The following is a 144,179-nucleotide window of genomic DNA, read 5'->3' on the forward strand; positions in this document are numbered from 1 at the left end:
ATCAAAGATGTGTTGAATGTGCTTTTAATGTTTGACATCCTGGCTTTTGGTGCTCTTAAATAAATGAAAAGATGTTTTCTCACAGTCTGGGTGAAGGACTGTTTGTGACCACTTGTTTTTCTCCAGTACAGTTCTCCAGAGCTGTGTGTTCCCCATGCAAACTCCAGAAAATTACATAATTTTCCAGTTGTTCGGAACTGATGCATGAGTGATTCAAGCAGTGCCTGTCTGACATCTTTGTTCATCTGTAAGTGGCATTTGTGTGCTGAGTTTAAAGCTGCACTCTCACAGTGGCATATTATCTCCTCATAAAGCTTTTATGGCTCATGTCCATCTGTGAGTCCAACATTCGTTCTCCTTTTAGCTCCAGTTGGATCTCCACCGATTTGCGAGGGAACTGTCTGGCTCTTTAGCTGCCAGATTTTCCACTTTCTTCACTTTTTGTCTGCCATCTGGTGCTGGGCAGGTAGTGTACAGTCAGCTTGTCAGTTCTGGAACACCAAAAAATGAGATAAAAGAGGCCAAAAACCTCTGCAGCACCGGAGAGTCAGTAGATTTATCACTCTGAGTGACCCCTTTTACATTATACACACTCATTTAAATCATTGTAGATTTAAAAAAATGTTCTTAGTGGAGCTCTAAACATTACTTTTTGATTATGCAAGGTTGGAAATGAATTTCCATGTGTTGCCTTATGATGGAAGGAAACTACTGCGGCGTTGTTAGCATGCAGCTCATGAAGTCCCACTATGACCACCTTTGTGATGTACAGGATGTGGACAAAATAAAAAAAATGTGACATTATGAAAAGGTGATTAACTATGAATAAATTAAATCACTGCTCTAATAGAGGCTACGGACTGCAACCTCAAACAAAAGGGTGTAAGATTATCATGACATATGCCAACACAGGAGTAGACCCTCATTAACTCGGAGACTCTCGATGAATTAAAATCTCGCCGACCTGTCACAACAAAAGCTGAAAGCTTTACAAAGGGTAGTTTTTATTGCAGGGTGGTTGCAATGGATTGCATTATGCTCTATGAAAGGATGTGCCAGCCTACTCTGTCTTTATTGAAATTAAGTTATTTCATTAATTAGCAAAAACAAAGGCCAGCATATCACTCAAATTAATAAACAACATGATGTGGTCCAGTGTCAAGATAAGGATGGATGTTTTCATTAGAAAACATGCCATGAACATTGACTAATAGCTTCAACAAACATGTTTCGGCGGTCTTATCTTTTTTAAGCAGTTTTTCTTCTCGGCTATTAATCCTTTGCATCCTGCTGTTATAAACAGGGTTGTTTTTCTTTGCTGTGCTTGGATTAAAGGCATTTTTCTACCCTACAGCCATCATAACAGTGACGAATACCTGACAATGCTTATCTGAGAGACGCAGGATGTCGACAGAGTTCCTGGAAGACAAATGATTTGTCATTTTACAATCACCTGAGGTTAGGCAATAAGGAGAGTTTCCTGCATTCTGCATTGCTGTACGGGACTAGTATTTAACAGCAGCATTATGTGGCCGTTCAGGAGGATAATGTCTGTGTTTAAACTCTTTAAGCTTCCACACTTTACATTACTGCGGCCGCTAAACTGTCTCGGATAACTAATAAACATGCAGCTCTCGTTTTCTCAGATTATGCAGCCAAGGGCCCCGGTGTTACACTGCATTAGGCAACAAGGTGCAGAAGGAGATGTGTTGACTTTTCATTCGAGAGGCATGACTGAAGGTGGAAAAATATATACATATCAGTATATACAATGACATTTCACGCTCGGGCTTGTATGACATTTTCATACACTCCTTTAAATCTTCATAATGACATTTTTTTTACGCCGACTGTATAAACAGAGAAAATTGCTACTACTACCAACATACACAGTCCATCCTTGCAGTTCCCCGTTTTGCTGCTTTACGCAACAGATGCTGCCTTATTTTGGCTTCCAAGAAGAAAAGAAAAACAGAAATCCTTGAAAACTAATGATTCATAACGCCGCAGCAGTGCTAGAGGGACACTTGCAGAGGGATAATCATCAAACCACTGCTTGCTCTCGGTGTGTGTGCACGTCCATGCCCTGGTGAATTCAGCTGTGTGTGTACACCTGCATTTGTTTATTTGTCTGAGTGCAGCTTGGGTTGTTTTATAGTCTGTGTGTGTGTGTGTGTGTGTGTGTGTGTGTGTGTGTGTGTGTGTGTGTGTTCTTATTATTATTTATGGAAATAAATGCATCAGATTCTTATTAAACATGCAGCTCTCGTTTTCGAAAAGCAGCACAGGATTAGAGCGGCTGTCATACGAAAGCAAACGCTGTTGTGATAAATGAATCTGGAAAGACAAATGTGTGCTGTTTAACCTAATCAGCTGACTTAGCAAAGTGATGTTTCCGTACAGTAATGGCCATCATGATTAATAACAATGTTGAGCAGCAAGCAAACAATTGCAACTGCATCAGTGCGTCAAAGAGGCCTCATTATTTGCGATTGGGGACATATGGTTTTTATTATGTGTCAAGACCTTTAATTTCTTCTGAGAGTCGTCTCCTCTTGAGCCGGGCTTCTTCCAGGTGACTGAGCATCAATTTGAAATTATATGGACTCTCTCAGAAGCAGCCCCACTGTATGGATAGTTTGTACAAGTATGTGGGAAAGCTATACAGAAAGGTTTTGTTAACCACACCGTATCTACCCTCTGCACTTAATGAAATGTGCAACATGCTTTCAGGTGAAACGCTGCGATGCGGGTGCCTGCGCTAGCTCATGTTAGTGCAAATGTGCCAAATGGAGCAGCCTACTTCCAGATGCAACTCCTGGCATTTCTGTAGCTGTTAATTTGCAAGAATTCCCCACCGTGTTGTAATAATAATCAAATTATTTTCCGTCCCATTGAACATTAAGATGATGCGTTGTAACACAAGAGGTGACAAATTCTTGCCTGCCAGCGGAAATTTAATTGGACGAGGAAGTTTTATTTTATCCTGAATTATCCATTACAAGTGCTTATAAAGTTCTGGACAAAGGCCAATTGGTTTTTCATTTTTTCACTTAGTATGCAGCAGATTTAAATGTTTACTCAGTTTGACTGGACATCAGCTGCATACAAAATTGTTAAATGATGAAAATTAATGAGAAAATTAAATCGAGAATATATACTAAGGACTAATGTCCCTCTATCTTAGGCAACTGCAGGGATTTTATTTAGGCATTTTCAGCCATGGGTACTAAAATGTATATTTATCAGTATTATTTATGACTCAAACAACTGGATGTAATGCCAAAGAGACACTCAGTGATGGACCCACAGATAATTATCACCAACTGCAGCTTTTAGTTAATTGTTTTAGTTTTACACAAGCGGCAACCTCTGGGGCTGAAAAATAAAGCCAACATTGAAGTGCCAGTTCCTGGAATGGCCACTTGAGGCTGGCTCCACAAGCCAGTCAATCCACATAGAGCCCCATATTAAAAATGTCCAGCTTTACAGCAGGGATAAACAACTGCACTGGGGATGATTTTTTATATAACTCAATTGTTTAAATTATAGTAAGGCTTAAAGTTATGCATGATTATGGGCATGGTCACTTTGAGTGACAGCTAGCCGCTAGGTTTCTGTAACCTCGGCTGCACCCACGTCCACCTGTCCGCCAGTTTTGAAATAGTCGGGAGTTTGCCACTGGGGCCGCTGTCACTGAGCTTCACAATGGCTCTTCAGAAACCCATGGGTGACATCACAGGGACTGCATCCATGTTTTATGCAGTCTGTGGTTTTACAGCAGATTTGCTTCATGGCTCCGTGCTCTCATGAATCATGTTTTCCAGATAAACCCACTGTGCACTACCTGCCCAGCACCAAGCAGGCACACAAAACCAGCAACTAGCTGGTGGAGAAAGCGAAACCTTTAGCAGCCAAAGAGCTAAATATTTTCCTCAGGAGTTGGTGAAGACAAAAACAGCTAGAAGAAGAGGGAATTTGGACTTACGTTCATCAGGTGGACAGAAAAACGACTCCAAACAAACGTCCATGTGAATTTGTTAGCTATGTGTTAGCTTGTTCTGGACTTCTGCAAGAACTGTTAGCTTCATGTTAGCTAAAATAATACAGAGATGTGGGGCAAGTTCATCTCTTCATGACTGCACCAACCAAGCTAAAATGCAAATGTTGCTCTGTGTTGATAGATAAAGTTGTGTCCCGATTCCTTTGTATTTTGTTGAAGGAGATACATGCACTTTAGCGTATGCATAATAATAGCAACCTTAGCTACTAAATCTAAATATGAAAGCAGAGGTGTGATCACATGAGTTGTCACAGCTTTGTTTCCAGCGTCATTTAAATCCCAAAGGAGAGACACCTGTAGCGTAACACTAATAGAAACCAGTTCTTGCTCCCATAATTCTTGCAAAGGTATCATGGGGATAAGAATAACATGGATTGGCTGATTTGTGAACATACAGTACACTGACATCAGACTCAAAGTACAGACATTTTCTCTTATTTTCCCTGATAAGACCTCTTCTCTGGACTGTGTGTACAGACTCAGGCCTGAACACACATATATGGATGTTTTGCTAAACGAACACTTTCCTTTGCTTTTGGGCCTCTTGTTCACATGCAAAACTGTGGTTTCTGTGTATCCATGTCCGCGGCATGTAAAACAGAGCCTCTGGCAAACAATGATGACATCAACTTAATTCATGCATGCTTATTTCTTTGTGTAATGAGCGTGAGCCTGAAACAACATCTGCAAAACAATGGCGGGCTCCTTTTTAGCTTATGTGTGGTTAGCACTGCTAGCCGTGTGCCAGAAAGGTGCAAAATAACTACAAATAAATTCAGAATTGGCTGTTATTGTTTGTGTTTTTAAGTTGCTGCTGCCAAAGGAAGATAAGCCCACCACGCATACTCAGAGTGTTCTTGTCTGCTGTTTGATGTGTCATTGAAGCAGACTTTACTGGCACCTTTGCTTTTGTGTTGTGTGTGTTTGTGCTCCCATGTGTACAGAGACAATATGTAAATTGGAGGTCCTGTGGACAGATTATTTTTAGGCAGAATTAAGCAGAATTAATATCTGTTTTAAAAAATATATATATATCTGTTTTCCTGTGGTCAAGGTCTTCATGCATCTTTATCACTATATTAAAGTATGTTGCGATTGTTGACCTCACGTTATCCCTTGCAGAGCTCCTCCAGACTTCGACCTAAGCAGAGGTCTAATCAGCCAGACTAACAGAAACACCTGTGTGGGTGTGCAGGCCCTTGGGGAGAACAAATCCTGCAGCTGTTCCATTGATAGTGAAGCAGACACTGGATCCGGAGGCTCAGGAATACAAAGAAGTTTTCTGATCAATACGTGTGGCATGGTGTTATTGCAGAGGCTCAAGAAAATTAAGCTTTCTTAAGCTTTCTACCATTTCTGTATTATTTCTGAGCAAATTAAAGTGCCCAATAAAAGTTCTATAAAAAACAACAAAAAAGAAGCATTTGAATGACTCCACGCATTGAATCAATATATGATTAGAATAATTAACCTCTTGCCAACACTGTTTCAGAACTGGCATTTCGGGTAATTAAAGCGCTTTTTGTGTGTGCATGGACTCGAAACAAGTGATTTGCATGTTGACAGCCGTGAATGTAAATTAATTAGAAAAGACTGAAAGCCCCTGCATGTAGGAAAGAGGTAATACCATGTGAGATGCATTTGATACTCTTGCCACTGAACATTTGTTTTAAAAGCAGTCGGCTGCCATCTGGCACACTGAGTTCTTTTTCCTGGTTCATTCAAGTTGCCCTCGACTTCATTAGAATAGCTTTTATGTTTCAGATATTCATGTAGTCCTTATTTTGCCACAAATTCTGCGGCTGTCAAATTTCAAATAACACTTCACAGTGACTGAGCTGAGAGATGGACTCGTGGGTTTGAAGTTTTTTTCAGCAGCAAAGTGATGGTCCTCACATAAAAGCTTGTGGAGGTAAAAAAAAAAAATGATGCTGTGGTCGCCACTATTGACTTCAGGCACGAAATAAAGCAAAAGCCAGTTTGGTGCTCGTCTCTAAAAGCCAGACTGAGCTTGAAAAGGTCGGCGCACTTGTCTGGTGTGTTGTCCTACTTCATTTTATTGTGTGCATAGAATCGGGACAGCTTAAGCATTCCACTTAAGTAAATACTGAGCTAACATAACGGTAGCAGGTTTGTGTCTAAAGCTCACGTCAACCTTGACATTGTGTGAAAAAGGTAGCACTTCATGCAGACCTTTAAATTTCTCGGAAAATTGGAAGAAAAAGAAGAAAAACGTTGCTAAACTGGCAAACATTTGACCAAAGTGGGATGCTTTCTGTTAACAAAACAATGCTGAGGGCCTACAAAATCTTAAAACAATGTGAGAGGCTGGGATTAAGTAGTATAAACTTTCTCAAGTACACCAGTTATCAGGCCGGTAGGTATTTAAAGGCTTATCCTTGATTTTAATGTATTAATGTATTTAAAATCAGAAAATCTCATTAATTTAGTGAACACTATAAAGCAGCTTCGTTTGCTCCACGGTGGCCGACAAAGTCAAAGACCAGTAATTGTCTTGTATTTATTTATCGCCCTGACAAAAGTAGTTTTTGTGCAGCAGAAGAGGCCATTTAATTTAGGCAAAAATCAATACAGCCCTTACCGTCATGCCATCATGGCAGTGGAAACAAAGCAGTGTGTTCAGACACATTTTGTTTTGCTGAACAGATGAAGATGATTACGCTGCTTGAGTGGTTTAAGAAGTTTCTTTTATTCTTTTCTACACTGAAAAGCATTACTTGAATCTATTGTAACAATCACAAATATGATCTAATTCTGATCATTTTCCCAAATGATCAAAATACAGATTTTTTGCACCTACTTTTCATACTCAAACCGTAGAGTTTAGGAGAGCACAATAACCGCAGTCCCTCCATAACCCAGAGAACTAAGTAGCTGAACTTAACCATGCCTTAGTTTCCACATCCATTATAGGGTTACATTTCCTCATAAATGCCTTCAGTTGCATTTGAATGTAATTCAAAGGAGGTACGGTCAGTGGCAGGGGTCTTTCTGTGTGGAGGCTTCAGCCCTTCATGTCCAGGATAAGTGTGTATAGAAAATGGGAAGATGGATGGAAGCCATTGAGATGATAGCCAGATGATAGAAATAGTGTGTGTGGAAAAATGCTTTGGCTTGCAGATTGTGCACCCTGCTGTGTCACACAGATCTCTGACTAGACATGAAGCAGCCACTAGAGGGCTCTGCACGGCATTACAGTGAAAAAGAGAGAAAGAAAAACTGTGATATGCTATGGCTGTGTTACACAACCACAGGATCCTCTTTTTGCTTGTGGGCAGAGAGCACACCTGATTAATGTCATAATGTACATCACATTTAATCATTTCATGGATGACAAATAAGACTGATCTGAGCGGAGTTTGGCTTTTAACCACTTTCCTTTCAAAATGCAAGCCAGGATTGAACCCAAAGAGAAAATCCTCGCCAAATGAGAAAAAAACAAATGACGCATTTCATTTAAATCTCAAACAGCTCATTCATTCAGTCTACACTTTATCATCTTTTCTCACAATTTTCCGTGTGCCTCTGAGGAAGCGACATGAAAGTGCCTGTGAAGTCAGAGAACGCTTTTATGTTGGAAATAGTTTTGATTCATTACAGTGCAGGAAATTGTGGATTTTCACTTAATGCTCTTGGGAACAGGCCTGGCAGGTAGATAGCTGATTACCACTCACTATTCAGCATTTTAATCCTGGCCAATTTCAGTGTCAGTCTAAAATGAATATTACTGTAAGTGATTGTGTACTTATTTAGTCAATTAATGCACTAACACGAGTAAGTTATGATAAAAGCAGCAGAATTTGAGCCACAGACCATGTAACTAGTGAAATAATAAGGAAATCCCTCAAGACAGTGGCAGAGGAAGTGGTGAGTGAACCACATGACAGCACTGCCACCTAGTGTAGAAACATTTAATGCATCTTCTTAGGAGTGATTAACAGCATGCAGTATGCAGCAACAAAGAAGTTCATGATGTCTGATGTAACCACCCTGTTAAAGTGTGTTGTTTGAGCTGGCCATTTTTTTGTGTGACCTGGTTGTCCTGTCAAGCTGGAGACTACCCCAGCATGCATAAGGAGGGGTCTATCCCGCAAAGGCAAACACATTCACACCGACATGCAATTCAGCCTTTCCAGGTCACCTAACCTTAATGTCTCAGACTGTCAAAGGAAACACATCAGTCGGCCTCGTCGGGTTCAAGACAGAACGTTCTGACGGTGAGATGACAGTGTAGCCACTCGGCTACCACGCTGCCAGCTGCATTAGAGGTGGAACTTACCAATCGCAGCGTTCAAAGGTTCGTAGTTACTGAACTCTGTAGTTATTTTTTTCTAATCTTAGCGATCGCATTACCTTTCACACTCATCAGTTCTTTAGTAAGTTGTCTGTTGCAGCTTTTCATTCAGTTCAGAGCAAAAATAAAGGCTTTAGATTTAGTGTCCTCTCTGGATGCTTCACACGGCAAGAGATGCTTTCTGAAAGTGAGCACAATTATTGTCATGTCTACAATTCACTGTGTAATGGCTACTAGAGTTTCTACTAGTTTCTACTCATTCTAGAGTTTGCCTTTACATGCAGTCGGACAACACATCAACCTGTTTGTTTGAAGCATACTAAGGCCCTAAAATTATAAGCACTGTTTTTAAGGTTAGTTTTGCGACCACCTATCTGCTACAGAGGTATCCTATGATGATTATTTCTTCGCTCTCGTGATCTTTCAGTAGGCGTTCAGCCATGAAGAACAATACTTAATCAAAGCTGAGCTGACATCTGTGTTTTCAGTCATCAGAAAGTGGAGATCCATCGCAAACACCTACTGATTCAGTCAGTGAGAATAATGACGATTCAGTTGAGTCAGATTGAGGACTTGGTGTTAAAACATTCCTTTGTACATGTGCCTAACAGCCTAAACCAGGCATGTCAAACTGATTCCATAAAGGGCTGCAGGTTTTCGTTCCAACCAAGGAGGAGCACACCTGGCTGGAATTAATTAATCAGCTGATCTCAGTCTTCAGCTGATAACTAAGTGATCCCTTGATGTTGATTGGTTGGCCTGGTGTGCTCCTCCTTGGTTGGAACAAAAACCTGCAGCCACAAGGCCCTTTATGGAATCAGTTTGACATGCCTGATCTACAGCAAAACCAAGCAAGACGTCAGTCTAAAAAAAGTGTTTAAGGTAGTTCACTACAAATCTCCTCCAAGAGTTTGTCTGTCTCGTCTGTGTGCTTGTTTCATTTTGAGTCTATATTTAATGACTTACAGACAGCTTCTAACATAAAACATGAAAGCCGGCAAACAAAAGAAACAGAGATTTCATTCCTTTTTTCCCTCATTTTTTAATTCTTTGAAGTCCTTGGTTTTTTCTTTTTTTTTTTTTTACATCACCATCCATGGGATTTGACACTTTTTCCATATTGAGTAAGCATCCCAGAAACCCCACAGCCACCAAGACAAATACCATCACACAGTTTCACTTTCACAAAGGGGAAAGGCTTACAGAGGGGGACGGAGGGGTGCAGGGGCAATAAGGTGTTCAACAGCATCAACAACCTCAGAACGGAAGGAAGCTCCTCTCAGTCTGCAGCACGTTGCGTACATACATATCACTCATATATCATTAGCATAATATGGCATAGAAAAGCATCCAAGCTGACAGAGCATTGAAGGAGTATACGTGTGTGTTTTAGTGTGTGTAAATCGAGGAGGCATGGGACACGGCGAGGACGCCAGCGCTGACAGCTGGCATTTAATATCCAAGTCGATTCTTCAGGCATGGGTGTTGCATCACGGCAACGGTTGTTTGATGTGTGCGTTTCTGGCATAGGCTACTTTAGGGGACATATTTCAGACTAAAGACCAGCTAATTGGGGACGGCTTGTCCAACTGGGGACAAAAGCCATGTCCCCAAGTGGGAAAAAGCAGAATTTTGGGTCAGCGCTTAACGTTAGGGTTAGGGTAAGTCTGCAGGACATGAATGTAAGTCCCCGTAATGTCCCCCAAAGGGCTCTAAGTGACAGTGTGTGTGTGTGTGTGTGTGTGTGTGTGTGTGTGTGTGTGTGTGTGTGTGTGTGTGTGTGTGTGTTTCTACAGTATTCTGTGGTGCGCTTTCAACTCTAATAGATTCTTTTCAGCAGCAAAGGATTCTGGATTCCACACAACTCAGTGCAGGATTATGTAGAAATGGTGCAGCACAGTCACAGAGTAATTATAAAAACGTGTGTGTGTGTGTGTGTGTGTGTGTTTGTGTGTGTGCGTGTGCATGTGTGCAGGCGCAAAGCTGTACTAAATAGCACCAGGTCAGGACAGGTTGCCAATGGCAACCTCCAATCTGACAAGCGTTGCCATGACAAACAAAAAGCAGAACCCTGTGAGAGTGGAGGGGTCTGTCTCCGCGGCAACAGCCAGAAACAACAAATGAGCCAGGGAGGGAGGGAGGAGAAGAATGAAAGACAGATAGAGACAAACGGAGAGGAAGGAGTGACACAGAAAACAAGAAAATACAAGAAGCGCACTATTCCTCTCACGAGAGCCAGATTGTATGTGAGGACTTCACCTCCGATCGCTTCACCCACACACCCTTGAGTGTGGCAGTAGTGAGAATGAGTGTAGACTGTGTCTATAAGAAGAGAGGGAAGCTCAAATAAGAGTCAATACAATGCTGATGTCTCATCTTTGAATTCTTCAGAGACATGCTTTGGATTCTTTAAACATATATATACCATGGATAATGCTGACAGCCTGTGCCTTCTATAGGCCTGCAGTTAGATCAGAGGGGAGGACGCCTGAAAAACTGGGGTTGAAAGCACAAACACAGAGGTGGTGTAAGTTTGAATACCTACATTGTGTGTCTGTGTCTGCGTACGTGTGAGTGAGTCAGGGGCCATTTCTATAAAGACTGGCTTAAACTTTAAGATAGACTTCAAATGACAAACCAAAGAGTGACTGATGTGTCCAAGTATTAACTAAAGCTAAAGCTATCTCTCAAGTGTTGCAACACATGGGTCTATGCAGGAGAAGGTCTTCATCAGACCAGAATTCGAAAACCAGTCTAAAGCACAGATTAGTCTTAATCTACATGTATGTAACTGGACCCCGGTTACGTCCATGTCAGCGTGAGCGTTGAGTCACGGGGAAGAAAAAGGCTGCAGAAAGACGGCGACTGGTTGCCAAGACCTCGTTGACATAAGAACTAACACAGGAAATCAGTTTCTTGGCTTAATGAAAGCCAGAACATGCAAAAAAAACAAAAAAACAACAAGAACATATGAGCACTCAGCACGGCCCGGAGCGGCGTCACGTCCACAACAGTAAGGTGTGCTGTACAGGAGCCTGCTGTGCGTGTCCCATCCCTCACACATCAACACTGCACACTAGTCAGAAGTACATTAGCTCATGTCTACTTTCAAGCGTAAATCAATAGTGCTCAGCCCTTAGGCACCTAGTTACAGAATGACACTAAAAAGCAGTTTGACAACAAGTTAAAAACTCTAAAACATTAGAACATTTCAAGATATCGAGCATTTTTCGTCTTTACAGGGGCTCTACCGACAGAATAGGCCCCGCGAAAGCGCAAAATCTGGCACCTTTGAATCGGTTAATCCTGGCTATTTTACATCTTTTTATCTTACATCCTTCACTTACCTCAATAAGAATAACAAAACAAGAAAAATCAAACTATCAGTACAACTTCTGTGGGTTCAGGCACATAAAGAGTAGAACGGAAAGAGGGATTCTGATGAGTATAAAACAGTCACATTTGGAGGAGGAGGAGAAACATTCTGTATATAAATGCACTGGTTGGTGATGGACGGTTATCAGGTGCTTCGACAGCTGTCAATCAAAAATTTGGACCTCTACGATTCACTGGAATGCAAACAAGCTGGAAAATATGTAGCTGCGTAGTGAATGGCACCTTCCGTGCACTACTTGAAGTTCTCTAAAAGGACGGCATTGAGAAACAGTAAGGCAAGGACAGGTTGAGGTTGAAGCGACAGCGAATACAACTTTCTCTTTCCTCTCTAAATCTTTCCTTCAATTCTCACGCTTCACGATGCCCTAGTGCTCCGAGATGAGGCATAAAGCTCCATTTACTACCTGCCAAGGTTCCTTCTGCTGCACAAGAATCACAAGCTGTAAGGCAGCTGCCAAGTATGGAATACGCTTTCTTACTTATGTACCTTAGCAAAACCACAGGTGGGAAAAAATGAGACGAGAGCCAGTGCAGCAAGACTTTATAATCCTAATAAAAGATTGAGCTGTTTCATAGTTCAAATTTTAAGGCCGTCCTAATGGCGAATAATCAGTTGGATATTGATAGTAGCACAGTTTGACAGATGGCGATGCACTGGAAAGTGAAGCAACCGAAATGCAACAGATACTCAACAGCTCGAAGGACGCATTAGCTTCTTGTCTGCTAAATAAACTGTAAGACTGTTCAATTTCACGCAACCTACTATTTGGCCTATCTAAGACAAGGAAGAAAAACAATACCGGCTTTGTACCAATGGTCTGTTTAAACTACCCCCAAAAATGAACAAAAATGATGAGAAAGAATGAAAATACAACGGTCATCCTGCATGAAAACTATCCTCTTTTCTTAACTGCATCAATTCAGTTTAGCCTCACTTGACCCCCCTATTAAAACAATAGTAAAACAAACATCAGAAGGATACATGGCAGGGAGAAAGTACGGTATAAAAAAACGAAATAATGTCGTCGAAAGTGCTCAAATAAGGAGTGTTTTCATTTTTTTTTCTCTTTTTTTTCGTCATATGAGGCAGACTTTTTTATGTTTTTGTTTCTGACTGTGTCCTCTGGGATCAGGGCGTGGGGAGGAGGAGAGTGGGTACGTGAAGCGCAGCGCAGGAGGAGGCGAAAGATCGAGGCTGACGGACGGCCCGCTCAGGTGCGGCGAAGGGTTCTGCTCCCGATGTCATGACGTGGTTTCTTGACCCCTCAGCTCCTGTTGGCCGTCCTCCCTCGGATCTCCTTTTCCTCCTCAGCGGCCACGGCCGGAGCTCTAACCCAGGCTGGTGATATTGGCCCTGCCGCCCGGCGGCGCCACGATGCGCTGGGTGTTCCGGCGAGGAACGTTGTCGTCAATCTGAGCGCCTGTGAGATGAAGAGGAAAGTTGCCTATTTAAAGTGTTTATTTTCTGCAAAAACACAAAGTTAACAACTTAATGGGGGTCTTTTTATTATTTTTCCATTTTGGAATTTTCCAGTTGGGCCTTGTCATACAGTACCAGAGTAGAAAACACAGGCAGGACCAGAAGCTAGTTAGCTTGCTTGTGATGCAATTTAGCTAGCTTGCTAACTGAAAACAGAACACATTTCAGAGCGCACGGTTGTACAACATAACATGACCTTACCACAGAACTACAATTAACTGAAAGGTAGTTTATGCAACAGCATTAGCTAAAACAATAGTTTCTGTTGTGGAACACAGCGACCTGAAAAGCAACGGCTGCGTGAAAGACGAAGGCTAATTTTCAAAATCCCTGCTAGCTTATTTACTCTACTGTAGGAAAATACTCTAATCTATTTCTATAGTCTATTTTCTATTCTACCTCTTTTGTCAAAACAATATCTTATCATTGAGGTCTGAAAATAATAAACTCAAAAAAATTCAATTGTAATGACTATAAGAAAGGCGAGCTAATTTCCTTCCAAAATGTGACATAATGTACTTATGAACTAATGGCAATAAAATCATCCGTTGTGCCCCCAAAAAACAAATTCTCCTGTTTCCCAAGACTTTGAAAAGCAATGACAAGCACCAAACACAATACAGGAGTGGACCAAAGTAAATGAGAAAACGAGTGAAAGCTTTGTTGGAGTATGCGCTGTGTGAGCTGCTGTCATTATAATGTGTGGGTGCCATCTTGGAGTCCAGCGTACAGGTCCTCGCGGCGTATGCAAGCGGCGTTGGCAAGCGGTCAACAGTGTGAATTGGGATTGTTGGATGGATTTTACGTTACTACGCCATGAGATGGTTTGCTTGCACTGACTCTGTTCAAATGGACTGAATTTGGTCGACACTTTCACGAACAAATGCTGCCGTGACCAGGCCCTTTGACCAGTTTGATGAGTGCTGCTCTTTATGGTGACCTTAGCAGAACAAAGAAACAATGATTGTGGACAACCGTCTGCACTGACCCGATAGGCTGAATCCAGACTGATGCAGGTTACGGACGGGCTGGTTGGGCTGCTTGGCCGGTGAGGTCTTGGCAGAGGAGGCAGGAGTCATGGCTTTAGGTGTGACCGACACCTCGCAGACCGGGCCGTCATACAGTCCTCTGGGCACACCCCTCAGCTCAGCCAGCTGCAATTAAAGGAAACAGACTGAACAGTCACTGCAGTGAAAATGAATGAGGAAATATTCCATCCTCTGAGAGGGACGTCCAGGGTCAATCTGTAACAAGCTGCGTCTCCCCTCCAGTTTTCCACAAAACAATCATCAGTCATTATAAAAATTGCCCAAATTTCTGTCTTTCTGACTCCGTGCCTGCCCCGCCCTCCAACAACAACCACAGCCTGCAGAGACAAGGTTTGAAAAGCAGTATTGTACCCTGCTGCGCGCTTTTATCCTCTTGTAGACGTAGTCAGGGAAAGGTTTTCGGGCAACATAGCGTCCCGAGCCCTCAGTGGTGTGGAGGGTCCCTTCCTCCAGGACGATCTTGCCCTGGCTGATCACCACCAGAGGCCCGCCACGCACCTCTGTGCCTTCAAAGATGTTGTACTCCACAGCCTGTAGAGGAGAGCAAAACATTTAAAAATAAATGAAAGAAAGTATGAACATCTGCAAATAATCTTTCAAGCCAAACTTCCAAAAAAATATATAAAGACAAATGCACAAAACTAACTATGTAGATCTATAGATCTATAGTCACCATGGGTGGCGGCGCTGCTGGATAACAGCACTGAGCTGGTAAAGGAGGGCACAGTACAGGAGTTGTTCTCAATTCTCTGCCTAAATTATGGATTTTATACAGGCAGTAACGTTCTCATTCCGCCTTTTCAGTCCCAACGGGGTACTGCTTAAGTGAGGCTTACTCCTGAACTCACTGGTGTGTCAGAACATGTGAAAACTCTGGGTCTTACAAGCAAAACGAGCTGTCATATTTGGTTGTAACCCCACCGTGTGTGTTGTTACCGAGGTCAAAATCGGCGTGTATGCATCAGAGTTCGGTCGTGTCCCATTCTACTGTACCGAATGCCAGTATTCGAGGCTCTAAAGACTTGATGGAGAGCAGCAGATTTTTTCAGGTGAAGCTAAAGTCTACATTTATTGATCATAAATCTTTCTCTGAACGATTCACCTCAATTGTGTGTTTCAAATGTTTCAAATGACCTGAGGAAGGTAGTGTGGAACGCGTCCACACAAGCTTATAAGAGACTTTAAGAGTCAGATAAATGCAAGCAGCACCGACACCAGCACTTCTTGGCTTCTTCGCCGCTGCGGATGTGGCGCGTGTTAAAGAGAGAAGCGCCTGGTGATTTACAGGTTCTGACAGCCGACAGCTGAGCTGCTATAATGGTTTATTACAGCTGCTTGTTTCTCATCACAATAATACCTTCAAAGCAGAGATGCAGTGATTCACCTTCTCCAGCTGATTTTCCTCTGGAAAATTATGTAACCTCCTTGCAGCGCATGCTGTATCTGAGAATGTTGATGCTTAAGTTCACAGATTTAGTGAAATCCCACTCAGGCTTTATCTGAAAAATTCCCAGAGTGATGTTGATGGACTTCCAGTTTGTGTTCACACACGATGCCACCATGTGAAATTGCCATAGTGTTTACGGATTAAAGGGCACTTGCGAAAGGAGCTTAACTGATTTAACTCGGACAGAGTTGAAAGCGTTCCCTTTGGCTTCTAACGCTAATAAAGAAAGCAAAGCTAATCGTTGAGGAAAACCAGCTGATGTGGCACAGAGGCCTCAGTTCTCAGGCCAGGGGAGGAAGCGGGGGTCGTGAGGGTGGTGCGGGTGTTTGGGTGTGTGTGTGTGTGAGTGTGTGGACAGGGAGGGCGATGAGGTTGCCGTGTGACGAATTTGGAAGCTGGATGACTGCTCTCTCCTAAAAGCTACCGGAGCTAAGTCTGAGGTCATGGCAATCTGGTGGACTCTGAGAGCTTGAAATGAGATCACTGTTAGGCCGGGCTATACTGTGACACACACGCACACACACACACACACACCCACACACACTCCAAATGAGCAGTTTCTGCCATGAGCACGAGTCCGTCATTTTCTGACTAAGCGGAATAAAAAGAAACCAAAGAACATGACGAGCTTAAGCAAACAGAGTCCAAGAACATATATGGCAATAGTCTGTATTTCTTTCACACACACACGCACACAGAGCGATCTGCCTGCTAACAATCAGAAACGATGGGTTCCAGTTCTCTGGCAGATTTGAAGGATGACATCACTCCCTTGACGCTGTGTGAGGCCCACACCCTGTTCGACAGTCAGAGTCATACAGCAGAAAGTGGACTAATAAACTAGTTGCTTTGCTGCTATCAATTACAGTAACTGCAATCTTATTGTGAATCATTACCACACAATAGATGTGTTTTTCTATGAATCCAAGATGTACTCAATTCTGAATAATGTTGCCTTTGTGGCTTCCATGTTTACATTATATGGCAGAGGAATGTGGACTCCCCTGTTCATGGTCTGGGGCTCTTATTCATCTGGGTCTCTTCGATGGAGGGAAATCTTGATGGAACACACACGACGTCTGTGTGTCAGTTCTTAAGATTTTGCTTCCTTGACTACTCCGCTTAGAATCTGAAAACGTCTGAGTTTGCGATCACATAGACGGGATACAAACAGTAGCTTTAACATTCGACACCGAGAGGCCTCACTCTCACAGCGTGAAGTTCATACCGAGTTGTGGCTCTTGGCGGAGATAATTTTTGTGAAGTCTGGGTCCCACAGCACCAGGTCAGCGTCCGAGCCCACGGCGATGCGGCCCTTGCGGGGGTACAGGTTGAAGATCTTGGCAGCGTTGGTGCTGGTCACTGCCACAAACTGGTTCTCGTCCATCTTACCCGTCACCTGAAGTTAAACAGAGCTGAGAGTGAGACCAGGACAGGAGGAACCGTCCCGCTCTCATTTGGTCTTGCTTGTCTAAACATGTTAACATGTGCCAGTTAGCATGACCAGTCCTAGGGTTATCCTGCTAGCGTGACTGAAACAGACACGTCTGGTTATTTTATGTCTATAAATTGTTTTTACAGGAAAAAGACACATATAGATATCATGACTGAAAGTTGCATATACTGTGATGCGATATAATATATTTTACGTACCACACACTTATCCCAGATGATAGACATCCTCTCCTCAGTGCCGTTGACGCCTTCAGGAATCAAACTGAAGTCATCTTTGCCCACAGCGCGCTGGGCAGTGTTGAAGGGACAGTGCGCACTTCCTGTCACCTGCAGGTCTCCACTATACAGGTGTAGAAAGAGGAAGGAAGCGACGATGTGTTCATCATACAGAAAGTGGATGAGGTTTTTTTTTTTATTTCCACTGTATGTCCAGTTTGAAGGGTTGGCTCATCCTCTTACCAGGACAGCAGGGAGGTGAGATAGTCTGGTGTGGTTGGGTCGGGGCTCAGGGGAGGGGAGGTGACGTAGGCAGCCGCTTTGGCCCAGTTCTTGCTCCAATAGTGAGAGCCGTCTGTTCCCAGGCTCGCAGTGATTGGCTCTCCGTAGACCACAGTGCCTGAAAGTCCAGTCCCATTATAACACCACATACTACGCTCATGGAGTTTGTTTCATGTGTGTCATGTGGACTGTTGGAATGTTTGGAACTGGGCACTGAAAGTAATCTAGTAATCAAGTAAGTAATGGAGAAGACTGAGGCTCTAAGACATTAAATTGGTGACACACTCTGCAGGAAACAGCTGTTAATTAGTACAAGCTCTGATGATTATTCTGTTTTCGCGTCTCACCCTTCTTCCTGGCCTGAGCGATGACATCAGCGGCGCTCTTGCTCATCACCTTGGTGACATAGAGGGGGCAGTTGGTCTGATTGGCCACAGTCACAGAGCGGTTTACAGCTTCTGCCTCCACCTGGAGAAGGGAGAGGTTTTCATGTGAGTGACCAGGCTCTGACAGCAGAACGTGGAGGGATGACATTAGTTTGATGCTCTTTCTTCCTTCACAGTCACTGAGAATCAGGACTTCACGCTTTTCTTACGCAGTTTCCATGTTCTTCCACCAGTAGATTACAGAGTAGGTTTATACTGATTACTGCTCATTTTGGGCAGCACATGTGCTTATTTACTCTCATCTGTACAGTTAGCCTAGCTTAGCATTGACACAGGAAACAGTGGGAAACACTCTGGTTTTTGTAGTAAAAATTAAAAAACAAGCTATAACGTGTCATCTGTTGAGCCTCAGAAGTGCCGGCAGGTGGATATTTGTTTACTTTATACAGAATAATCTTTGCTATTTCCCCATGATTTCAGTCTTTGTGCTAAGCTAAGCTGCTGACTGCAGCTTCATGTTTACTGTGCAGACATGTGAGGGTCAAGCTTCTCATCTAACTCTCGGCAAGAAAGGTTCAAGAAGGATGTTTCCCAAAATGCCAAATTGATGCATTGTTTTCCTTAAAATCTGTTTTCTAACCATGGCAACAAAAAATAAGGTAAAACACTTAGAAGAACCTTGGCAACTTGTTTTGAAAAACGAGATGGCAGGATTGTTATTTTTCGGTGACAAACACTGACAAAATGTTCCAAGAAGAAAGAGCAGAGCGGATTCTTTATCTTGTCTGTTATTCCTTTTGGTTTAATACTTCCTTTTTTTCCTAATAACCATTCCATAAATCACAAAAACTAAGAGTTACAATTACATTCACGATTTGATTACCTGTGCAGGAACCTCATTGCTATGGCAATTTCCTGCAGGGCAGTGAGAACTCATAATCATCATTATGATAAGCCTGCTGCGTGGGATGGGGGATCATGCCCCCCAATATATGGAAAAATTAGCTAATTTTCTCTGCTCAATATTCAGTGTTGCCACATCTGGATGTTCATGAGTAACAACAGTGATTCATGTAAAGTGAAATGTGCTCTTATCTGTAATGACTCTGGTATCCCCACCAGGAAAATTCCCATTAAACACGTTAAAATGAGTTTGAAAAGGATGTTAAAGTATTTGCCAAGGCAGTGAGACACCCACAGCTTCACTGTAAAACCGTCAAACAACATCGCGCAAACAGCTGCGCAGGCTGGAAAAGGTGAAATGCTCTTCGCAGGAAAAGGGCTTCGGCAAATACAACGCTTAGCGGACGTGATTCCTCACTTCCCAAAGTCGAAGCAGCTTTTCACCGCGGTGCTGAAAGTGTGTCCTACTTTACCTCCTCAGGACGGCTCAACACGTGTCCCTCAGGTCCGGTGATGCCCTGCTCCAGGATCCTGCGCTGCTCCTAAAAACACACATTCAAGCGCAAACACACACACACATACAAACAAACCGCAGCGGAGATGTGAGACGTGGAGTCCTGTGCACATGCATGCATATTTGCCTTGAAATGCTCAAAGCTTAGAGCTTCATTTTCCCTTTGATGGCGCTTTTAAAGGCCAACATCCATCAGAAAATCACGTGTCTATTTATGTCCGGCTCTTGTGGAGTAAAGTGTCGTACCTCAGCTACAATGTCTCCATTCTCGGCGTGCACCTGGGCGATGGCTCCCAGATCGCGGATCACACTGAACACCTCGTACACCTGCGGCGAAGAGGAAGACACAGTGATGGTCTCTGATGCACAAACGCAGCTTTTTTTCCCCTCAGCACAAATTGTGAATCTTGCTCTTTACTGCATGTCAATGACACAGTTTTCCCTTCATTTCTGTCATGCTTGGTATCAGTGATGCACAAAAAGTTTTTTAGCGCAAATTAACAAACGTTAGCATGCTAACAGATAAAACTAAGACTGTAAACAAGGTGAGAATCAGCAGGTTAGCATTTAGCCTCAGTGAGGCACAAGCACGGCTGTGAACCCTTCGTCTTGGTTATATTAAACGTTTTTGCAACACTCTCCTGGAGGAAATCATTTCATAATTTCCATTAATAATCATTTTTAAAATGTCATTACTTTTTAATATTGTTATCAACTGCAATTAACAGTTTCTTTCAAATGTGAGAGGCTGGAGTCAGGGAAGGTTTGGCACAAATGACTCCAAAGATGATCACTAGAGATTAAAAATATGTTCTTTTTCCACTATCAGTATATAATAATGGACACTACAGTCACATTCAGACCTTCTGTGTATAAGCTAATTCTTTAATTACACTGCTATGTTAATGTATTTCACCCAGACAATAATCATAACCTCAGCAGCTAGATATTTTTGTGCAATGACACACGCAGCCTGATTTTCACACAGTATGGGAGTGTCCCATACTCCGACTGTTTCACGGACTGATGGAGAACCAACGCGTCGGATGAGTCATCACCGCCCGGCTGCGAAACATGCAACAATAAAGAGCCATCAAAGTCTGACACGGGAGAGAAAATGATAAACTCTGGCTGCACCGGGGCTGCGAGCATTCCTCACACAGGTGCAAAAGGCCAGCAAAGCGCTGTTTGAAAACAGCTTTCGAGCAGGATTAATTCTTCTAACCATGAGTCAGACAGAGACTTGTGGCCTTCATTATCCGCTCGCTCTCCCTAGAGAAACACACGGATAATCGGCGCGAAGCGACACGTCGCCAAGACAAACAGACTCTCTGTGCAGGATGAGAAAGTCAAGGCTGTGATATAGCATGACTGCTAGGATAACATAACGGAAGACTTATTGTAGGCTACCAATCTCTAGTTGTTACTTAATGCCACTGAAGAGAGTGTTGCCAGAAATAACAGATTCAAGCATTCACATCTTGGCGGACTGGAATGTACAAACTATATTTTTTTTTTTGCTACTCTGGCCGAGCTTCTCAGTGTGGATGAAGCCACCAGTCAACAAGTTGTGATTCAGTTGTTATTCTGGCTAATTCACCTATTTCCTCTGCAGCAAACAGCATCGTCTTTGCCCGCGAGCGCTGTCACGTCTCATATCTGCCGTAACACTGACGACCATTAGGCTGCAATTTGTGTGCATTCCATTTGGATTGACGTGCGGCGGCGAGATTCGTGTCAAAAGATAATTCCGGTTAAATTAGATTTGGTGTAGGAGAAGCTGCATCTGGCCGATCAGTCATTGTGACAGCAGAATGCAGTGCCGCAGTCTGCCTAAATCCAGCCTGGATGCAGCCAAATTGAATGAGGAGAATGTGAGTTGTTATATTTCTTTTGTCACTTGATTTGATTTTGGCCAAACAAAATTCCCTAACAACGCTGTCTTCTGTTAGTCGGCAAGCATGGCTTGACGGAGAATGGAGTGAGAAGAAGAAGAAGAAGAAGAAGAAGAGAAGAAGGCCCACCTGAGCGTCAGTAAGCTGGAAAATATCCTTATAGGCCAGGTAGACGAGGAAGGAGTTGACACCTGGAAATACAAGACGTCCAGAAACACACAAAAGCATATCAAAATAGGACAGACCGCTCTGACCGTCAGTACGCTAACAAAGTCACTTTAACTAACTACGAGAGTCAAACAAAGACCTGAATACAGTTCGAAAGCTGCACAGAGACAAAGTTAGGCTGTGAAGCATTCAGCCCCCAATAACTAAGATTTCTAAAGTGTTATTGTAGGGTGCAGTAAAGACTGCAGCCTCTAGTGTTTTTAACGCCGTAGTGCAGTTTACCGTCATCAGGTTACGCTCGCAGGACAGTTGGAAGAATTAGTGCAATTGGACTTGGCTGACGTGGTCGTACCGTGATCCTTCACGAGCGTCTCCATCTCCTCCTGGATGCCCTTGTGCCACTCGGTGATGTCGACGTGCAGCGAGTAGTCGCAGCAGGACTTGCTGTCGGCCCACTCGCGCCACTGCTCGAAGGACGAGATGAGGCTGAGGCCAGGCTCGGGGACCACGTGGTCAACTGGACACACACACACACAGGCAGCGTCAAACACATACACACTGACCGAGAACGACTGGAGCTCACATGTGGCAGCAAAATATGTTCCAGGTTTGTCTGATTCGACCGCTTCTGGAGCGTGTTGATGTCTGAAGGTTACCAGATGCATGGATCATCTGCTCGTGGTCTCCACCACACTGAGGCAAACTGAACAGTACACGCTGTCAAGACCTTATTCAAACAAGATGTTTTCAGACAAGTATGGGTGAATACAATGGCCCACATACACTGATGTGGAGGACGCGGCAGATCCAGGGGGTCAGGAGACAATGTGCATCACATCAGGGCTGAATACCATTTTTCATTCAGTTCATCTGTCAGCAACTCTTTCAAATGAATTATTTATTATTATTATTCTGTAAAACATTAGAAAATAGTTAAAAATGACCACTAGAGCCCAACATGATGTTAGGGTTAGACAAAGAAACATATCAACAAATAAGCACATTTGAGAAGCTGAAAGCAGGAAATTTTCGATTTAATTTTAATGATCAGTTGATCATTTCACAACATTTATATTGCTTCTAAATGCCTCAGTGTGAAACTTTCATGTTCAGAAACCAGTCTGTGTTCAGACTGGCAGCCCACGTCTGATTTCTGCCATGCCTCGACTGGATCCAGATCCATTTCTGACCACACGGAACAAGCAGTTTAATCTAAAGCAGATTTTAAACGCATTCATCTCCAGTTGGAAATCTGTTTCAAATACAAATTCTGTTGGTTTATGTCTCTGTCTGGCCTCTCAAATTGCATTTCAAACTGTCTCTTTGTCACTTTCCATGTTTGCTGTGATCACATCTGCGCACATCTGCACACGTGACATTCCAGTCACCGGTCTACCACACATTACCGCCCAGCTGAGGACCTGTGTGCCCCTGCAGCAGTCAGCGTTTAGCCCGGGGTGACAGCGACCCACGAGTCTCCTGGGAGTGTTTGCTCCGCTGTGAGGGGGAGGAGAGTTCAGCTGCTGAGGGCCAGTGTGAGCTCTGTTTTCTTTTTACATCACATTACCTCATTTTTATATTTACAGCCTTGAATCTCTTTTGAATAACATAAAAATGAAATAAAGCCAGCGTTAGGCCTGAGGACTGATGGTAGACATATAAAATGTAGAAACAAATCTGCTTATCGAATCAAAATCCCTTTCAGTTTTAGCAAATCTATTTAAATTTAGCCCTTAACTCAAAATAACTGAATTATTTAGCAAAAAAAAAAACAAACTGAAAGATTGATATCCAAGCAGAGAGAGAAAACTCAAGAATCTGAGTGTTTGATTAACATGAAACTGGATCCAAAACAGATCTGACGATTAAAACCCACCCTCACAACTGTGGCATGAAACAGCACCACAGCGGGACGGATCAATCAACAGTAGAAGAAGAGAGAAAAACACCACGAAAAGGCCATCAGTCAATACGTTAAGATGATAAGTTGGACACTGACGCTGATACTCCTGCATTTGGGAAATGATCCAAGGTTTCCTGTGGACCTGACCAGCATGTCTTTGGACTGTAAAAAGAAAGCTAAACAAACTCAGGGAGAATAAGTTGCCTGCACAAAGCAAAAAAAACGGCCTGAGAATGACCTGAAACATGAAACTGATGTAAACTAACAACAGCAAATCTGCAGTATCTGTGTGTCCAGAGGGAAAGTGAAGTGACTCCTGGCTCCGAGTCCTCAGCAGATGGACGGATTTATATTTTGGCCCGGTCACGAACGGGCCTGGCACCCTCGCTGTCCTCATCAAGACATTTTCAATTAAAGCCAATCAGTGAATGAAGAGTCACCGCGGGGAAAAGACGCACTGCAGCGCCAGCTTTGATTCGCTCACAAAGGACGCCTCTTTCTGCTAAACAACTTACTGATCATGGTGGTGCCTCCGGCCAGCGCCGCCTTGGTGCCCTGGTAGAAGTCATCGGCGGACGTCATACCTCGATCGGGCATCTGGAAACGCGTGTGCACGTCGATGCCGCCCGGCATCAGCATGCGACCGTGGGCGTCAATGGTTTTTACCCCGCCGGGCACGATGAGGTTTTCCCCAATTTGTCTGAGGAGAAGAATGTGATAATTACTGAACAGAGAACAAAGAATCTTTTAGAAAATGAACAGAGGTTACATGAAATTACAGCTTCATATCCATTCGAAATACTACATTATAGCAATAATAACAGTAACAATACATAGATTGTGAACTATGTGACGGGTAGCCAGCAGCCTTCAGTCTACACCTTTTCAGCCTGCAGACAGGCCTCTCTTGTGTCATTGGTTGGTTTGTTTGTGGTGTTTTGTTTGATATAATTACGTTCAGTGGTGAGAGGTTTATTCTTTACTTTGGAAACAGCAGGTGACCAAACAAGCTCACCTCAAGGTCTATCTATTAAACCACTGTGCACGAGACGCCCACAGAGTGCTCCGAAAAATGGAAAGTTAAACATCTGTTTCCATGCCAACTGGGCAAACTCCGTCAGCTGTGGAAGAGCATGTGACACGATCAAAAGCTCCTGAACAGCTGCTAAATTGACTTTGATGTGAGATTGTCCAATCAACATTTTTGTCTTTTTTGCCCAATTCTTTGTCTACAGGCTGCAAATAAATCCCAGTTTCAATGTTGTGTCTATTAGAAGGCAGAATGGCAGTATGTTAAAGGTGCACACTGATGCAAGTGAAGACAGACTATTGCAGTTTCACTATTTCACTACTATTTTTTTAGTACTTTTTAACTTTTCTAATTATGCTGTAATGAAAAAGAGAGAAAGGTCAGACACATGGATGGACTGTGGTTTGACTCAACCTATCAGTGAGCAGCTTGAAGAAAAACCAGCACTCACTTGATGACTCCATCCTCCATGTAGATGTCAGCACAGAAGGACTGGTCATCGTTCACGATCTTCCCTCCTTTGATCAGGAGACGGTCACTCTGGAAAACAATAAAGATGATGAGTCGCTGCACATTTAACTCCATTTAAACAGACATGAAATATGAGGGGACGATCTAGTTAAACCAGCCAGACGCTGCAGATCCGAACTCGTGAAGACCGCTCCTGGGTTTTATGGACGCCTATAAAAAATGCGCTCATGAGGGCGAGTATCCGCTTTGGCTCGACTGGATGCAGGATTAAGTGTATTTGATGAAAGACATTTCGGGAAATGTCACATAAAAGCAACAAAAAATAAATACTCCGAAGCTGCCGAATGTACACAGCAGGCTCCGCTTGGCCTTTTTAGGATGCATTCTGATAAGGAACACATGGCTGTGCAACGTCTTTCAGCTGATCCACACACACACGCACACACAGATATGTGTAAACGCATGCACACAGAACAGGACCGGGTTTCCATGTGGATGTTTTAACAACGACACGGTTCAGAACGTAAGGCAGGGACAAGAGAAACAGATTGATAAAGAGAAAGATGCAGACAGGATGGAGGAGAGAGGAAGGGGAGGACAGGAGCTGAATAAAGCCTGGGGTTGGACGTGAGGAGAGTACATCATCTTGATCACACACAGAGCCTGAACTTTCTTTCAACCTCTGCTTTTCTTTGAAACCACCATGTTCCACTGAATATTCACTCCCTTTGTGGTTTGTATCTCTCTGGCTGTTGCCGCGGATTTGGAAAGCGGCCTTTAAGCGGCATCTCTGATTGGTTTGTTGAGTACATGTGACTAAGATTCTTTTCATTTTTAACCTTGTGTTCATGCAGCCTGGATGACCTTCTGAAATAAAGTAATTATTGGTGGTGGAGAGTCTCACACAAACGTTTGTTATATAAGCCTTTAGCAGTTAATAACAGCTCTTCAGTAAATAGAAAAATGTAAATTAGCATTGTGGCTTGGACTATTATATGGAACTAATTAATGTATAGATGCAAACCAGTCTCAGACAGTCTAATTGAATCTCAGAAAGAAGAACTTGAGCAGGTTCAGCAGGTTTCGCAGCAGCAGCAGAGACAGTAAATGTTTGTCGCTGCTTCTCTTTCTGCTGCTTAATTTCAGTGCTGGAGCAACAAAATGAGGGAAGTATTCACTGCAGCAACAATGAGGACAGGAGCCCGCCTCCAGACACACCCCTCTGTCCTCCTCGTGTGGCCGAGCTGTCACAGTAGCGACATGAGAGAGGGCCAATCAGAGCGCAGACTGCGTGATCAATCATCCATGCCTGCTGTGCCACTTGTTTGTGCGCAGGGTGGAAGGGGGGGGGCGGGAGGTGCTCCGCCACCTCCACATCCTCCCACCCAGAGCCCCTCGCATCCCCCCGTCCCTCCCCTCGAGTCACCCTGGGTCGTCTGTCCAAAAAGGGAGTGGCAGCTCTGGTCACAAGGACTCCGGCGTCCCCGGCTAACAAAGGCCGCTCTGTTCGAGCCGCTGCCCGGCCAGCAGCTCTGGCCCCAACAACTGCTGCTCCGCACAGGCTCCCAGTCGGAGCCCCGCCCTGCATACATGCACAGCTCAGCTTTTTGAAATATTACTTAATGCTTTTGAAATGCTCTTAATCTTTCAGGACCCCTCCCAATCAGCTGAGTGGCCACAGATGTAGAATGAAATCAATCTTTGCGTGCACAACCAGGAGCAGGTGGAATTTCTTTCTTTGGTACATGATGCAAACTCTGCTCCGTACATATAGAGTAAATACTGTCCAGCAACCAGGCCAGCATACAACATGCCATGTGTTTGTTACCGTTTGGTCTCCGCAATTTACATAATCAATTGATTAGCATTTCTCAAGCAAATATTCTCTGGTTCCAGCTTCTCTAATGTGATGGTTTGCTGCTTTTTCCTGTTTCATAACACTGAAAATATTTGAGTTTTCCACTAAAGAAGCAACGTGAACACATCAGCTCAGGCTCAGGGGAATCGTTGTGTCCATTTTTCATTATTTTCTGACATTTCATAGACTAAACGATTAGTAAGAAATATAATCAACAGATTCGTCAATAACGGAAATAATTTGGAGTTGCAAAAGTAATCTTAAAGGAGCATTTGACGAATTAAACATTGCGCACCTATAACAGTGTCAGACTTGTGACGGATGCAGCAGAAGCACAGATAATGTCTTTTCTATTGTCTAGTGTCCACACCTGGTGCCTACGTTACCCATAATGCAACGTGACCACGAACAGTTCAGTCAGAGATTTTGGTGTTTCAGTAATGTGTTGAGTACGGTAATTTTGCTTTACTCCTCTTCTGACACTTATTTTAAAGGCGTATAAGGTTGAGCCCTATCCGAGTATAAAGCTGCAATAAAGTGTATCTGATCTGATCATTTTTGTTCTCACTACAGCTGCACAGTCACCTGATAAACACATGGAGGACATACATGTGTCATGAGCTCATATCCTGTAACTACTCCTAAACGTCTTATGTTGGCAGCCACACTCATGGCTCTTCAGTGAAGGGAGGAGGACACACACAAACGCACGCATACACACACTTGAGGACTTCAGCTGACTGCTTCAGGTCTGGAAAATGCTTCGCAGTTGTCATGTGAAAGGCGTGGCGACGCTCTGACAGCGCTGATGAAACCAATGCAAATAGATTATGCGGCAGTGTTCGATCTATGTGCGGCAGACTGCTCCGGTGGAGCGGCTGGCCTCGGTCCAGCCCAACGCTGGCCCGGTCTCATCCCAACAACTGCTTTGAAATACGCCGTTACATCATGTGCCTCATCACGACTGTCATTACCACATTACATCCTGGAGTTCGCCAACCAGACTTTGGTTCTCGACAACAACTCGACTACTCTGTGTGGATCCATAAAGAAGGGCTTGTTTTGGAAAAAATCCCACTGAAAAGGTGGCTTTTGTCTCGAGGCGGTTCAGTTTCTTCAGCTGCAGAACACTGAAAAGATGCTAAATTAGCGGAACAATTACTTTCCCTGAATCCAGACTGTATAATTCCCTAATTGTTTTGGAGCTCACAGGGGTTGGAGAGAGCGTCTGGTTGTACTGGATCAGAGCCAAACATGACAGTGACCTCCCCTTCATGGGAACCTCTTAGGGCTACACAAACAGGATGTGGAGCGCTCACAGTGGGTTCACTGTTCCTAAACTGCTGTGTTTTCATTCCACACTACAACACTTAACCCCACTTATGTAAATATCATACCAGCACAACATACCGTCACGTCTCGCAAGAATGCAGGAACTTCTGAAGCTACTCGAATGTTTACTCATTCATTGATTATTTCGTTGAAGGCGCCATGGGCGTCCTCAGAGAACACGTCCTGGTTCTCCTGACGCTGGGGGAAGCACTGCGAGGGGCGTCCTGCGTGACCACGAGGCAGGATGCAGAGAGGGAATAAAGCTGAATTAATTTTTGGGGGAACAATAAAAAAAACAGGCGAGAAACAGATGGATCACTGAACAAAATCAAATCCTCTCCTCTGTTTCACCATGAAAAAAACCAAAACAATGACCTCAAAGATGCTAAAACGCCACATAGACCTGAGAACTGCATATCCAGGTGATACACATGACCTCTTTTACATACATGTCGTCATGTGACTCATTTTTAATTTAAAAGTGATAATAGCAGCTTTAAACAAACATGGACTCTAATGCTAAAGGCTTCTGAGTATGAAACAAACTACTACTGATGTCTGAGAATTATTCCTCCATTCCAGCCAGTCGGATCAATCCGTCGGATCACATGACTCCTGCAGTTTATTATACATAACTGGAACAGGATGCGTATAAAACAGAGCTGCAGCAGCACACAGGTGAAAGCCGAGAGGCTCGACGGAGGAAAAGAGGTTTCACGAAATCAGGACAAGATCCGCTCTGGCGCAATGAAAACCTCTGCCAGTGTTCGATGTAACCCGGCAACGCCATGTGTTGTTGTCCAAATGGAAAAGATCCTGGGAACATTTGTGAAGTCAGGTGCAGAACGCTGCCAGGTCAGACATTCAGCGCTATGATTTATGTGCGTTCTGGATTATTCAAAAACCAGCTTGTCTACCAAAACCGTCCCCATACATGTTGAGACAACCGCTGTGAAAACACGTGCCCACTATTTCCTTTGCTGTTTAAAACAGAGCGCTTGCTGTCAGAGTGGCAAAACAGGAATGTAACTAATTCCCAGTGGGATAAAGTTGTATTTAACTAACTGGATGCAAAAATAGATCAGAGTGGCTCTGAATATGAACATTTCTCGTGAACTCGCATGACCTTAAAATCTCTCTCTGACAATGTCAAATTCACACAAATTGTCTCTTCATCTGAACAGAATTACTTCAGTTCACTCGTTGACCTCTTTATGCTGCCTGTTACAGATTTTACTCAACACTTTTCTCCTTTGTCCAGGGGCTGATTAATGAAGGTTCACCTTCGGGACACACACACACACACACACGGACAAACGCACACACTGCGCATTTTCTCTGACTTCTGGCTTTATGAATGGGGGAATTCGAGGAGATACTGAGCCGGTGGGCGGGCAAACTGGATAGCAGCGCGCCGTGAGCGCCGTATGAGCAGACAGAGCCCCGGGCTGCCGTGCACGGTGAGATAACAGCATGGAGGGGCCGACTCGACCTTTGCAGGAACAGCACACACACTGAGCTGCCGCCGGGGACGACTGCTGTACTACAGGTACACCAGCTCATCCGCTGGGGATTGAAGTCACAGAGACTTTAATCCAGGACAGTCTTATTATAGCCTCGCTCTATTTTTACCTTCCCTTAACGTGGACATCAGAGGTGCGTTTACTTTACTAAAACATCACCTTTGTTTGTCTTTTTTACTTTGATTTCATCTGTATTTATATCCTTCGCAAGTCATGGCGGTCTGCTCTTGTTTGGGGCGAAAATAACTTGAGTCTAGGGCTGAGAGGATCAGCCAAAGAATCGATTAGTTGATCAAAGGACAAGTATTTGATGATTCTGATAATCTGTTGATGGTTTGAGTTACTTATGGAGCCAAAGAGCCAAACACTCTCTGGCTCCAGCTTCAAAAACATGAAGTTTTGCTGGCTAATGTCATCTAGGTTGCAACTACCGATTTATTCATTTTTTAATCTGTTGATTGTTTAACCGATTTATTCTCTAGTTGTTTAGTCTTTGAACATTCAACGCCGTTTTTCACCTTTACATTTCAAACACCGGGCGATGAGTCATTCAATCAAAATAATCCACTAGCTGCAGCCCCACTTGACTGGATGTTCACTGCTATCACACACCTTTTAACTCTGCTTTGGTTTAACCATATCTACCAGAAATATGAGTCACAGACACTCCAAACCCAGGTGGTGAACTTGTGGAGATTCATTCATATTTGATGAGATCTGCCTTAAGTACGTCCCTGCCTGTGCAGCTGACCTGACTCCATCTGGCCCGAACCAGTCAGCTCTACGAGCACTCCACCCATAATAACTGGAGATGGATGGACGGGTTATTCCAATTCAGCCTTATGCAACATCTAAACTTGAAATTTGATTAGCTTGCGCAGAAAGGCACGCAACACACAGAGTTCCTTTGTCGCTGCCGCAGCCTTTCCTGTTTAGTTTTTATTCAATTTAACCTCGTTCACTTCCTCTGCAGCCTCTGTTTGGTTTAATAAACTCGTCCACTCTTCACACTGACGCCTGGTCAGCGCTTACAGGCGCAGGTTTGTTACCTGGAGCTCACTAGGTTGAGACCAGCTGGGAAAAAAGACATCCATGAGGTAACTGAGACGGTCTCATGCAACACATTTATCACGCCCAATTCTTCATACAAAACCACATTTTAAAAAAAATCCATTCTGTCTCTGACGATCTTTTTCTTTCATGCACTGTTCAAGAATAGGAGGTCTATCCATTTTGGTCTGGCTTAATCACTGTTGGGAAGACAACCCCTGCTAATCCTCTGATCTCTCCACCAACCGGCTGCTGCGTCTCAAACACTCTCCAGAGAGTCGACCAGAGAGATAGCGTAATAGAGAAAAATGCTCCCAGAACTCATCTTCAAATTCAAATCTGCAATTCACAGTGACACAAACCTGTGCAAATTCTCACATTTGAAAGGCAGAAAACAAAATGTTTGCTTGACTACACAATTAACCAATAATCCAAACTGTTGCCAATTGATTTGCAATCGACTAACCCTCTCAGTACAAATGCACGGTGAGGGCTGGAACATGCATCTGCAGGATCCACACACAAGCACACGGGCACAGGTGTTGTTCGGAAGTGTGCACATCATCTCCCGTGTGAGTGTCTTCGACCTACAGCTACCCAGGACACCCCTCAGTGTGGACGTTCACATTAACCTCTGCAGAACTATAAGCCCAGTGTAAGAAGTCTGCATGAACATGAACACACGCGGTGCCAAAATGTGTCCTGTTTGCTGGTGAGTTCGGTCATGGTTTGCTCTGGTAAGTGCAGGATGGCTGGAGGTGTAGGCCTCTTCTAATGGAGTATGAATAAGAATGAAAGGGGATTAAAACAATGGGGTGCTGGGTACCGATGCCTAAGAGGCCCCCAAAAGCTGCCAGCCCCTCTACATCATGCATTTGTCCAAAGTAGACTTTCTTTGTTATGAATTCGGAAAGAGAATGACTAAAATGTTAACATCAGTCACTTAATTCAGAGGCTATACTGTGGGTTTGGGGCCGCCTTACCACTTGGAACCCTACTGCCCATGGAGGTTCATTAGATAATAAGTATCAGCCAGGTGTTTTATTCACAAATACATCTTTCTATGTGTTCAAAGCATTCACTCGAATTTGAAGTGAAAGCCCAAAATAAGACACACCACTCCCTTCATGACGCTTTTGTTCTGAGCCATTTTTGACATTTCAACCCAATTATTTCACTCCAGTAAGACAGTGACCTCCTTCCTGATCAGCCCTGCCTGCATGCATCCTCCCTTCATTACACAGCTGAGAGAGAAACATGGGAGGAAATAGGACCCACTGTCCCCTCCCTTTCCCTGGCTCCCCTCCCTTCCCCTCCCTATTCTCTACTTTCCATTCAACCACCACCACCACCACCATATCTGCAGCTCCGCTATGAATTCAGGGAAATAATCTGCCCCGCAGTGACACCAGCATTGTGCCCTTAAATGCGCCTCAATACAATTTAAAATCGAAGCCGGTTTTCCAGCGTGAAAGCGGGGCTGGGGGGGTCCAGCCGGGTGCTGAGCGTTACAGCGGATGCAGGGAAGCATTTGCCCCACCAGTTGGTGTGCAGTGATACCCGGCCACCAGACACACCGCCTAACAAAGACCCCCGGCGTGAAATCTCAACAGCCATGCACACCGTGACAAAGAGCGGCAGACCCACAGGGACCCTGCAGCAGGATTGGGTGTCTGAGGTTCAGCGGAGGCTCGGTTCGATCCGGAGACGAGCACTTGTCGCAAAGATGCTGCATAAAAAAAGCACATTTTCAGCCTCACCACACTGCCTTCGGCCCGGCTCTATATCGACCCTGGCGTGCGTTTTGTCTCCGCGGAGCAGATTTCGCAATAAAACCGCGGATGCGTCTGCGAAATGCATTAAAGAAAGCAGCTCGTATCCTTCAGCTCCCTGCTCTGATCTGTGGAGGAGCGCGGCGGCGGCGGCGCAGGGACCACGCCGCCCCGGTGACATCCCGCACCCACACCCGCAGGCCCAGACACCGGGCACCGGGCCGGAGATAAACTCAGCCACTGCAACGCTGAAAACGCCCCAACACTCACTGTGATGCGGGGGATGTTCTTCTTGCCCTGATAGCCAGACATCTTCGCCGGGGGTTCGTCTTGCGCTGCGCCGTGGACCGCAATCAATGCAACGGGACGTAAGGATTACCGCCGTTCGCCGGTCTGAAACGAGGATGATAGTGACGAGGGTGATGAAGAAGAGGGCGGGATGGTCGCAGCCGATCCTTGGGAGGCCACAAAGCGTAAAGAACCAAACTATATTTCAACTCCGGATCGCGTCCTGGCAGCCTCCCGGTCTCCGCCGATGCACCAAACCTTTCCTTCCCAGACGGAGTCAGACAAGAGGGGAGGGAGGGACCACTCGCGAGCCTCTTCCCCATAAAAGAACCGCACGGAGCATGCGCAGAGCCTCGCCCTGCTCCATTGACAGGAGAGAGCCACTAATGCCATCAATTGCTTTCCTTGGATTAGTGGAGGCAGAGAGAGGGCACCAAGTGAACAAATGAAGAAACACCCAGCAGCCATCTTAACTCCAGCTACTTCATCTGTTGTGGCCCAGAAAGGGAGTTTCCCAGCTTTCAACAACTTATTCAAATCACTAAATCAGACAGCAGTGACACTTGTTAGGATCAGGGAGGACAGTGGAGATTGATCTGTTCCACTGTTTGAAGACGACTAACATGTGTGCATGAGAATGATTTTCCACACGCTGCACAATCTGAGTGGATCATTTGGTTTGTGTTGATAGAATTAAATCAGACTAAGAAGACTTAATGAGATGCAATATCTAATGCTTAATGGCCGATCTCTGCTCCAGTCATAAATAATGGACAACCAATTACTTCTTCATTTAAAGGGAGAGTATGTGCTTAGACCTGCTTCAGTAAGGCCACTTTGCTAATATTAGCTAACCACCAGTCCTCATTGGTCACACCAGACCAGGTGAGGCTGTCACTGCAAAAGCCTCTGGTGTTCTGAACTGAGAAAAGGTGCATTTTATTTCTTGTGCAATCAACTTTTCATGCGTAAGAGGACAAATGGGCTGTTTAAGTTATAGTGTGTCGCTTTGATGGCCTAACTTTACAAATGCTGTGCAGGTGTGTGTGTGGCAGGAGGCTGCTATTCAAAGTCCGACCTTTATCTGGCATATAAACAGCCTGCCAGTGATGGAAGATTTTTTTACTTGGGAAAAAGGAGCAAGTTTGTTCCAAGTAAAATTCATGCATTCAGTATTTTACTTAAGTAACAATTACATTAAGTACTCATTATGCTGATTTGTCCATTTCAGAATGAAATTGAATGAAAGAATGTGTTCATCGCTTTGCAGATGGCAAAGGTTGGGTTCATTCTAATGTATTTATACACTGCTGGGTAGCTTGTGAATTTCCTCCCTGGGATCAATAAAGTTTTCGTTTCATCTACAATCTTACATCCTAATTTATTTGTTGATCGTATTTTGTATCATTAATCTGGAGCTGCAAAGTAAAATGTGTAATATTTGCCTCTGAAACGCAGTGCAGTGAAAGTGTGAAGCAGCAGAAAATGGAAATACTCCAGTATATTACAATTGAACTTAAATTCAGTACTGGAATAAATGTACTCAGTTACTTTCCACCACTGCAGTCTGGTTATGTCACTTTTTGACAAGCATAGTCCTAAAATTTAGGCTAGCTTTAACACATCCCTTCACTATATTTGACCTATTTTGTTATTTACACGCAGGAGCAAATTAAACCATCACATGTGTATTCTGTTAGGAAAGAAGAGGAGGACAAACTACTATACATGTAGGACGTTAGTAGATAGAGGAGAGAGTGGGGAAGGAGCAGATTGTGTGGCTAATGCTTCCAATCAATATGCAACACGATACCATGATACTCCATACCACTACCCAAAGCTTTTAACAGCATCCTGAGTGCTTAGAAATTAAGTAAAGGAAGTGCCACGGTGGACCATAAAATAGTAAACCCTGGACAGTGAGTTTGATCCAGCAGCAGAAAAGTTGACAGATTTTCCTGCAAGTCACGCCGGTCGGAGCAGCTCCACACCCTGACTTCTGCTGTTAGAGAACCACGAACAACGTAATGCTGCAGCCATGCATCACACCACGAAAGCACCCAGAGCTCCATGTTCACATGCGTGTCCCACCTATAACCAGGCTACACTATTGCCCTCATTCAGATGTTAGTGTTTACAGCTAGAGTGCAGTTTGTGAGCAGAGGCTCCACGGGGCTGCATCATCATCGGGCCGGCTGCACGGTGCAGCAGAGGGGATCAAATCAGCACCAATGTAAGCTGGAACCAAGCAGGGGCCACTCCCTCTGGCAGCAGTTCTGCATGGTGGGCCCTCCATCCACTCTGTTACATCACAGTGCTTTCTGGGAAATGTAGTCAGGGCAAGTTGTACATCGGCTACAGGCTTAAATGAAGTGTCAGTGTGCATTTGGAACACTTTTAGATGAAAAATGGCGCAGGTTTGTGCAAAGCTCTGAACGCTGGATGACAGAAATTAGACAGAGAGAGGAAGATATAAGACAGGGATACAGGTTGAGAAAGAGAGGCGCGGAAACATACATAACTGGCATGCAGAAGAGCAGAGAATTACCCTTTTATCGTCCAGATTCTGTAGCGCCTCCTTCCCCGTGCTCTCCCGTATCTCCACCTTCCTCGGCTGGGAGATGTCGGTCTGCCGGTCAATGACTCGCCCGTCACTCCTGCCCCTGCACGCCGAGAGCGCATCAAAGTCGAGCGTCTTGCTGTCCGAGGAGCCCTCCACCGGGCAGAACATGCCACAGAATTTCTGCCTCGGCCTGGCGGGGCTGTCAGAGCCCATGCTCTTGAAGAAGGCTGGCACTTCCCCGGCGGTCGACATGCCTTGCAGGCGAAGGGGGGGCTGTGAGGTTTCTGGGGGGGAGTAGCTGCACAGATGCTCGGTGTCTCAGCTCCGTGTGTGTGTGTGTATGTGTGTGTCTTTTTTTCAGCTCCGCACGCCTGGACAGCCACCGCCTTTGCCGGTTTCCAAGCGCAGGTGGTCGCACTGTGACAAAAGCGCAAAGGGAAAAAAAAAATCTGTAAGGCTAATGCTGCATGAAAACACTCCCACGGCGGAGAGAGGACCGCGCCGTGAATCCCCCTAATATCATCTGGTATTAGAGTAAGATATGAGAGGACCTTGCGCTGGCTCTCCCAGTATATGATCCTCCTACAGATCAGCAAACACTTTTGAATTGCTTACTCATGAGTCTAAATTAGCTCCTAGCCTGCAGTCGGTTTCGCGAGTTAGAAATCAGCATATGAGGGGAAAGAGCTATGATCTGGCTTTGTCAAATAAAGATCCAATAGGCTACAGGAGGAGGAGGAGGAGGATGAGCCCCGATGAGGGATTACCTGTAGCCTGCGTGAGCCCGTCCACAGACTGGCGCTGGCAGGAGCGCATCAAGATGTTGCTCCGGAAATGATCCGTGCTCTCTCATCCAAAATAAAGACTCGCTCGTGCACAGCTCTAATCCATCGGTGACCTGGCCGCCCGCGAGTCGAAAAGCTGCGGGATGGAACGTGCGGTGCGCTCGCGTCTGCAGCCCGTGCGTCTCCGAGGGGCGTCACCGGCACAAAGTTCGAGGTGAAGGAGCCGATCAGCACCACGGAGAGTTCCTCAAAGTCACACCCAGTCCAACAATGAAGGGCGCTGTCCCTTCAGCACCACACCCTGCGCGCGCGCACACACCTCAACATCACCTCAACGTTTAGTTTTACTTTCGTACACTGTCATGGCTCACAGCTTGGACACCAACGCGGACTAGGAGTTTAAATCACGACATTCAGTGTGTTACACTGCAGGAAAGACCAGCGATGTTTCTCTTGTGTTATTTGTATGACTCATTCGTTATACATGGTAAAATCACCATATATAGTTTATTTCTGCCACTTCTAAAAGGCTAAGCCATTAAATCTGCACTTACAAACGTCAGTCAATAATATGGCATAAGGAGTAATTATGGAACGATCAAAGTTTAAAAAAAGACATATTTGGTTATTTTCTGTTTAAACACTCAGCTAAACTGCTGTGTCAGAACTGTGTGGGTGTGGTTCGATCAGTTGTGACTGATGGTGAGCAAAACCACCAGTTCTGCTGTTGTAAATGTGACTAAGCGGCTGATAAAGGGATTTGGATGCAGAGGCTCTGCAGCCAGAGAGATTTTTCACCATCAGACAGACTTAATGTCTTATAGCTGATCCAGTAAATAACTCAGAACTGGAAATGATTTATCAAACATTCATAGAGTCACTCGGTGCAACTTTATAAAGGATACCTTGTTGGACAGTGGTACTTATTTCACCTTGAGACACAGCTGATGCTCACAGTCGCAGGAAGTTCATATGGGCGCCATCAGACCAGTTTACTGATGGACATGAGGATGTTACACTGACCCCCGCTGGGAAGCTCAGAGGTCTCTGCAGCCACCTGAGCAGAATGGACAGGAAGCAGAGTGATAGTCACCAGATGTGGTTTTCAAATAAAGTTGATTCTATCATCAGGGTCACATGTGTGCGGTCCTGGAGATTAAAAACCTGAAAGTCTGGGTTAAACACTGGTGACCTGCAGGTTGACAGACAAACACCAGGTAGGGACAGTCAGATTAAATGCTACAGGTGGCATCATGGGAAATGTAGTGTTCCTGAAGTTTTGGCCCATACTAGTGAATAAAAAGCATGACATCTTCATTTTGACCACTCCTTTTTAAAAATATGTCTCTCGTCAGTCTCCAAAGTTTCTGGCTGGGGCCATGAATGCAACAGTATTATCTTTTCTTTCTTAGTTTAACGATCATCCTGCCTGCAGAGTTTTACCACTGAAAGCAACTAGAATCTCTTACTCTCCAGTAAAACTGTGAACCTCACTGCTAACCTGCAAAATCCTGCAAACCTCTGCTTAGACCGATATTTTCAGACTTTGCAAACATGACACTTTAGCATCAGATTGTTTTGTCTCACAAAGATCTAATTCATTTGATGCATTTCACTCTCTGCTGTCTTGTAGCAGAGCAATGCACCGTCTGTACATACATCTGCAACCACACAGTATTCCACACTGCAGCTACAGTACAGTAAACGCTGAACGCTCAGTGTGTTGAGCGAGATGCGCATTTCTTGTACTCCTTGTTTCCATAATGTGGGTTCCACTGACCTTCTCTACTGTAAAAACACACTCAACCCCAATCAGCATGTCAGCAGCAAGAGCTACTCAACCTACCCAACACTTCTTGTGCCTTGAGTTAGTGAGACTCACTTTTCAGTTCTTGCTCTGCATCCAAGAAGGTAAAAGACAAGATTACTGCTAATGTGGTTTGATGGAGAGACAAAAGCTCACTGCAAATCAGTATTGTTACAAATAATGACATGCTTCACGTTGGAGTGGGTGTGGCGTGCCTCCTGTTTTAGTCCTCAGTGTATTATGTACATACAGTAACCACATTTTTTTTTTCAAGGCTTCAAGTTTGTGCACACAATTCTGTGTTTTCAACTATAATTCAATCCCTAGAGCATTCTTAGGGCTTATAACTCTTACTGGACTCTTTCAAATATCCTCAACATGCTAGAATAACGTGACAGGGACACCAGAAAATGTTTAGATATAAGTTATTTAATAAAGATAAGCAACTTATCTGGGTGGGTATAATTAATATCATTATAAACAGCACACAAGCACATGAATCAGTTGTGATGACGTTATCGGGTCTTGTATCAACCTCTAAGAACTGGACATAACATCATCAATTTATCTATTAGAAGTCATGGATTAAGTTATTGAAGCTTCACAAGTGAAGTAGTGAATGAACTGAAAAGAGTCATCACACGACATATGTAGATTTACCTGCTTGGATTTATCATCTGGCTCCAAGTAAAGTTAGTTGTACATTAATTACGGTTTGTAACGGACATTTTCCGCTCGAGCCACACAGAGAATCGATGGCTGTGAGGTATAAATAAATCAGTGCTGCATGGTGATCAATAACACACATTGTTAATTCTTGGCTCACACTGCAACAGACAAAACCTCTCTGCACAAGTGGCCATGGAAAACATTCATCCAGTTTCCATAACAACGTGGTGGGCAGCAAATGGCTTTGCTGCTACTATTTCCTCTCCCAGAGGGCTGCCGGAGCCGCTCTGTGTGTGGGTGGGTTGTTGGGTGGTCATCTCTGCGGGGGAGGATGACAAAGTCTGATGTCTGAATGTCAGAGGTGGATTCTGAAAAGTGTAAAATGTCAAAGGTGCAGCCACGCCCAAAGACTGAGACAGCACAGCGACACCCCCCTTCCCTCCTTGCTGAGCTGTCGTTCCACGAAACAAAACAAGTGTCCCCCGCTGAGAGCAGAGACTGGGGGGGGAGTGTTAGATAATTAGAGGGGAAAGTTGGCAGCATGCCCGATAAACAGTTGGCGGAGGCGGAGGGAGAGTCTGGTCTCTGGACAGGAAGGGCACGGTCCTGGCATCCAGGAACAGATGTAGGACAAGTAGTGAGATCAGCAGTATGAGTGGACTCTAATCTGCGGCTGCTCATAACGTTAGACGTTGTTCAGTTTACACTGCAGTTCGTCAGGCTGAATGGAGTCAGTCTCTGTCGCATTTTTGCAAGAAAACTGATCTAAACATAAAAGAAACTGAAATTAAGCAGAATGCATCACAAAGCTGGAGCCAATGTGCTGAAAGGGACCAAAACAAAGAAAACCCCAAGAAAAAAAAAAAGATTAACCCCTCGTTTGTGTGTGGGCCTCCACTGAAATGTCTGCAACTTTTAATGCTTAAATGCTGAACCCCAGTGGAACTATTTACTTGTTAAAAGTTCAATTAAAAAGAAAATGACCACAAAAAGCCATGACACACAGATAAGCTGGGACCGTAGGGGCCCCTGGTTGTCTGAGGGGCAGGGGCAGCTGCTCACTTTGCATGCTGGATAATCCAGATTTATCAATAAAACCACTTGGGAGATATTTCAACGACCATGTCATGGATTGCCATTACACTCGGTACAGACATTCATTGTCCCCAGAGGACGAATCCTACTCATTTTGGAGATCCTGCATCTTTTTCCCCTGCGCCATCATCAGGTTAAAGTTTTAATTTGTCCACTACTACTTTCATTCATGACCAAATACCTTCCAAACGAATGGTATTCCAGTTCGCCTCAGCTCTACTTTGTGTTAAGTACTAATTTTCAAACAATGGCATGCTAACATGCTAAACTAAGCTGGTGAATGTGGTTGCCGTTACTAGCTAAACTTCTAAATATCACCCTGGTAGCATTGACATTGTAGCTGATGTTAGCGTTAAGCTAAAAGCGCAGCTGCCTAAGAGGCTAACTGACAGAGCTGCTAGCACGGCTGTAGACTTTCAGTCTTGGTTTAATGGCGACACCTGTCTATCACCTGGTCTGAACGTCACTGTTTCTCCGTGTAGACAAAGAACATCTTTAGCTAGACGCAACGCGAAAGGCCTCAGATTTTAAAAGGCACTTTCAAAGGTAATGTCTCGCACGTGTGTTGTACCTGGGCTCGCCAAACTGACCAGCAGCCACCAGAGGAAAAGTCCACTGCTAGTTAGCCAATAAGCTGGTGAGCTGTAGCACATTAACCAGCTTAAAGAGTTAGCAAACATCAACAGTGGTCGCGTTAGATGCTACATGCTGTTGTTCTTACATTCAGTGCCAACATGCTAAGACAGACAGAGCAAACAGAAACAGACATTAATATGTCTCTGGCCTTGTTTCATAAATCAAAATGAGTTAGGAGACATTGACTCTGCTGTGTTTTATGGCGTCATGTGCTTGCAGACTGTGTTAGCTGTTTGTACTTTAGAAGTAAAGCATGAACACAGCTGATGTTTCACACTGACAACACTCAACAGCTGCCTTGATATGCAGACACAGCATCTGAAGGAGGAAGTCTGGCACCACGGCCGCTCTGTCTGCACTGAATTATTACTGACTATTGACGGACTGTCAGGACTCTGATTTCCTCGCCACACAGTGTGTCTTTATCTGGCAGCGAAAGCTGCCGCAGCGTAGTGCTGCTGGATCCGGGGGAGACGAGGAGAAGAGTCTCCTAGTCAGAGGGATGGAGACGGAGCTGGCCACCACCCTGTAACCCATGGTAACACCATCAGCTGCAGTGGGAGGAGCTGCGTGTCTCGCTGCGTCTGGATTGGCTGGGAACAGGTGTTCTGAGGCTCCATATAGGGAAGGTGGAGGAGGACTGGAGGAGGCATTGTTGAGGAGGAAGCAGGGCTCAGGAGGGGTTACTTTCAGATGAGTTGTTGTTTCTTCAAAAACTGCCAACATATCTGACATCACATACTGGCTGGAGAGCTGGAACACATGACGGCCGCTTGCAGGTTCAGAGGGTTCACACAAATTTGGGAAAGACTGCTTTTAAATTCTTTGCACCGCATGTTGAAACTTGATGGTTTTGTTCCAATGGGTCAATTCAGAAATTTAGCAAAAGCACTGACTGATTTTAGTTGTGACTGTTTTTAACTTACTGTTGGTTTTGACTTTTTACACTTCATTTTTTTTTTGTTCAAATTAAACAAGTAAGATCATGTTAATCATTGAGCTCCTGTCTACAGGAGACGGTCGTGGCCCCCGCTTCATATTTACTTCTCTCCTAATTCTCATTATTCTATAGACCAAACGGTGAATTAAAAAAATATGAATGAGGAATGCTGCGTTCACATACTCCTCGGATGGTCACGTTTCCTGAGTTAGAAAGTCCTTTACAAATTCAATGCGTTCATGCACATTCAAAGCAAAGTGTTTAAATAATATGAACACTGCAAAGAAGTAGAGTAAATAACTTTTCTAACTGCTCTAGGTCAGTCTCAGTGGACAGCAACTCATGCTTACAACCTACTATATATATATATATATGTATGTATGTATGTATGTACACATATATACATATATATATATAAATTGCTTAAACAATTAATTAATTAAAAATTTCTGACAATTAACCAAAACAATTGATTTAATCCACCATGTCATTTTTTCTGATTATTCCAACATCACATGAATGCAGCGTCAGTAGGTCACTGTATGTTTTGCTATAGGTTTAATTATTTTCATTATTTTCATTTTCATTACTAATCAGGGTAGTTTAATAAGAAATCTGTGAGCTAATTTTATGTTTTCTATGCATGTTTTTTTTTTATCCTGTGAAGGAACTACAGTCATAAACATGAAAATAATTTCTCTATGAAATGTAGAAGACCAGCAGTGTAGTTCATCTAGGACCGACATCACAAGTGAACACAATGCAGACGCTTAATTTCAGTAAATCTACTTTGAACTCTGGTGAGCAAATTCCAATTAATATCGTTCATTCAGAGAGGGAGAGTTATAGATGGGGTCTTTCCTATGCTCAGAGTAGGATGATGGAGGGTCAGCAGAGCGATGTTGGATGTCGAGTAGCTTGAAGGGTGTGAAAAAGTGTCCTTCATGGCTTCATGTTTGATGCTAAGGTAAAATGCTGACACTCTGGCAACATCGAGAGGAGACTTCATTGAAAAACTGTGAAGTGTACTGAAGGAAATATGGCTCAGTTATAAATGAGGGTTCATGGTAATTTTGAGGGAGCATTTCTAAGACAACAACAGAGGCTCCAGTGACCATCAGCACTGCAGTGTGTCTGCCACTGGAGTGCAGTGCCTCCTCAGTCAGCTCTGCACAGCAGGTTTGCTGTTGTGAGAGGAACATGTATGCTGTGTTCTTCAGGCGCCTCACTGAGCCGCTTCAAATAGTTCAAATCGGTGCTGACGTGGTGACCTCACGATGGTCCCCTGCTCTGGTTTCAAGCAGCTAAAACATCCAGGTCACACGGGGCCAAAGGTTTGATGGCTGAGGGTTCTGCGACGAACAACTAGATACTGCAAGGTATGACAGGAAGGTCTTTAAAAAACAAACAGGCTTGTTACAGTGGCTGAGGACACTAACAGACAGAAAGAAATCTCAAACCCAGTGCTGTGGAAAAACTGAAAAACTTCCAAGCTAAATGCAGCTGTTTTAGCTGTCTATAATAAATACATTTCATAAAAGACAAGCCCGGCGTCCTCTCGCCTCAGCTGCTTTCTTTTCCTAACCATACTGTAACTGTCAGCTCACAGGAAGTTCCAGCGCTTCAGGTAAACTCTTGTGATTTCCTGAGATTTGTGGCAGCTCACCAGACATGCACAAAGCTTCTGCTGCTACGGGTTTAAATCAGGTCCAAAACAACGGTGGTGACCTGTGGCAGCTGCTGAGAGCGACATGTTTTTACCAGTCACAGTGAAATGATGACGGCACGGGGGATAAAACAAATTTAAGCCATGTTTTTATTGTTACCTCTTTACTTTTTTCCTAAACAGATGGACGTTGCCTGTTGTTTTCCATTTTTCTCTCCATTTTCAAGACCTCTGTTGCAATATTGACATTGTCCCTATCAATTTCAAATCATTTTAAATTGTAATTTTCAGGCCTGCTGGTTAAACACAATACTTTTGGTTTTGATAACTTGCATCATTTGTAACTTTACCATTATTTACTGACTAAACAGGTAATGAAACTTAAATTATGAAAATAATTAGTGTAAGCGATAGCGAAACGGGGGAGTGTTAGGATTACATATTTAAGCATAAACAAAAAGGGAAATTAATTTCAGTTAAAAAGGTCATTAAATGTAGGAATTTCGAGCAGCATGTAGACTTAGATCTGTTATTTTCCTGACACATTTTACTACCCAATGATTTGGCAGCATGGTTAAATTCCTCCATTTGTTGCTAATCATATTTAAATATTTAGTAACAGCAATTAAATATCCTGTGGGATACAAGCGTCAAAACAGTCATTTACTCAGAACTGTCTAGATTTAAAAAAGCACACTCAGTGAATAGCTTCATTCAGGTAATCTTTAATGACAAAATGTTTACCATTTTTTCCAATGTAGTGGGGAAAAGAAAATCAAAGCAAATGCATCATTACAACAACTACTGTTAGACCATTGCAGTCTGAGGGAAATCTCTTTCCACACCTTCCATTTCCTTTTCACATTAGGCCCTGCCATCAACAACAGGCGTTTTTATGTCCGCACTTTTAAACCCGATCTGTGTCAGACTCGACTCCGGCTCTGTGCGTTCACAATCTTTCTGCAACATCAGGGGGAAAAAACAAAAAAACTGACAACTCAAAACAAAGCAAACAGGAAAGAACAATGCAAAATGTGAGTGGAACGCTGCACGTACAAACACAGGCAGACACGTGTATGTCGCACTACACAACGTCGCAGTGAGATGGACACATCACCACAGTCACTGTTGGTAGCTCATGAGCCTGTCGTAAGAGGTGAAACAAAAAGACGACACGTCCTGAGTCGACCTGCTGGGTCAAACAGGTTTTGGAGCTAAATTAATTGATGGAGAGGCTTTCTGAAAAAGTCAACAAAGAATTCCTGCTGTCGCCTAGCAACAGTTTTACTCTCTTCCTTTTTCTATCAAAATGTCACCCTGCAAGCTCCATGTAAAAGTAGTTTAATGTTCACCTTCAAAACTGAAGCTCATCCTGTCATCCTACATGTCAAACCGGTACGTCTGTCAACAAAGTATTCAGCAACACAACAGTTAGTGGAGGAAAAACTGCAAACGTCAACATTGTGTTAACGCATGAAGTGGAGTCCTGTTCGGTAAACACAAACCTCCCTTCAGGTGATCAGAAGTTACTGCATGTTTAGGCGAGGATCACCTGGTGTCTTCTGTCTGTCCACTCTCGACTGACCCTGGAATCAGGTCCCTTCATCTGCAGCTTGAATAAGTATTTCTGCTCGTTTTGAGGACGTTTTGGCAAGTGTGTGAGGATGTAGGGCGGATTAACACTGGACATTTTCTCTCAACCAACACAAGTCAATTATTTCAAGTTTAATATTGAAGTTAAAGCTTAATTGAAATCCTTTACTTTTGTAAATAAAATGACTCAAACAACCTTAAAACAAATGTCAATACAGCAAGTTCTCTTTATATCAAATCTCATGTTGATTAAGCTTTTTGTTACGAATCCGTTTGGATGACTAAGAATCTACAAAATTTGAAACAATCAGTAATATCCAGCCCAATCTGGAGTAAAGGTAAGTGGGAAGTGACCGGTCAGGACCGAAGCAGCTCTAGCATATGTTGCAGACAAACATGGACTGTTTGGACAGAGGGCAGCGCTGTCAACCAAGACCCAACCACAAAATACTGTTAGTGGACACACTGAGGAACACACTGCCTCGCTGCACAACACACATCTACACCCTGGTTTCCAGTTATTGTCACTTTGCAAAAATATCCATTCAGATGCAGAATTGATTAAAATTCCTAGTTTCCATCGCAGAAAATGTCACATAAATCTCTCTCGCGAGACTCCCCCCAGTGCAATTCATGAGCGCCTCTGGTTCTGGTTGGCCACTATGGCAACTCCTTTCCTCATTATAACTTCTTAATAAACCAACACTGTTGTAAAATAAATAAAAAAAATGTTATTATCTCAAGAAAATGAAAAAATTGGCTACTTTCAAAAAGGCATGATCACTTTTTCAGTTTTGGTAGCCGACTCTGAATTTGGTCGAACCCTTTCGAGATCAGGTGCTGGGCTACTCATGTAGGTGGCACAATCTGTGGTCAGTACTAAAACTGGGTCATTCTCCCTTCTTGTCAGATTATCAAAGGGCGAGAGTTTGGTTTGATGCTGTGACCCGCCCTGACAACCCACCCATTATTAACACTGAAACCCAAATGCTGAGGAAAGGGAAACATGACCTTATTCATTCTTTGAAAAGCTTATACAAATGAGTGGAGGATATTAGGGGGGAATGGAGAGGGGGTATCTACAGACAATTGGAGAACAGCGATAAAAAGGGGGGGGGGGGGGGGGGGGGGGGGGGGGGGGGGGAAGGCAGATGCATTTCTCCTGAGAACATGTCATATCTCAGGAATGGGGAGGTGGGGTCGCAGGCGGGACAGGGGAAGGAGAGACGGGCGTTCTTCTCACGACAGCAAAACTTTCTCCAACAACTCATGGCCACTTCTCAGGCACTTTTCTTCAGTTTCAGGTTCAGAAAGAGCTGGCGGGTGGCGTGGTCAACCTCTTTCCGATGTAGACTCTGTTGACGAAAAGGTGCACAGAGTTACATATCACCATCCGGCAAATCATCCTCACTGCAGCCTGTGAATGTGACTGGTACAACCCTTCCATCTTTGGGAAAAACATGGTGTAGTGGATAGAAATGCAAGGTATTTCCTTCAGGTCAGGAGTCACTTTTCAGCTGACCACATGACATCTGCTCTTGGTTGCTATATACATTAACTTATCATTATTAGTTTCACCCGTACTTTAAAGTTTCCATCCAATTTTTGTGCATATTTTGTGCCAACTCTCCGGTCGGGTGCCTTTAAACCAATGCAGAAGAAGAGGGCATCTTTAAAAAGCACCATTCAATACTCAAATGAACGAAAAAGATCATGCATTAATGTTTGTTTCATGTATTTATTTGAGGATCCACACAGACCTGTTGTTTTTGTCTGATGCTATTTTTCATCTGTCTAGTAAAGCAGAAGCTCCGGTGGACGGTTAAGTCACATGATCCATGCACATCATGATTCATTCACTGTTGCCATAACACTGGACCTGGTTCACCTGAGTGAAATACAGCCGTCATAAATATTACTCGTTACACCTGTGCTTTTTCTGCTAGGAGACTGTCAAAATGTCTGCCATGAAAGGGTCTATAAAGGTCTTTGAATCTGATTCATTTGGAAACAATCAAGAGGAAGAACACGGGTGCTCTGATGTTAAGATTTATCCAGAAAGCAAAAAAACATGTAAAACACAAGATGGACAGACTTTATTCGACCTGCAGTTTGTTACTCTGCTACTATTTTCCACTGAACTGTTGCTGAACACGCCACCAATTTATGTGGTTATGTTCATAGCGGTGCAAGGGCAATGACCTGAAGCTCAGTATCAGCAGAATCAATGAGCTTGTGGTGACTACAATGCTTTAAATATGGATGCTGCAGCAAAGAATCTACAAACTCGAATACGTGGATGATTCACACACGTGTTCAACCCGACAGCGCAGTTTGAAGGTGGACGCCCAGCAACTCAGTGTCTGACCAAATGTGAAATATGGATCACAGTCTGCCTTCTGTTCCTGAGTTATGCAGTTGAATAACAGCAAGAAAACCGTTTTTGCATATTATGATGGCACAGTGAGGCTGACCTTTGACCTTTTGGATATAAAATATCATCAATTTATCCTGTGAGACATTTGTGTTAAATGCCGTCATAACTAGTTAATAAATTCTTGAGTTATGGTCAGAAATGTGTTTTGTGTGGTCACAGTGACCTTTGATCACCAAAATCGAATCAGTTCATCCTCGAGTCCAAGTGGACGTTTGTGTCAAATTTGAAGAAATTCCCTCAAGCTGTTCCCGTAATAAGTGTACACGATAATGGGACGGATGGGCAGGTGTATATACAGATGGACACCCTGAAAACATAATGCCTCTGGCCGCGGCTGTCGCTGGTGCAGAGGCATAAAAAAGACAATAATAAAACTATCAGCCCTTTTTCTCATAGTTCAGTGAGAACAGCACAGTGACTTATTATGTAACTGTATAAACTGCAGAATGGCCAGCAGGGATGCTGTGATTATGACAGGTTTGTTAATGACACTCATTGAATACCACATCACGCTGGAGAGGAGAATGCTGTCTCAGGTATCACTGCTGAAGCACAAACAGAAAAAGCTCCTGGGAATGTCGGCGCTCTCTACGAATCGGCAGGTGTGCAGCCTTTCAGGCAGCAGCTGCTCTGCCAGCTTGTCAGACAGACAGGACGGAGTGACACAGCTGACTTGTGTCTGTGGCTGTACAGCTCCCCCTACTGGGCATTATGTGCAAGTGGGAAATTATCATTAAAAGTAAAATTATGTTGAAAACTAGAATTACCGCCTGCTGGTTGGATGCCTCCACCAACCAGTCAAGTTGCATTTACATCCATGTCGTGAAGACTTTGAAGGGATTTAATAAAAGGGATTAAGTTATTACTATACTGACATATGTGATTCCAGTGAATAATCTCCAATGAGAAACCTGCTGCCTCCACTTAGAGACTATTTTTACAGAGGAGTACAGAGGAGTGATAAAGAGCTTCGTCACATGGTGCAACAATAATTACCTGAAGCTCAACATCAGCAGAACCGATGAGCTTGTGGTGGACAACAATGATTCAGATATGGATGTTGATGCAAAGAAGCTACAATAATCTTAAAATAATGTTGATATAAAATTGTGATTGTTCATTGATGAAACAAAATAGATTAGTTCTATCCATTTCATTCGAACACTGTCAGGCCTGATGTACATTCAGGGCCACTGTGACTGATTTGTGGTGTTTTTTTCTTACCCCAGGCCCAGAGCCAGGATGTGTGATAGTAGCAGCGAGGGGATGAAGACTTTGAGGAACTCAGCGGAGAAGATGCCTCCTTTCTTCATGGCCCCAGTCTTCCTCATGCTGAGTGTTACTGAGCGTCGAGGGTGACGGAAATGAAACTCCCTGCACAAATCACAGTTGCATGATTGACAACATTACACCTGCCAAATATGGTAACTATTCCCCCAAACATCTCCTGTTAAAATCATTCATAAAGCAAACATTCTTTGGTAAGAGCTTCTCAAATGATACAGTTTGTTTCTTTTCTCCATTTCAATCATTGTTCATTAATATCTTCATGTTTCAGGCAATAGTTTGTCTGACAAAACAGGCAATTTGAAGCCATCACCTTCAAAGCTGCCACTGCTGAAATGATATCTTAAGTCTCACCTTCAATGGGATGGGGAAAAAAATAATCGAGAGATTCACTTCTCACTTTCTTCACGTCAGTCTTCAATTTGAGATTGTAACTTAATAACCATCGAGCTACATCTTTACATACTTCAGCAGTCAGATATAGAGGCGACTGCTTGAGATGATGTAAGAGGAGGAACCTGTTCTTATTCCAGGCCTCATCCCATATCTGTCTGAAGCTTTGGCAGCACAGAGGGCTGCTGATTATGTTGGTATTGTAGTATTTGTAATAGTTGTAGTTGTAAGTTGACACACACATCGACACACAGCTGGCCCATGTTATTGCCACTAGCCCTTGGCAGACTGGCTTTGATTTGAGGAAAAAAAAAAGGCTTAACTTTGTAAATCAATTAATCTTCAACTCAACTCAGGTCAGCATCAGAGTATCATACACTATTTCTGGCAGCTGGCTATAGACAAACTTTATTGACATAATGACTAACCGTTTTCTCAGGACAAACAAGCAGCTGTCTGTGTTTGGTTGCCGTGGAAACATTGCATTGATGTTTGCTGAGTTGAGACTTACTTGGGGGGAATGTTTTCCGGTCGACTGGACCAGTCAGCAACCCAATCTGCGTCCTTCATCAGGATGTCCATGTCCCTCTCCTTGTCCAAAACATCCTCTTCTGACTAAAGACACAACCGTGTAATTTAGCAACCTCAACCTTCAGACTTTACGTCCATGAAGGCCATTCTTTCAAGACAAACAAGATATGTATCACATCCATTAGACAGAAAAATACACCAACGATTGTGAAAGTAATGCTGTGCAAATCACACAGAAATCCACGTTGGGTGTGGCAGCCATATCCATTGTAACTAAAGGCAGGCAGCAGTTGTCATTCTCATGTACACACACACACACACACACACACACCACTTCAGGGCCAGTGGTTGAGGTTGCCATGGCAACAGACTGATGGAGAACCTGAGAGGCACAGAAGCTCTTACTTGGCTGTCTCTTCTGCTGGTCACATCCACGTCAAATATGATCTGTCCATCGTCCTGGGGAGTGTGGGGCCGCGGGGGGCTGCGGGCACAGACAAAAACGACAAATCAGAGGCCTCGTTATCAGCAAAGTCAAGAACTTGCGACTGCATATGAACTTCACATCATGCTGCCAAATTCTCAAGTGTGACTTAACCAGCTTTATGACACGGGAATGGAAAATATTTCTTTCTGATTGGCTGACAGGTGTTTGGTACAATCTTGTGACAGAACACCACAAACACAGTTCAGATCAAATATTGAACAACCTTTAAAAATCAATGTTAAGGACATTAACAAGTAACCATAGCAACAGTGCTTACGATTGCTGTAGGTTTTGTACAAGGTGTATGTATATGACACCTTCAACACTGCTTCTCTTTTTGCCGTAGGTACATGGCCATGATATTAGTGCTAGTCAGTCATAGTCAAGTTATTTGGCTGGATTTTTTCATTCATTATTTGGCTGGATTTTTCAAGATGACATTTTTGGGTTAGGGTTTGTAAATAGACTAAACAATTACGCACTTAATCATAGAAATAGTAGCACTCCTTGTCATGTATTAATGCTTACACATCTCATCTCAAGCTGAACGTATTCTGCTCTCAAAGTGTATGTCTGCTGTGTAGACAAGATTTGGTGCCCCCTGCTGCACTCTGCTTTCATGCATTGAAATATTATTATTGTGTAGGAAGTAGATGTTTTATGGATATTCTTTAATGCAGTTTATTTATTCGCTCTGTGATTGCAGTAATTTAATGAGTCAACTTTAATTCTTGCATGATAACTTTGATTTCATTAGTGTTGTGACATTCATCTGTAAATTGGAAAATAATTGTAAAATCCATACAAATAAAATGTAGCAAGTCATGGGCAGTAGACCTGTTATACCTTCGTTATACATTTACTTGTATGCAGAAGACATAACAGTGATATTGTATATTTATTTTTTTTATTTTTTTAAGTTTCACTCCTGTTTTATTACTTTCTGCATATTTAGTCTTCATTGAAGACAGCAAGACAGCTACAGTTTGGCTTACTGTTTACGTGATGTTACAACACCACGACTAGGAGAGTATAGATTGTTTACCAGTCCTCCCCTGAGCAGTAAAGTCATCCTCAGGTGACTCACTGACAGCTGACTCTGGCTCTCTGATAAGCTCGGCTTTATCGCAGCCTCGAGGAGAACACACACAAGCACATGATGTGGCTGGGAGTTGAAGGGTCAGGATCTCTCTAACATGCTCAATAAGACAAAAACACGTCATTTTATTTTCAGAAGCTAAGTCAGCTCCTGAGCAGCTGTCAAGTCAGAGTCAAAGCTGACTCAACATGTTAAGACTGGAATTATGAAGGAGAGGCCACCCCTGGTTTATGGGCTCATTTTAGCTTTCCACTGGGATATTAATAAATTTTACTTATTTATAAAGCACCTTTCAAAACACAGTTTCAAAGTGCTTTACAATAAAAACAAAGCACATTGAAAGCACAATGAGAATAAAAGAAACAAAAAGCATTAAAAACTAAGCACATTTGAAAAACAGAGAGGAAACAAAGGCTCTATCACTGTTGTGTATTAATCTGGACCTTGGAATAACCAGGAAAGACACATCTGATCTCATGGAGTGACAAGGATCATAGGGTGATAAAAGATCTGCTAAATTACTCTCAAGGTTCTAACAGCAACAGGTAGCCAGTGTAAGGAAGCCAGGGTCACTGTAATGTGATCCTCACCTGAATCAAATCCTGGCAGCAGAGTTTTAGAGAGCTGGAGGTGGGAGATGGATTTTTTACTGATGCTAGAGAGCAAGAATTACAGTAGTTCAATCGACTGGTTATGAAGGCATGAATAACAGTTTCCAGATTTTTGGTGGAAAAAATGGTCTAATCCTTGAAATGTTTCTGAGATGATGAAAGCAGTATTGAACCATTGATTTCACATGAGTTATTGACTGAGACAGAGAACTAAAGGTGTTTGATATTTGAGTATTTGTACTACAGGACTACTACAGGATGTCAGAAAGGCAGTTTAGCAGTCTGGCAGTGTTCTGATAGTCGTTTGCAGGGTCACAGCGAAGACAGACCTGAGTGTCGTCTGATCATATGTCTACAAATAAAAAAGGTTTTATGTTTCACTTTTCACAGTGAGCTTTTATTGGGTGATTAGCAGATGAACAGCCATCAAAACATCCAGGCTGAAAGTTAGATTTCAGCTACTCTGACTGCTGTTTTCAAAACATCTGAACTACCCAACGATTGTTTTTTTTTTGTTTTAAATGAGGAAGGGGGGATTGAGATGGTTTTCCGCTTAATGTGATTCCTGCAGCAAAAGAGACAGAAAGGTGAAGAAGGTAAGTGGAAGGCAATGCTAATGAGCTGCTGATTGCACACCAGGTTAATACAAAAAAAACCCAGCAACAACCTCAAAACAAATGAAGATTCTGAACAATTTTACCAGCATACGGCATGGAAGTGATTTTCTTTTGGCTTTAAAAACCAAAAATAATTTCTGAAGCAGTCTGCTCTAAACTGAGTCAAAGTCAAGAGAAGCATTGGACGGAAACCAACATCACCACGTGGCTTCCACAACTATAAACACAGGCTTGCAGGACCCCAAGAACTCATGACTTTCTTTGAACTTTTCAATAAATTCCTGTGCCCTCATCTGTATTTAATGTTAAGAAGATTAACAGCCTTTTGACTTAAACCTGCTTTATTTTGTGAGTTTCAGAGTTAAAGGGCATTTAATTTTCTATCATGTTAATCATGCAGTCTAATTATGTGTTGCATTTATTTCTTTTCCAATAACTGGTACAACCACAAGGAGGTCTGGTTGAGATACAGAGCAGCACCTCTGGAGCTAGTGGGGAGTCGCTTCAGAAAACCCTTCAGCAGAGCAGCTCATCGAATATCTGAATAACTGCATCAAAATACCTTTAGAGGATTCCTAAAGGAGTACTCCACCAACTTAGCATTGCACTCCTGCAACACTGCCCGATTCATGATGCACTGTTAAAAAACATGGATCAAAACTGATCAAGCAGTATCAGAGAAACTGTCTGCTTTTATTCCTCGCATTCTTCTTCTTTAAGAAAACATGGCACTACATTACCCACCACTGAAAGCCTGGTTGGAGATTTAGGTTTGTTGTACGAGAAGTGGTTGATGTAGTCTTGAGCAGCTAACCTCAAGCAGAGGCGAGGAGTGGGCTACAGAGGTCTGCTGGGTCTCAACTCTATCAAATTTCACACCTGCCGATTTTTTTCATTTTCACACTTGTAGCCTTCGGTCACAACTGAGGTTGGGCACAATTTATCAGATTTACACAGCTCCCTGTGGAGCCGCAAAATGACTGATGCAACTTTTTTCACATATGCAGTAGCACCAACCAACACCTGAAAACAGATTTTTTAATGTGTGTAGTTCCCAGTTATCACTACCTGTCGCAGGAGGAGTTGCTGCGGCTCGACTCGTGCTGGGCATCCAGCAGGATCTTCTCCATGTCTCCGTTGTGGATCGAGGATGAGGATGGGACATGCTCCAGCCCCCCGACCATGGCCTCCTCTTCCTCCACCTGAGGGAGGGGAAGCAGACCGGGAGCTGGGCCGTCTGTGGAGGATGATGGGGCAGATCCCGCTGTACCTCTGTTCATCTCCAACTCCACCCAAGACCCTGTGGGAAGGAACAGACCAACATACAACTTTATTCACTCAACTCAGTCGGTGCTGTGAATGTTTCATGTTTTACATCAAAACAAAAAAAACATGGATTCTTTTAAAAAGGTTGGTTTAAACCATTTTCACCCGGATTACATGTCCCTGCCCACACATGTATGTATTAGATATGGTCCCTTTGCAACAAGTGGAAAAAAATAGTTTTCATTCCGAGTGATATCATTTAAACAATTAAATAAAAATGCTGCCCAAGTATGTCTCACAAAAGTAAAGAAACATTGTTACATAGTGTTCACGTTAAACTTGACACAAATCTTAAACATTTGGCATGCCAGCCAACTATTCTACAAAGTAGGGCTTCAACTGAATTTAGGGCTTTAGGGCTGGACTGAAAATTTTGTCACATAGATATAGCATATTATCATAACATTTTGTATTGCTTTTCAAAGAGTTTCTCTGTTCAAACATGCCCAGACACAAATGTCACAATCGCCGATAAGATGGAGCCAAAGTCATTTTAATAAACTAATAAGCCAATACCCCGCTCAGTGCAAGATCTGATGCACCCCAGACTTTTTGCTCACACTGGCCACTTAAGTCACTAGTGGGCACCACTTTGGTAACATTTACCAGAATTACAACCTGTCTGTTCCTCTACAGCAGGTGACAACGTACTGCCTACCTATTCTTATGTTTTGGTACAGCAACAGATGTTCATATGTCTGTTTTTGATTATATTTTCATCAGGAGTTTTTACAAAAGATTTCACTAAGAGAAGCAAGAAGCTTCCAATAAGCATTTTGTCAGACATTTTAACCTGTCATGGCAGGAAAAGCGCAGGTGAAAGTTACACCATTATAATGGCTCTGCTACATTTAAGTGTCCCGGTAAGTCTGGCATGTGAGCAAACATGCACAATAACTGGACCTTGAAATTGACACAAATTGAATGTAACATCATAATGTTATCAACTACACCAATAATTTTCCTGCTATAACATATTTAGATGTCTGTGAAAAAGGCTATCTTCTTGCTGGTGAATCAGAATAAACTTGATCAGTGACAGCGTTAGTCTTCTTTATTTCCACAGACTGACAGATTTCCGGAACGCTGTCTGAACTATCAGTGAGGGGACAGAAAGTTGGCCTTGAAAGACCTTTTGCACAGAAGGTATTAAACTTGTCATAACAGAGCTCCTTTGAATTTTTACTGTCCTGGTGGTCCTTTTTTAATAGTACGGGAGGTTCAATAAGTAACAGCATTCCCACAAAACGCAGCAAAAAGGTACTCAAACAGCAAAGAAAAATCGGGGGATGAGAAAGAATAGGAAAGACGTCAAAATGATTTCTTGATCCGAAGATGGGATGGGACAACAAGACGGACAGCTTGAGCCTATCAGTCAAACAAGTTCAAGAGTAAAACTCTCTTTACTGCTGTGTGATGAAAGGGCAGTAAATGCCTGCCTGTGTATGTGCTGTGGTTTCTTGTAGACCTTGACTGTGATATATGACGCTCTGCCTGTCTGTACGTGAGCTCTGGCACGGACTGGCAGCTGTGGATGTACAGCATGTCAGAGCTGAGTTACAAATATAGAGGGGGGGCAGGTCAGTCAGGGCTTAAACTGGGAAAATGGGGGGAAAAAAGTTACCCAATATCCCTTGTTGTGCAGCTTTAAAAACACTTTCTCCTTCTTTGCTCACCAGAATAAAAAAAGAGGAAGGCACTCCGAGCAGGCTACATGACCCCACAACAGTAAGTAAACACCATGTTCACATGAGCTTTCAGAGGACTGATTTTCAAAGTTCAGGCATCAGGCCAGTTATACCCCCAACCCAAACGATGTACCCCTCCCCCACTAAACAGGCCTGGACTCAGCACTTGCACTCATCCTGCAGATTACGCACCGGACCACGAGCCAAGCTGCTGTCGACAGCCCATTGTCTCCGCTCTGTGGACTAAAACCACATTGCCATGGCACTGACACTCCCGAACATTCTAGCTACAGAGTGGTTATCAGCTGTTTGTGGGTTTAGAGGAAGCAGACATGATGAGACCTCTTTGATCTACTGATGCTAATATTCAGACAGAAGGGAGGAAGGCTGAGGCCGCCTCTTGCCTGAAGATCCCAGGCATTAGATAAAAATGTTTATGACACTGGTGAGAGCTCCGGGAAAGGCCAAAAATAACATAGTCTCAGATCACAGAGCACACTGCTGGCCTCTCCATCTGATGCAAGTGCAAGGTCTCATTGTCCCTAAAGCTAAGTCTCAGAATTGACTGTTGCAGTCCAACATGTCCTGGTACACCAGTGCCACCAATAAAATCTGCTGTGAATTTTATATTTCATAACTTAGGTTGGCTCTATCACATGGAATTATGACCCCTAAGTGTATCAGCCAAATGCAAAAGTACATGCTGGGTTATTATTGTGGCAGCAAGGGATTATGGTGCCCCAAACAAAACATAATGTCTGATCCCTCTGAGATGTTTGCAGCCCTTCTCCAAGTCTTTTCCTATTCTTGGCACATAACAGGCCATTTTTTCCAAGATATGGTATTCATACAAAAAGCAGCATACAGACTTAAGCATAATGGCAAAACTTTCTCTAACAAAAGCAACACTTGTTGTTTTCATCTCCTATAACTGGAGGAAGCAATAGCCTTACATGCTGTTGAATGCAGAAATAATGTATGTAAATCAGAGTAGAACATTTTTACCATCCAGCAGCATAATGCAGGCACAAGCCTTATTTAAAGGTAACTATCCATAGCTGGCTATCAAATCTTGTCAAAAGAAATCATGTCCCTCTTAAAATTAGAAAAGTGGCTGGAAAGTTTGATTCCTGGCCAGATTGTGGCTTTGAATCAACTGGCCATCATGTCCCTAGACTGCTGTGTGCTGTAACACTTTCTCCACCTTCTGCATGTCCAAAACGTCTGTCCCCCAGTCACTGTGGCCATAAATAGCTTGCCAAGTCATGGCCCCCCATAGTGTGATCAAACTTAAACCACAGCAGCTCTCAGAACAGTCCACTGAGTCAGTGTAGCAGTGCAATAAACAAGTCTTTGTTTACACATTTTATGGCCTATAGGTCTTCTATGAAGCCTGTCCAATTTCAGCAAATAACTTGATGTTGAGGTGATAAATTTCCCCTCATTTGAAATTATGCTGTGAACATACATATATATATATATATATATATATATATATATATATATATATATATATATAAATTAAAGCCAGTATATTTAAATAGACTGAAATCTGAAAATATACTCCATAAAATGATGTTGGAAGATATAAAGTATATACGCTGACTGTATGGTGAGTTACAGTAACTACTTCTCTGGCCCCATTTTTGCCTGTTCTGACTTCTTCCATCTCGCCTTGTTGACAAAGCATACACCCACCTCCGTCTGAATAGCTGATTGGCTTACTTGTCTGTAAGTCAAGCGTGTTGAAACGCCATTGGTGCGACCACTGTCAATAAACACACGGAACATAGCGTTCTTACCTCTCCCCTTCAATGTAGCTTCTCTGCGAAAAAACACCCAAACGGTCCCAATAAACTACATTCAATGATTTAAAACCTTCAGTAAACGTATTCTAAACATACGACCGCATACCCCGACACGTTCCTCACATGTAAAACACACTGGCAGGCTGTTCCAGTCCAGCACTTTGCATTTAGCTTACCGTTTAGCCCGGGGTCTCCGTTGTTGTCTGTAGAAGTAGTGCTAGCAGCGTCGGACATCGTTGTACCTGGTGAGCAGGGCGGGTTGCATAAAAGGCTCGAGTCAGTGCAAAAGGCGCACTACCTTATCTGCAAACATTCAGACTTGCGATAGTATAACTGACCAGAGTCGCTTCCTGTCCTGTTTCTCAGACAGCGGCGAGCTAACGTTTAGCTTCAGCTCCGCTGCGGTTTGTTTTTCGTCCGCTAGCTAGTCTGGAAGCAGCAGCCGCGAGCTGCTCAGACCCCCCCGGAGCTGGGTGATGACGTCAGACGGTTCAGTTGATAAACAAAAGAGGGAGAGGAAGTCCAATTACATAACGGAAACAAAACAACCTTAGACGCGACAACATGCGTCAACTATTAGTATCGATTGCGGCTCGAAAGTAGAAATTAAAACAACGTGGCGTCTAGATTCATGCTAGCTCTGTTTGCTCACGTATGAGGAGGCGTGCGTGCACACACGTACACAGCACACGTCCGTCAAGACACGAGGCAGATGTGTGTCCTAGTCTTGCTTTCAGGAAAACACATCAGCTGACTTCAATAAGCCCTCAGAGAGCGACTGTTTTTCATTGTGTCCATCGATCAGATGAGGGACAGATGCACAGCCATATTTACACCTTGAATATCAGGTGCACGCAATGGAGAATCACCGCACTACAGGCTTAAAACAGACGCCTCTTCTCCAGCTGGAGGTGTTTTTATCAGTGAAATCAGCGGGTCTCGAGTGTGTTTGTGGTGTAAATATGGATCTAGGATATGTTATGATTGATTTAGCTGCAGATGTACAACTTCGAGGATCACAGGTTTTCACTGTTACCTAAGAGGCATCAACACAGATAACACGTTAAAACAGGAGCACAGTACTGATGAGATCCCATTAACAATGAGGCAATCACAAGGAAGCAAAAAGTAGTTCATTTATTATCTTCACTGTCATAGATTAAAATTGTAGGTACACATTACTGGAGGCATCAATATAGTCTAAACTGACCACATTTTAAATATGGTGTGGAAACATCAACTGCTGCAAATTCTTGTGCAGCTTATTGTACCATCACATACAGTAGCAGTAATAACGTCTGCAGTAGTTTAAACACTTAATTGACTTAATGCCTCAAATAATGTTTTCTGTTAAACTGCAGTCTTACACATCCAAGTACTTTAAGTGGTGCAGTAAGAGGGTCCAGTGTCAAATCAAAGGTTTTCCCTGTTGTGAAGTACAGCTTCAGTGCTGTGGTACACTGTGGGAAGACAACACTTAAGATCACTCAAAGATATGTGTAAGGTCCAGCGTCTCTTCACAAAATAGGACGGAACAAATCTGGTGACATTTTAACTTTTTTTTAATATAAATATGACAATCATAATTATCTTTGAATAGGCTATCTCTTATACCTGACTATTGTTGAACACAAACAAAGGAAGGAAGAGGAACCAAACGGTGTCAAGACACAGAGCCCATAAAAAGAAAAAAATCACCATCATCATCATCATCACAATCTCCTCTGGAGTCTGGACTTATTTGGCCTTTGGCCGCCCAGAGCCTGAGGCACAATGAAAGTGAGCAGGATAGCTCCTCATTGGGTGGTCTGGGCTTTCAATCTGAAAACACACTGCGCTTCTCAAACTCCTGGCAGCAACCGCGAGGTGTTGCTTTCCAGTATGAGCAGTAAGTGTGTAAAGAAAACTGTGAGCATTAATTTGTGACTGATGAGTATGCACGGTTTAATGAAAGCAGGGAGACATGTGAAGAGACTCAAACAATATGATGAGAATATAACAGATGAATTTAAGGTGTATATACACACAAAAAATGTTTTTTATTAGAAAAATAAACACTACAATGGCACAGGACAACAAGGACAAGGGGACATACTAAATAAGTGTTTTTCATTTTTTACCACGGAGCCATTGGGGAGAAGTTATAAAAATAATTGTGTTTGTATTCAGAATTTTAAGGAAAGTAATAAACTGGTTTACCCATGATAAGACAGGGAAGAAAAGGGCAGGTGGGCTGAGGGGAAAAAAAAAAAAAAAATTGGCACAACATCACTTAAACAACAAGGCGGGTGTTACTCTGCCGCAGACAGACAGGCTGATGATGGGCAAGAGTGAGGCTTCCTCTGTCCACATCTAGAACAAAGTGGCAAAGACTGGTCACTCAGTAGCGACGGACAGGGATGCTGGTTGTCGGCGTTTCCACAGATCACCCTGGATGAGGCTGCAGGTGGGACACATGAAGTCACCCACACCAGATCTCACATAAGCTCACCCCAGTTAGTTCACTTTGTCCTGGAATATGTAGAGGTTGTTGGTAGTCGCCACTGCGATGATGTTGTCCTGGGGATGCCACGCAGTGTGAAGGATCTTCTTGTTGAAGTCCAAACTGTCCACGCTGATTTCATCCTTCTTACGTTTGCCACCAGCGCACACTTTGCGGGGCTTTAGGACCTGCATGGGCTTGCTGTTTTCTCTGGACGCCTCCAAAGTTACATCCCTCCTGTGGCCACGGTCGAACATCCGGAAGAAGTTGTTGTATGAGCCAGTCATCACCACACTGTTGGGGGTGAGAAAGGTGTGTGAGCCTTTAACACAGGTCTTCTTGAATAATGTTCATAATTAAAAGTGTGTTTTTACATGATCAGAGTAGTAGGTTTTAAGTAAATGCACCATTGGTATGCAGGTGATGTTAAATTAATCTAAAGTGCAATTTCAAAATAACAAACACTTCTAAAGTGGTACTTTTAATCAGAAAGTATAATAAGCAGAACAAAAAATAGTCTAGGACAGAAAGTTTAATTCTTCTTTAAGAGGTGTATTTTGTGTGCCCCCTGTAGGTCCTCACCTGTCATTGCCATTCCAGCAGCATTCAAACTTATCAAAGATGCAGTCATTCTCGTAGAGCGAGCACAGCTTGCTCCTCAGGTACTCATGAACCTGTGATAATCAGAGGCAGGTGTGAAGGGGCTACCTAAAGACTCACATTAACTGAACAATCCTTATTACCATTGCAGATATGGCTTTACTTATGCAATAAGGCCAAACATACTCATAAACCATCTGCGTGCTTAACATTATTATCCAGGAGCCTGTAACAATAGAACAAGCTTTGTGCACAAAAAGCCAATGCAGAGCAAAATCACATATTTATGGCACCTCCTAGTGGTCATCATCTAAAATGACAAGAAATTAATCAAAAAAGGTGTGGTCATTGTTAAAAAAGTCTATGCATTATTACCTTTCATTAGTGTTGTTTGTATGAAAATGAAACTACACCAGAAAATCACTACTAAGAATAATGGCACATTATCCGTTAAATTAAATATGAAATGAGAATAAAATGAAATTCAGAGCTACATTTACAGGGTGTAGACACATTATTACATGGACAATAACAACAGGCCTGAAATAATTACTATTTAAATGTCATTTTTGTGACTAAGAAAAAAAATCATTTTACTTCTGAAAAAAGTTCACTATATGTAGACAATGGGTTAAACATAATGAAAATGTTTAGCCTGGAAGGTTGATTTAGAGACAAAGAAAACTTATCTCTATTAGTATGGTAAAAACATTTGCTGTGCAGCACTAAAAATAATAATGTTGTTGATATTAAAATATCATTAACACAAGACTCTTGCAGCACAGACAAACTTGGAGAATAAACAGGGACCGCCACTCAAAGTGTTGAACTATGCCTGCTGCTCTACACTTTGTGGGGTCTGTAGCAACTTGCCCTTTGTTAATCCAGTGCTGATCACTCATAACCCGTTTACACTTGTGTAACAAACCAGACACCACACATTGTTGCTGTGCCATCTGTTTGCCAGTCTCACCTGATAGGTCTCCACTGGCCTGTTCTCCATGTTCAAATCCCAAATCTTCACAGACAAGTAGTCTCTGGTCATCATGTAGCGTCCATTGTGGCTAAACTTAACATCTGAGATTGAGGATATGATCTCAGAGAAGAAGGAGCGATTACTGGGGTCTTCTGGCTCCTCAAACACTGGAAAAGAGAAAAGAAGATGACACACATCAGTAAAATAAACAGGTTTCTGAGCAACATTAGACAGTTACAGAAAATGAACAAAAAAAGCTGTGCAGAATTTAATTTCATGATCTTCTGTCAATAATACTTAAATCTTACATTTATAGTGTGTTGAGTGAAGCTCTGCCTGTTTACACTGCAGTCATTCAATGGAGGTTTTGCAGTAAAATATCAGACACATATGTTTGATGTGTTTTGAGCAAGCTGCAGGATTTTCATGCATGCTCACCATACAAATATAATATCCAGAATGAAGGAAGTTCTGTGCTCTTATGCAGCGGTATTCTCTGATGCAGAGCGAGCACAGCCTGCTCTTGTCTTGTTTTCATGTATACAGGGGATCACACATACAGTGAGAGCCAGATCACATATACAGTGCATCTGGAAAGTAATCACAGCACTTCACACTTTTGTTGTTGACAACATGAAAAGTGTTTTTGAAATATTCGCAATTTTCTTAAAAATAAAAAACTAAGAAATCACATGTACATAAGTATTCACAGCCTTTGCCTAATACTTAGTTGAGGCACCTTTGGCAGCATTTACAGCCTCAAGTCTTTTTGAATATGATGCCACGAGCTTAGCACACCTATCTTTGGGCCGTTTCACCCATCCCTCTTTGCAGCACCTGTCAAGCTCCATCAGGTTGGATGGGAAGCGTCGGTGCACAGCCATTTTCAGATCTCTTCAGAGATGTTCAATCAAATTCAAGTCTGGGCTCTGGCTGGGCCACTCAAAGACATTCAAAGAGTTGTCCTGAAGCCACTCCTTTGATATCTTGGCTGTGTGCTGAGGGTCGTTGTCCTGCTGAAAGATAAACTGTCGCCCCAGTCTGAGGTCAAGAGCGCTCTGGAGCAGGTTTTCATCCAGGATGTCTCTGTACATTGCTGCATTCATCTTCCCCTCTATCCTGACTAGTCTCCTAGTTCCTGCCGCTGAAGAACATCTCCACATCATCACTATCACTGGTTTGGTTAAAATAAACAATTGCATATTCATTTTGACCATCAAATGTCTGGATTTTTTCACCATTCGATTATATAAATTAGAATTTAGAATATTCATTGACTGGCCTGGAATGGGCTATCGAAGAATGATGGATATCAGTCTTCCACAAGCAGCCAAAACCTGTCCGTTAAGCTGTCAGCTCATAGTGGAGTCTCAGAGAGTGTCAGACTGTGCTGGGGGCTGACACGTATCAGCATTTCTTTGAGCTGTTTACCATGTCAAATCTTTCCATCACTGCTCAGTCGCTATTATTCTGACTGCCACGCTCCTGAAAAACTCCAGAGACAGAAAGCGTGTTGTATTTGTGACCAAAGCAGGTACTCACATTTGGAGTGCTTGTCACACAGCGCTGAAATCCTCATGTCGCACAGACGGATGGTTCCTTTGCTGCTGCTGTAGACGAAGGTGTTACACTGATGAGGGTGGAACTCTGCTGCTGTGATCACCTCTGTTAGCTCCTCCATGTTGGCCGGTTTAATGTCAACAATATCTGAAGAATACAGGGTTAAGAGGAAGAAACCTTTCGAGTGATTAGGACGACAAATTGCCTGGTTTAAGTACATGTGACAATGTAGGACAAAAACATTTCCAAATCATGCTCTGCAAATCAGGGCAATATCCTGTCAACGGTTAAATTGGGTCATAATGTGCCCTGAATAGATCATTTGCCCAGAGGAAAAAAAGAAAACAAAAACATCATCAGACTGATAATGGATCAGCGTCTGGAGACAAAATAAACATCAAGGATGACAGTTAGTCTTTTCAGCCTATTTATTAGTTACACAACCTTGAACGACAACCAATGGGTTTGTCCTGACACAGACTAGCCATTCAGAATTGTTTCCCCAATAAATTCTGCCTCTTGTCCCTTTCCCGTCACCCTATCAAAGGTTTTCAGTGTCAAACCAGCAGTTTTCATGTCAGATGACGAAAACACATCAGTATTGCTTATCCTGGAGTTAACAAACGTTTTGTACACACCTGCAAACCTGACACTGATGTTGATCTGTCTGGCATTACATAATAGCATATTCAGGAGAGAGTTTCATGGATTAGGCAGGGGTACGACACAAACGCCCACATGTATTTGAGGATACTGAAGCTGCGGTCCGTGATCTCGAGGTGCCACAGGTTGATGCGGAGGTCGTCTGCAGACAGATAGGTCTCATTGTCACTGTTGACTGAGATAGAGTTGATATGGTAGGTGTGAGCATTGGCGAACACCCTGCGTGGACTGGCTTCCACCATGAGATCCATGGGTATTAAAACTGGTACCTGAGATAAGAACAAACAGGACATCATTTGGAACTCATTGACAGGAATACATTTTGAAGCTCTGAAAGCTAGTCGTGGCTCATTTCTTGTCTGTCACACAGCTCATTGAATTTCATTTCCAGAGCATCCAGACAGTGTATCACACAGTAGTCTATGTGCCGAATTAGCTCGATGAAACAGGAAGCAGTAACAATATTCTCTATACAGGATGAATTTCAGTCATTAGTCATTCATCTTATGCAAGTCTGACAAAGATATTTGCTTCTTTTTAAGCAATACAGCAGTCTACACAGGCCATAAAATAATAAGAGGTGTGAACCAGTCTGTGTTGCACTTGTTGGGCGCAGAGTGAATGTGAAGGGCTGCTGAATGCATTTCAAAGAAGACCCAGGGGGAGAAATCTTTCAAAAATTAAATTGGCTTCATTAAAAGGCGAATAACCTCTCTTTAAAATTTGTGCCAACATGCTAGTATAACGTAAGTATGTAAAACAGGAGCCTTTTGGATCAATGCCTCGACAACTATACACCCGAAAGGTGTATGATTCCGACAGGAGTCCAGACATTAGCTCAAATATTTGTAGACGTACAAATTGCAAGCTGCAGTTATCTTTGCTGTTAGCAACAGAAAAGGAAGCCAAACCGGTAGCCCTTAATGACTAAAAACATGTGTCATACATTTTGTATACAAGTGTGTCAGATTTGGTATTTAGATCTAAGATAACAGATATCAGTTTCTCTTCCAAGTTAGAGGCACAACCATTTGTACACCACATAAAGCCCTCACACCCACCAAAGGTGTTTTCAGTTATTTTGGCCGATTAGACATCTCAGGACGGTGTTAGCATGTAAAGACAGTGCTGAACTAACATTTAGCTAGGCCTGCTAGATGATGGTTAGTTTTGTCACACCTGTTAGGGCAGGAAAACTTACACCTACGCATATGATTCTTTTAAATATATAATTTGGTGATCTCAGCAAACTGCCAGCATAGTTTCACCGAAGTTCAACCTAAAAAAAAAGTACAATCAGCCAGAATAACTGTGGGTATTCAGGGCAATATACATATACTTACATTCATTTTATCAAACATAAGTACAGCCACTAGGCAGGTAATCTGAGCTGTCTGCATTACCAAAGGAAGCAAACCTACAAAACTGGGCAGAACTGCTCTCTTACTATATCCAGTATCAAATAAATGCAAATAGAGCTACAGATTATATTCAGTTCTGTGTAGAAACCCTGGTCCGGCTAAATAATCCCACCCCTTGAAATACCCCTCAGGTTGTGTTTGGTTAAAGGACTGACCCGCAGTGACGTGATGGTGTTGGGGTCTTTGTAGCGTCCATCCTCCTCTTTGAGATTGTAGCCCTCTGGTCTCTTGTCTCTTTCACTGATTTTCCACAACTTGATTGTTTTATCTGTCAAAAATAAAAGAAATTATGTAAATAACAGCACCAACTCTTTTCAAAGGACATATGTACACTATTAGCATACAGTGAAGGGATCAAACAACCTGGCTATGTTGCTCAGAGTCTGGCTACATTTCAGAGGTATCAAATAGATACAGATGACAGTACAAAAGGGAAATGGTTACAAGGAATTCTAACTCAACACCTCAGAAAATTAATATTTTTTAAGGGAGTCTGGGGTTGATTTGATCCGTTCTCAATGAGGATAGACTAACACATTAAAATAACAGGTATAAATTCCAAGGAAAGATCGGATCATTTATTTTCTAGAGAATGGAAAATAGGGTGTTTGACTCTGCTGCTGCCTAAGGTTAAATGTCAGGTTGCAGATTTTATAATAACTTAAATCACCAGTGATACACAATAGTTTTTAGAGCATGCATTACTGCAGGATTATGAAGGTGAGGGCAGCCTGGATAGTGTGTTTGAGGTAGACAACGCAAAATATTACTTATCACTATTTGAATTAACAGGAAGATTCCCAGGAATTTTGAGAGGAAAAAGCTACATTATGTTTTCTGAACTACTGACTGGCGTTCTTATTAACATTTGACTGTGAAGTGTGAAAAGGGTTGTAAGTTTTAAAACAAAAAGACACCACAGACTGCCAGCAAATATCCGGATATGCGCTAAATTAAAATCAAACTTACCATTAGTTGACAAAAGGAACTGGGCAGCATTCTTCTGAGGAAGCCAGCGAATCTTGTTGATCTTTTCTTCTATTTCCAAACTCTTCAAGTAGTCAAACTCGGGCTCGTGGCTCTGGAAAGTGCTGTAAACATTGTATTCACTGCGGAACTGAGGCTGATTCTTATTCTGCCGGGAGCCGGTTGAGATATGAAACAAAGATGAAAAGAGCAGATGTCAGAAGAACAAGCCAAGGATGATCATTTTTGTTCTATATTTGATGTTTCATTCCAAAAACACGTCCATCCCACAATTTAAAATAAATAAATAAAATGACTTCTTTCTTTTACTAAAAAATAAAACTGGCATGTGTGTAAAGCGTTAAGCGTGTGTGGGAATAAAAACAAAACTGAAAACAAACTTGTAGGTGTACCTCTATTTCTTGCTGGAAAATGACTACGCGCCCACCCTTGTCTCCTGTGGCGAGCAGCTCCCCTGTGTGGTTAAACTCAACTGTGGATATGATGTCCGCTGCAAACAAACACAAACATGACATTTAAACTTGCATTTGCAATAATGTTGTTTTTAAATTGGTGTACAGAGATAAAACCATGTCTCTTCAACACTGAAGACAATGAGAAACCACTCAGTTCATCCCAAGTAACCCTGGATTTCTCTCTCCAGGAATCAAGAGTGCTAGAGGGACAAGTGTGCAGGCCAGAGATGCAGAACCATTTCAGAGCATGTAGAGCAGATGAAAAATGATCAGTAACCTATTTCCCCCCACCCCACAGACAACATTACGTTTCGCCCAGCAGCAGTATGCTGCTTTATTAACAGAAACTCTCTGTCACACACATACATGCTTACTTAACCCTTTGTTGCACACTGGAGCAGAAAGACAATGCTGCAAAAGGTTGTAATGGGAGGTCTTTGTGTGCTTCGTACTCCCTGAGGCCCAAAGTAGGGGGTAATACATTTGAACTAAAGGCAAGGCTGTATGAGAAGACATACTTAAAACTGCTCATCTATTAGAGCAGCACCATCTATTTTTCATTATCCATCAGCTGAGTATTAGTCTATAAAATGTATTAAATAATCAATTCCAGACCTGCCAAATAAAATTTGCATGCTTTCGGATCAGTCATTTCCCTACTCTGCGCCATCATCATCAAGTATAACTCCTTAAAACCTTTTTTTTCATTAATATTTCATTGTATGAACTGTGTGCTTTGACAAACTGATAACCATTAGTGAATTGTATTAATTTAATTAATAAAAAATCATTTAAAAAATGATTTATTTTGCATATTGCAAAGTTTGTTTTCATTTTCAATAATTTACAGAAAGTTATGCTCTTATCAAGGAATGTAGGCCTTTGTAGAGGTTTAGCTACATTATTAACTGAAGCTCCTTGGTGGCTAATGTCTAAATCATAATTGCAATGTGAAAACTGCATGGAGCAGCAGCTTTATAGGGGCAGATGCATGGCCATTGCTCCTGACATTTTGTGAGGAACTTTTGGGGGGCATAGGCTCGCTTCTTTGACGTTAACTCAATTCACAATTACAACTTTCCACATCCAGCTCAGTCCGTTTGGCTTTGCAAAGGAGTTAAAAGAAGCATTCTCTTGAAATGACCTTACAGATTCATCAACCATGATCATGACCGATATTTGGGTGAAGACCGGGTAATGAATCCAGCGCTATGATTGGTCAAACTTCTTCTTTAACATTTGGCAGGCTAGACAATGCAGCCCCCTGCTGTTAGACTTGAGTACTGCACATGCACCGCTTTTCACATAGTTAAACATGACAAATCATACCAGTGTACTTTTTATGCAAAATATGTACTTCCTAGGCAAAATGTGTACAGACAAATATGGCCACTGCAAAACAACTACCCACATTAGTTAAATGCTCTAGTAATGAGTTGACTGTTATGGGACAGCTGGGGTACCACCATAAAGCGTTGCAGTAAAAATGCAGAGTTGCCCACTTAAGAAAAAAAAATCCTGAATCCTGTTCTAGTGTTAATATACACTCAGTTGGCAGTTTACTAGGTACACCTAGCTAAAACAAAGGCAGTCTAATACAACAGTCTCACAATAAATTCTACCTCCATGAGGTTATAATGTCCAGTTTTGTTGAAAGTATTTCTAAAGGTGTTGATTCAACAGTATTATATTGTAGGTCGTAGTATGTGGTGCACCTCTCTAAAACAGTTTCGAGAAAACCATTATAACCCTTCATGATAGTTATGACTGATTGCAGGACTGCATTAGTTTAAGCTTGGTGTACCTAATAAACTGGCAACTGAGTGTAATGCAATGCAACATTATCCATCAATATAATGCACTGGCCAGTCAAAAACATATGTAAGTATGCATTCGAGATAAAATACCTTATACCAGGAACGGTGTGATATTGTGCCATTGTTAACCTTGCATTGAGACGGGGGAAAATTACTGTTGCTGTGATAACTCTCTAGAAATCCTGTCTAATGGGAGTACAAACTACTGTTTTACAATCCTTCATCCTCAGGAATATATTATTTAGTTTCTTTGAACTTATGTCCATTGCCAGACGTCTGGCCTGCTGAAGGCCCTGTCCCTGAATTTCCCTGTAGTTGGGACACCTGCCCTGCACCAAGAGAAACCAAGATCAGTGTCCATAATACAGCCACGGCAAAAGTGGCACCTGTCTGCAGCTCTCTGCAGGACTCTGGTCAGTCACCAACCTCAGTGACATATAAGGTTACACTTACTGTAACAGTGAAAGCCCTTCAATGGCACGCCAGGGGAAAGCTTATAATGTGAAGCAGCAACAGCAGGAAGTATTCGGTTTGCATTAGCACTACCTTAACACACAGCTCCAATATAGCCAAGGATTCAGAAAACAGACTGCTGTATGATGAAGCAGAAATACAAGGTAGGAGTGGAACCACTTAAATGGGAGCTGTGACAGTCACAGTTCAGATTCATATATATATATATATATATATATATATATATATATATATATATATATATATATATATATATATTATTGACCTGCTGCATGAAGTTGAAATGCATAGCATCACAACTCACCACACAACGGCACGGCTAAATTGTGTGACACCTAGTCAGTGGAAATGGAACAAATGAGGAAGACACTGAGCTGCTACCTGATACCTATGAAATTTTCTCAATCTTTCCAATTTGTGCTTTATGCTTAGAAATGCTCCGTTTTAAGCAGAGCTCATACCTTCAGCTACGTCGTCATCGATGGCTCCTTTCACCTGAGAGAAGCACCACTGCATGTCACCTCCAGGTCCTGCAGAGATTAAAAAAACAAACAATTAAGTAAAATTCTGGCAGGTTCCAAGCATACAACAATGAATTTAATGTCAAGCTTCACAGTGTTCCCTAAATTTGAACTGTATTGTGGTAGGCATGATGCACAGGCTGTTGAGATAAACTAAGAATGGATTTGATGGAAATGATGTTGAAACTACAGACAGATGGCAGTCCTGCAGCAAAAATGTGTGTGGCATACATGTGCACATATCCTCTTCTTTCATAAAGTATAGCCTCAAAAGAAAAATAAAATCGCAATGCCACAAGACCTTTCAATCTCTCCTAAAAATAAAATCAGGATATAGATATCCATGAACTGTTCCACATATAATGCATGCAAGGCCAGTTACATTATGTTATGTTTTGTTATGTTATGTTCTGTTACGAGAACATTCAGAAGCAAAAGCAACTTGGACGAAGATCTTTAAAAATTTCAATGAATGTATAAATGCATCCACCAAATCAAAAATCAGATTTAAGCCTTAACTGTGGTCTTCACACTCAATGAAAGTCAATGAGTAAATTGCATGATGAGAAATGTTCTTTATAGAGGTTCTTCTACCTGGAATATGCTCCCAGCCAACATCAGACAGATTAAAAACAGATCCTTGTTCAAAACATCACAGAAGCAGGAACTGATGAGTTCACATAGATGTTATTTTACTGTTGCTGTTTTGGGGACTTTTTTTTGTTTTTGTTTATTTTTTGGTGCCATGGGTGTACGACAATTTTGTTTTTGTTTCCACTGTAGATTGCTACTGTCTGCAGTTTCACGTATAAAGTCAGTTCATGTATTTTCTATTTTTGGCTTGAGTGTGCTTTATTTTGCTGACACTATTTGACTTTTTTTTTTGTTCTTTATGTGTGCAGGTAAACTAGCAACCACTTTGCAGAAGCTAATGGGGAGCCAAATAAAGAATAAAGAAAGAATGAAGAACAGACTCTTGAAACATCTTTTAGACTAGGCCTTGGTGACAGTTATACCAGCAAGAGATGCTACCATGTCAGGTTCATATGTTAAAAATACATCCACAAGAAATAACATGCTGCTCTGTTTGATGATGATCAACATTTGCCTCAACAGGTTCCTCCATCACCATAGCTCATTGCACAATTCATGTCGTTGATTTCTGCATATTTTTTTTAAATGTGATGATTGCTGTTATTACACAATGAAAACTGGTTGGATTTGTGGATAACAATGTCCAAGATGTAGTCGAACAGCTCTGCAGAATAATCAAGGACATTTATGAGTCACTGTAGCTTCTCATCATACACCCGTATTCTGAAATGAATCATGATTTAAAACAAAAAGCCAGGACAGGGTTGGTCCTGGCCAGGATAAAATGCAACTCTCAGAGATTGTCTGCATTTAATGCAGAGACAAAAACACAAAGCAAACAGGTGTTTAATGTTAAAATCGTCTCATCAGTTTAACAAGAGGATGATGTGCAATACCTCTGGTTTAAGACCAGTGCCATTTCCCCGCCCAAATGGACCAATATAGGCACTAAATATGTTAATAGTGACCTATTTTTTTTGCACAATGAATAAAAAGGATACCAATTAATCCCTATCGACCATAAGGAACCAAAATCGCAAACAATTTTTAACGACTAACATTCGCTGGTCAAGTATCAGCTAATGAATGAAATGTGAAATGCTACGTAAGGCTAAACAAATCTTTGACTATCTGGGTCTTTTGGGGGAGGGCGGGGGGTCCACTTTAGTATATTTATGATCCCACCACTTGCTCTATTGACATTTCGGTCCTTTTTGTCAAAAATTGCAAAGAATATTTGACAGCTTCTTCAGTCTGCAGCAGGCCTGAAGTACTAGCCTGCATGTGGGCAATGTCAAAGTTTGAGCTAACCTTAGCTAGCCTGGCTTGTCAAGCCAGTCATGGCATGTTTGAGAAATTTGTGCACTGGAGTGAAAACCGCCAGCTTTGCTCTCTAGCCATTTGCGTTCAGTTTCGACATTAACCGCAGGCCAGATAACTTAACTGAGTGGATTTAGCGTTAAGTCCTGTGCACAAGTCTAGAGAGCAACCGTTACAGCCAGTTAACACTGGGTTACTGTCGCGGATAGCTATGTTTGGCTAACACGATATGCAGCGTTAGCTTGCAAGACAGGTCCCGGGCCGGTGATAATGGTAAACAGCTATCGTTTGCTAGCAGCTGTTGGCTAGCTAGCTTTAGCCGGCAAAAGCAGGCCAGACTTGCGATGACACTCGAATATGCTGGCTAGCTAGCGTTAGCACTAGCTAGCTAAGTTGTGTTAGCCAGCTGATGTTAGCTAAACTACACTCGCCTGGGTTAGCGTAATCTTGCAAACATCGGAAAGAGAGTTTGTTGGAACATAGTAGCGTTCAAAAAGCGCCGACCTGTTCGTTGTGTTTATATGTATATTGGTTAAACGGAATTACCTGCCATGTCGAGACAGACAGTGGAGCTTGCCTCAGTCAGTCACGATCCTGCTTCCCACTCCCACGCGCGAGTTCGTGGGATCTGAACTTTTCTTCCGCTGAATCTCTGCTGTCTGTCTGCGCAAACCTGCACGTCGGGCGCGAAATTAAACGCTGGTTACTTTATTCCTCTCCCCTTCTCTTTCCCGCTCCCCTCGCTGTTGTTTCACTCCGTGTGACAGTCACTCTCCCCCTCTGTCTCTCTTGCCGCATCCCACAAGTCACTTCTTCCCCACCCCTCTAGAGTCTCTTTCCGCACGTGAACTAAAGGGTTTTTATAATGCGCGCTCACACAGCATGGCAGACACACCGGCACGCGCGTGCACATAGATAAAGAGCCATCTTGCCAGTAGACATAGAGTGTCAGTTTCCTCGTCAAACAGTAATACAGTTACTACATACAAACTTTACTGAAGTACTTATATTTCTTATGTAGAAAAGCACTCAAGAAAAAGTACAAGCCATGTTATTATTTAGTAACATTTGGTCACAGTGAGCCTACTGTTTTGGGGATACTATCCAAAGTTGTGGCTGTATTATTTTCATATGAAAGCTCTCAAATTGTATGAGTATGTAATGCACTCTTGCACAACCCTAATGTCAGCAACAATCTGATTTGTATATAGTTTGTTCATCTCTTGCCTCTTGCTTGAAAATTAGTTGTTTGCACTGAGTAAAAAGAGGTCAAGAGCTACTGAAATCAGAGACAAATTCTTTGTATGTGTCAACACACTTGACCAGTAAAATGTATTCCAATTTAAAATTGTTTCCTTAGTTGGGAAAAGAGCAAAATTGGCATAGTCATTGCTGACTAATTGAAGAACAGTGTGGTAATTCTTGACTTTCCAGAAATAGTTGAAACGTGCAGTATGCTTACTGATTTCAGAGTGAAGCACAAAAACCAAAACCAGGTTATAAAAATACTCAGCAAAATTAATGATTGCAGTCAGTTACCTTCCACTCTTGATTAACAAACAGGATCCCGATCAGAATCACCATCTTCTTCTTCCACACCTACAAAAATGAAACACAAAACACCCATCACTGCTCAGCTATATGATATCTGTACAATAAAGCAATAAAGGAATGCACCCTTTCAAGCTTCTTGGGAAAGTCTCAGCAAAACTATCTCAAGTGTTACTGACACAGAGCAGTAAGAGATTTACTTCAGTGAAACGGAATATCTCTGTCTGCTACGTGGTTTTGCAATGATCAGCTGTTTCTATTTGCATTTACTTCATGCTTGTCTCCAAAAGTGAGACCCAGCATCAACTTTTGCAACTTGGGGCTGTTGCATCATAATCTTCAGGGCAATCATAGCCATTACAGGCATTTTTGATTCTCTGGGTCTGAGTAGGTGAGCTGACAGAGGAAGCTAGAAACTGCATATTGCAAGAAGAGGCACAGATAGACAGCAGCAAGTCATGTATAATGTAAAGGAACTACAGTCTGTTGGTGGATTGAAGGGCTTGTCAGATGTGTCAGCACCACGAACACAGAGGTCTTCAGATGTCTAGTGATAGTTTCACCGCCCTCACGGACATTTGAGATCCTTTATCTCTCTCTGAAGAAAAGAGAAGAAATGCCAAAACGTGAGGAATATCACCAAATCAAATGGTAAACCCACGAGGCAAGAAACTAAGATAAATATCTTCACTGGAAGCTTATTCAGCTGGAGTGGAGCTATCAAAACTGCCAGCTGCAATATCTTATTAGACTCAATGAAGCTGTCAGCTCGCTCCCAGGCGCTGCTTTCTGACCCACATCACCTGTCACTGATTTCAAGCCCTTTAATTGACGTTTCCAAGGAGAAGATCCCCCTCAATGTTCCTCAAACAACCAGCAGCAGGGCACCCCTCTGCTCCGCTCCCCAGCACCTGCCTCTCAGCACAGAGACAGACAGCACAAACAACCTTCAGCAAAGAAACAAAAGGAAAGCGGAGCAGGATGCCGGGCGCCCCCGTTGAAAAGCCTCCGATCTTGCAGTGACCAGCTGGCAGCCTCAGTTTCATGTATCCATTCTTCAGGATGAGCCACAAACCTCAGTATCAGCTGTTTTCACTGCACTCCAATGTATTTCCAATGCCAGCTGTTCACAGAGAGGACTGTGGACTGTCCAGAGTGACCAGGACGGTGCCTCCAGGTAGAGACGATAAATGCTCACAATGACAATGCTAACATGATCTTTAGCTGGTCTAATGTTTACGCTGATTACATCTTAGATTAGTGTGTCATCATGCTAACATTTTATGGTTTTGCAGGTGTCTTCCATGGCAGACTGAAAACTCACATGACTACACCAGACTGCACCTTGGCCCATGAATAAAAATTAAAAAACAATTTAAAAACTCTTTCACTAAACATCATCTATGGAGTATTCTGCTGGGGCAGCTGCATCCCGACGGCTGACAGGAGGAGACTTTGTCCTGGGATGCCCCCTTCGACCCAGTGGAGGTGGTGAGAGAGAGGAGGATGACGGCTAAACTATCATCTCTGATGGAGAACATGTCCCACCCCACTCTGACAGCAGCTCCGTCAGTGACAGGCTGCTCACATAGACCACACACACCAGAACTGACAAGCTCACTCATGTGCAATATCAATATTTCCTTTGTTCAAAAATGAGAACTCAACTATTGTCTGCTTCACTTATTATATTGTTTACTTAAGTATCATATCTTGCATTTTTTACTGATGCCTCTTACTATTACAATACAACTGTAACACTGCAAATTTCCCTGCTGTGGCATTAAAAAAGAATGATATTATCTTATTTTATCTCTCATTGTTTGCACTTGAAACAGTTTATTGTACTTGATAAAGCTGATGTGCTTGCGTGTTTCTTACAACTCTTGGTTTGTAACCACATGGTCGAATGCGAGCATCACAACTTGGACAAATTAAAACGTTGCTCTAGTTTGACCACAAATTTCGACCATGGTGATGCTAGAGGAAAAGTCAAGCGATCACCAGATTCAGTACCATGAATGTCTGTTCATCGTAATCCATCTTGTTGTTGAGATGTTGTCCCCTGGAAAGTCTTTGCATGCCTAAAAACAGATAAGAAAGCATCACTTATTAGAAAAAAGAGATTGTTGTAATTCAGTTGTTAATTTGTTGTAATTTTGCAAATAAAATCAAAACTATCTGCATGGCTACCAGTGAGGGTACATGGGAAAATATGTTTTTTGCAATTTGGGTGAGCTGACCATTTAAGTTGAACTCATGTCCAAGTTTCTAGTCTCAAGTGTACAGCTGTGTCTACTGAGGGTTACTCAACTTCCTGTCAGGCTGAAGGCAGCTTGTGTTGTTGTCTCATACAGCAAGGCACAAAAGACCCCAAGACTTTCTTCTTGGAATGTTTTCATGCATGACTGGAGCCCTTCAGTGTGTGCATGAATTACAGCTCCTAATTCTAGAAACGGGTTGACATAGGCACTGTACATCAGTGAGAGCAATTTAACAGTACAGTATCTGTTCAAGGCAGCATGTGATTTACATAAATCTGCTATTGACATTTTGTCCCCAGGAGACTAAAAGTATTTCCCTGCTGTCCTGATGTAACATGTTGTTATCACATTCTGTAGTGAGATACTGTCAATAAAAATATACAGTAAGAAACCCCTTGACCTACAACCATATTTTTTAATTCTACATAAATAACATAAATGAAGTAAAAGAGGAAAAATCAGAGAAATACAATCTGTAATTGACAGTTGATTGTTCAAATCAAATGTCCTATTAAGCTAGGAATAAAAACTATATTAATAAAACATATATCAAACATTTCTAAATGCTTTCACAAAAAGAAAAGTTTTGAGAAGAGATTTAAAAGAAGCCTGAGACTTGAGTGTCTCAGCTCAGAGGGCAGAGAGCTCCATAGTGGGGGGAATCTAATAGCAAAAGGAAAGCAACGATCTTATAATGCTGCCTTGTCATTACCTTTGTTGACCAGTCAACATCCTCTTATGTGTCCAGCAAGCATGCCAGCTGAGAGGCAGAATATAAATCTCCCTCTGTCACTCTCTTTCCGTCCACTAGAGGGACACCAAGATGTGAAAATGTTGGTTTGTGTCAGTAGAAAAAGGGCCCAACCAGGTAAATGTTAGGGTCAGTTAATCTCTCTCCAAGTCACATAGTGAACGTTAGCGTATTATTTGTTTAAAAAAAAAAGCCAGTTAGTAGTTGATAAATGTATGTTTTTTTAGTATCAGAATGATTTAGTCAATATTATGGGATTTATAAATTAATATAATGGCATCACAAGGCGTCAGGAAAACTCTATATGCAGTTACAATTATTTGAATATGACCTTGCTCATCTGGTAAAAGGGTTGAAATAACTATAGGTTGTGCACCATAATACCACAGCAGACCTTTATCACTAGTAAAATATAATTTGGGTTGATAAATCATTGCTAGACAATAACTGACGTGATTGGAAAGCATCCAACCATCCAATCGATGTCCTAAATGTCTGTTTTCATACAACTTGATACAATTCAGATTAATGCCTTTTGAATGCTACAAACTACACATAACTTTGATTAGGACTAGTATTATTATCTGTAGTAGTAGTGGTAGTCGTGTCAGTATGCCCTCAACAACAGAAGAGAAAAAAGACAAAGACAAAGTTAATGTGCTCTTCATCACAGAGACAGACAGCACAAACAGCTCTCAGCAAACAAATAGACGGGAAGCAGAGCAGGATACTGGGCAACCCTGTCGAAAAGCCTCAGATCTCACAGTGGCCAGCTGGCAGCCTCAGTTTCATGTATCCATCCTTCAAGATAAATCAAAAATATCAGCTGTTTTCACCGGGACCAATAGATGTCTTTCACAGTGAGGACTGTGGACTATGCACAGTAACCGGGACATTGTTTCCAGGAAGAGACAAAATAAATGTTCGACAATTTAAAACCCCACAGATTTGGTGGCAGTCTGGCAGTTGTGGACAAGTGGTTACTCCGCTGTCGCTCATATCTTTTGTGTGCCTCGTGCAATATAAACAATTAGAGCAAATGATTTCTGTCAGCGGCTGTGTTTGCTGCACCCTGTTATGGCAGCTCATGATGTTAAAAAGCTAATATAATGCTGATGGAATAATTTCTTTCTGCATCTGTTAAGCACATACATGGACAATAGAATGGATGTAACATTACTAAGGTGAAACCATCAGGTTGCAGTATTTGTGATAAGGGAGGGCTGCGCCTTCTGCTCGACAGTTTTGACCAAGTCAAAGACAGATTCATCATGATTTTCCCTCCTCAGCCAAACACGTATCAGCAGCAGTCACCACCCGTGACTACCACTTGCAGCGGAGCCATTAGAGCAGAAAGATTTCATGTTTCCAGGCCTGCCTTCTACACCATCCAAAGAGATCCACAGGGACTGTTCGTCGACTTCCAAAAAGCATTTTGCTGGTTTGCATTGCTACAGATGGCTGCATGTTCTTATTATCCAGCTTTGGACGATGCTTTTGTAAAACATAAACATGTCGTCCCTGCCACAACACCCGGTGCTGGGTTCCTTAATTCACAGGTGGCCAAAAAAGACAAATCTATGGTTTTAGAAGACAGAGAGGATCTGAAAATGATCATTTAACACATGTTCTTTTAAAGTCAGTGCATTGTAAGATGTGTTTCCCTTCCCCCTATAGCTTTGGTAATTATTGCACAGTATTTCAAGGCCTGAAATGTTGCATTTCGCAATATGTTGTACAATCATATCATGCCGAAGTTAAAGTTTGTCTTTCTGACATTACTACAACGCCAAATCTGCTGTGTAGACATAAATAAAACATAAATAATTTGCTTCTAATTTTAGTCATACACTCAGTTGAAAACAGTGCAAAGAGAATATATTAAATGTTTGACCTCATCAGCTTCATCGATTTTTGTAAATTTCTGCTTATTCTGAATTTGGGAGCTATATGGAGTAACATGTTTCAAACAAGTTGGGACAGGAGCAACAACAGACTGGGAAAGTTGTGGAACGCTCCAAAAACACCTGTTTGGAACGTTCCACAGGTAAACAGGTTGATTGGTAACAGGTGATAGTATCATGATTGGGTATGAAAGGAGCATCCTGGAACTTTGTGAACACATGACTATATAAAGGATGTTAATACATGGACTCGGGAACACTTTGGAAACTCTTGTCAGTAAACACAGTTCGTTTGCAAATGAATGCATTCTGGTTTTATGTTTTGCGCAGTGTCCAAACTTTTTTGGAATCAGAATTGTCCACTTCAGGCAAAATTCTAGGATTTTGTAAAAACTGTTGGCTGGTTTTGTATATTCAATACATAATCAAGAGCAAAATGCATTTTCTTTGCACAGAAACAAGAAACCAAGATGTCATGGATGCATTCAGAGTCTCAGTGTGATATTTGTAAAAGCATATTGTACTCAGGTCTTACACCCCTGCTAAGCTTTGCGTGCTTTCAGATTCATCATTGTGAAACAGTGCTAAGAACATGCACACCCAGTGTCTCATGCAGGTGCGTATGTAATACTTTCACACATTATTATGATGTAATTATTATGATGTAATTATTGTGATGCAATTATTATGATGTAATTAATACATTGCAAAAACAGTGTGCAGTCATCATCTTTCCTTAAAAACAAATTTGAATCTCACAGGCTTGGACTTCCACTTTGCCCCATGATAAGGACTGCAAACCTTGATGAGCAGGTACATTCACACAGCAAGTTGCATGCATGAATGCACCATATTAAAGATTATTTTATGTATAGCCTCACCCGAATTGGTATATAACAGACATGCATTACAGCAGTGTAGAGTAAGACTGAACAACTAATCAAAATATTATTGAAAGTGAATTATGGTCAAGTGCAATATCTGTCAAAATAACTGTAATACCATTATTTTTCCATATGGTTCAGCCCAGGTATCTAGCTTTGCCTTATTTGCAACTAGTGGTGCACCAGGACCAGGCAGGGGCAGTGTTGCTCACAGGCTCCTGGAGGCCGGAAGTGCAGACTCAGTGCTGGCTGAGCTCACTGTGAAATTACAACCACTGCAAGAAAAAAAAGTCTTTCAATCCCATTTTTCACTGGGACTTTAAATGTCTCATTTTCGAAGCACCTATTTTAAGGTATACATGTTAAATGTCTAAACCTATAGAATTAGAGCAAAACGCTCACCTGTATGACACGATCTTAAAAAATGATCTTTGCAGTAAAAACTTCACAAAAGGGCTTAGTGATCATTGTATAGATAGATAGATAGATAGATAGATAGATAGATAGATAGATAGATTGCTACAGACATCTGAGCGCGTGTGCACGCCCACGCGTCAGCGCTGCAGCAGCAGGCAGGCCATGGGAGTGTCATAACGGGGAGTGTCCCGGACCAGAGGCATAAACAGCCGCCCTGCGCCCCGCCGCCCCGCCGACTCGACGCCTCTCCGCTCCGCACCGCAGCTCGAAGCGCTCACCGCGGCTCACTCAGGTCCACAGCAGTCCGTCTCGTCCCCGACCACAACCCACGCGTCCAGGTACGTCCAATCCCTCTTAACTCCAATGACTCCCACATCCTGCAGCACAGATTGCGAGTCAGATGCCTCAGTGCGGGCTGCAGCGGAGTTCACCGTTATATTCCAGGCAGACTGGAACAAAGGTTTCATATGCTGGGGGGAAGGAGAGTGTGGCTTCTTTCTGCATTTAAATATGGTTTACCTGAAATCAAGTTATTTTGTATAGCCCATTCAAGGAAGCGTAAAACCGGCTTGTTTTATCAAAAGTGCAACGCAGCTGCTGCCATATATGGAGAGGCAGTGGAAATGATGAGAGAAAATTGCTGTGTGGGTTCTACTGAAACTGGCCACAGGCTTGGTCACATTCTTCCTCAGCTGTTTGAGCTCAGGCTGCCATGATGTGACACCGAACCCACAGCAACAGTTAACATCCTGCAATCAGCCAAGCATTATAAGAAAAGAAAAGTCACTTAAAGTCTGTGAGAATTTCCTCAGCAGCTGCTCATCTCTATTTGAAGACATCTGTGGTTGCCGTAGAAACACACAAGCAAATAGTGGTTCTGCTCACTGAGGAAGTTAGTCACAACATCCTGAATATGGTTTGTTACAGCAAAGGTGAGTGTGTCAGCAGTGTTGCTTTTGTGTGTGTGTGTGTGTGTGTGTGTGTGCACGAGGAAGGGATAAAGACAGACCTTTGTTAGCCAATCAGAAAGCGCTGTGTCAGATCCACACTCAGCTGTTAGATGGACTGAGATTATAGGATGCCTGAACCCACCGACTGCACTGCACCCCTCTTCAGATTCACATGTTCGCCTCGGACAACTGTGAGCTTTCTGTATGTGTGTGTGAGTGGGGGGCAGGACAGCTGAACTGCTGCGCATGTTTGTATGCCAACTGGGGAAAAAGAAAGAAAGGAAATATTTAACTGGAAAGTCACCATGGTTTAACACATTACTGGTGTGCTTTTGACATTACCTGTGATGTCGCCAAAAGTTTTCTGCGGGGACACTTTGCAGCCTGGAGTTTGGGCTCCTGCTCGCTGTAATGCATGTGAGCTGCTGCACGCAGGAAATCCAAATTTGGGACACTGCGCTCACACGAAAAATGACAGCATAGGTCTATAAACTACTTAATTGTGAACATAGGTTATATTTACGTCTCCTGACAAGCAGCCTTTTGTGGTCATCCAGTCATGTAATGACTGTCCTCCATGTTCTCTCTCAGTAGAAAAGGCGGAGGTGGTGTGACATTGTCATACTGCCACAAAAAGTGCTAGGGAGGAGGCCGGGTGAATGGTTTGGCATCCAAACCCAGTAAACACTGATTTGGAGATTTACAGTTCAGAAAACGTCAATGTTACCTGTAACCATTGTTTCAGCATTGAAGTTAGTGTATTTTAGTGGAAAACAGGTCCTAACTACATACATACATACAACATATGAAGCACGGGCCAGCTCAGACAGCTGAGGACCTTTAACCTTTCAACAAAATGTAGCTCAGTATTAATCAAAAGGTCAAGATGTGTTTCGGCCTGCAAATCATCAAATGTGACAATGTTTGTTTCTTCGGACAAGGAAGGCAGTCTTCTCCTGACATTACTCAAGAAGCTTTAGTCGTCGAAACCAGACCTCAACCATCGTGGTGGAAGATCAGAAAACGCTCAATATCAACCATTTTTTTGGTCACTTCAATGAGTCGTCGTTGGGTGGGGCGTTCACAAAAGACCTCAAACGTGCCCTTCTTTAAGCCTCACTATTTTCTGCACGAGACAGTAACTTTCAAAATCTCCAGCAAAACCCACATTTGAAGAGATTAAGTTAGCGACCGAGACCAGAAGCTGCTGTGGGAGATATTTACTGATGCTGTATTTCGGGAGATTAAGTTGGCAGGTTTCCCATTAACTTCAATGTGGTCTCTCACTCAAAACACACATCGTGGCTTCTAGTCAAGTTACCATAAATCACACATTAAATGCATGCATTGCTGTTTATAAGATTGCAGCGCATTGCCAATGTTAATCAAGCAAGATGCCACTTTATTAGAAATATGATTTTATGGACTTCATATGATTAATTTAGCAAACAGAACCGCATACAGAGTAAATTGCTTTGACGTAGATTGCTCCTGAAACAACCCACTCATATCCCTTAATAACCGTCCATATTTCAGGGCTCTTATTTACAAACTCATAAAGGGCCATTTTGATGGTCTTTGTCTTGCACTGTGTAAGCAGATAAAAGGGAAGCAGAGCAGCTATTAAAGGGCCTGCGCAGTGTTATCTGTCCTGAGCGAGCTGGAGGGCAGCTGCACAGCCCTCGAGAGGCAAGAGAGCATGGAGAAAATGAGTCATCCAGAATCCCCCCTCCTGAAGGAGGAATCTCTCTTTTGGGAGAAACACAGCACAGAAGTCCAGAAATTCACGCCTCTCAGATGAAGCTGCTATGGGCTTGTTTTCGAAGTGCGACACCAGCAGACAAATCACAAGGGAGAACATTTCCTAGCATGTGAATCCAGTGTCGCTATCCGCGAGTTTTCACACGGGCCTCAAGCGACGGCAGACACAAAAGAGAGGCTGGCAAAACATGGGGGAGGGGATCAAATAACTTGGAAGGCTGGAATCATGGTCTCGCTATTTGGAGGGGAAGGGGGGCGGGGGCAAAGAGCCTGCAGTGAAGGGGTAGAAACGGGACTGGACACCTTCGGCTCTGCAGAGCTGTGCGGTGGCCTGCAGACACCATCTGCTTTTCCCAGCATGCCCGTGAAGGAGCCCTAACCGATGGTCATGTGACGTGTTCTATTTAGGCTTGTAGCCGTGTATGCGTTGAGTCAAACAAACTATCCCTCCGTGAGTCACTTTGTCCGAGCCGGGGCTGCCAGAAACAGCTAATGGCTAACGTTTCATTCAACAAAACTTTGCACAGGAACAATCTAAAAACTAAATCTCAGCGTGTCTCAGGCTGCATTCTCTAACCTTCTCCCTCATTCCTGTTAGATCTGTTCTGATCTAGCTTTTGTCAGAGTTGTTGTTACATTTTTTTTAATGCTGGCTTTGATTTTTCAAAGTGTGAGGTGATTCAGATGCCGTGTGTCCCCTCTGATGTTTGCTTTATTAAGACGCAGACAGTACAAGTATCTGGCTTTGGGATAAAACAGCTTTGATGTGCAGAGACAGACGGAACATTTCTCTCCATCAGAGGAGGAGATCACAGTCAAAGGCAGTCGTATTTATTTAGTGCCATCTTCTGGCCTCATCTTCAGGATGAGAAGCGGCACAAAAGTGATATTTTCAATGGTTGATATGCGATGGTGTGTGCCTGCTGTCGGATGAAAAGACTTCTTGAACAAGTCAACCTTTCAAGATGTATATATTTTTTTAAAAGCAGCTCTATTTTCAGGCAATCATGCAGGATGCTTTTGAACGTTTGTCATGGGGATTGAATGCATTGGCACTCTTGTCATGAAACTACACAGACGCACAGTTGCAAAACTTTACTTCAAGCGCATCTACGAAGTGAAAACTGAGGTGACAAGTTTTCCTGTTGCTCTGTACGTGACCACGGTTTTAGTCGTGAAAATGCTCTTCGTCACCTTCACAGACTTGGTTTCAAATTAAAGTTCATGTCTCTGTGTGAATGTCTCTGTGTTCAGCTTGGATCTGTTTTTATACTGCTGGGTGTGTCCAGCTGTATATCAAACTAAGCAGACGTTGCTGATTTATTAGCGTGGGGATGTACAGTTATTGTTTTCTCTCACCGCAGTTTTTTTTTAGATGGTTCCCCAGATATTTAGGAAGTAGCAGTCTGGAGGATGTGGCAGCTACCTCATATAGGAGCGTTTTAACCTTTCGAGACGTTCAAATCATTTGTGTTATACTTAATGATGAGGGTTTGTCACCGAATGTGTCAAGCGTGAGATGAGACGATCAAAACCACAGCGACCGGAGGTGATTAGCCTAGCTGAGGGCAAAGACTGGAGGCGGAGGCAAACAGCTAGCCTGGCTCGGCCCAAAGATGAAAAATAAGCCCACTAGCGAGGTTGTATTGTGTTTGCTTGTGCAGCAGAAACGTTAAAGCAACAATTTGTGGTTTTAGAGGGAGTTACATGCTACTATTTTTTAAAGCGCCGGCAACTTAACTATGACAACAAGTCTCCAGGAAGTCACCGTGCAAGGCCATTGTTTGGCGAGAAATAACCACATCTTTCCTGTGAAACCTGGTAAAATTGTCTTTTTGCGTTATTTTCTCTGTACAGATCAAACAAACAGGATACAACGTGCTGATCAGCTTTGCAGGTGCTGGTTGTTAAATCTTAGACATAGCCAAGATAGCTGTTTCCCTCGCTTTCAGTATGCTAAGCTAAGCTAAAATTCCGGCACTTCTCCGTACCTAGCACACAGTCATGACAGTGGTATCAGTCTTCTCATATAACTCTCGGAAAAACAAATAAGGATATTTTTTTTCAAACTCATGTGCTATTTGTCCAAGTTTAAAAATGACAATAAACAGGCTGATTTACTTTTGCTGACATTTGTGTTGAGACAATGAATCAGTTCCTCAGAAATGGACAATATACAGAACAACACTCTACCTATATACACTGAACATCCTATGATGAAGTGCTTTGGTGTAGCGTTGCGTACTTTGCTGTTGAACATGCAGATTTTGATAACCTAAAGTCCCGAGCTGTCTTATCTTTCCTATTCAGTCCACTTTGTCCAATCACCGGCCTGAACAGAGATCCCACAGGAACACTTGCTAATTGTTCTGCGATAAAGACAGTTCTCAGGAAAACAGAAGGGCTGAGGTTTACCCAAACAGTGATGCACCCATCTAAAATCAACATCAGTGCCAGATCATGTTAGAAGGCAGACGATCCACATCAAAAACTGCTTCTTAGTTACTGCTGTTTATTATTAATTATTAAAAATCTCTATAGTATATGACACCGTCTGTCCTTAGACACTTGATAACTGTGTGTGCCAGTATTCAAAGCTTCCACATTTGATCATTTCCATGTCCCAAAATATGAGTGCTCAATGTTTCCTTGAGAAAGATTATTTGAATCTATTTATCAGTGTATTCAAATTTTCCTTTAAACTGCTATTTGTCTATTGGTATCTTTGTTTTGAGGTTTGAGAAATTGCAAATTAGACACTGCTAATATTTATCTAGCTAAGTCTAACCCTAACCCAAGGCTTAGTTAAATCTTCCTGAATGACCACAGATGCTGCAGATTCGCTGTCTGACTTTTATGGCCTTCAGGCGTCTCTAGACTGGAAACTCCGCCGGGCCACTTTAAAGCGACTGTAGGAAAACTCAGCTTTCCACATCGTCGAGCTATAACGGCCCCAGTGGATGCGCAGCAGCCCCAGTTTGTCTTTGTCCAGCCAAACCTGGCTCAGACGCTGTAAGACCTTGTATGATTTTGGCCACATTTTCACTGTTTTGACTGTGTCCATTTTCATGTGTAGTCTAAAGGAGCTATAAATGGGTTAGGTCTCTGTTCCGCAGCCTCTATCCAAAAAACTCATCTTCAAGAAATCCACCAGCCAGCGACACGTGACCCATCTAAAAATCAGGGAAGGTGACTGTAAAAATGGCTCTCCCACATGCTTTTTCCATGCTGAAGCATTCCATAGCCACAGAATACTGCACAGCGAGTCTGGCTGTTGCATAAGAGCAACAGAGATGGGGGGGGGGATGGAGCCCCACATTTGTTGGCCTGGTTAAATGAATTCTGAGCCACTTCCCTCTTCCAGGGTCAGGAGCAGATTCCTGCCATGTTTGTGGGCCGCCGGCCGCCTAGAAGAATGAGCCATTCTTGCTCCAATGTGGACAGTTAGTCGTGCAAATTGACAGGCAGCTGGTCCAAGCAGCATTCCTGTGGAAAACTGGACTCAGTGTCCATTTTGAACTACATGACCTCCGGTTTTTAATTTTTTTGTGATACCTGAGCATGAGCTTTATCAGCAGCTCTTTACAGTCAGGAACATTGATGATTTGAATGTCTGATAGGGCATCATCATTTAAATGAATGAGTAAAATAAGGAAGTTGTACATCATGAAAGTGTCACAGAAGCGTTTTTCAGAGAGGTCAGGTTCTGACTTGAGAACACTGCTCCACTTGTTTTCGCTTTCTGCAGTGTTTTCTGTAGTAATTAATATGTGGTGTGAAGTCAGCGTGGGCCAGCATCTGCTGCAAAGTTTCAGACAACACATCTATTCATTTTTGCATATTTTAGGAAAATGATTGCTTCACAGTGTGGACTGTGTAATCGAACACTGCAAACATTTAGACCTAACCACTTTAATCAAAGCAGCAAAACCACCAAGCAGAAATAACACATTGCAACTAAATGTCCCACATTCAAGTTTTTACTGAAGTAAAAGAACTAAAGTATTAGCAACAAACTGTTTTACCCACATTTTAAAAAAAGCATTGTTACATATGCTGAGATGTGGAAGAAAACAGGGAAACATAGAAAATGTAGAAATAGAAAAAAGATGTAATAAAATTAGGATTCAAAACTGTAATAGCTGTCTTTTTTTCTAAAGCAGTAATGGAGCAACATTTCCATTGATTCTGCGTTGTTTTTCTGCCCACCTTGAAATTTAAGTCCAACATTCACCCTCTGTTAGCTCTGTTTTTGGTCTCCACCAACTCCTTAAGGAAATATCTGGCACTGCAGCTCCTAACTGCTCTCTGGCTATTCGCTGCCATTGTCTGCCTAGTGTTTGGTGCTGAGTGGTTAAAGTATTGTGGGTTTTTAGAGCCTTTTCTGAAAGTAACTAGCAGCCGTTGTCAACCAAATACAGTCAAACACACATTATTTGCCCCTTAGCTGTTGTGGAGTTGAGCTATATTGTAGCAATCAAAGTACTTTTTTGTACCTAAACTTTCAAACATTTTACATCAATATTGTACTTACAGTAAGTCAGATTAGTTAGTTCCTTTATTTTTTATTTATAACCCAACACCGTCATATTTATGCAGGCTAGACTCTCAATAATCAGATCTTTGAAATTTTCCAAGATAGACATCTGAAACATGTCCAAACCAGCACAATCAGCTGGTTTCCTTGTTGTTCATTCATAAACTGTTCCACAAACAGTTTCCAGACACCCATAACAAAGATTTTAACAGGATGCCCAACTCCCATCATAAAAATCCCAAACATCCACTCATGCTGCTGAGAGGCCAGCAGGTTGTAACGCACTGCAGCACAGACACCTACTTAAAACCCTTGATTGGGCCCCACATGTCTTGTATGCTCTCTGATATGGCTGGAGGGTATGGCATGTGTGCGTGAATGTTTGGGTGTGAGTGTCTTTTTGCTAGGTTTGTTTGTGACCACTCTTTTTTTAATAAATTTACCTCTCATAAGAGAACTTTATGAAGGTGTCACGCTAAATCACTGTGGTAGTTTTGAATAGCTCTGGTTGCATTAGGTCAGGCAGTGATCAGGACTGTTTTATGACAATATTGGCCCAATAAGAATTTTGTATCAGTGTGATGGAGTTACACAGTAGTTATCGTATTAAACAGAGCTGCAAGTCTGAGCTAAGTGTCAGGCCGGGACTCAGACGCAGAGATTTGAATTCACAGATCTTTATTAAACTCAACCCAAGTTCCACTTCGATGAGTGTCAAACAAATAGGCTATAAAATGTATACTAGGCACAAGGCTATAACTAGGAATATCAAAAATAAGAAAATAACACAAAAATGCTCACTATGAGGATAAATTTAGAACACACTAAGGTAATGAAAAACAACAAAGAACAAAAAACGCTCACTATGAGGACAACTAGAAAACACTATGATTAGTAAGAAATGAAACGAAAACACTCCATAAGGAGGAAAACTCTAAGGACTAGGAATACTGGAACTATCGAAACTAAATAAGGATAACTATGAAATCAAAATACTCTCCTAAATAGCGGAGGAACTAGAAGCTAAACACTAAAACAGAAACAACAGAAAATCACTCTACAACGGGGAAAACAATTCAGCTAAGGTCTAAGATAAGAAAATAAATCAGAAACTAAGATATCAAAATTACAAAACAAAAAACACTCACGAGGAGGATACAAGAGCTTACGAGACAAGGACTAAGGCTGTAGCAAGGACAAACGGGGAAGACAGGCTCGGGTGAATCGCCGACGGACAAAGACACACTGGCACAAGACAAGGGAGACGCAGACTATTTAACATGTGGAGGGTAATCAGGAACAGGTGGAGACAATAGGTGATCAGGGCGGACACACGGGACACATGAGGAAGGGCAAATGCTCTGAAACGAGATGAGAGTTAGACCTTCAAAATAAAACAGGAAATGACAAGACAAAAAACCCCATGACGAGACAGACCTCACCACGGTGTGACATTAAGGTATAAGTCCTTCAGGCGTCATAGGCTATGATAGAGACTGGCAGCATTTATCCTTCAAAGCTGTTCTTACAGTGTTTTATTTTTCAACATTCGAAAGAGTTTGGGCCACATCTGAAGTAGGAGAGTAGACCAAGTTTCAAATGTACAGACATTCCCATTTGGTTATGTTATCTAGAAATGTTTTACTTACTTTTACTGTAGTGAAAAGTTACTGTATAATGGGCAAAAAACATAAGGACAGAACACAATGTGATCACCAGACGTGATTTTCTCCATGTCTCCCACCCCTAGCGTCCACATATTTGTGGCTGTGTGCATGAAGTTATGATAAATTGAGGAACAAAAATGTCTCGTTATACACCGGTCTTTTCCTCTGAGTAATTATAGACAGAGCTTCTTTTGCCACCGTCACTGGCAGTTATGACAATGCCTGAGTCATATCTATCAGGACTTCCTCTTCCTGCTCACTGGAGAAAATACCCAGAGCACCAGTGACTCACCCTGCTGTGCATTAATATCTAACTATAACCCAAAACTTTATCTTTGTATCCACGGCAACGACTCAGTCTTAAAGGGAGTGGCTGTATGTTTTCCACAGCAAACCTCTCACAAATAGGGAGTCCCACTCTCACTTTTATAAGCTTATTACAAAGCTCTACAACTGCAGTATTTCCCCACTGATCTGGAGCCTGTTGCCACAGGAACACTGCTTTGTCTTCAGGCCTATCGAGTAGAAAAGCTCTAAATCTCAGCTGTGCGATTCCCCCGCAGGCAGGATGGCAGCGCACCACCCAGAGTTCGAGCGGGCCGGACAGAAGCCGGGCCTCCAGGTGTGGAGGGTGGAGAACTTTGACCTGGTGCCCGTTCCCGAGGCGCTGTACGGGGGATTTTACACCGGAGACGCCTACCTCATCCTCAACACCATCAAACAACGCTCCGGGAACCTGCAGTACGACCTCCACTTCTGGTTGGGTGAGCGCGTTGAGATGTTGTGATGTGTTATTACAGCAGTGGTAAAAGGGGAAATCTGCTTTAAAATTCGTGTGGAGACGTTAGGTCGAAGCCTCTGAGCAGCGTTTTTCCTTCTTCCTGTAAAACCAGATAAAAACGGTGGACACAAGATCTCAAAAAGTTTACTTTAAGTTAAATAAGAACTTATATTTTTAAATATTTTAGGCTTCCTTTTGTATTTTTATTGTTTCCATGAACATGTAGCCTAACATAGAAGATCTCAGTTTTCCATTGTAGCCACAAGCGTGTTTGACTTGCAAAGCAGAGCGGATGACAATGTGTATCTGCGCTCCTGGAAAGTCATTTCACTTGACAGTGTCGCAGCGTTTACTCCCCTGCTGCTGTTGTGTTTCATGTTTCTGCTGTGTCTCATCCTGCTCACTCAGATCAGCCTCTAAAATAGTGACGGGCCTTATTTCCTTTCAGGAGTGTGGGACTGATGTGCTTTGTTACAGTGGAATTTCATGGCTCACGTTTTTTTCAGTGATCTAAAACCTCATGATGTTTTTCTCCCAGTACAAGCGAATTTGTCTAGATCACTTTGCACCAACATTCAGCAAACACAAAGAAAAGGATTGTTATTGCCGGCTTTGTCTCAGAAATCTGAATGTGTACAGCAACCAGGAACTACAACCGTCCGGTAAAACTGGTGCTGGAGACGATGCACTTTCAGACTGTCTGCTGTTTAGTGTGGTGTACAGCACACTGAGAGGAGCTGCTTTGCGGAAATCACTGCACCAGATGATTCAGTTTTTGTGTTATTAACGTGTGATGTAGGCTAATTTTCTCAACCCATTACAGTATATTTAATCTTTCAATAATGTCGTCAGGACATCACTGTAACATGTCATGTTTGTAGCTCAGCCATGAGCTTAAAGATTAGTCTTGTAGAGGAGTGTTAGCAGACAGATTATCTGACTGCGTCATTTTTTAGGATTAAGCTTAAAGCAAACAGGAACGCTGAGTTGTGTGTTTTTATTTTTTGTATTGATTTCATGTGCTTTTAGTCAGCTTAATTGATCATGGAAACAGCATTTACCAATAAACAGGAACTGATGTAACTGTAGCACATGCTTCTGAACCACTCTGCTTGACCAGAAATAGAATAATGGGGCATGTATTAATGTGTCTGCTGGGATCTGACCCCCTGAAGCTCCCGCATATTGATCCCCGGGCTCACTGAGTCCTCAGCGAGCGAATTCGTCAAATACAAAATGTGGCTCTCTGGGTAGACGTACGATATGACTGCTGAGATGAAAGACCAGGATTAACATGGAGCACGTCTGTTCCTCCGGCGCAGGTGATTTCTGCACCCAGGATGAGAGCGGCTCGGCCGCCATCTTTACGGTCCAAATGGACGACTTCTTGGGGGGGAAACCCATCCAGTACCGCGAGGTTCAGGGTCACGAGTCCAAAACCTTTCTGGGCTACTTCAAGTCTGGAATCAAATACATGGTAAGAGTTCATGTTTATAGGTGCAAAGCATCTATCTTTGAGAAAAAAAAAGGTAGATGTTTTTGTTGCATTTCAAACCTGGGATCATGTGTATGTAATATAATATGGGAAGTGCCATTTTTCAAGCTGTGTTTTTTCATTCAGTATCCGTAAATGGTAGATCCAGTCACTTGTGACAATCATTTAGTCAATCTAAATTTAGTCTATCTAAATTTCCCAGTATCCATTAAAATGCTTTCATGTGATCCGTTTTTATGGAGTGCTGCAAACAACAGCCATTAACAGTGATATAACGTAACTGGAATTTGTAAAATAGAAGAGCCAGTCTTCCAGGATGCCATTATTTTGTCAGTCAAATGTCCAAATTTTCCAATATTTATATACTTTTTAAATTGTGTTTTGTTGAGGTTGGAGCCACTCCCCCCCCCTCTTTTTTTTTTTTTTTTTTTTTTACAAATGATTACTATTGAAATGCAACTCTAACCTTCCAGAAAGGGGGCGTGGCGTCTGGGTTCAAGCACGTCGTCACTAACGAGGTGGTTGTGCAGCGGGTGCTCCAGGTCAAAGGTCGCCGTGTTGTCCGGGCAACAGAGGTGGCGGTCAGCTGGGACAGCTTCAACCAGGGAGACTGCTTCATCCTGGACCTGGGAGATGTGAGTGAGATGATGTACACGACAACATGATGTGATTGTTCGTTCCGCAGTGAGTTTTTCAAGCAGACGCACAGCTTTATAGGAAAAGTAGTCTTGATATTTATAAACCACAAAATGTTACTGTGTGAAGATTTTCTTCACCTACTTTGCAATCCGCTCTTGTTCTTGCTTTACAGGAGATTTACCAGTGGTGTGGCTCCGAGAGCAACCGCTTTGAGAAGCTGAAGGCTACTCAGGTTGCTAAGGGTATCCGTGACAACGAGCGCAGTGGGAGGGCCAGGGTGTATGTCTGTGACGAGGGCTTGGAGAGGGAGAAGATGTTGGAGGTGAGATCAGTGATTTAGGATCAACAAACAAAGTCTCAAACTGAGCTCAGTGTTAAAATGGCTGCGTCTGTCCTCAGGTGTTAGGGCCTAAACCAGATCTGCCCGCCGGAGCCTCAGATGACATCAAAGCGGATGCTTCAAACAGGAAGAGGGCCAAACTCTACAAGGTGACAAACACTTTCTGTCTCTTTCTGAGAAGTAGCTCTTGTAATGAATCTCTTGTTGTTAGCTTGTTTGTTATGCCTCTAATCAGCCTCTCTCCCCCTTCCCCCCCGCCTGCAGGTGTCCAATGCCAGCGGGGGCATGACAATCACGCTGGTGGCAGCGGAGAACCCGTTCGCCCAGAGCGCCCTGGAGTCCGGCGACTGCTTCATTCTGGACCACGGCACCGATGGAAAGATCTTCGTCTGGAAAGGTCAGTGCGGGGGCCTGTGTAGATTCCCCATATGTTCATTTAGCAGCGGTTCCACTAAAGTGATATTTACCTCAAGGTGAAGTGAAGGAATCATTTCACGTTTTTGGAAACCCTTTTATTGCTTCTGTACTCTAATCCATATCGACACCCGATCATGTTAACTGAGTAATGCTTTTCTACACACTTCAGCAGAGAAGAATGGGCTATTGTTGCCTTTTTACAGTCATATGAGCCACTCCCACAATAAGTTCTTTATACAACTCAGAAACTGTTCTTGTTAACAGTTTCACGCTCATATCACTCTCTCCTCTCTTGCTTACAGGCAAAGACGCCAACATGGATGAGCGAAAGGCGGCGATGAAAGCAGCAGACGAGTTCATCAAGAAGATGGGCTACCCCAAACACACTCAGGTCCAGATCCTGCCGGAGATGGGCGAGACGCCGCTCTTCAAGCAGTTCTTCAAAAACTGGCGGGACAAAGATCAGACAGAGGGCCTGGGCGTGGCGTACATCGCCAACAGCATCGCCAAGATCGAGAAGGTGCCCTTCGACGCCGCCACCCTGCACGACTCGGCCGCCATGGCCGCCCAGCACGGCATGGTGGATGACGGCAGCGGAGAGAAACAGGTGAGAGGACGCAGACTTGGATGTCTTAGAGATCCGGGGTTTTTTCGGTGGGACTTTGGGAACTTTACGCAGCCTTGGTTTGTCTCAAGGAAGTTAATTTTTAAGAACACAGACATGAATGGAAGCAAACGGCTGCTTGGGAGGAGGGAAATGGCCTCAAGGGCTCTCCAGCTGCTGCTGTTACTTTCCCGTCCTGTAGGGGTCGCACATTTTCCATGTGGAGAATAACAACCAAACAGCTCCCTGCTACATGACATTACACCGTGGATATTCTGTAATGTAATGATGTAATATCCGTGTAATTTGTAGTAAATGGGATAAAACATTAAACACAGTTTATTTATTTCGTGGCAGATCTGGCGCATTGAGGGTTCCGACAAGGTGCCGGTGGATCCGTCCACATACGGACAGTTCTACGGAGGAGACAGCTACATCATCCTCTACAACTACCATCATGGAGGACGTCAGGGACACATTATCTACATGTGGTGAGAATGCCAGAGGATAACACTTTAACGTCAGATCAAGCCGAATGAGGTGCAACTTTGCTGGAAAAGTATTCTCGTCGGAAGCAGGTGAAAGCTGCCAGTCAGTGTTTTCACCTGTTAAATCTGATGAAAGCTGACTCGTAAACAGAAACTTTGTCGACGAGTAAACTCCACGGGACAGCTTTAAGATGTAAATGATGAGCAGAAGTGAAAGAGTGTGGTGTAGTGTTTACATTTTGTAAAAATGTATTCATAAGATAAAAATATCATGCAATGCTAAAATGTCAAAATAAAATGTCCAAATGGGGTAGGTCAGTCTCAAAATGCCTAGAATATAAATTCAAGTTTAAGCATCAGTGATTGAAGCCTTTTGATCCAGTCGATTTCCACTTTGATGTTTTTCAGTTCAGTTATTTAAAACAAATAGGATCAAGAGAAATTAGCAGGCTTGGAAATTAGAGCTCAGAGGAACACAACAAGTTTTAACCTCTTTAAAGCAATTGGAGTCAAATTTAGGAGTGCGTGGCAACATCACAAGTTCACATTAAATGTTCTGGACAGAAATCCATTCTTCTCCTTCAGTTTGAGGTCTAATTGGTGGGACGTGGACTTGGTTTGTGCCTCTTGTTACGTTCAGCGTAATGATAATGCGTGCGATTGTTCCCCAGGCAGGGCGTGGACTCCAGTCAGGATGAAATCGGGGCCTCTGCGATCCTGGGGGCCCAGCTGGATGAAGAGCTCGGCGGCGGGCCCGTGCAGGTGAAGTGCATCGTTCTTTTAGCGGCTTTTCCTTTTCACGAGCTCGTCTCATCATTCAGCGGAGCCTTTGCTCTCCTCTGGCTTACTCGGCGCAGTCACCTTTACATCCTTCCACTCTTTCTCCTCTCCCTTTAATGTTTTCCCCGCTGCTGCTTCTGTCCTCCCTGGTTTCCGACCTTTTCTGTGTCTTCAGGTTATCGGTGCTCCTATAACCACTCAGGTATTTCCCCCTTCCTCCCCTGCTCCTCGGCCTCCTGAAATGACTCGTGTGATTTTGCCCAGAGCCAGCGACAAAAGAAGCGGTGACAGTTTTCCTCTCGCCTCACCCCCTTAGATGAATGTGACCGTCTTGGTCTTGAAGGGGCTGTTATCTTCAGTTTTCTGGCTCCCTTAACACTTCATTAAAGTGATGAGTTAAATTGAATTGACACTGAAAGCAAACACAAACAGGACATTCCCGTGAGGATGTTAATGGGAGTTTCCCTCCTCCTCTGTCGCCAACTCTGTCTGCTGCACATAAATAATGGGCCTGTTTCCAAACTCTAAACCTGAACTAGTCAACAACTGCTAGTGTTGGAGTTCAGAAATGACCGTGAGGATCATAAAACAAGACCAGTGTGTAAAGCGTGAGCTGAGTTGTTTAGAGTGAGTCCTGGCTCTGCGCTCATGTGAGTCTTCATTCATTCATTTCTCTGTTCTGCACTCGCACTTCACTTATGTGTATCCTCATGTTGCATGCACAACCTTCCTGTTCGCATTGTGTGTGTGTGTGTGTATGTGTGCATGTGCTGCAGCATGACTGTGTGTGTGTGTGTTAAAGGGTCGAGGGAATTTAGCACTGAAAAGCGAGACCAGTCACTTGATTTGCCGGCTTCAGTTAGGGATGTGTTCAGATGTCATGTTTGGGTTTTTTTTCCAGATGTTTCCCTGCTCGCACTCTCAAAATAGAAAGCTGCTTGCTAATGTCACTTTTGTGTTCACAGTTTGTCACAGTAAAAATGAACCCGGCTTGTGCTGGGCGTCATTTTTGATAGCAGTCCTGACACAATACTGAGTGTTGGCACAGATAACAAAATGATGCTGTGAGAAATAGAGAACAATAAATGTCATCTAAGCACAAAAACTAACATATAGAAATGGCAAAATTCTGCATAAAATCAGCAATGATATGAGAATAAGAATCACTATACAAGACAATGAGTCCTAGCAAGCAGAACATGACAGTTGCGACTTCGTAGTACAGACTCATTTTGGTTTTGAGGTTTGATACCCAGAGATGCCAGAAATAAGAAGTTATATTAACAGCCACAACTCACAACCACAGTCAAATGTTTGATCAAACAGCAGAACAGACGCCAACATTATCAGTTTTGGATGCAAGGCCTTGTGGAGGCCTGTGATTGGTTGCTGAGAATGATTTAAAGAGGTTTTTATTGGGATAGCAAAACCGAAACGCAACTTTTGTGCTGTGTAGAGATGAGCAAGACTGATGACAAGAAAACCCGCTGCCAGACAGACAGACAGTTTGGTGTCATAGCAGAGGACGCACAAAGCGTCAGGAGTTTGCTGGTTGGAAGTGTTCGACTGTGGACGACAATATGTAAACTCATCAGAGCTGAATTATCATTTCTCCATTCTCACATGTAAACTCCAGATAAGCATGATTTGATATGACGACAGGCTTCAGAGAAAAACTGACAGCCATAAATATTTATGAGACAAGCTGCAGCCCAAAGAGACTCATATAATACTGTTTTAGACACGACCTGCGTCATCATCCCTGATTTCACAACCACCTGAGCTCTGCTCAGCTCCATGCTGCCATCTCGTGTCTGCAGTCGGGATTGCAGCAGACATTTTTCACTTCTTGATGATGCACCCAACACAAGACACAGCAAGGGAGGGCCTGGCTCGTGTAATCCAGTTGCACCACCTTGGGATAATTCACATCATCAAAGTGCATGCAACACTAATTACTGGAACAACCATTTTGTCATTCTGGAGGTTTCATTTTGCTGTTTGCGTACCAGGTGAGGGTGGTGCAGGGGAAGGAGCCGGCCCATCTGATGAGTCTGTTTGGAGGACAGCCCATGGTGGTGTACAAGGGAGGAACGTCCAGAGAAGGAGGTCAGTCCGCTCCCGCAGAGACTCGACTCTTCCAGGTGCGCTCCAACTCTGCGGGACACACCAGAGCCGTGGAGGTAAGTGAGCATCCGTCACTGCAGCAGGTGGTTTTAAAGGAGGAGTCTGGTGATATTCTATATTCTTCTCATCGTCAACAAATCACATGAAACAAGTATTGTGTATCAGCACAACAGAGCTCCTTTGTTGACCAAAAACTACTAAAAACACATCAGTGAGCCGCAGTGTTGCACTGGCTGACATGTCCCTTCATTAGCATGAACACACGTTAGTTTATTTTGACTCAGTCCTGCATATACTCTCCCGTAGCCACAAATATTCACTAGAGCATCAAATGTGGATTAATCCGCTGATGAAAATAGTCCCCAACAAATTCACTGTTTACTCCAGTTTCAGCAACATTGGCTAAAGACTACAGAGACAGATGTCTTTTACTCTTCTGTTAGCATGTATGGTATGGTGGTATCACGCATGGTCCACGATAAGATCTGGTCTCTGCCTATTACAAATCTTAAGTGAGCAAACAGAAAGCTGAGTCATCCACAGTCTCTTTAAGAGCGCAGGAAATTTGACATAAAAGCAGATTTGTTCCTGTACGTTGTTCAAAGCTGACAGAGTATAAACAGGAAAACCCCGACAGCTCGAAAACACAAACAGTAGCAGAGCTGCACATATTAACTGTCACCTCTGCGCCCGTGCAGCTCGACGCAGCGTCGTCCCAGCTGAACTCCAACGATGTGTTTGTTCTGGTGACCCCCGGAGGCTCCTTCCAGTGGGTGGGAGTGGGTGCCAGCGACACCGAGAAGCAGGGAGCTCAGCAGCTGTGCGCCATCCTGGGAGTGTCGGCCTCTGAGCTGGCCGAGGGAGGAGAGACTGGTGAGGGGACACGAGAAGAAGTTTCTCTTTTTTTTTTGTGCTTTTGAGAAGAGTCAAAGTGAAACCCAGCGTCAGATAACATGCTCAGAGTCGAATCTGTGTCGGCTACAAACTGTGGTCAAGCTGTTAAAACAGGGCTCTGATGTGAAGCCAAATAGTTCCCCTTTTGTATTTGAGCCACACTGAGTGCACTTTGGATGTCATCAGAAATCTTGTGATGAGAAACATGTTGGATTTGTCACCGGGTAAACATTTGACCCGACTATTCAACACATTGTGATTCAAAAGCCATACTTGAAGTACAATGAATGTGCTTTCCCTGTATGCACTGATCCATGTTTGTTATATCAACAACGGATCTGTGTGATTTATAAGGAAGTATATAGCAACAAACCCGCAGATTTACCACCAACTCAGCAGCTCAGTGGAGCTCTCCAGCGTGTCGCGGGTCGTAGTCTGTTTCACTGCTGACACGAGGTTAATGGTTCGGCCTCAGCGCTCTCATCAAGCTGATCAGGCCGCACTCTGTTTGTTCTTAATACAACCATGGTTCAAGTCTTGGTGCTTGGACGAGCCAACCGCCTCCTGGCATGGTTTACGCCCTTTAGTTGTTTATATGCTTTTTATTCCCTGTTTAAATCATGAAACTATAATAAGTGGACGTGCGTCTGTGCTCTTCACAGATCAGTTCTGGGAGGCTCTGGGAGGAAAGACAGAATATCGCACTTCTACCAGACTCAAGGACAAGATGGACGCTCATCCACCCAGACTCTTCGCCTGCTCCAATAAGACTGGAAACTTCATTGTAAGTGTTTGGTTTGAGCTCTCCTCTTTTTTTTTTTTTTTTTTCTAATTTAAGTGCACCAACCCTTTAAATCGCACTGACTAATAAGCACATTGTCTCTAAGATATAAATGTTCTAGTTTCTGAAAGCCCTTTGTGCACACAGCACAGCAGCGCAGCCCCACTAAATCCTTCTCCTCCTCTCAGATTGAGGAGGTGCCCGGGGAGATGACCCAAGAGGACCTCGCCACTGATGATGTCATGATCCTCGACACCTGGGAGCAGGTAGGGAAGCCAGAGCTGCGGATGCTGTAGCCGCACTATGTGGACTATGTGCAAAGAAAGAAATATGCTTCAAATGTTCTCATTTTTAGGTGTTCGTCTGGATCGGAAATGAGTCTCAAGACGAAGAGAAGACTGAAGCAATGGCGTCTGGTAAGAACATCACAATAACTGTCCCAAAGTCACACTCTGGTTTTTAAAGAGCAGCCAGACAGCCCCTGAAAGTCTAGTCTTTGCTGACCTCCAGTGCTTTAACTTCCCACATTGTTGCAGTGATGTGTTGGTGTACTCTAGTCCACTGTGACATCACTTCCAGGTGTGGTTACAGGGTCAACAAGGCATGTTCCTGACCACACCCAGGCAGAGGTGAAACAGGCTTGAAACTTTCAACCAGAGGGGGGCAGTATAACGCTGCTTTATAGCCTGCTGTGAAGTCACTCTTGAAGTTTCTTGCAGGAAGATTAGATGGTTGTTGCACCCAAATCTTCAACATCTGCCGAGAGAGATCTAGATGGTTTCACTTATTTAAAGGGGGAGACCGATCTTTAAATTATGCAAGACAAAAGAATAACACTCCAATTTTTTTTCAGCTTGTTGAATTTGCAACAAAAACAGTAAAATCTCACCATTTTATACCTATAGCAGGTCCAGGCTAACCGTTTCCCCGTTTCCAGTCTTTATGCTATGCTAAGCTAACTGAGTCCTGGGTCCAGGACATGGAAGTGGTACAGTGGTGTCTGTAAAAGTGCAGTTTTTGCAGTTTGTCACTGGCAGAACTTCTTGTAATGTATCATAAAATTGTATGTCTTTAAATTCTAGCACAATCTGATTTTGATTGTTTGGCTTGAAGCGAATAAACATTATTCTGCCCTGTATTTTTCATTCAACTTCACTGTATGACGAGCACTAATTCAAGCTTTTCCTCATCTTCCTCAGCGGTCCGCTACATCGAGACGGATCCGGCCAACAGAGACCGCAGGACGCCCATCGTCAAGGTCAAGCAGGGCTTCGAGCCGCCCACCTTCACCGGCTGGTTCCTGGGCTGGGACCACGACTACTGGACCAGCGACCCCCTGGAGCGCGCTATGGCTCAACTGGCCCTGTGAGATCTCACCTGACCCTCCTTCCCTCACTATCAGCCCTGACCTTTGACCCCGACCCCGCTCTGCTGCAAGCACTGAGCTCCAATCATAAGACTTTTATACCTGCCAAAACACCCTGAAGACGAGAGGGGTTTCTTTTTTACTTTTTGTTGTGATTTTAAAGGATGCAGGTCACTGAAGCAGTGTTTTAATTCACTCCGTCTCACGTGCTACAGTGATGCCTTTACACCAGTTATGAAACCAACCAATACAGCTTTAATAGATACACAGGCTTCCCATAGGTTTTTGCACTTAATATAGTCTGCTATTAAGACTTTTACTGTAACCAATTTTTCTCATTTATTTTATATGTTGACAATAAAACCTGTTCACTAGTGAAATGTGATGAAAACAAACAGTCGTAGTGTGCTAAACATTGGGAAACTCACTGCCAAGAATAACACCGTTTATAAAAAGCAATACAACCAATGCCTTAATATTTTCTTTTAGGTTACTGTAAGCCTGCTTTTTTAAGAAGGTACTGTTCTAGTTTAACTATGACTTTATAGGTAAATTGTTTGTACCTTAAACCTAGATGCCTCTTATAATATTTATTTTGGAGAAAATGCCACAGATTCATGCCCAGGAAGCTTATGCGATGCTGCAGTGGCCAACTTTAAATGGGAAACTGACGCTTTGCTGCTTTACAAACCAGTTACATCTTGTGTGACTCTCTCTGAGGTTTCCCTAAGCCTTGTTATCATTTCAATAAAACCAAATGAAACATGTGTCGCGCTTTGTCTCTGCTTCTTCATGGCAACACTGACCTGAAAAAACAAGGAAATCTATAGACAAAAATGCTTTTGGATTTTTTCATTTTATTTAAAGTCTCATATATGTATTATGTCAAGATAAAACCATATCAAACATTAGCAAAAATTTAGCAAGCTGCATAAACTAACAATACATTCTGAGTAAAACTTTAAAAAAATAATATCGATGTGTATTTGATGTGTACATTATTACAACATACAAACTTGGTTACTATGTCTATGTCATTTTAATGAGCTGGGTTTTTCTTTGCCAAGCCAAATGATAAGAGGAGTGAGCTCGAAAAGGACCTTCACTGAACACAAATACTGCCTGTGAAAGTGATTAAGATGTAACGACCACAGAAGACTGGTGACATGTTACTGAGTAGCTGCTCAGGCGTGTATGTGACGGTGTCTCTTTGTTCTGTAACAAACTTTCTGTAACAGAGCTCAAACTCAGCTTCAGCTCAACATGGGCTAACAGCAACAACTACAAGAAGCAGGAGTTACTGTAACTCCTGCTTCTTGTAGTTGTTTCATCACAAATCATAAAAAAATAATTCCACTTTCCACAACACAGCAAAAATAAACTTCACAGGACTACGATTGTATATATATAAGTATATATAGCTATATATATGGTATATGTATGCATATATAGTAACACTACCAAGTCACACATACACAAGATACTGTAACATATGTTTACCAGCACTCCTGTCCTTTATATGTCGAAAGAAGGAAAAATGAAATAACCACATACAACAATGTTTAACTATTTGGCTTATTAGCTGAAACCACAAACAGCGTATGTGATAAAATAGTGTTGTTTAAAAAAAAAAAAAAAAAAAAAAGGTAAATAAAATCCTTGTTATTCTTATATGGAAGTGCATAGAAATGTGATATCAGGCAGTGAACTGAACTGACGGCAGTAAGTTAAGGCTTTTGGCAAAGAGAGTTGCGATAAGTTTCTAACAGTCCCCGCTTCTCCTAAGCAGTGAAGCCAGATGGGGGTGGACAAAACAATAGGAACACCTCACAGCCCTATAACGTACACAGTGCCACCTGTGTAGTTGATCATGCTCTCTTTTTTGTGTCAGATGGAGTCAACTCTATGGTAATCTGAGGCAGTCCCAGTATTTTGCTCACCCCTGTAAATAGCATATATGTGTGTGTGTGTATGCGTATGATGGAAAGCATACTGTAAACAAATACAAGTAACATCCAGCTGGTCAGTCTGACTGTCAACCTCTCAGTCAAGTCAGCTTGTAACCTGAGACGGAAGCAATGACAACCAGAGAAAAGGTGTGTGTGTGTGTGTGTGTGTGTGTGTGTGTGTGTGTGTAACAGTGAGGAAAGTGTGTTTCTTGGACATTATCGGTAGGTTACCATCCTGATCCCTACTTTCTGGAGGCTATTTTAAGACGGCCGCCTACCTCTCCGGCTGGTTAGTGTTACAGCTTTTGCATGGATACATCTCATGCCTGTAAAAGTGGAAACAGTTCAGTCTGTTTATGAAAAATTACCAGCGGTTCTTTCTTTCTCTCTCATGATCAAAGTAAGAGTGAGAGTGGAGCAGGTTAAGTACAGTAGAGCGTATACTGTACGTACACATCTTTGAACCTTCAACGTTAAAATGTTCGTTTAGCCATGAAGCTGGAATGGGTTTTACATTAAATTCAGAGAAAACATGCAATGCATCGCTAACATTGAAAAGATTTAGTTTTGGGGAGTGGGAATAACGCTGTTGGAGTTCTCACATGACGATGACACGACGATCACGACAAGACTTTTAGGTATAAAATGATCAGAGCGCTATGATGCTGGCAGTGGTCTTAGTGGTACTAAAATACTAGTGACATAACTATTAGATATATGTGTGTGTTTGTGTGTGTGTCTGTGTAAGGCCACATATCCAGCAGGCACTTTCTGTTGAAATGTCTGTAAAATGGATGATGAGACAGTTTGGTCTCCTGCTTCTACTTTGACTTTCAGGAAAAGTTTGCCTGATTTCTACATTTATAACATAAAAACAGGACAAAAAATGAAATTGCAGGATAAAAGCTAAACCACCTGCCGAACTGTGGCTGTTTTTAGTGAAATCTCACACACACTACCAAATAAAGCCAGTCTGTGGTCAGTTTGTAGCAGACACACCAAGCTGACTGCTGTACGTTCTGCAGTGTGTTTGACACTGTGACCGCTTTGACAGAAAGCTTTTTGATTGGCTGTTCATCCTGACAGATTAGTGCACAAAAACAGTCTGAGCACCGAAACCATATGACACAAGTTATATTTCATAGCAGCATTTTCTGCTCATCAACTTAAACTGTTTTATAATCTAAATAAGAATCTAAAAGCAAAAGGCAAAAAAAAAAAGTGGTTGAGACTCCCCCTCAGTGTTTGATGAACCCCTGCATCATCTCCAGTGGCAGCGGGAAAATGATGGTGGAATTCTTCTCAGCAGCGATGGTGTTGAGGGTCTGGAGGTAACGCAGCTGCAGGGCTGACGGAGACTCTGCAATCACCAGGGAGGCCTCCTTCAGCGCCCGTGATGCGTTCATCTCTCCCTCCGCTGCAATCACCTGAGGGGAGAAAAGGGGAGGAAAGTGAGGTGAATGAACGAGACCAGACAATTTGAGGGTAGTAAAAAAAAAAAAAAAAAGCTGTTGTGGATCCGGGGGGAGGGGGGGGGGGGGGGGGGGCAGAGCCAAGGTGCAACTTACCTTGGCTCTGGCCTCGCGGGAGGCCTCAGCCTCAGCAGCCATGGCTCTCTGGAGCTGGAGGGGCAACTTGACGTCTTTGATCTCCACCCGCTCCACCTTGATGCCCCAGTCATCTGTAGCATCGTCCAGAGAGGACTGAGAAGACACATAGACAAGTGTTCAACTTTTTTGTCAAATAAGTTTCCGAAGCCAGCATTGGAACATCTCATTTTGGTCATGAGATAACAAAAACTGGCAGCATGTCTATGAAATATCTATTTGTTAGCAAATATTTACTATCACTTTAGTATGACTAGTATAAGATTTAAATATTTTTTTAAGTAAGGGAAAAGGTAACTGCAAGAAGTTTCTGTTCTCAAAGACCAAGATCAGACCAAAACTTCCTCATATTTAAAAACCAACTATGCTGCATTTTTCAAAATCATCCAGCAGATGGAGCTCCACCTGGGTGCACGTTACTCTCTTGTGGGAAGAAATTACATTTAGAGCACAGTCCTTCAAATACTGCAACCACTACCAGCATTATAGTACTGCAGCCTTTTTACACCTACAGTTATCATGCTGCAGATAACAAGCACTGACTGATGAGCAAGAAGCAGATTCCATGGTTTACCTACGTATGAGAAGCCTTGTAGCCATAAAACAGACTTGTCTCTGTACTTAGTAAAGTGGCAGTGTCGGAGAAAGGAGCTTTGTTCTTGTTGTATTTAATCAAATCGAACAAAGCCTCCTACTGTAAAAACTAAAATCTGAGGCTATGCTCTGTGCTGCAAAGCACAATTTGGCATCTGCAAACCTGTGGTACAACACATAGGCCTTTTCCTATTGTCTGTCAGGGATAGTGATGAGCTATCAGTGCTGGTGTGCAGAGAACCCCATTCGACAGATAAACAGTGCCTTCAACTTTATCCACCTCAGTGTGGGAAAAGCTGTATACTGTAATACTGAACACATACAGTATATTTGACATTAATGAACTGCCAACTGATCGCTGACAAGCCTTCTCGCTATGTGAGCATCAGGAATAAATACTTAATCAATTACAGAAGCTCCGATAAACTGGAAGTAAAAGTTTAATGAACAAATAAATAATTGAACTCAAAGGCAAACTAACAGCTGTGCTCTACATGGAACACAGGATTACCTAAGGTTTTCTTAGTTCACAGCTGATGCGCATATTTAACTGCAGTCTGTTAGTTTAACTCAAGAGTTCAGGCAAACCTGGCTCTCAGCAAGGTGGCACTGTAATCCCCCATTCTGTTTTCTCTACGAGTCAGTCTGTGTTATTGGAGCCTCATATTATTGCCTATATTTATTTTTAACCGACAACATAAAAGGTTTTCCCCAGAATGCCTTTGGTGCATTAGTTCAGGGGTCCAATCTTTCAGATTCAGCATATTTACCACGTTTTCTTTTCTAAAAATCACAGGAACCTCGCCTCACAGTGAAGGAATGTTGACATGACTCAGAACTGTACAAGGATTGGCATCACAGCATCATGCAAATGTCATGTATGAGACGCGGTTTTAGCAAGGCAGATCATTTTATAGTCTTGTTGGCACATTTTGTCCCATAAACAGTCTAGAATAGACACAACAATGGAAAGAAACCTACGTAGAATAAGACAACGAAAGTCTATTTAAAAGATGAAGCTATGTTTAAGCTGCATCACTGAAGCAGCAGAAGAAGCTAAAAAACAAATCATGACATATTATCAGCCTAAGTTTTTATCAATAACATGTCAGCAAACAGTCCCCTAATTAGACATCCAGCAGTTAAGGAGCAACGCTATCATTCACCTCTGCAATTTAAATGTGCAACTCATTCTAATTAACTTGAACGCAACCCAAATAGCATAATGAGCTAATCTGAGACACTGTGCGCTTTGACTGTCAGGTAAGCAGAGGTCGCCAGGGGTGTCCGTCCATCAGTGGTCAGAGAGTGCCTTACACAGCTGTGTCTTGTGCAGCTGAAGTCACTCTTCTCCTTTCCGGTGCCTCTGCTGTCTCAATTAAGTGGTGAGCTACTGTAGTGGCTGACTCCTCTGATTTGCTGTTGTTTTAGAGTAGGCAGCTGTTTTTTGTTGTTTTTTTTAAACAAAGACAGCAAACAGTCTCATCTTTGTTGATAATTTTGCTATCAATAGTGTAGAACTCAAAATACTTCCAGACACAGTGTCTTAGATACTTTGATGCCATCATTAATCAATCATTGCTCAGTAGCAGTGTTGGGGTAATAAATAAGATAATAGATTTCCCCCAGGAACAAAGTCATATAACATGTTTCTAACAAGATCCTGGCAATGTTATTACAATTAACATATTGCATGATGTGCTACTGCTGGCTATTAGGCATTCAACAGCTAAAAATGATGTCAGCCCTTTAATAATATTCAACAGAGGAGCTTGAAAACACTGTTGTCAAAGCTGGGGTCAAGAGAACCTAAAAATGACAATTATCCACATAAACGACCATGTTCTGAAAACACAAACTACAAAAACTATTGTCTTTACACTATTTCAGCAAACTTGGTGCAAAAGAGGTGTGTGTCGTATTTTCCCATATATACAACGATAACATGTAGTGTATTACATCATGATCAATGCTGTCAACAAGGCATGCTGACATCAACCTTTAAGAGCGCCCTCTGCTGCAGCACAAGGCAATCTACTGCAAATGCTCTGTTGTGTTTATTAACGGTCAGGTACCATTTGAACATTTCAATTTTCCCCACATTCTAAGAAAAGTGTGAATTTCAAATAAAACGTAACAGTCCGTGAATGTACAGACTGGTAATTGTGGGAAGCTGGATATTAGTGCCAGCATGCGGCTTTGGATCACAAGCATAGTTAACAGCCTGTATATCGGCTGCTGTACTCTACCTGCATACTGTGTGCAATTTCTTCACGGTCAGACAGGATCTCCGCCAGGTTCTTGGTCCCAAGCACATTCCTCAGGGTGGTCTGGGCCAACAGCCGGGTGGCAGCATCAGCATTAGTGATGTTAGCTACAGCCAGAGTGGCATTCTGGACCCGGTAGTACACAACGCCATCAACACTCACTGTTACAGAGTCTTTGGTCAAAACCTGAGAGCAGGATAGTAGTTGAACACACAAGATAGGAAAGAAAAGGTAGAAATTATTAAGTGATGTCATGTTAAAAGATTTGTCATTGTTTTATATGCCAAGGAGTGCATTGCTGGTGGACTGTGTCAAGAATCTGCACAATTGCTTTTATGTCCTCTGTATTTCTGTGAATGTATTTGTTTAATGTAATTGGAAGTGTGCGTGTCATACCTCTTGCGGTGGGATATCGAAGGTGATGGTGCGCATGTCCACATTAATAAAGCTGTCGGTGCACGGCAAGATGAAGAACAGCCCTGTGTGGAATCACAAGAATGCAAATAGTTTTAACAAAGACTAAAGCCGCTGTAAACACAATAATGAGGAAGCTTCTTCACAAATGTTTGAAAACACCGGGATGAATGAAATTCGGGCAGGAGGCCAAGTCAAGCTCTCTTTATAAGACTGCAGCTGTGCTGACAGAGAGGCAAAGCTGAGGATATTTGCAGCTTTCATAAGCTCTTCTCAAGTCACAATGACTGAATTAGTGCATTAAACAATACTAGGCATGTGCCTGAGTGAAACAGACATGTGCTAGGTGTGCAATCATTTAGCAAACATTAATGCCACACCAGTTAGAGACTACTGGGCTGCATTTCCTGTCAGGATATTGTGTATTTAAATGGTAAGATCACAGCCATCTGCTCAGGAGGGAAAATGAAGACAACATGCTGTTTCCATCATGACACTCCCAGCATTCTCAACAATTAAAGGCCCTGTCAGGCAAGTAAAGACGCCTCAGTTGCACTCACACATAGCCTGTAAACCATCTTGTGAAGCAGTGGAAAATTCCACCGATAAGTATTCCGCAAAAAGCTTGGCTCATGAATAAACATCTCAGCGAAATGTATACAGATGCTGAATGTTCCACAAACACACACTTCTCATTTAAGAAAAAACTATCCCCATGAGCCTGTTGCAAACTAAATATAAAGGGAAATGTTCTAATCACTATTTTATGACAGCTGTTGTAGATGGAGAGGGAGCCAGATTATGAGCGTGAGGGTAAGGGGTATTATGGGAAACCAAATGCTCAATTCAACTTTGGCATTGGCTCCTCCAGCTCCTCATGAATGTGAAGTTTGCTGGCAGAGAGCTATTATTACCCCACACTGTCATAAACAGGGTCCCCTGGCTCACAGAGGAGTCACATTTCTGCATTTTGAGAGGACACTGCCTGGTTTTTAGATCCAATAAAACAAGAAATCAAAGATAAAGAGACAGTGAGTTATGAGATGTATGCAAATTATTCCTCGTGGGAGTCTGTATTTTTTACTTAAACAAATACACGCTTTTCAAAACAGTAGTCACAATACTGAGAACAGAATGATTAAGGCATTCAGACAGTGAGCAGACACATATGTAGTAGCATTCCCAGACATATGGCTCTGTAGACTGGGAGCCCACAAAAATGGGGCCCACGGCAAACTTGTGTACATCCGGGCTCATCTCCTGTATGTGGAAGAAATCCACTTGGTTGAACTTTGAGGTTATCATTAGGCCGACATATTTTTTAATTCTTTATTTGGACCACTGATTTCCCTGTTGTCATGCTGCCCGCCAGCAGGAAGGGGATGGGTGGGAAAGTACAGCCCCCCTCCCTTGTGTGATCCTTCTCTTGGTTTATTTCATTTTGCTCCTGTTATGATTTTTTAGGGGATGGCCATGCCGTGCTGCCTGACAGTTGGTCTACAAACAGTTACTAGCATGGGATGACATAATCTTTTTCTCTTTTTTATTCATAGTCTCTGGAGAATGAATCCTAATGACTGGCTTATCGTCTGATCTTTCGACTAGTGGAACTGGTTCAAGCTTTCACTCGTCCTGTGAACACCTCAACGGATTGGCACACAATTTGGTACAGGCATCCATGGTGACCAGATGATGAATGGGCTGTGTAACAACTACTGCATGGATCACCATGACTTTTAGCACAGACATTCATGTCACCCTCAATCCTGTTGCCACACGTACATCCAATACCATTTCTCACAATTCCTGGGGAAATATCGCATAATTCATATGTGGATGTCTCTACATCATTTCCTCGGTGAGTCCAAATATATTCATTGGAGCAATGTGTCAACCCAGCGCCATACTGGTACAGGGAAGTAGTGCCTTCTTATGCAAGTCTATCCACAATTAAAATCATTATAACTCTACGAATTTTCAAGCGGTTTGGTTTTGGTACAAAAGTGGGTGTTTGCAAAAATGTGTTTAGAATACAGGATACTTGGTTAAATGAAAAATGGTGGGTTTTCAGGCCAAAAATACTTAATCTTATGTAGATATCCAGAGTAATAGTTCTATAGTATGATAATTAAAAACACAATATCACAGTTAGATGATGATTTTTTGTTTATAATTTTGTACATAATTGAAGATAATAAATAGACATCAACACTAAAGTTAGACAATTAAGTAAATTAAATCAAATTACTTAAGGAACAGCATATCTTTTTCTGTTGCTGGTGCAAGGATGTTCTAGAAAAGATTCAGAGACAAGCCTTAAATGATGAACCCCTTGATAAACCCACAGACTCTTGTTGTGACCAGTGATTTCAATCTCTTGCATTCTGTAGAAGAACAAACAAATCTTTTGGATTCTAGTTTTTAGTTGTTACACCACTTGCCATGTTTGTTGATTTAATTACTTACTGAATAACTAATAAGAGAAGAAAAACACCTTACAGATTTATACTGTTTGAGCAATATGAATTTAATATAAATAATAGTGTGTACAATGACATAAATTCACTGAGATCTGTACTGCTCATTGTAAGCATAATATATGGATTGTTTGTTAGCAATACTTTCCTGCAGTTTACCATTATTAAAGGAATGCTTGTCCGAAAAAAAAATCTTCTTAATGTTTGGATGGTGCCCTGTATGCAATATGCATGTTCTTTGCCAGTTCATGCCTGTTCAAGTGATGAACTGCACTACTTATGGTTGTTTTTTAGAGATGGTAACAGACATTTTATATTCGTGCAACAATTTTGTGGCCTGTGCTACAAAACTTTGAACCTCTGCAGCACCAGTGCTATGTGCAAAAAAAGTAATGTACAGCCCTGTTTGAAGTACATTTTAATAAAACAACTGAGGATGAGGATGGAGTAAAAAATATATAACGGTGCATGAAAAAAATGTTCTGACCTGGTCCTTTGGCTCCTCCTCGCAAAATGCGCCCCAGGCGAAAGATAATGGCTCGCTCATACTCCTTCACAATCTGTGCACAGAGTAAAACCACAATGGCTTATATGCAAGTCTTTTCGTTCTCTCATTTGACATTCTACAGGTGGAATTGGATATTGAGATATGCTTATGTAGACAAATTTTGAAAAGGAATTAAGCAATTGAGCACTGAGGATACCTTTTAATTAAGCAAGCTTCTTAAGGTTGTTAAAGAAATACACATAACAAGTCTGCACTAAAAACCCTTGAATTTTTAAAACACAGATTGAACAGAGCAGGCCCTCCTCCTTAATTTACTCTATTATATCAGCCAGATGTGTTTGTAACCAGTAGCTGACCTTGATGCACATCCATATGGAGAGGGGCAGAGTAGCCACCATCAGCAAAAGGGAAAGCCCAACCAACAGCCAGCCACAAAAGCCAATGTCAGTGTCTGTATTCTCCAAAGCTGGTAGAAAGAAGACAAACACACACTGAAATGAATTCAACTGAATCAAATCATGTGTTGGAATAAATCGATATAAACAAAATTAGATTTGTTGTTCAAAAAGCTAATTCTTACAGATGCAACTGTTATTATCTTGCTAAAAACACACATTTCTGATCGAGTCACCCTTTAGAGCAGCTTTCATCCATCTCTGAACACTCACCTTCTGTAAATATGTATGATTTGTCGGGTTTAATGACACTGCAACCCACGCACCCACCGCTCTAAGGCATGTGTTAGACTAATCACTTGTCACATCCTCTGCACTGCCAGCAGCATTTACTGAAGCCAACAATGCCATGATACATGCAACGATTCAATGAATAAGATCCGTACCTTCAGTATCATGTATATCATGCCTGCTTGAACCTACAGACAGAGTTAAAAGTCAAAACGCTATTGAACGACTTGCAATCATGTTACAGTAGTTAGGTTAGCTGAATGGTCAGTTACTATTTAATAATTAAGTAATTGTAAGTTAACAAGTTGCCATTCTGTCAACTGGCCTGGATTGTCCCTGATGCGGCTTTAGCTACATCCCTACTGACATAATCAATACTGGTAACGGAAGGTCTTCACAAACTGACCCCACCCAGTGATTAAGGGTAAATCCAGCTGATTTCAGACAACTAGCAAGATGTTAGTTCCCAAACACGGAAAACGATCCAAGCTGTTATTTCAGGGTGTCAATGCGTCCACGTTTACCACCTACACGTGATGTCAGTATTAGCCTGATGTCCTCCAGAAATTAACATCAGATATAACAACAAACCTAGGCTAACCTCAAAGAAAGCCGACGGCTAACGCCACACGACCGTTAGCGTTGAGAGACAAACGTTAGGTTAACCTTAAACACATTCAGCGTTAGTCTGTGCTATTGTTAATGGCTGTTTGTTTGTTTAGTTTACTCACCCTACTAACTTACGTTACGTTATCGAAGGCTTATGGCTAAAGTTATTAGCTTCTGAGTGGGGCATGCTAATTACAGCTAGCCTCAGGTTGGGTCAATGTTAGCTAATAATTATGAGCTAACGTTCACTACTAGCAAGCGCTGCGTTTCACACCAGGTAGCATTAAACATACAACTGAAGTACGTACAATACGTGGCGTTAATGGAAAAGTAAAACAACCTGAGATTAGCGCATTAGCGGTGTTGATTTACGATGTGCGATTCCTCTGTTGTCCTCTGAGGCCAAGCGGCCCGAAATACCACACTCATAAAGTGAGAAACCGTTACCCGCTTGGCGTTCCCGTCTTTTGGACTCTCTCATTGCAACTTCCTCGTTGTCGGTATCCATCGTTCCCGCCGAATGAAATATCTAACGGTGATCGCGAGCTACTGTCGCCCTGCGGTGTCCGCGTCCCTCTGACTAAACACGAACCGCTTCCCCCCACAGTCTTGGCTTGTAGGTGCTGTGACGCAGTAGGGAGTCCAGTTTCCCGGCACACTGAGGTGGGTGCGGTTCAGCCTTCAACAGTACACCGCATTTCTAAACAGGTCATTTTGATCATTTGTCTTTAGAACGGAAGAAGCAAAGCCATAAAAAACCCAACTTTTGTTTTCCAAATTCAGTTTAAAACTCATTCTGGCTACCTTATTTTTTTCTAGACTGTACATTTCCTAAAAAACAATTAAGGTTATAATAAAAGTGACAATGCGTTTGTAGTGACTGCTTACACTCCATAGTGTTCAATCTGCTGCTGAAGACTTGATGTGTTTGAAAGCTTTCCATTATACTGTCTAATCTATAAAATACTTTCCCGATATTAATGTCTTCAGAGTTTGCCATAAGTTACAAACTTGTGATAGCTTTTAAAGAAAATAGCAGCTTGAGTTGTTCCCGGATGTGGTTTGTGCAGTTTTAAAGGCATGAACTCAATGCTGAGGTCAGGGCCTCTGAGGTCAAGTTCCAGTGGTGCAGTGGGAACATAGCTGGCCTCTCTGTGGCAGCTGGTAACTAAACTATCTTGTGCTTTCAACTAGCTGGGTTATTTATAGGCCACAGTGCAGGATTAGTGAAGGCAGTTCTTATTTTCTCTTTGGCCCGTTCTGTCTTTTCACGTTCGGCTTTTATGGCTGCCTCACACCTGTGGTGTTGTTTATTGAGACGCTGCACAGGTATCTGCAATCTGGAGCCATGCCTGTCCCTGTAAAGCTGTCCAGCAAGTTTGAGAAGACTTAGAAATGTCGTCAAACATAGCAGACTGGATGCATTTTGGCTTGTGACTTCGCAACATACATGCTTACATACAAATGGTCTATGAGGACGACAGCTTTTTAAGACAGCACTGAACATACAGTATTTCATGCTAGCGCATAACAAAAGCAAACAAACACTGTATAATATATTTGAAGCATCAACAAATGGCCTTGAGAACACAATGAGATAAACAGCTTAACATGTTATAGTCACTGACTCTGTATGTTGTTGCCTGGAAGAGCTGCCTCCAAGTCCTAATCCTGGGTCAACAGTTGCCCAATAAATACCAGTCACGCCTTTTCTATTAATGCACTCATGCTGTATCATGCAGGTTGATTCTGTGTTTATTCAGATAATCCTCAAGTTATGTGGTTCTTTGGTTCAGTTTGTCGTGTTTTCTTTCATTTAAATTTTGTTAATGTGCCTAAAAAAGACAGAAACAGATGTATTCGGTGACATGAAAGCAGAATCTGTATACACAGAAAAATTGCCTTGAATTAAAATGAACTGTTTTCGGACTGTTGCAAATTTTAAGAAATACAATCAAAAATGAAATGACAGGCCACTGTAATTTAAATTACTTTAGATATCCCCCCAGTTTATGCACCATTTATGCTAAAAATGATGGCGATAAAGCCATCAGGATGAAATGACACAATCACAATTTAGAAATACAACATTGAAAACGAGGCAGATTTGAAGACACCAGTTGGTGAATTGCTACAGTGCCTATTTTTGGGCCAATCCATATTTGTAAGCCCCTTTAGTCTTGGATCCAACTATTTCAGTGACCGACCCCATGGTTGAGTTCGGGTGGTGGCCTGCACTGAAAATCCAGGCAGTTCCAGTAAGTGTGATTATCCTGGGAAAGCAATGCATGTTGGAGTGGCCCAGAGCTCCATCGCATCTAATCCTCTTTTAATTAGGGTGAGAGAAAATGTGGGACCCCTCCTGGATTAGTCACAGCACATTGACAAAGCACCAGGCTGGGACCAGTGTACAGGACTGGTGGCCATTGTGGCCAGTTAGGTACAGCGAAGACCCTCTCAAGCGTGAAAAAATGCTCTCTCATCTCCCTGCGGCTACCTGGAGTTTGGCCCTCCTGCTTCTATAAACCAAAGTGTCTTTGGTCTCTGGTGAACTGGGAGGATAAGTTACAGCATATGATTCGCTCATTTCCAATCCCTCCCCCATTTTTCACTCTCACTTGATAGGCCACTGTATCTGCGGTCACACTTGCTCCCCATTATCCACCCTTTTTGCTAATCCTACAGGGTACTTTGCTCTCCTCGTTATCTTGCCCCACCACTAACTATCTCTCTTCATGCTCTATCTGCCCATTTCTCCATCCCTCCTTCTTTTCTTGGCCAATAATGGAGGCTCAGCAGCCTCGTGCTGATGGAGACTGAGCTGAACAAAAGAATCAATTAGGAGCCAAATAGTCTGTGCTGCCCACTCAGATCTTCGAAATTGTACAGATAGGGCTTTACACAAGTCAGCTGAATCTATCATGATACAAAGTAATACAATCAGTACTGGATTACAGGTCATTACAGTGCTTCAGGTCTACATGCAGAATAATCTGGGTACAAGTGGCACATGTACAAATAAATTAATCTGTGTTCTATGCAATGTAAATTGTGTGTGTTACTCTAATAGTTAGATAGAGAGTCTACTTAGAGTCTGTAAATGTGAAATTTAATAATCGTTGGCTTTATTTTCTGTACAAACCGGGGACATAGACTTTGTAGGTGTTTGGTAAGTGATAGACTAAGTGACCACTGGGGGTCACTGAGGTGGCTCCATTGAGCTGTGGCTATGAGTACAGTAGCGAGCGATGACTGAATGGAACTGATCTGGTGTTATTTGGGTCTAATTATTCAGTCTGGAAAAAAACATTGCTTTTACTATACTGAACAAGCATATGACACATAGAAAAAAAGGTTCTAACCAGAATTAGCTGCATAGTTTTTATATTAGAGCCTGAAGAGTCAAAGACACACACAGTACTGCTGTTCTGTGAAAACCAGAACCAGACTGACAGCAGGGCACAGATGACACATCAGGGTAATTGTTTTCATGCTATTATTATCATTCCATCAGTAAAAGGAAAAATATAAAGCCGTTTATCAAATAGTATTGATAAAACACATGCTGCCACATGCATCATTTCTGCAGCTGATGCTGTGAAAAGGATCCTGGTTTGATAGCATGACTTCACAGTCGACATGTGAATTCACCATTTCTCCATGAATAAGAACTTCACTGTCTGAGAAAATATATGAATATACAGACATCACCTCCAGCTGTTTATTTCCCCATACTGCCAACCGTTGTGATTTTGAATGTTAGAATCCATTGAGATGCAGAATTTCCCCACATGTTGTCAGCATCAGCTCGGTCTTTTATGAATGGCGCACAAACAACTGAGCAACGACCTCGACTAATATGTGTAACTTTGAAAACATGAGATCCAGCTGTTGGGATGATCCTTCAGCCAAGTTTTAGCAAAAAAGTGTTGCAGCAAATTGAAAATAAAACTGAACAGGGTCAAAATCTGCTGAGGAGGGATTTTGTGTGTGATGTGCTGAAAGTATGATCTGGTGGATGAATCATGTGAAAATGCCAGAATAAAGCAGTGACACACACATTTAAAGTTTGGCAAAATACACCCAGAGGAATCTCGACGAACAGATGGGAAGCTGCACCTGAGCCAATCAGGCTTCACGGCAAACATTAGGCATCTGTGACACAATTGCACTGAAAGCATCAAGGTTTCAGTGTGGTAGGCAGGTTGGATGCCTATTGAGGGTGGCAGTGATGATGAAGTCTGTGATGTTTGTCCTGACTGACTTGCACACGGTCAGATGGACTGTATCAGCTGTCAGGGTGTACTCTACATCTCACTGACATGAGTCCATTTCACCAATCATCTTAACAAAACAATCTTTACAAATTAGTTCAAAACTTTCTTTCCTCAGATGTTCAAAGAAAAAAAATGTGACATAGTTTTTTATGAGCGATAGTTCAAACATAAAGCATTACTTTATGTTTGTTTTATGTTCAAACTTTACATTTCTTTGCAATTGAGCTTTCAATTTTATGTTGTGACAATGCTGTGGTTAAGGTCTGGTTCGGTTTAGGCACAAAAACCACTGGGTTAGGGTTAGAAAAATATCGTGCTTTGGCTTAAAATACCCAGTTTAGTCGCCACAAACACGTCTGGAAAAAATCCAGACCTCTCCTTGAAAAAACCTGGTTTTGACACTACAAACACGACTTGAACAGCGATGTGCTGTCACGCCACCATCTCCTCCACCTGCTGATGAGAGACTCAGCTCATATACATGTAGCGGTAATCTGAACTACTTCACTTTGATACCTATTGTAGAAATGTTGATATGATACATATGAAACATGAAAATTTACCATAATCACGGTTTGCAGAGATGTACAAAGCCAACATTTTATTCTGGCGAAGGGGCTGTAAATAATGTTATTCTCTGTTATAAACAAACCACGTCATCGTCATCACGTCTCTGAGAACCTCAAGAGGGTGGTTATTCAGGCTAATATTAGAACATTCAATGAAGTAATTTCTTAAGAACTTTAAGTTGCTCAACATTATCCGATCTTGAGATGCTTGATGGATGCAGAAGATAATTGCAGCCAAGAAGTTGCACAATAACTTCCATAACTTATACAGCATAAAACTGATTTCAGTGTAAAACAGTCGACAATCTCTGATGACTCTTAATGTACGTTATTCTTACATGTTTCTCAAATTTTAGTAGGGAATCTGACACAGAGACATCTTATCTATTTGTTGTTCAATAAATTGACCTGTAACAATTAAATGTAATTTAACTTCTGACGAGGGCACACTCTTAGATGAAAAGCATATTGAACAAACAATGATGGTGTAGTTTGCAATTCATCTTTCTCATGATTAAAAAAGGACTGTGGCAACTAGGTGAAAGCTGAGAACTGGCTCTGCCAGATACATGCACAGCAGTATCATCTGCATACATCTGAAAACCAGCTTCATGGCATGATTCTGGTGAATCATTTATATATAATCTGAAGAGAAGTGGAGCAAGGACAGAGCTGTGGGGAATTCCTGTTCTGCTCTCCAAAGATAAAACACTTTTCATGGTTACAAACATAACAGAAGAACCACTGCAGAGTTTTGGCAGACAGGCCACATTTGTAGAGTTTATGAAAGATATTATTATGGTTTAAAGTTTTAAACATCATTTTATGATTCAGAAAAACTGCCCCCACCACATCACTGTTATCAGTTGAGAATTAGAATTAGTGTAACATGTGGGTATACCATATTTGCTTCCTTCCCTGAGAACATCGATGCCTCTCTAACATCTGTATGCTAAATGCAGCTAGAACCAGCAGGCTGCTAGCTTGGTTTAGCATAAAGACTGGAAGCAGTGGTAAACAGGATGCCTGGCGCTGTCTACAAGTGAAGAAAGAGTTGTGGTTTTATGGGGAATTACCTGCAGAAACTATTTCTTTTTTGCAGGGCCACTAACTTCTTGGAGTCTCTGCTGGTTACCTTGCAACCTCACCATGACTACGGGAAGTCACTGGCCTGACTGCGAAATTGTTTCAGCACCTCTGGTCTTCATGCTAAACTTAGGTAATCACCGGCTGTCTGCAGCTTCATGTTTAGCATACAGACATAAGAGAGGTATTGATCAGTGATGTTAGATTCACAAAGGAATTGTTCTTTTTGAACGACTCTTACAGAAGAAGGAGTTAACTTGACTCACAAGCAGTAGTGAATCCAAAATCCTGCGTCTGCATGGTGCATGTGCAGGTTAACTCATTTGTCCTGCAGTCAGCGCCTGAGCCTAAGAACGAGTAAGAGCTGCTGCTCAGCACCAGACTCTCATTCAGTGAGCTAACCCAGTAGCACAAAGTATGCACCCGCTGAGCCAAAGTACGAGTGGTTGACGAAACACACCGAGCTGAAGAGCTGAAGACTGAGTGAGCAAGACTTCTGCATCAGGTCGTTGGAACTCGGCTATTTTGCTTGTGTATAAATGATTGTGACGTTTAACAGAGTTGTTTATTCCTTAGACTAAAAAAGCTAAAAGAGCTTGTGGACTTGTGTGAACTTAGTGAACTCGCACTCATCTTCCAGCTTGAGCTACGGAGGCGGTGTTAAAAATACAGAACCAAAAGAGTTGTTCATGAGTCAATTTGCCACTGTCACTGCAGTCTTCTTATCTCTAGTATTGATTTTCTCATTTAACTAAAGCATATTTAAAGTAATTAGCACTAAAATAATTAGGATGAAAATCAAAATGCAAAGGACGGGATTAATTACTCCATTGAAATTACTTCAGCAGCTGCTGAGCCAAACTTCTTCTACACAAACACTTTTTCCTTCCCATTTTCAAAAAAAAAAAAAAAAAACTACTTGTTACTTGGTGCACTTCTTACCAGGAAAAAAGTGAAAGTTGGCCAAGGAGTGTTTTATACATTTTCTGACGTGACTAGCCATTGCTTTCACAGTTCGACCTTTTACATGGTCACTGAGTAAGATTCAGCGATCACAGGGTCATAAGTACTCGCTGGGAGCTGACTGAAACATATGGCAGACTCACTTTTGGACCATGACAAATCACGGCATATGCGTTAACATACATGACATGCATAAATGACTGGAAAGTGTCATGGACGACCTTACTGTGCCATGTGATATGGTGTTCCCTGCATTAAATAACATTCTGTGAAGTTGACAGGTTTGCATGCAAACAAACAGAGCACTTTCACCCAGGAGACTGCTGCCTGTATCACATGTGACACCAAAACTCACCAAAAGTCAATGTTGCAATCTTTTCCTAAACCTAACCAAGCAGTTTAGTTAACCTCGTTTACAATATTTCTTTAAAGTCACTATTTGCAGAATTTGAAATTTCTAACATGCTGCCCTTCACTGCTAGTATGGAAGAAGACAACGTGCCAATCAGCAATCCTGTGCATAAGTGCATCTATGTTGATCAGACTTGGAATCAGATGTGGACATGCCTGGTAAGCTTGTGATGTGAACTGCAGGCCTGCAGCTTGTACGCCTCTAAGTTCTGTTCAGGAGTTTTTTTTTTTTTTTTTTTTTGCTTCAGTCTAAGTACAGCTCACAGTGGTGGATAATTATCAGCATCACTCAGTGGGTTTCCCTGGACGACATTAACATCAGGCAGGATCATCAACGCTGAGAGGGACGAGGTGATGTGGCTGGTGTCAGACGTGGACAAACTTCAGTGAGCTCTTCCTGCCTCTCAGCCTGTAACACTGGGTGGCAGTGTGTCCCTCTAAACAAAAAACATTTCACCTCCTGTCTCCAGCAGAGGAGCTCCGTCTGTGAGAAGTGAGTGTCTGAGGCTACAGGATACCTCAACTAGGCCTGACCCATCTGAAGGTTAGTACAAGTGAAACAGACAGTCTAAATCTCTGGGTGTTGTCTCTGTCTCCACTCAGATAAGAGCTATGCATCAAGATGAACTTGCTGGTTTTTGCAGAATTCCCAATGATGCACTGTACTAAAAAAGGTGCAAAAAAAAAGCACCTGTGCATTTTTAAATAAATGCCTGAGGCTAAAATGATTACAACAAAAATGAGCAAACATTTAGAGTCAATAACTGTGAAGTTTTTCTTGCTTCAACATATCAAAAAAGACAAGGCCCACTTCATAGAAATAATCTAAATTATTTGCTGTGAAATGTAAGGGATATAAATACATATAAAAATACATTTGTAAAGCGACAAAAAAAATTATTATTATTTCTGTAGCTACTTTTAAAACCAAACTGAAGGCCACACAGATTATTGGTCGTTTGCCTTTTCTAAATCTCTTTGTGAGCTCATATGTTTTCTTTCTAAATTCTTCATATTCATATAATTTTCTAATGCAAATAATATAATACACAAAAAGCTGTTTGACATTTCATCAGCCAAGCAGCACATTTTAAAGTTTTGCCCTAAAATCTAACTTGACGTAGTGCGATCTTTCTTTTTATCTCTGACCCTTGTTTGGCTTTAGCAGCGAGCAAAGGCGTCAACATCAAATTTTGAATGGATCTCACAAAGGCCGACACTAATTCACAATGCAGCCTAATCCCTCAAAGAGCTGTTGTTCTGTTCCCACTATCTTCCATATAAACAGTGTATTCACTTCCAACCGGCTGACAGTCACAGAAGAAGCCTGGGGGATTTATCAGCTCTGCATGAAGGAGCAAGTAGGGTCAATTATAAAATCACACTATATATTTTCTCTTTCTTTCTTCTTTTTGGTGTGCGCTCACTTCCACAGAAAACAAATGAAAGATGAAAAAAAAATCAATTTCCATTATTATATATAATACCAGATTATCCCGGAAAAGTCTGCAGCAACTGCGAATAAGCCTGCAACGGGGTTTTACTCCAAAAGTTGACAGTGAAGATTGAGGTCACGGAGGTCACGGCGCGGATAAGCTGAGAACTTGTAAATCCTGTCAATCTGTTTTCAAATTACTGCAGTAACAGCATGCGAGGTGTTGTTTCCGTGTATTATGGTAATGTAATAGCTGAGGCAGGCCTTGGTCTGCAGCTCCTGTTCGCTCGCAGGTACCGCGCTCGCTGCGTTTGGCATTCTGCTCCACTTCTCCCACTGAAATGAGTTCTCTCTCTCTCCCTCTAAACTTACAGAGGATGCGGCGCCCACACAGCTGTTCTCCCCTGAGCTGGCGTACATAAAACATAAAAGGCGAGCCTATATGAAAAATGCACAGAGCGCTGGAATATAATGTGCTTGATACCCTGCTGCTGTCGGGCAGGCGAGAGATAAAGAGAGAGGCCTGGCCTGGATAGATTCCTTCTCTGCAGAATGCGTTTGACTGCAGGCTTGGATGGCTGCCTGAGCAAACATTTACTCACCGCGCTCAATCCCTGGATCACATTACAAAGATTGATTGTTCACTTGCCTCTCACCCTGCACCGTTTCATTGGCCAATATGAAATCAAATGAGATTCTTGAAAGGGGAGAATCTGAGGGGTAGACTTGTTATGCGCGGAAGGAGTGACTGCGCCTCTGCGCGGCGTGAGCGAGCCGAGGCGTGCGCGCGTGTTTCCAACAACAACAACAAAAAAATTCCTCCCATTGTTCTTGTGTATTCGATGCGACTTGAGACGCCGAGAGCCGGGCGGTGAAGACGAATCAAAATGGTTGTTACAGTTGAAAGGTTGGCACGCTGCGCCCCTGTTCCTCTCCCTCACACCGCCATGTAAATCAGCCGCGCTGCCGTGTGAACCCGCGAGGCAATTAATTCGCGACACACAGGTGCCTCGCCACCTACCGCTGCGTAATTGCAAAGTTCACAAAAAGCGAAATTAAACAAGGCAAACACTGGTTTGCGTGCGCTCTCTTTGGAGAATTTGTAGTCCAATTAAAGCTCAGCAGGTTTGAATTGCGGTGGCGCACACGCCGCATCCCGCGGCCGTGCCAAACCTTGGCTCATAATCATCATTTCAGCTCGAGCAATTGGCAAATATTTACTCAGTTGTTTTTAGGGCCTCTGGGTACTGTATCAAGAAGCCTAACTAAGAAAACAATTGTTCAGGAGGCTGAGCGAGGAGAGAAAACTCATAACGAAACTCGCTGAAAATGCCTGCGGTCCCCTCGGTGCGCCGCCGAGAACAAGATCGAAACAGACATTTCTCTCAATTCAAGGTGACCCTCAGCTATTACCCCAGTCTTTTCCGACCAACTACACCAGCCACAGAGAATCACATCCATAACGTGTAACTCTCTGCAGCAGGCAGACGCCCCCCCACCCCCTCCTGTTTTTAATCAACGGAAAGAGGAGAAAGTGCGCGCAGACGAGTCCAGAGATGCTGGTGTGTCAGAACTGTTCAAGTGGAAGTAAAGAGGCGAGATCAGGTGCTTTGACCCCCGGGGACGCGGGGTCAGCGCACAGGACTCCGGGCCTTCTCCTCAGCTAACCTGCTTTCAAAATAACCAAACTGCTCCCGGAGACCCCGAGCAGCAACAGATTAGCCCCCCTCTGCTGCGCCTTGTCCTCTCCTGCCAAACACGCTTGCGCTAGCTTTCCCTATTTCCCCTCCGCGTCTTCCTCCCCATCATCATCTCCCTCTCTCTCGCCCCCTCACATCGTTAGCATTTAGATAGTTGAGAGCAGAGGAGCTTGGGTAATAGGCTTTTCCCCTCCCCTCCATCCCTCTCTCCCCTCTTGCTCAAATCAGCTGAAGTAAGAGGGATTAAATCAAAAGAACAACAGTGATGATGAGAGCGGCTGCGAGGGAGAGAAAGGGGGAATCAGTGGGGGGGGTGGGTGGCGGTGGTGCATAACGCTTGATCGGCTGTGAGCTCATTAACCCGGGCCTTGGCAGAATTGATGTTAGAGGTGATTGGAGATTATCACATTTAGGAGATACTTCATCCCCTTATCTCTGTCAGCCCTCCCTCCTCCTCCTCCTCGCCTTCACTCTTTCTGTCCTCCCTCCTATCTCTCCATTTCATCCAGGTCAGCTGGCCCGGGTTCGATTCCCCAGGTGCGGGGAGGGGCTGCCATGGACACCAGCTCCTGTGTCTGCTTGATCTCCTAATTCTGCTTCATTTAAACTTCATCAACTGTTCCACTGGACCGGAAGCGGAGAAGAATGAAAACAGCTTATGTGGAAACAGCTTTTTCTCCCTCGCTCCTCTTTTGTTGTTCGATCTGATATGATATTCCCCAAAGCGGCTGCAGCAACCCCAACCAACGCCCACACACACACCAGCTCCGCTCCTGAAGCACACACTCTTGTCCATGCATGGACACCCACGCTGCAAAAAGTGTCCACACTCATCAGGTCATTTTTGACGATAGAGTCCTAAAAATTGTGTTTTGTGTTGTGTTTTCTAGAAGTGTGTCAGTCTCTTGAAACAAAACAGAATAAGACACATAACACTTGGTTTTATTGATGAAATTCTACAGCGATTATTCAATTGTCAGAAAATTATAAGGGGGCATTTTGCACCTCAAGGTCACCATGGATTTACCAGGCAGAGACTTTCCAAAAAGACACTGCTGAGTTGCATTGTGGGAATTGTAGGATCCAGGGTTTTGACCCATGCTGCGGATTAAAAGTCAGGATATCTCAACTTCTGCTTCTTTGATTTTCGATCATTCCTTTTTGAAATCTCCCCCAACTTTTTTGAAGTGCGAGAGTGAATCGCTGAAGTGGCCCCTTATTTGCTGACAGTCTCTGGTTCAAGCTTCTCAGCTGTGAGGATTTGCTGCTGTTCTCTGTCTTTGCAAACTGATTGTCTTCTGGTTTTGGGCTGTTGGTTGGACAAGACATCCGGAGGAGTCACCTCGGGGTCGCGGAACTTGTGACAGGCATTGATCTCTATTACCTTTCATTTTATACACAAAATGATTCATGGATTAATCTGATTGATGGATTCATCTGACAAAAATGAAATTAATTCCATAATGGAAATTAGCTGATTTTTGAAAAAAAGTTTTGAAAAAAAGTTGATTTTTACTATATTCAAATGAGTCAACTGACAAAACCAGCAGCTTTTTTCACTTTAAAGCATAATTCCAGTTTATTATAACTTGTGTCTAATTTTTGTAGGTTTGTCCATCTTTTTTCACAGCTATGATACGACTGGAAGCACCAGGCTGACTGCTCAGATCTGAGAACACGGTGTCGCTACAACAAAGTCTGACCAGAGCAAGAAACCTGAGAGGTCAGACAATCAGAGCGGTTGTAAAAAACACAATAAAAAAGCAAACATTTTGCCCATTATCTAAACCACCTTGCTTACTTGGATTTGGCTAACCTAGAAGCTTATCTTCAACCCCTCTGACTCTGTTTCCTGACCTGTCTGACTTCTTTTTACTTGTGCTGCTGCATTTTAGCAGTTAGCTGTTTGAGCGAATTGCCCAACAGTGGGCGAAATGTACTCGGTAAAATGGATTTTTTCTGCAGTGTGCCACCGCTACAACCCCACAAACTCAGACGCACACACAGATCGGGAAAAGTCACTAATCCTGCATGCCCTGAACGCCGTTCCTCCCACCACACTGGGAAATTTAGCATGCCCCCTCGGCTGAGGCAGAAAATGAGATTACTGTATTTAAATGACTATGGTAATGGCGAGCATGCTGCCGGGCCCCTGTAGGATAAGGGATTTCTCCTGTGCTCATTGTTAGCAGTTTTGCAAAGTGCCATCGTCCTGCTCCGCCTCACAATGGGGATGTCATTTAAAAGACATTCCTCTTTCTTTCTCTCTCCCCCCTCGGTTCTTTTTATGCCCCTCTGTTCCCCCGTCAGCCCCGTGTACCAGGCCCCAGGAGGGCCGCTCTCTGAGTGCGTGTGTGTGCGTCAACCTTCCCGACCCACCAGTCCAGACATAAGGTGAATATGCTTCATTCAAAGCCGCACCAGAGTGATTGGACACGGTCAGTCTGTTTGGGAAGACATAATCCAATCTATGTTTGTAATGAAGTGTACTCTCTGGGGACCAGCACCATGTGTTCCTTGTAGGACGCAGAGGCCAGGTGGCCAGTAGGTCAAGTGTTTGGCCGTACCTGCACGAGTCTCAGCGTTTTCCAAGGCCAGGATTTCCTCTGCTGCCCTACATGTCCACCTTTGGATTGAGAGGTTTGGTGTAAAGATGGAGTCATGATCAGTATGATGGACGCTTACAGGGCTGTCGGTTCAACACTCGCGAGATTTTGGACAGCGTTGAAATGAAAGCAAATTGTGACTGTATATAATGCATGATTTGTGTTGTCTCATGGTGTTTCATTCACCAATTGACATAATTTCTGCTGTTTTCTGATTGGATAATATACCCAGCGTGTGTGGCCAATAAAGGACTTTAAGTCTGAAATGTCGCACATGAATATACAGAATGTGAATGTGCTTCTCCATGTTTTCACGTGCTGCAAATTCAGCATCCTGGAGATTTGGACTCGGTTGTACTTGTGATGTGCGTTTCTTCACAACTTTAGGCTATTGTAACTTTTATAAAATTGTATTTTTAGAGGTTTAAGTGCAGTTCACATAATAATATCCTTTAAAAAAAATGAAACAATAACTGTTGATCTGTATCTACACAAAACTAAACTGAGGAATAAAAATAAGAAAATAAAAAATGAAAAAACATCTTCATGCAAACTAATTTAGATTTATGGAAAATGACGAGAGCATAATAGATGGCAATTAAGTTCACCGTGCATTTAATGTATGCAAACAAGAATTAGTACTTTTGGGAGTCAGATTGAGTTCATTTTCATCCATATCCATCGAATTTTTCAGCCTCACAGCCTGGATTTTATGCACATGGTCACATTTCTGCGTTGCAATATATTGTTAATTAACAGGTTTATAATTGGCTGAAAAATACAACTTTCAATTATGGAACGAAAACACTGCAACCAAAAAAATGTTCTACATAAAACAATTCTGTCACCCGATAAAACGAGATGCCAACAGTAGCTGCCGCGAGTGGATGAAAGGATTAGGAGGGGATGAACATGTGAACAGATTTGATAGGTGTCTTTCTCGGGCTGATACTCGGTGAGCCTGTGTCAGGATCAGTGGTCGCACACCTCGACAGCGCAGTTTTACATCAAACAGCTGACGGCCATGCATCTGTACAAATCTCTTCACTCAGCAGGGCCGTGGCTGCCGCTGAGGACACTGAGGTCATGTCACACGTATTATTATGGCAATTTAGTGTTTTAGCAATCTTGGGCAGTTAGATTACAGGCTCATTCCAGTACTTGATCTTCAAACTTCCAGTAAGATTTGAGTTTCACTTTGGAGAATATAAAGAACGGTCAAGTTTCCATCCAAATTTAGCACAAATTGCGAGCGAACTTGCAGAAAATCAGCAAAAGGAAGTGGGAATCAGTGCACGTTTCCATCCACCAGTGTCAGGTGAATATTCGGAGGTGGGCGCACTGAGCTGCTGAACAGCTAGTGGCACTAATTCTCCAGTCAGGTGCCATTAAACCACTGCAGAAGAAGACGGCTCATCAGGATGATGTAATGACAAGAGCACCAGTCAAACCTCAAACAGTGGAGTGTAAAATATGATGGAAATATGACATTTCTGTCTGTTTTCTATTCATTTGGCTGGTCTTTACAGTCTCCTCATTGGTCCATTCATGCCTGATGTTTCATGACATTACATTACTCCAGCGGGAGATGAAAGTCACATGCTTCGTATACGTCATGATTTGTTCAAAAGTCTGTTTCCATCGGCCTTTGCTTTTATTGATACGCTAGCTTTTCCATCTCAGTCCAGCATAAAAACACTTTTTTGTGTTTTTTCCTGCTGAAGGAAAAAATTGAAAATGTGCAAAAAACAGGTGGATTGAAACACACTTAATGTTTTGACCCTTTTTTCCATCTGACAAAATCTATCAAACTACTCAAGTACTATTAGAGAAAATAACAGCCTAAATGTGATATAGTCTAAAGTTAGAATGACACATCTTCTGATCTGATGCTCCGATAGACAGGACAACATTATTTGTCAGTGCCTCTTGAAACCGTTGTCTGATCTGACCCTGTTACACTTTAGGATCAAGCATTAAAATGATTTGGTTAGGGTTAGGAAATGATCATGATCCTGATTAAATGATAGGTGGAAAGTGGTCAAAAGCAGTCAGCAGCTGACATTTTGTAGACCCATCTGTCCACCCTTACCTCTTCCCTCTGTGGACTTTTGTTGCTCTATACCAGTGTCCAACTATTGCCTTCTTTTCTTCTGACAGACACGAGGAATCGGGAAGTTATACTCATGACTTCAGTATTTTCTAAAATCCTGGCCAGGGCCCTGTTCCATTTCGGCGATCACTGAGCACAGGCCGCTGATTCAAGCTAATTGAGGACATTATCCCTATGCTAATGTTGAAATTGAGTCCTTGTGGAGTAAGAGGGGAGAGCTTTAACAAGGGAGGAGGCTATTCATAAAGGAAATAGATGAGACTACCAGAGACACAGAGGAGGACACTGGAGAGAGGGCTGCACAGAGATGGAGTAAAGGAAGAAAGAGGAATGTGCTCAGAGGGACGGCAGGACGCCGACTGCGAGCTGTAATGTTGCTGTTGCTTTTCCTGTGAATAACGGAGTACTTCATCATAGGTGGGTTTTTCTCCAGGTTCCCTCCCCTCCCATCCGGCCCCCTACCACCATCCCCATCCCCTGTCCCTCTCTGCCTCCCGGGCCCCCCGCCGCAAGCCTGATCTATTGGTTTTCAGCAGTGCGCAGAGCGATAAATCATGGGAATGGGGGCCGGCGATGATTAGGTTGCGGGGTGCAGAGAGAGAGGGAGAGAAGAAAAAAGAGGGGACGGGTGGAGTGGAGGAGGAAGTGGAGGAGGAGGCGGAGGAGGGGTGAAGGTGGGCCCGGCAGCGTTGTGTACAGCAGACAGGTTACTGATGGCGTTTGTTTCTCCCAGGCCTGCGCTGTGCAGGGGGCAGATTCTCCTGGGTGTTACATAAAGGAGCTATGGGTCTGCCGGGGCCCGACGCAGCCTCGAGGACACATAAACTGAGCTGGAATTACCCAGGCGCTGAGATATATACGGGCACGGCAGCATTGCTTATTCTGGCCAAGCCCATTATACCAGCCCTGCTCCTGAGACGAAGAGGAGGAGGAGGAGGAGAGGAGGGGGGAGAGGCAGAGTGGGAGCGAGATGAGCCCATGGGAGCAGAAAATGTAGATTAATACTGTTGCATATTTTAGCACAATTAAAACTTCATTTGTCTAAATGTGCGGACTTTAGCCTCATTTAAGCCTTGGTGGCTTGGTAGTTTTTTAACAGGAGGGAAATGAAGAGATTGACCAGCTCACCATGAATAAGCACTGCTGTTTTTGTTCTGTGACAATTTAAAAATGGATAGCTACACCTTATTTTGCCCAGCACCTGGAAACTGAGCTCCCTGTCAATTATTGATACCCCCACCACATCTGATTATATAAATACTGGGAGGAATACTGATGAGATTTGTCTGGAACTTGAGCAAAACTTGAGTTTATTGGCTCATTGACAGAGATCTGCTAGTCAAGCACCCTTTAGCCTGTCACCTTTTCTCAGGTAACAAATCCCCCCACAATGCACCCAGGCGCCATGTCTGGGGCTGAGGAGTGGGAAAACACAAACACGAGCAGGGATGATAATGAACAAGCTCGCGCGTGTGACTGAGAGCGGGATGTGCCACAACAAGCCCCCCTCACATTGTACAACTCGGTTTTACCGCTCGCCCATTTAATGGCTGTTCTCTGTTACTGTATGTTTCATCAGCGGCGCAGGGTGGCAGGTGGGAGGGATCCTGCCTTTGGAGGAGCGGAGAGGGGCTTTGTTTGCTTTAGTTTACACGCTCGCTCGTTGTTTGTTGCATGTTGGCGCGCCAGCTCTCTGCCGTCAGCCTCGCTATCATTGAGGCTGACAGCTCCGCGGCCATGTTTTGAAGGGAGATGAGGAATTAAAAGATAGAGATGGGTGGGAGAGAGGAAGAAAGGATCCAGGTGCCGTGCTTTAACCTCACCTGCCAAGATCTTACAAACTGATTCTCTTTTTAGGATCTCTGGTTCCAGGTTCAGGGTGAAGCTACAGAAGGCACCTTTAGAGCTAATGTGGGTGATTCTCTTCTTTTTCTTGGGTGCGGGAGGAGAGGGAGGGGGGGCTGGGATTACAGAGATGATCCTGCCATTCATCCTAGCTCTAAACAGAGCCCCGTCTTCCCTCCCCAAACCCTGCTAATTCCCTTTTGATGAGGCGTGCTAAATAAATCCTATTTCCACGCCTTTATTCCCCACCGACTCCTGGAGCGTAGATCAGGGACGCAGATTTTAGGGGCTTCTGCTGTCGTTTGAGACCCACAATGGAGCCCGTCTGCATGGCGGCCCACTCTGTCCAGTCAGCCTCATTATGCTTTCACCCCAACACATGCCCAGTGGCCCACAAACACACACACACACACCGACACCAGCAGACTGACACGTTTACACATGTACTTTCACACAAACACGCTGTGATGGCTTTGTGCAATTGCTAGCACAAATGCCGGACATCATGTCATGTACTTCAAATTTGTGGTCGGAGTGTAAAAGGATACTCCAGGTGACTCGGTGTTTGTCTGTGTGTGTGTGTGTGTGTGTTTGTGTGTGTACTGTACATCTCCCTCCTGTCCTGTCGGCCCTTCCACTCTCACATGCTGAGCCCCTGCGCTCGGCTATGACGCTAACAAGCTCCTCCGTCTCTCCTGCTCTGTCTACACCGGGGCCCTGTTATTAATGGGGACCAGCTGGGAGTGGTGAAGGTACATGTGCAGCCAGACAAAGCCCCATATATAATCATAAAGTCATAACAAACGACCTGATGTAAATGAGGATGGGGGTGTTTTGAGGCAGGCTGGGTTTGGAGAGAATAGGGCCATGGATGCTGGGGCACACTAAATGGAGAATCGAGGTGTCATCCGACATCAAAATGGCCAGTGCCCTCTTGACTGGCTGGCAAAGACCTGCCTACCCGACCTTTGACCCCCTCCCCTGGACATGGCCGACCGGGGTCAAGCCTTGAGAGGCAGCGCTGAGTGGTTCTCCGACGTCTCAGTTCTCCGCTGATGGGGCAGTTAGCCGGAGAAGAATGCTGCCGTCGTACGTGTCCGGGCAAACAAAAGAGAGCTTTCCTGACTCTGCGCTGATAGCTTGGCCTCCTTGACATATGGCACCACTGTAATGTGCGCTTCAGGACCTGTTTGGCCCTCTGAGAAATTTTAATCTTGAGATGAAACGATGATTCTGATGTTCGGTGAGAATCCTGGCCTGCTCATCTGCAGTGTGTCTGTATTGGCGAGGCTTACCCAGACACATGCTTCCAATTAGCTGGGCTTCTTCATGTAAATGCTTCATAAATTATCCCCCCCTGCGCTGGGATTAGGTGCTCATAAAGAGAGTCAGCATCTCAATAAACAGCAAAGGTTGTGTATGGAGAGCAAATTAGAGGGACGGGGTAGAGGAAGACGTGGAAAGAAGGAGGGAGGGTGGTGCTGTGAGCTGGCAGGGTGGGGGTGAAGAGTCCAAGCTGTTTTCATGAAGAGATTGTGCTCCATCAGGGCAATTTGAAAGGTGTCATGTTTCAGGAAAGTACCCGCTGACGTGCAAACTCTTCATACTGTTGAAAATTTCTGTCAGTTTTTCGGGGCAGCGGGGTGACCTGCTGGTCAAACATACTGACTCAGAAAGAACAAAGTCCCTAATATTCCAATAACATCCCAACTTTAATGATATTAATAATATTTAGAATTTAACTAGACACAGCTTTAAGTCAACGTGAGTGAGAAGTCCTTAAAGTGAACATAAATTTGTCCATCTGATGATGAAGATCATGCAATAGTACTGAAAGCTCTGCAAAACCTACTAAATTTACTTTGTGGTGAGATTATTTTGTTAATATTGCAATAATATAATTATAATAATTAATTTCCAAAATAACCAATTAAACCTAATTAATGACAATGTAAAAGTAATTGAACGATAATGAAGATGTATATTATTAATATTATTTTATATAGCATAGCAATATATAAAAAGTAGATATACTGTAGGTATGCATTACATATTTGAATGGGTAATATATATATATATGTAATGTGCTGTATAACACAGCAACTCCATTTGCTGAACAAGATGATGAGATGCAGCTGAAAGTGAGACCTCTGCACTTCTTATTTCGTTATATTTACACTATACTGTTCCCGTAGGTCAAGAATTCATCTCCATTTATATATAATGTGTGTATTGCATATATGTCTATTTAAGTTGTTTGTATTATTGTAAATAAATAAGTTAAGTCTTCATAGGATTATTACTCTATTAAGTGTATATAATAAAATTGAATGTCAGGATATGACTCACGAATGGCTGTCTCCCAGAGGCCAAGGTGACATCATCAAATTGACTGTCTAAAATAAAAGATATTCAAGTCACATTGATGTAAAATGGTGAAAAACAGCATCAGTGCTTTATAAATGACTTAAAGTGAGCAAAACTGTTGCTATAACAGTGTCACGAGCCATTTCAGCACAAGTCAGACATAAATATGATGTCTGTCATTTTTCAACCTGAAGCAAAACTCAATGTTCTGTCATACGAGAGTGATGACAAGAAAGCGTCTAACTGCCCACTTCTGAGAACACACTGATGCAGATCAGCTCTCTCCTCCTGCAGGCGTGAGTCAATCCACGGCCGCTGTGTACGACCACAACTTGTGTGCGAAATACGTGACGGGATAATTTGATAAAGCAGCCCGCCTCTGCTCTAGCCACCAGATAATAGCTGGGGTATTACGCGAATTAGGCCGTTTGGTTTGCGCAAAGGTGTGGGGTGAGCGAGGGTTTTTTTGAATTGCGCCGGGAAAGTAAAGCGTCTGTAAACACGAAGCACAAAGAGTCTTAACGCACTAAACCTCGGGCCACACTGGCCATACAATGGACTGTCATATTGAATTGGCCCAGAGCTGTGGGAGAGAGGCTGTTTAAGAAGACGCAGGGTGGGAGTTAAGCTGAGAAGGAGCCCAGCGTGACAGACACTTGTCCATGTAACAGCTCCGCAGAAACTCACACCGGGCTCTCAACAACACTCTGCTTTACTGTCGATCACCAAGACACTCAGCAACACCGGCTGTCACCCATACATGTAATATAAATGAAATCTCACTTTTTCTCTGTGATATATAGCGACCATCTCAGAGGGGCAGACAGAGACTGACACACATGCACACACACGCTCACTTTTGAATACAGCACCATACAGACAGTCAATAACAGAATGGGGTGTGAGATTAAGCCTAAGCCCACCTTCTTTTCATGTGGCAGAGCAGCCGCTGCCCCGAGATCTGGCACCAGATGGCGCTGTGCCGGTCGGTGCCAGGAGATAATCGGGACAGATCGGGCCGCATTACTACCCATTATCTTCTAATTATTCTTGTGTGGAGCGCTGATCCTGCCGTTTGTGTAAGTGGATGGCACAGAGAGCCTGTCGCCCCCGGCAGCACGAAAATCCTCCCCACTTCCCTCACCCCCTCTGGGGATAGAGGGAGAGATCAGCCGGGGGAGGAAAAGAGGGAGGGGAGGGAGGGAGGAGCTGGTGGGTGAGGCAGCCAACCTGATAGAAGGGAGATACGTCTTTGTGAGATACAACGCAGCGTCCAATTTTCATAAAGTGGCCCCAGTGATGTGACACAGAGGAGATCCCGCTGACCTTTGACCTCTGTGCTGGTGTCACATAAAGCAGCAGCTTAATTCTTGACAAGACCAGAGTGAGAACAGCCTCCTTCTCCTCTGATGACTCTATAAAAGTGCGATAAGGATACAGTTCAAGTCTCCCAGGCTCCATTTGTACAGTGCCTATGTGGAAGCAGGCCCCAACCTCCCCCTCTACCCCAAAGGATAGCGCTAAGTGCGCAGAGGCATATGGCTTGCCATGTGCTGGGTCCCACGTGCACACTCTTAAGCGCGATTCTACCCAGAACATCTTCGCTTAATTATCAGCATTTTGTTCGGCATCCTCCTATTTTGCATATTAATATCTGTCAGCTCAGTGTGTAATATGAAGGCTTAGGCTACGCTAAAACACCACCGTAAACGCAGGCTTCACCGAGCAAGAATATACATGTTCAGTCACATCAACTCCCGCGGGGTGCAGAGTCCAAGATGATGTGTGTGTTTTCAATACCTTTTAACCAGGTCTCAAGTGTGCACGGATGCATATATGTTTGTAAAGCGTCAAAATCTGGAGGCAACGTGCGAGCTCCGCGTGCATTGTGTTTGCGAGGATGTACCCGTCGCGCACGTCATAACCAACACGACACCCACCGGTATACACGCTCGCATGTGCTCACACACATGTGCGCCCGTGGCGCGCGGCAACCAGCCTTCCGACTGACACGTAATAAAACACGGCATTGTTGATCAATCTCACCAGCCCACAGGCCGCGCAGCGAGGGCATGTACATGCAAATGAGAATAGCTAAATGCCACTGAGGGGGCGAGAGAGGGAGGCAATCACTTCAGCTGACAAACTGCGCAGGAAGGGGGGATGCAGTTGGAAGGAGGGAAGGGGGGGGCTTGATACCAAGAGGGAAATTTTTAATGCAAGGTGATCCAAGAGAAATAAAGACGGCGGGCTTAATTACAGGAGGCGCTGCGAGAGATGAGTTTATCTTCACCGCAGTTTAAAAGTACAGGTTAAAGAGAACCATCGCATCATCTACTGTGCTGATCATATTGCCAAGTGAAAAAGTTCAGTGTGTGTTTCTGTGTGTGTGTGGCAGCGACAGAACACCACAGAGCTGTGATTAAAATGTAAGAGAGGCTGCGGCTAAGACCCGGACCATTCTTCGCCAAGCTGGGGTCAGGTCAACTGATCTGGGGGGCACTTGGGCAAATCCCAAACACAAACACGGCAGAAGAAAAGCACAGAAAGCGCGAGGAGGCTGGTGGTAAAAAGACTGATAGAACGCGTCCATGGGAAGATGAACAGCCAGGGAGATCATGAAGGGAGAGCTGATTAACTGGCTTTTAGATCTCTGGGAAATATCCGAAGGATTTTGCCTCCAGCTCCACAAATCCTGACCCTTAATGCTGAATCTATCAACCCTGGGAGCCCCTGCGCAACAATGAGAAGTCTATAAGCTGATCCAAGCTGCTCCATTGACGGTTCATTAAGCGACAATGAGGACAGATAACCGCTGCATTGCTGTATTGGTGGCTTTCGCTTTACGCTCAGAGAGAGCTTTTAGCTTACGTCACCCCAGCTTTGAAGCAGAGGGCATTCCCCTTATGCTAAGCCAGGCTGGCACATTCAAGAGGCAACAGCCAAAAACCGAAGCAGGTGTTTTCCTTCGCACACATGTGGATGCTGTGTTGCTCTAACTGCCAAGCATGCGATCGCCGCTTTTACCTCTGGACGAAATGGCTGGACGACATCAAGAGAAGAGAGAAGGGAGGAAGTTGGACATTAAAGCTCGAGCTGGGGGGGGGGCTTCATCCCGCTTCAGAGGGCTTCTCCCTGATCAAAGATGGAGCAGCAGGTCAAGGATCACAGAGCAGCTGGGTGGAATGCTGGTTAGAGAGATTGTCCTGGAAATGAGGGCTGCCGGTTTGATCCCCGCAGTCGCCGGCGTGCCAGCACCTGCTAACGACTGCTGTTGAAGTGTCACTGACACGACGAAGCGAGAGTCGCCCCTTGAGCGTCACTGAGCGTCGCGGCTAACCGTCGCCGTGGTCCGGCCTACGCTGGCTTCAGTCGACCCTTGTCGGCATCTCTTTGACTGACTTGGTGCTTGAGGCGAATCGCGACCCTGTGTGCAGGTGTTTGCACATCACAACCCGAAAGTGAAAGTGTTCAACCGCCAATGAGTTTCACTTGAACTCCGACAACACGCCTCGGCGACAAAAGATGATTTGACGTGCGGCGTGGCATTCTTTTCACTTTCATTTCACTTGCAAATGTCTGTACATAAGGATGACAGAGCTCTCAGACTGGCTGTTCTGATGAGTTAATCAGGGACTTTACCCATGTAGTTCAGTTTCTCCTTCGCGTTTGCTTCTACCTTTTCCTTTATTCCACAAGCTGAAGACCGCAGGCTGACATCGCCAGAGTGAAGTTAAGTAAAACTTTACAGTGCCAGGTGCAACTTTTTTTTAAAAAATGAGATACTTCTCAGTTTGCATTCCGAGCACACGGCAAGACTGTTCAACCAGATTCACAGTGGCGTGGAAGTGGCTGTCGTTTGTGTCTTGTTTCGTTTATCTCTCTGTGATGTTCTTTGGAGAACAGGAGGTGCGGGTGGCCCAGGAGTTACATCCTCTCACGCGGGATCAGAACTTACATGCATGTCAGCAGCCAGGTGACGTGGGGTGACGCTGCATCCTCTACCTGCAACATTTCACATTTAAGAACTTTGGCTTTTTATACAACATCACACACTCCACGCTTTGATTTCAGGGCCCTGACCCTGACTCAGCACCACACAAAGACACGCAATTGTTCACTACGCGACACCTGTGTGCCCGCCCTCGGCAGGACCCTCCCGTGGGGCTTCGTGTTCACTCTGAGATCGGGGTTCACCGGGAGCAGCGGGGTCCACCTCACAACAAGAATCCACAGCGTTTCCCCTCTCCGTTTCCTGCCTGGGAGTGTCAATCAGTGGCGAGTCACGACCCGTGTGACAGTAATCAAAGTGAATAGGAGAGTGAGCCAGGTGGTAATTGTGTATTATTCAACTTACAGGGAGCACGTCACGCTGCTTTAGCCTGTTGATCACTTATGTATAATTTAAGACAATCTGTGCATGTATTATAAATGAACAGGGTTTGCGAAGTGGCAAATAGAGTGCAATTAATGTCTGGCAGCTCAGAGCAGGCAGATTGACTGTCTTTAGCCTATTTTTTCATTGCTCATTTCTCTCTTTTCGTCCTTTTTATCTCCCCCCTTCTATTTCACTTCCCTCTTTCTCTCCCCTGTTCCCCAACCTCTGCTGTCTCCCTCTTTCTCTGGGAGTCAACTTTATAAAGGAGTATGAGTGAGAGTGAGTGAGTGAGCACTCTGGAGGCAGTCAATACCTTATCAACTCCTGCCGAACACTGACACCTTGACGTCCTTGACAGCAAATTATTACTTTTTCATGACGCAACCAGGTGCAATTACAGCAACATCTTTGCGCTGTATCCTGCTGCTCCTGCAACTGTCAAAAGGCGTTCCTGGTGGGATCCTGGAGGAGCTGAGACATCAGTCTCTCAGTCCCTCCCAGATCTCTGCAAAGACAGACTGACAGACAGGAGCGAGGTGGGGGGACGGAGTGCAAAGAGAAAATAGAGGGAGCCATTCAAACATGCCCAAAGATTCAGTAAATAGTTGCATTCTACTCAAATTCCTTTTTCTGGGAACACTAAGACGTTTGTTTAGAGGGCTGTTGACTGACAGCGAGAATGTGGCAGAGTTTTGTTGTTGTTGTTGTTCGCTCGGTGCAGGCAGCGAGCTAGCTGCTGCTAGCAGCCCGGTAAACAACCGTGTTTGTAATGTCATCACACGCTCCCCGCTTTCCTCGCTTCACACTGTAAACCCTGTAGGCTTGATTATAAAGTTTAACCACACTTTTAACGCTCAACAACACTGAGGAAAAAACAGCAGGTAAACCTCAATTAAGACTTCAGAGTGTCACTTTCTCCCCGGAGCGCAGCAGCAGAAGAAGAGAACACAAAGAGCCCGCAAGCCTGTGATGCCACCCCTGCGAATATGGGGATGCTGGGTGGTGGGGGAGAAACTTTGCCATCCTGGAGGTGGATGTTGCCTCATGTCTCTTTGTGTGTTTGGTGTGTCCCCTGGTTGGGAGCAGAGGGGGGAGACGTGAGGGTGGCGGTGGCAATAGTGTGTGTGTGTTTGTTGCTGTGTGTGTGTGTCATGGAAAAGAAGGACAGGTAAGAGGAGCAGAACAAACCGTGAACGCGCTACAGAGACACCTGAGAGTCTCGTCTTTCATCTCAGACTCATCATCCACTGATCCTCACCCCCACCACCCCCCCCCCAAGCCAATTTCCACACTTTCCCTTTAACACTCCATGTGCCTCGCAGATATTTTTTTTTAAATCACACACACACTGACTTATGTAGGTAATGACACCTCAGTGAGCTATTGGTTTTTCTCGGCCCTCTGTGTGTTTTTTCTCTCCTCCTGTCGTCTCCCCCCCTCCTCCCCCCCATCTCTCTTCAAGCACTGCCTTCTCTCTCCTTTACTCCCTCAGGCCTCCCTCCTCCTCCCCTCTCTTTTTTTCCTGTGGTGTCAGACACAGATTTATTCTGCCTGTGATGCGTGTAGAGCAGAGGAGTGTGAGTGAGCGGGGAGGGGGGGGGGGCAGGGTCAACGGGGGGGAGGTGTGTGTGTACAATAAGAGATAAGATCATGGCTCCCCAGGGGCTTGTTTGGCCCTGTACCCGATCCATCAAACGCCGGCTCCAAGTGCCAAGGTCAACTCTAATGAGCATTTTCTGGGGTCTTATTCTCCACTCTGAACACCCCCACCACCACCACCACCACCACCAACACACACACACACACACACACTCTCTAAACACACCTTGGACGTACCTGCTTAGCTGTAGGATGGATGGTTGTGACAGGAGATATAACATGCTTGCATGCATCCCAACAGGTATTTTACTCAGGAATCAGACATCGCCGCAGAAGAGCAGGTGCTCAAGAAAGGCGGCCTAGATGACTGATCGGTGCCACGTGTGAGCTGTGGCAGACGTGGTGACGAGGATCCAACCTCAATATTTTTTGAGTATTGATCCAAATGTGTCTGCAGCAGCGAGTATCAGAAACTGGATGACTGTGCTGGGTAACTGTTCACATTGCAAGTCTAGTATCTCATTAGATAATTTCTGATATTAATAACAACTTTGTTTTTTTAATTCAAGCAAAGTTCTTTGTGTGTAGACAACGTTAAATAACCCTGTAACATCCAATTTTGCTATTTATTTCCCCTTAAAAAGTTTAGTAGTAGTCCACAGTGACTGTCTGACATCTATCATATGGACTCTATATCAGCCTGTTCCTGGTCTTCACTGTAGCAATATGATGTTTACACAGAGCGGTATAAAAGGAAGAAAGACCTCATATAATCCCCAGCCATAGGCTCATCCGCTGTGAGTTTTCAGGTATGACACCCGGAAAAGCTTTCACACCAGCTCGCCCAGCTGTTTCCCCCGCTTTCTGCATTACCAGGCTGGATGCACACTTGGACAAAAATGGGCCACAGCGCCAGGTAGGTGGGCTTTTAGTAGAAAGAGTCCCTCATCATCCCCTCATCACGCACTGATCTGCCAAAAGTTGTTAGGGTTTGAAGGCTCGCGGAGCGTGGGTGTGCGCCGGAGCATGTGGAGCATACTAATGAAGCAATAAAAGTCACGGCGGGAGGGGCGAGGGCGGGGGGTGAAGGCATGTTGGAGGGGAAGGTAGCGGCGAGGGGAGGATTGGGAGCTGCTGACAGGAGGTGTGATAATTGAGATGTTGCGACCCCACATATTACCTGCATATTGGCCAAATTAGGAAGCAGGTAGTTTAAGGCCAGAATGGAGCACTGGAGCCCCCCTGCCATGAGCCACGTGTGTGTGTGTGTGTGTGTGTGTGTGTGTGTGTGTGTGTATGTGTGTGTGTGATTGTGTGACAAAACTAAAACAAGGCCTGACATTTTTTTCTGGTCACAACTGCTCAGGAGAGGAAAATTGGATAGATGGAAATATCATTTACAGTAAAGTATTGGCTGTGAATTGCCTCACAATTTGCAATTATACCTACAAGACAATTTAAGATTTACAGTTTTGAATGTAAAATTCAGCAAAAAAGGCAAAATCAGCATTTAAATGCTGATTATACATTTGTCACATTTGACAAACATATGCAAAAATCACATATAAAATGATCAAACTGTTGTTCAAGGCAATGAACTGCCTTGCATCACATCAAACAACCTCTGTGCAGAAATGAAACTTCAGCAACACATTTTATAATTTCTTTTTATGTAGAATTTTGGATTTGTACAACAGAATTTTACAAAATCAACATCACGATATAACCATCCGATCACAACACTGTTCCACTTGCTGGTGTTAGGAATTTTCACGTTTTCTTAACTTAGCAAATATCAGATTTATCAAAAAAAAAAAAAATGAGGCCAAGGCCATCCATCTCCTGGAGGAGGACGCTAGAACAGTTTTCCACATCGTCTTAACTCTTGCATATGTGTGTGTGTGTCTGTGTGTTTGTGTGTGTGGGTGTGTGTGTCCTGAGTGACACTCACAATGTGATTCATAGATGTAAGCACGGCCTCTTCAACGCCCCCGCTTCCCCACATGGAGGGAGAAGGCCAAGGGCCCGGCCCGCCTCGGTCTCCCCCGGCAGGATAGAGGGTAGGGGGCGAACCTGGACCCTGTGCCCCCTCCTGGAGATACAGGAGCTGGAGGGGAAGTCCCCACACCGTCCACCAGCTTGAGTGTGTCTTCCTGTGGCAGCTGGAGGGGACCCCCTGCCCAATGTGAGTCCACCAACACGCCATCACTCAGGGGGGGTCTACATGACAGGTTAACATTGAACTATGACACCATGCAACTCTGACTGCTATCTAGTACTGGTCGAGCTGCTGAGATGCACCACTCACAAGTTCCACTTTCTCTCCCAATGTAAGAATTGGGCACTTTTCTCTGTTCCACTTCATTGTAAACTGAATATCTTCCCTTTTTTAAAAAACAAAACAAAACAAAACAAAACAAGCCATGCAGAAGCCAACATGGGCTGCATGAAATCTTTATGGGCATTTTTCACAATCTCACATTATTATATGGAATAAACAAGTAAAATAATATCTGACAGATCAGTAATGAACATAACTGCTAATTGAGACTATTCCAATCTTGTTTTCTTATGTTTTTCTTATTTTTGGATTAGATATTTCACAGTTAATGACGTAGTTTTGCTATTTAGATTGTATATTATTTATGTCGATAAGATAAGATAAGATAAGATAAGATAAAACTTTATTTATGCCCAGCTGGGGAAATGTGGGCATTACAGCAGCATGTGATGTGGGAAGAAAAAATAGCAGCAGAGGTAGAGAACAATACTGCAACATTTAAGAACTTTGGCTTAGTTTGTTAAGAGAAAAAAACACTTTTGTAGAAAAATGTGTCCATATTTGTCATATTAAAGAAAAAAGGTCACACTTCATATCACATTGGCCAACACCCTCCAGTGCACAGATGACCAGCATCAGGCATGTGACTTAAAAAATGTAAGAATTACTCATTGAAAATGTACATACAGTGCTTTACTAACAACAAACAACAGCATAAGTACTTTGCACATTACTTGTTACCTTACTTTTGTTATTCAGCCCAGTTCTGACAAAGGTGTCTTTAAACCACTCCAAACGCCAAAGCTACCGTTAGCTTAGCTGTTAGTTGTCCTTAATTGAATGCTTACAAACATAATGTATATATAATAATATAGGCAAAACTACCAGTTAAGAGACACAATATGTAGCTTTTGAGTTACGGAGAGGAACATTTTTCCTCTTTTGTAGATGATAACCGTCCCTGTGTCAAGCTAACGCACCCCGCAGCAGTCTGTCCACTGCTTAATATCAAGCCTCCATCAAACTCCTGGTGAGACAGCAAACACATCCACCCCGAAATAGTCAAAGTAACAAAACATTACTGGGATTTGTAACTGCACTGTAATTACTGAACTTCTATTCAAAATCTCTTACACCATTTGCTAATGAAAAAAGTAATCACATTACTATTAAAAGTAATGTGCTACTGCCAAACAGTGCAAGGCCTAACTGTAGGCCTAACAACTACCTTGTTATGAATAGGGAACCCTCATTGTCAGTGTTCGATCATAGCCAAGTCGCACCTTTTGTCAGCACATCCAACTGCCCTGACCTCCTCCATGCGCAGTTTTGTGGTTGTATAACTGCGTTCCACCAGTTCGGCCTAAGCTCCTGACTGACATGAGTCATAATTCACATAGCCTGAAGAGGTCTTTGCCACTTAAACATAACCGTATGTTGTTTTAAGGCACTGGAACAACTAGAAAGCCAGTCTCGCACTGGAACAATTAGACAAATCAGTAATTAAAATAACAATGAGTTAAACCCTACAGCTGATTAACATTCCTGATAGCTTTAATAGTCTCCTGGGTTTAGGTCCCAGGGGTCAAAGGTCAGGGAAAGTAAGGTTGGCCCTAGTTTGGAGGAGCTGGCATTGGTCATGAGGGACGGTTATGATGGATGGTCGCAGGTCCTCGTCCTCCGCCTGCTCACACCCCTCTCCACTGGCTCCTCACTCACCTCTCCGCCTCTTGGCACCATCTCTCCATCCCCTCTTATCCTCTGACCAGATGTGTTCGTTGAACTCTGTCAAGAATAATAAAACGCTGGCTGCAAGGGGCGTGCACGCCGGGCCGACAGTGCAGGACGGGAGGCTGGGTGCATATTCAGATGCATGTGTGGACTTACCATTATGAAGTACACACACATTAGTCAAGAAAGCCAACTGAGGCACCCTAATTATTATAACTATTCATTAATTACGGCCTTTGTGACGGTGTTTAGAGGTGATGCTAAACACATTCAAAAATCATTTGAATTACAACATACTGCAAGTGTGCTAGTCAGTCTCAGTTTGATCTTGCACCTGAAGGTGGCGCAGTGGAGAGTTGCAATTTCAGGATGCAGCTTCAGTGTGAACTTGTGAAATAGTGGAAAGAGGCTGAACCAATCACCCTTACCAAACTGCTGAGTGACTGACGGTGCTTTGTAGACGACATGAAACAACCAGGATCACTTGTTAAACCATCAGAAGTCCTAAAAACGTATTGTGTTGTTTGCACAGATGCAAAACAGATGAAGCTATTTCAGAATCACATGACATTTGGTTCACACTTCAATCCATGCACACTATGGCACCATGAATTCAAATATTTACTAAGGTGTAAGTGGCCCCATGGGAATCCAAATGCAGCGAGTTAATGAGCTACAAGATCTCTGTTACTGAAACTGTCAGGTCAGACTGGGTCCAGTTCAGTTAAGCAGTGCCATTCAGGATCCACTTCCAAAGTGTGCCAAGCAACTTTTTCCCCCGATCTTTAAGATTCCCTCTCTCTTATTTTTTCGCAGGCAAAGAACAATATACTAAACATCCAGGTCGCCGTTTGGCTAAATAACAGCCAAAGGTACGTAGTCACCCAAACGTTGCATCCTTTGTGATCCTTGAACACGTCATTCCAGGACCTCGCCCTCAGGCCTCATCTCTTCTATGAAGGCTTTCCACCTGATTTTGGAACCCGGCTGCAGGGATTTTCTCGCATTAGAGCATCAGTGAGGTGCAACACTGATGTTCGGTCATGAGGTCGGGCTCGCTGTTGGTGTTCGAGTTCATCCTAAAGGTGTCGGATGGGGTCGAGGGGCAGGACTCCGCGCAGGCCGGTCAAGGTCTTCAACCACAAACTGGGAACAGCTTTTCTGGATGCTCTTGGCTTTGTGCACGGGGCAAAGTCATGATGAGACAAAAGAAAGTCTGTTGCCGCAAAGTTGGAACAGACTAATGTTTAAAATATCACTTGTACGCTGTAGCATTAAGATCATAATCATTCTCTCAATAACTTAGAAAGACATGGTTTTCTAAAACAGATGCCAATGGTGTAAATGCTCTTATAAATGACAGCAACAAGTTTCCTGCCAAGTTCATAGAGAGAGAGAGAGAGGCTACAAATTAGAGGAAGGATTCAAAGGCTGGATTCATATTTGAAAAACTACTCCTGAACCCAAACCTGCTTTTTGTCTTTACATTTGCTTTATACTTATTTTCACATTCTCCAGTATTCAGCAGATATTTCCGCACAACCACATGGGCACAACCCCCACTTTGCAGTCGCCTCAGTGTGACATTTGCTCTCGTGGAGGGAAAAGTTTATGATTCACTGTTTCCTCTGGTCGCGCGAGTCTCGGTCGACAGAAGTGCAGCAGAAATGTCAAATATTGCTCATCCTGTTTTGAAAGCCAGGCATCTGCGCCAAGAGCCCAACTCTGCTGATGGAGGATGAAGAAAAGGGGAAGAGATGAAGACAAGGGAGAAACTGTTTCTTGCTCTGATGTTGCGGCGCGGGAAGCCCACCTGGGACAGCATCAAAACCCGCCTCTGCTGAAGCCCTCTCACCGCGGGCGACCGGTGACCACTCGCCCCCGAGGACGAGGAGCGATGGCAGAGACGGAGGAAGGGCCAGCACATTGATGGCTGGAGTGATGATTTCCTTCACACACAAAGACACAAGTGCCCTCCCCCCTCCAACTCATCCTCCTCCCACCTCCCTGTGGCCCTGGACCTGCAGGCAACACACACACACACACATGCGCCTCCTACCTCACACACACACACACCATGGTTAGGCCTCCAATTAAATCAAAAGTGGTTTGTTTTTATTGGTCTTTTGCGCTGACAAGTGGGCTATCATTCTGACGGCTCTACCTGTCAGTGAGCAGCTGAAAATCCTCCGTTGACAATGCCCAATGCTTCCAATTAGGGGAGAATCAGACTCCTGGCGCGCTAGCCATCTTTCCACCCTCCCCCCCAGGCCCACCTTCCCTCCCTCTTTTCCTCTGCACTCGCTCCACAATCCTCCACCATTCCCCTCTTTCCCTCTCACTCTCGCTCTCCTCCGTAATATCTCCCTCCTCCTCCTCCCTCTACTCCTCTTCTCCTCTTTCTCTCCAGGAGAAGGGGGTCTGTCTCCGCTGCAAATTACCGACACAAAACGAAGGTGGTGGCGGCGCCGGCGCTGGGAGGTGCCGGTCCAGGGCCCTGTCAGCATTAATGAGACGATGAAGGTTTATTTCGCCCGCATGCATGTGCTAAATTCTTTCTTGTGTGACAGCTGACTGGGAAATGTGAGTGTTAACCTTATAAAAGATTCAGCGGGTTCTCATTATTTTCTGTCAACTCCAGTACCTGATGGCGTTAAGGTGCATCATTTGCATCCCTGACTGGTCCAGGGTTGCAGCACCAGCTCCAGAGCAAGTGCCTTTTTCTTTTCTTTTTTTTTCCAGCTTTTTTTTAATGCTGTTTGTTTGTTGCGAGGAGTCATCTTTTTACACATATATCCCTCGAAAGACACGCTTTACTCCATGTTCCAAAACGACAGAGATGCCAAAGTTTATTCAAAGACGACACACATTTTTACAACACGTATCTAGATATATATTTAACACACCTGCTCAATTGAGCAAGTAGGCTAAATAAAACGTTTTCTCCTTTTTTTCCCTCCCCTGACAAAAACCCAGGAAGCTGAGGAGGCCCAGCAGGCATTATTAGCAGTCAAGCTTATGGACTGGATTCCAATAATGCAGAGAAAAATAAATAAAAACAAAGTAAAGCATGTCTGCAGATACATTATTAACACTGACAGAGACTATTAGGATGAAAGTGCGCCTGGTGCCAGTTCATCTTGTTTTAGACTTTATTTCATTGATATTTATCAATTATTCAAAGACTAATAGGCTGATCAGTATCGATATCAGTATTGGTCTTAAATACATTGAGTTAAATTGAATTGTACAGCTGTCAGCCAGTTCAGAGGAAAAAAAGTCTACAATTCACTGAAAATGACTCAAGGGTGCAACTTTGTTTTGGTAAAAATGTGAGTGGGAAGTGTGATGATGTTTATTGTGGATCAATAATGAAGTGTGCTTTAACCACCTGATTAAAAGCAGATGGAGAGAGGAGCGAAGAGACAGACAGCATTTACCTTTCACCGACCACTTCCTGCACAGATTCCTGTTTCCTCTCTTTTACATGGATCAATAACATGCTCCCACGACATCAGTGTGTGTGTGTGTGTGTGTGTGTGTATTTCATCACTGGGGTAACAGTTGCACTAGCCCTCACATCCAGACCACTTCCAGGAAAAAAAGAAGGGAAAAAAAATTGCGCTTCGCTTGACCAGAGGGACACTTGTCCAAAATCAGCAGCAGCATGAGCTAAATCATTACAGTGCACTACACAACACACACACACACACACACACACACACACAGTCAAGCTGCACTGTCTTCTGCCAAAAAAAGACATGTCTCAGATTTTAAATGATTTATAAACTTTACCAGAAGTCTATGTTATTAAATTTAATTGCACAAAAATATCTTGTATTTGAATGCACCTGCAGACTGTCTATATAAGTGGTAAAACAATTATTTATATATAATTTTGACAACTCAGCTAAACATCTGAGTCTTTTAACAGCCAAAAATGTTTCACGCTGCTGTCAAACAGTTTCTCTAGTAACGGTTTGCGGCTTTTCTCATCATTTTACACTCAATATTTCTGTTTTGGAGGGTTGAATTGGCAGAAGACATCACAAAAATTTGTGATTTTTCCTTTTTGTCTTCTGTTTTCTGACATTTTAAAAGACTAATAATTATTGAAAAAAATAATCAACAAAAAAACTGATCATGAAAATAATCCTTAGTTGCAGCTGTAGTCTATCTAATGTAAAATAAACACTATTTCCCAGATCTGGTAAGAATGCTATGTGTTTCTTAAAAAAACTGTCAAAATGAGTAATTATTCTATTTTTTCAGTTACTTCCTTGTCGGTCATCTGTAAAAACAGATGTAAACTCATTTAATTTCATAATATCATATTTTTTTTTACATAAAAATGTGACTGGAATAAAGCAGTTGGGTTATAAAGAGTTAAATAAAATAAATTCAAATAAAATAAATGAGGACTTTTGGGGTCTTTTAAGAAACAGATCAAAATATTGAAAGCTTCTGTATAACTTTCACAGGCCATATGATGACCACAAAGAGGAAGAAGTCCGTTTAATGACCTTATGATTTATTTACTACAACATTAGTGGAGCCAGCGGACACGCAGCACGGTAAGAATAAAGAGAAGAAGACAAAAAAACTGTGAGAGAAAGCATCAAACCACTGCTCCTTTTCATGCACCAGCAGAGGAGAAAGAAACAGCCAAGTCAGAGTGGGTGTGTGTTGCCTTATATCTGTGTTGTCCCCGCCTCGTATGTGACAGCTTGCAGCCGTGATGGGACCCCATGGGAGCGGGGAGCGGATTCACTAACCTGCCGGTGTCTGAGACCGACGCGCGCCTCCAATCTGGTGGTCACATGGGGTGGAGGAGGACTGGGGGGGGGGGGGGGATGATGATGATGAGAAGGGGGTTAGTTAGATTATTAGGGGCTGTCGGGGCCGCCGAGCGGGGCAAACTGTTGTGCAGGATGGAGCTAAAAGTGCCAACAATGGTATTTCACGCATGTTAAGGTGAAACGTGCGCACAAAGGCGCCTCACGCGCCTTGAAGTTTGGCGTCACGCTGCTCGGACCATTGTGTAGAATTACCAGGGACTATTAGATACTTATTATGCCTTTAATGACGACTGTTCAGCGACGAGACATTGTTTGTGCTCAAAAAGAAGACCTTTATTGTGTTTTATTATATTTTTTCATCCGGAAATATTCTTATTTCAAAGGCATCTTAAAATTATATGTGACATTTTTAACTGAAGGCAAAATGTTGAACACCAAAAACCAATCCCAGAGTTTAATAGTGATATTATTCAGCAATAATAGCAAAAAAATGGAGGCCTTTAGCACATTAAAATTACTTCTAACAATAAACTCACTACCACAAAGCACCGTCTAATAATAATAATAATAATAATAATAATAATAATAATAATAATAATAATAATAATACGTTTCTAGTTTTGGCAGTTTCATCAAATAATTTTGAAATATCAAAACATGTGAACATAAACAATGTTAAATCTTAGAATCTGATAACAATAGCACCCCAAAATAAATAAAAGCGATGATAATAAAAAGTCACATGTTCAAAATCTGGAAGTGAAAAAAAAGCGGAGCTGTAGAGGTGGGAAACAAATCCAGTGAAA

General features: G+C 43.1%; 5 protein-coding genes across 6 annotated transcripts; 1 reads left to right on the forward strand and 4 right to left on the reverse strand.

The window, feature by feature from the left end:
• Positions 1 to 9,445: 9,445 nt before the first annotated feature.
• On the reverse strand, positions 9,446 to 33,059 carry dpysl2b (dihydropyrimidinase like 2b). The gene is made up of 14 exons (XM_041959552.1): positions 32,779 to 33,059; positions 24,954 to 25,042; positions 23,988 to 24,172; positions 21,922 to 22,086; positions 21,531 to 21,592; positions 19,753 to 19,833; positions 19,466 to 19,534; positions 18,051 to 18,171; positions 17,665 to 17,821; positions 17,404 to 17,545; positions 16,979 to 17,149; positions 14,655 to 14,834; positions 14,243 to 14,408; positions 9,446 to 13,195 (listed from the first exon to the last, which is right to left on the reverse strand). Exons 1-14 carry the CDS (start codon positions 32,818 to 32,820, stop codon positions 13,104 to 13,106), a joined length of 1,722 nt encoding a protein of 573 aa, XP_041815486.1. The 5' UTR covers positions 32,821 to 33,059; the 3' UTR covers positions 9,446 to 13,103.
• Positions 33,060 to 43,666: 10,607 nt separating this feature from the next.
• Positions 43,667 to 57,365, reverse strand: bnip3lb (BCL2 interacting protein 3 like b). The gene is made up of 7 exons (XM_041960607.1): positions 57,173 to 57,365; positions 57,011 to 57,076; positions 53,081 to 53,312; positions 49,604 to 49,682; positions 49,179 to 49,282; positions 48,212 to 48,361; positions 43,667 to 45,905 (listed from the first exon to the last, which is right to left on the reverse strand). Exons 2-7 carry the CDS (start codon positions 57,066 to 57,068, stop codon positions 45,857 to 45,859), a joined length of 672 nt encoding a protein of 223 aa, XP_041816541.1. The 5' UTR covers positions 57,069 to 57,076; positions 57,173 to 57,365; the 3' UTR covers positions 43,667 to 45,856.
• Positions 57,366 to 57,979: 614 nt separating this feature from the next.
• Positions 57,980 to 71,490, reverse strand: ppp2r2ab (protein phosphatase 2, regulatory subunit B, alpha b). The gene is made up of 10 exons (XM_041959728.1): positions 71,251 to 71,490; positions 68,731 to 68,799; positions 65,916 to 66,013; positions 65,506 to 65,671; positions 64,692 to 64,804; positions 63,207 to 63,384; positions 62,435 to 62,599; positions 60,890 to 61,059; positions 59,899 to 59,990; positions 57,980 to 59,610 (listed from the first exon to the last, which is right to left on the reverse strand). The coding sequence occupies exons 1-10, from the start codon at positions 71,255 to 71,257 to the stop codon at positions 59,331 to 59,333; spliced, it is 1,338 nt and encodes a 445-aa protein (XP_041815662.1). The 5' UTR covers positions 71,258 to 71,490; the 3' UTR covers positions 57,980 to 59,330.
• Positions 71,491 to 78,670: 7,180 nt separating this feature from the next.
• gsna (gelsolin a) lies at positions 78,671 to 98,881 on the forward strand. The gene is made up of 16 exons (XM_041959785.1): positions 78,671 to 78,813; positions 87,954 to 88,154; positions 89,494 to 89,648; positions 90,140 to 90,301; positions 90,478 to 90,627; positions 90,705 to 90,794; positions 90,910 to 91,042; positions 91,365 to 91,669; positions 92,024 to 92,157; positions 92,826 to 92,916; positions 94,947 to 95,117; positions 95,760 to 95,934; positions 96,618 to 96,739; positions 96,925 to 97,002; positions 97,092 to 97,152; positions 97,936 to 98,881. The coding sequence occupies exons 2-16, from the start codon at positions 87,959 to 87,961 to the stop codon at positions 98,103 to 98,105; spliced, it is 2,193 nt and encodes a 730-aa protein (XP_041815719.1). The 5' UTR covers positions 78,671 to 78,813; positions 87,954 to 87,958; the 3' UTR covers positions 98,106 to 98,881.
• Positions 98,882 to 98,939: 58 nt separating this feature from the next.
• Positions 98,940 to 109,833, reverse strand: stom (stomatin). Of its 2 annotated transcripts, XM_041960596.1 has the most exons (8): positions 109,661 to 109,833; positions 108,760 to 108,792; positions 108,275 to 108,384; positions 107,898 to 107,970; positions 104,916 to 104,998; positions 104,502 to 104,705; positions 101,620 to 101,754; positions 98,940 to 101,478 (listed from the first exon to the last, which is right to left on the reverse strand). In XM_041960596.1, the coding sequence occupies exons 1-8, from the start codon at positions 109,719 to 109,721 to the stop codon at positions 101,290 to 101,292; spliced, it is 888 nt and encodes a 295-aa protein (XP_041816530.1). In that variant the 5' UTR covers positions 109,722 to 109,833; the 3' UTR covers positions 98,940 to 101,289. The 2 variants fall into 2 exon arrangements, with proteins under 2 accessions (XP_041816530.1, XP_041816531.1); XM_041960597.1 differs by lacking the exon at positions 108,760 to 108,792.
• Between the last annotated feature and the right edge of the window lie 34,346 nt (positions 109,834 to 144,179).

The sequence above is a fragment of the Chelmon rostratus genome, chromosome 19, assembly GCF_017976325.1.
Source record: "Chelmon rostratus isolate fCheRos1 chromosome 19, fCheRos1.pri, whole genome shotgun sequence".
In the NCBI taxonomy this organism is placed as follows: Eukaryota; Metazoa; Chordata; class Actinopteri; order Chaetodontiformes; family Chaetodontidae; genus Chelmon; species Chelmon rostratus.

Excerpts from the sequence above, each read along its gene's own strand:
- dpysl2b (XM_041959552.1), bottom strand. The coding sequence starts at position 32,820 with ATGTCTGGCTATCAGGGCAAGAAGAACATCCCCCGCATCACA. Across the intron at positions 24,173-24,953 it reads ATGGAGGATGGAGTCATCAA|ACAAATTGGGGAAAACCTCA; the intron begins GTGAGTGCTGGT and ends TCTTCTCCTCAG. Across the intron at positions 13,196-14,242 it reads GTCTGGATTCAGCCTATCGG|GCGCTCAGATTGACGACAAC; the intron begins GTCAGTGCAGAC and ends TTCATCTCACAG.
- bnip3lb (XM_041960607.1), bottom strand. The coding sequence starts at position 57,068 with ATGTCCGACGCTGCTAGCACTACTTCTACAGACAACAACGGAGACCCC. Across the intron at positions 53,313-57,010 it reads CGGAGACCCCGGGCTAAACG|GGTCTTGGGTGGAGTTGGAG; the intron begins GTAAGCTAAATG and ends TCCTTCCCACAG. Across the intron at positions 49,683-53,080 it reads AGCAACTCCTCCTGCGACAG|CCCCCCGCGGCCCCACACTC; the intron begins GTAGTGATAACT and ends CTGTGCCCGCAG.
- ppp2r2ab (XM_041959728.1), bottom strand. Across the intron at positions 66,014-68,730 it reads CGATGACGACGTAGCTGAAG|CGGACATCATATCCACAGTT; the intron begins GTATGAGCTCTG and ends GTTTGTTTGCAG. Across the intron at positions 62,600-63,206 it reads GATCACGGACCGCAGCTTCA|ATATTGTTGACATTAAACCG; the intron begins GTATCCTCAAAT and ends TGTATTCTTCAG.
- gsna (XM_041959785.1), top strand. The coding sequence starts at position 87,959 with ATGGCAGCGCACCACCCAGAGTTCGAGCGGGCCGGACAGAAGCCGGGC. Across the intron at positions 92,917-94,946 it reads TCGGCGGCGGGCCCGTGCAG|GTGAGGGTGGTGCAGGGGAA; the intron begins GTGAAGTGCATC and ends TTTGCGTACCAG. Across the intron at positions 97,003-97,091 it reads TCCTCGACACCTGGGAGCAG|GTGTTCGTCTGGATCGGAAA; the intron begins GTAGGGAAGCCA and ends TCTCATTTTTAG.
- stom (XM_041960596.1), bottom strand. The coding sequence starts at position 109,721 with ATGGATACCGACAACGAGGAAGTTGCAATGAGAGAGTCCAAAAGACGG. Across the intron at positions 107,971-108,274 it reads CCATATGGATGTGCATCAAG|ATTGTGAAGGAGTATGAGCG; the intron begins GTCAGCTACTGG and ends CTCTGTGCACAG. Across the intron at positions 101,479-101,619 it reads CCCGCGAGGCCAGAGCCAAG|GTGATTGCAGCGGAGGGAGA; the intron begins GTAAGTTGCACC and ends TTCTCCCCTCAG.